The sequence below is a fragment of the Larus michahellis genome, chromosome 2, assembly GCF_964199755.1.
Source record: "Larus michahellis chromosome 2, bLarMic1.1, whole genome shotgun sequence".
In the NCBI taxonomy this organism is placed as follows: Eukaryota; Metazoa; Chordata; class Aves; order Charadriiformes; family Laridae; genus Larus; species Larus michahellis.
The window spans coordinates 29,090,274-29,233,837 of NC_133897.1; the positions used below are offsets into that span (position 1 = coordinate 29,090,274).

A 143,564-nucleotide genomic window follows, 5' to 3' on the forward strand; every position below is an offset into this window, starting at 1 on the left:
CTTGTGCTACAGAAATGATGAAGATGTCAGATACTTAAGCTCCTGATTCCCTATGGCCTAAAGAACTTCCTCTTAAAATCAAAGTTAGATTATGTGATTATTGCAAGTATTAACTAAACTCATGTCCTATACTTATGGAAAAAGATTAGGAACACACAAACTGAAGTTCATCTTTGTTATAAAAAGAACCAGTAGGTGGTTATTGGAAACAGATGTGAAAAAGTCACTGTGTCCCACTTCAACAGCACCAGAGGAAGTGGAATGATGAAAAATGAAACAGACGATAAGCATAAAAATACAGGCAGCCAATTTTGCCTTTGATACCTGATAGACTACTCTATTTGAATTACTCTTAATTTTCCCACACATTTTGGCTACTTTATTTACCAAAGCAATTGCTGAGTTCCTAAAGATTACTATCATTAAGGGAAAAAATGTTTGTTTTTCTGAGGAAAAATACTGTTAAAATGGAAGGAATATTAGAATGAAAATTTAACCCAAATAATTGTTGTACCATTAGACCACATTGTGGCTTAAATTAATAAAACCCATAACACATGAAATATAGTTTCTTGGATAATAGAAACTCTCCAGTATGTTTAGAGCCAAGAAAAAACAGCCAACAAACATTAACACAAATGATGGAAAAAGCCAGTCCATCCACATGTTTTTAAGCTAAAGTCACTGAATAGAAGGAGATTATTGGAAGGATGGAAGAAAAATGGTTTATCATATGTTTTCTATAAAAAGTTTTGCAAAGCTATAAAAACATTGGAAAGACCATTAAAAATTATTTACTGTAATTCAAAGGAGAAAGTAGCAAAATATTTAGTAAGGAAGCCAAAGACTATGTGTTTCCTTAGTTTTCTGAGAAAAGAAAGAAATACGAGCAGCAGTTGCAATAAGGAACTAAGATCCTGGCTCTAACAGTGCCAAAGAAACTGTCAAAAATGTGACATTTAAGTATTTCCAGGCCAACTATCAGCCTTTGTATCTGAAGAAGAAAGTTATTCACACAGAACCTGAAATCGTCCAATTCGTACTTCACCTTATAATTTCTATTTCAGACCATTTTAAAGAGAGTTAATAACAAATAAAGGAGAAAGGCAAAAGAGCACTTCTCCATGGCTTGCAGAAAAGCAGGTTCTGAAATCCTAACCACATAGGACCAAGGAAATGTCTTTTTTTTAGGTAATTTATAAATAAGAAAAGGATTGTGAGTGTGATCAACTCCTGGAACAGGTTGCCCAGAGAGGGCAACCAACTGGGCAAGATCCCGAGCAACCTGCTCTAGCTGGTCCTGCCTTGTGCAGAGGAGTTGGACTAGATAATCTCCAGAGGTGCCTCCCAACCTCAGACATCCTGTGATTGTGTGATACCAGGCCATATTTCGCTGAGAAACTAACCCGTATGTCAGAAATTTCACTCAAAATACAAAAATGTTCTCATAAGCGTGCCTTACTCCCATTGCAACTCCTCAGCAACTGTGTGGATTGGGTCCCAGACTTATGAATGTGTACCTATTTCACCTGACTTTTCAAACACGATGTTAAAAAATTCATTTCTGATCTTCCATGAATGACATGAAAAATGCTTATTATCCCTTCCTCTGTTAAACAAACAACAGGTCTGACAGCGGAACAAACCATACAAAAATACACCCCTATACAGAAGCATTAGAAATCACAAATGCAATAATGAAAAAGATAAGCAAAGCAAATTTTTGCTTTGTCAAAGCAAAATTGATGACCTAACCCTACAGGTTTGGAAAGAACTGACCAAGAACCCTGGCATGCCAGAAAGAGCATGCTCCAGTTCAGATATCTCCCTGTTTTAAAGGTCTGAGATCCCTAACTTGCTTAAGAGAAAAGAAACACAAATGCACATGGGTTAGGGTAGGCACGCTTACCTGTTTAATACCTGGTTTTCCTGCATTGTAGTTTTGAGCTGACTACTAATTGAAAATGTTGCCAGCTATTTTAAAAGCTCTTTCATTTAAATAATAAATTCTACCCTATTAAGTTAATACCTTAGAGACATGTAAAAATCACCAACATCTTACGTAAAAGTCTCTTAGAACTCAAAAACTAGAAAAGTATTCCAAATCATCACTCTTGTACAAGGCATTTCTTTTTCTTTATGAAATAATGGAACTTACTAACATGTAATTGTCTATAAACACATCAATATAAATTGCTGTGTTATTTATTGCATGGCATATTCATTTATTCATTTATATATATTCATTGGGGATTGGACTAGATGACCTTTAAAGGTCCCTTCCAAACCAAACTATTCTATGATTCCATGATTTATATGCCTGTAAGTAATTCATTCCCACTATTTGCTGTTACAGTAAATTATTGGATCAATCCTCCGTTTTCATAGAATATTCATCTGCTTTTATTTTTCACCAGATGTTTTGTTTGGTATGAGAAGTCTGTCAAATATAAACAGAATGTAGGCTGAAACATTACACAGAATTAATGCAAGGCTTGAAATAAAGAAATTATAGAATAATCAAAGTAACTAGTACATACTTAAAAGAAAAAAATAATTCAATCTGGCCTGCTTCCACCCTAAAAAATTAGTTTAATAGAAGCAGTTGTGACTTCACCTGGAAGACCAGCTAGTATTTTAAAGTATACAAACTAAACATTGCAGTAATGGCTTCATTTCTGCAAGGAAATGCTGACTCCTTTGTTTCTCTTGTTAATCCCTTTCATGGCAGATCTTAATCTCCCAAATCCTTAAAGTTCTTCTTTCAGAATTAGCAAGAATACCAAATGTTGTTTTTTCTTAGACAGCAAAAATTCAGTTTTGCTAAAAATACTAATTTTGCATAGGATCGTAGAAACGAAACTGTCGACTATAGGGAAAACTGAGTAATATTGCTTTGAACTATGCAGAATGGAATTTAGGACTAAAGATTCGTGTTCTGACCCAAGTAAATTCTCCTTAACTCCCTACTTTTTCCCAACCTCAGCCATTCTGTGAATCTGTGATATTCTGTATTGGCTGTGCTGTTTCATCTACTCTAGAGATGCTTGTGTCCAGGCCATTGCACAGAAGTAAGAAAATTGTCCTCTCTTTGTTGACAGACAGAGCTAGCAACATATGACAATGCTTATGACATCCCTGTCACAGTAAGCAACTCTCCACAGATTCCCATCTCCCCTCCAAAAAGACCAGAAGTTAAAAAATGCAATGGCTGCTACAACCCCTTCCAGCAACTGCTGAAACAGAACGCATCAGGGACCTGCCATTGACAACAGTGAATGAAAACAGAAGGGTGTTGGGCAATTGCTACCAAGGGGACTCTTGGTTTTGACTTTTCTCTGATTCAGCGGACAGTTACTTATCAATCACAGCATTTTTGACACTGCTTGCTCGGCTTCAGTCTTTTCAGCTGTTGGAGGAGTTACTTTGCCAGTCATTCTGGGACACTGTGGAAGCTGCCGCTGTGGATACTTAAGTAGCTCACTGAAATTCCAGCAGCAGGAAAAATGAACTGACAGGTCCTCAGTAAAAAAAAATAAATAATAACAGCACATACGGAGCACTCAGCTGAACAGCTGATTGCACCAACACAGCTCTGTGCCCTGTGCCAGATGTGCACCACATTCTTGGCGTTACCAAAATGTATGATTTTTTGCCCGCAAATGTTTACCCTTTAGCAACAAAATTAGATTGTGTATGAAATACACAACGAACTCTCAGAAAACTATGTAAGAGTATTTCTATACTTTCTGTTACACTTACCCAAGGGCCCCAAGGTCCTTTAGGGCTAAATAGACCTTCCGGTCCCTACAAATAAAAAAAGGAGAGACAAAAATAAAGTACTTTTATTTCTTAACATTTTGTAATAATTACTAATAATTTGGTTGGATTGCCACAAATTTAAAAATACACTTAAAATAAAACATATTGATTTTTAATTCTTAAACATTAACTTAATAAAAAATTTCCTTTTAAACAACACACCAATATTCTTCACTGAAATACCCTGAACCATCCTCCTTCATAACAAACCAAATCTTTTGTTGCCCTTTATAGGCCTTCTTAGATCATTATAATTTCTGATCCTTTATAGATGACAAATGCTTGTTTCATCATTATCTTTTACAATGTACCTAAAAAAGTTTTATAATCCACCCCAAGAGGTTCTATGTACAGTTTTCTTGGCTGCTTTTTTAATGTTCAGGTGGCCATCAAAACATGCCCTGAATAATTTCCTGTTATCTGATAAAACAGTTTCCTTGGCTTCCTGAGAGCCTCTTAAAAGGCTGTTTAGGGTATTTTTTTGCCTTTCCCATATGAGGTATTAAATACTTCCTCTCTAGATAGATGTTTCAACTTTTTTTTTTTTCTGGTATAATTCCCTTATTCCTAAAGAGATGCTATAAACCCCAGGGGAGAGACAAAATTTCCTGTGCCTTCAGAATATTACCATGTCGCAGATTACTTTTTCTTTCTTTGACAAAACTTCTTTCCTTTGAGCTCTTTGATGAAATACTTTGCTTAATTACTTGCTCTCAAGGAATATACAAACATTTCTATTTTGTCTTTGACATAATATACAGAATGTAAGGAGAATTACTCAGAATTACCATTGATAGGATTTAGTTATGATCCATGTGACAAATCTACGCAATGACAATAATGCCTATTTTTCAGCATTTTTTTTACTTACATAAGTGAGAAAATTTTGAGTTTATCCTACATGTCTAGGTAATAAGGCCTCGATTGTTCTTCCCCTGAGCATGTTTCTAAGTCTACAAAGTCAAACAAAGACTCCTGCCTGGCATCTGTAGGGCTTGGATTAGACTCCACATCCATTTGTGATTCCCATCACATTCAAAAACAGAGATGAGACAAAGGACACATCTAGAGAGCATGTATAAAACACTTCTGTGTAATCACGGACAGGCTGGGTACCACGCCCTTTTATTAAGGTTGCACAATATTTCCTAGTTAAGACTCTAGTTTTCGTTGTTTATAGCTTTATGTAACTTTAAAGACATAAACTGAAACTATTCATGCCAGATGTCTTTCCGTCTAAGTTTTAGCGAAAGCAATCCAGTCATTTCCAAGAATGAGGCTAACAAAAAACAGGTGGTTCTCTTTGGTTAAAGAAAATCAGCATCCTTAATGTTTTAGAGCAGTAAGGTGTACTTTCCAAAGTACAGAGATTAGGGGAGAAGAAAGAAGGTGAAAGAGGGATGCACTTGCTGTAGTTCTTATGCAAATCTACTAAATTTTGGCCAAGCTGTAAGCCTTTGGAAAAGATAATCTGCACCCACCCCTTAAGCAATTGGATTGGAACAGGGAAAAGAAATTGGAGCGAGAAGCTACAGGGACTAAATGCAAAAAGGGCTGAAGAAGAAGGTGAGAGCCAGAGTCTGTCCTTGGTGGACGATATTCCTCTGTAGAGCTTGGAATCAGACTACATTTTTCCCAACCTTTTCCATCGCTCTCTAGGGACAGTTCACGTCAATGGTAACAATCCAGTCTTGCCATCTTTTACCACATTAGCTCAAGAGGTAATGTCTGGGGAGAAGGTTTCAAATCTTACCTAAGAATAAAATCTGATCTTAATGAAGCCAACGTTTTCTATGAGGAGTATAACTCTAAGGAGTATAACTATAGTATTAGCCATCCCTTCCGAAATACAAACTTTTTTCCTGTGAAGAAGATATATTGCTAAGACTTGTAGGGAGAATGCTTTCTGTATTACTTGACAAAATTTCAGCACATGATTCCTGCACTATATCCATAAAACATGTAAATACAATATACAATGAAACATTTCTTTTAGGTGGTTTAAAGAGCTTGAGTGTTGGAAAATAACACCATATCTCTGTTATCTGTTACAGGGATTACTGCTTTTTCAAAATGTGTACTCGATATTCTGCCAGAAAATGTTGCATTTTCATTTCCAGCTACAGGCCCTCATAATGCCTTTATCTGCAAGATTAGAAGTCCCTCCAGTGTCAGGTGTTTCCTCCGCTCATAGATAACAACTGACAGAATAGATCAGGAGAATAATTTTCACACAGAAAATATCCAAAATTTTTTAAGGTTTACTTGTTTTCTGAAGAATTCCAACTTCAATTAACAAGCCATTGCTAATATTTCAGAGGAATGTTACATCAGTTGTCACCTGCCCTCTTCTGACTACAGAAGTGGAGCTCCAGCGGGTTTGTGCACCCTGTTACTCAGCACTCTCTACTCCACACTGGCGAGAGGAATTTCTTAGCTGCAGCAACCGGCTTTGCAAATGCCAACCAATACAAAACACACCTCAACGGTGTCACCAGTTGGAACAGAAATACTCTTTCAACGGCACTAATATGTCATAGAATCACTTTCAGAGAAAGCAAACCTACTACATATATAATTAAAATTTTACTTAGGAAGATACCCAAGCTTCCCACTGGAAGTTTGAACACAATTTTTTATCAGCCTCACTTATCAGTCATAGCCACCTCTCTTCATGGCTGCGGAAGTACTGGGTTTATTGCACATGCACATAAGAGAATCTGTATTTGCGATGTCGACAATAGTGGGACACAGAAAAAAAAGACGGTAGGAGAGCTACCGCTACTAGAAAACTTGTGCATCACACCCCACTTCTGCATGCGAAGGACTCTGGGAAGCCATTTAGAAGGCAAAGAGGCGACAGCAGGCTCCAAAATGAACAAGATTTCCTGAGGTTTTGTCACTTCAGTTCACACTTGTTGCACTTTTCAGTGTGAACAATACCACTCGTGTTCCTGCTTACGCCTTACTTCCACTAATGTGGAAAAACCACCATTGTTGCCACTGTTACCTCTTTTTCCATGTCCTTGGCGTGCTTACCAACACTGACCCTCCAGTGATGACAGACGTTGAATGTTACATAAAGCACCAACATCAAATAAAATAAGGTGGGTGTCACGTGACCCTTCCCCTGCTCTGTCACTGCCTCGTGACACCTCTGTTCACTCAGTCCTATGAATTCTTGTTCTTTTAAGAAGAAATTTTTCACTCTGAGGATGGTGAGGCACTGGAACAGGTTGCCCAGAGAAGCTGTGGATGCCCCATCCCTGGGAGTGTCCAAGGCCAGGCTGGATGGGGCTTTGAGCAGCCTGGTCTAGTGGGAGGTGTCCCTGCCCATGGCAGGGGGTTGGAACCAGATGATCTTTAAGGTCCCTTCCAGCCCGAGCCATTCTGTGATTCTACGATTCCGACTGAAAACCCCCAGCGTTCCACCATCACTCACACCCCCCGAGCCCCGTCCGGGCCGGCGGCGCCTCTCTCCATGGGCCTCGCGGCCCGCCCCGCTCGGGGCGGCCCCATCGCCCAGGCGCCGGGCGTGACGTCACCGCTCGCCCCCAGCGGCGGCGGCGGGGAGGGGCGGAAACTCCCGCGGGGCAATGAAAGAAGCACGGCCCGAAGCCGGAAGCGAGCGAGCACCCCGTCGACCCACGCGCCGGAAGCGCCGCGGTTTTTCCTTCCCCGCGCGCCGGAAGCGCCACGGTTTTTCCTTCCCCGCAGTCCCCGTAACCGGAAGCCCCCGTGCACCGCCCGGTTCTTCTTCTTCCTTCTCCTCGCTCGGCGGGTCGGTGTCGGCGGGCCCCGCGGGGTGGGTGAGCAGTCGCCGCGGCCGGTGGAGGTAGGGGGGTGATGGCAGCAGCCGCTTGTGCTCCCGTCCCTTCCCGCCGTGTCCCGGCGGGCCTCGGCGGCCTCGGAGGCCTCCTCCGGCCAGGCGGGCCGGGCCGGGCCGCGTCCCGTCCCGGGGGCTCTGCGCCCCCCGGAACTCGTAGGAGCTGGTGGGGGGAGGGGGGTAACAGTCAGGAACACAGAGGAGGCCTGGTAGAAGTAAATAACGCTGCCTTTCCGCCGTTCCCGGTCTCGCATGTCCCTTTCTCCAATTGTGGAAGTTTATGGGATCTGTGGGGGCTTTTTCTTTGTGTGGAGGCACGTGCAATGATTTTGGGCTACTGAAAATGTAAATGGCAATCAGCGGGAATGTAAGCTCATGAACGCTGCCAGGCCAAATATAAGTGAAGACAAGGTAATGTTGGGGTGGAAGGTGGGATTAGGAGCGCTAGAATAAGATGAGGAGAAAAAAAGTTGTATTTCTGTAGAAATCTTCAAAGTGGACAGGCCTTTCTGGGCATTGGAACAGACTTCAGACGAAATAGACACTCTAATTTCTGTCAATTAGTGCACTTCAACTAGGCAGCAACATTTTCTCCTCCATGTTTTAGGGAGTGTCTCTTTACCAACAGCACACCCACATATCATGCCACATCACATCTCATCTCAGTTAATCCCTTCTTCTTTAATACTGGTGTGGAGTTTGTAAACACAGCAAATCCTGTCGTCAGTTTGTAGGTGGCTGTGTTGATCCTGTCTCTGTAGGAGACTAAGCAAAACCAAAGTGTGCTGCAGGAAAAGCGATGTAATGCAGAGAATGCTTAAGGTTTTGGCCTGAAATGTATACACGTTAAACCCTTGGGCTAAAAGTCATTCAGAACCATATTTTTGTTTGTTTAAAGATGATCTCATATTACAAAAGAATTTGGGGTTTGATAACATCCCTACAAATTGTTTTCTCAACAGTTTTCCATATGCATGGATATCACCTGAATTGTCTTACAAGGGCTTAAATTGTGTGTGAACTTAGTCTAAACATGAGTGGCTCCAAACCCGATATTCTGTGGGCCCCGCACCACGTTGACAGATTTGTTGTCTGTGATTCGGAATTGAGCCTTTATCACATTGACTCTGCTGTAAGTTCAGAACTCAAGGCAGGGTCCTTGCGGTTATCAGAAGAAACTACAGCTACGCTATTGTCAATAAATTCAGATACGCCGTATATGAAATGTGTGGCGTGGTATCCAAAGTACGATCCTGAATGTCTCCTTGCTGTCGGACAGGCCAATGGTCGAGTGGTACTTACTAGCCTTGGTCAAGATCACAACTCAAAATCTAAAGATTTGATAGGCAAAGAGTTTGTTCCCAAACACGCGCGGCAATGCAATACCCTCGCGTGGAACCCACTAGATAGCAATTGGCTCGCTGCCGGGTTAGATAAACATCGGGCTGACTTTTCGGTGTTGATCTGGGATATCAGTAGCAAATATGCCCCAGAGACTGCAGTTGCCACAGAGAAAGTAAGACTTTCAGCAGGAGATCCAGAAGCGGGACTGGTAGTAACGAAGCCGCTGTATGAATTAGGACAGAACGATGCTTGTCTCTCTCTCTGTTGGCTTCCACGGGATCAGAAGCTTCTTTTAGCTGGAATGCATCGAAATCTGGCTATCTTTGATCTGAGGAACACAAGCCAAAAAATATTTGTAAACACCAAGGCTGTCCAAGGAGTGACTGTTGATCCCTATTTCCACGACCGTGTAGCTTCCTTCTATGAAGGTCAGGTTGCCATATGGGATTTAAGAAAATTTGAAAAGCCAGTTTTGACCTTGACAGAGCAACCAAAACCCTTAACAAAAGTCGCGTGGTGTCCAACAAGAACCGGACTGTTAGCTACTTTAACAAGGGATAGTAATATCATTAGACTGTATGACATGCAGCATACTCCTACCCCTATTGGAGATGAAACTGAGCCAACGATCATTGAAAGAAGTGTCCAGCCATGTGAAAACTACATTGCTTCATTTGCCTGGCATCCCACAAGTCAAAATCGAATGGTAGTAGTGACTCCCAACAGGACTATGTCTGACTTCACAGTTTTTGAAAGAATTTCTCTTGCATGGAGTCCAGTGACATCCTTGATGTGGGCTTGTGGACGACATTTATATGAGTGTACAGAAGAAGGAAAAGCTAGTTCCTTGGAAAAAGACATAGCAACCAAAATGCGGCTTAGAGCTTTGTCAAGGTATGGTCTTGATACTGAACAAGTTTGGAGAAATCACCTCCTAGCTGGAAATGAAGATCCTCAACTGAAATCGCTTTGGTACACTCTGCATTATATCCTTTATATTACTGTAGTTTGTATCCTAAAGTAGTAATGTACCTTTATATGTAAACCAGTTATATGAAATGCATGAAAGTCTTTAAATATAATGCAACATCCTGTAAATATTTTGCACACGTTAATAGGATATGACTTTTAAATTTAAAAAAAAAAAAAAAGTTTTTCAAACACTTGGGAAAAATTAAGCTTCCTATACATGAAAATACTTATGAAGCAGTATACTGAAGATATGGATCAAAAACTTACAGGAAACAAAGGTCCCTTAGTTTATGCTGGCATTAAATCAATTGTGAAGTCATCTTTGGGTAAGAATGTTCCAACTTTGATAAGTTCTATTGTAGTGTGTTTACAGAATGATGCGCTCATGGGTTTGTCTTTAAAAATTATTGAAAGAGGCTATTGAAAAATACAGAAACAAAGTATTTGTTTGTGTTTTAATATATGTAAGTTAATAGTTTATATTACAGTAATTTCCAGAATTTTCAGTGTTCTTGGGAAGTCAGTAATCATAAAACCAAAATATCCTCAGATACCGTGAGATATCCTCACTATTTCAAACATCTGGATTTTGACTATGGTGCTGAAAATTCTCGCTCCCCACATAACTTTTATATTTTTTTGAAGTTCCACATACGGGTGTAGTTCTAGGAAGCTGACTTTACTGTAGTAAATGTACCAAGTACATTTATATAACTATGTTTAAATTAGCTGCCTTGTTCTGAAGTGGTAATCACCCTGGTGCATCTCATTATGCCTCTCATGCTCAGTAAGGTTTTTATTATTATAGTCTGTTATTTGAATCTTTCCTTCTTTATTCATTATGCGTCTTATTAATATTTATACTTCTTGGAGCAAAAAGTAACTCCTCAGTGGTGGGAAAGCTTCTAGCACGTTGATGCTTGCTAAGAAGAAAAGAACTGGTAGAGCAGGTCCTTGACTGTGTATTATGCCTTTTCGGTGCATAAGGATGCATTGATCGATCAATCCTGTCAACTGTAACAAGAACCTCCAAAATCTGAGGAGGTGAAGGAAAGAAAAAAGACTTAGTGGGGAATATGTGTCAAGTTTAGATGCATGATTTTGAGCAGATCAAAATGATTTTGTGTACGTTGCTCCTTACCATGGAGTTTTTAGCGATGTTGATTAAAAGCACTAAAATACGGTACTCAGCTTTTGTACTCTGCTTTATGATTGAAATCCAAGCATTGTGATTCCAATTCAGATTGTGATTTAAGCATAATTTAACTTATTCACCATTTCTAGGAACAACAGAGAACCTCAGGCACAGCAGGAGTGGATCGGATAGACAGGCAGATATTATTCAGTATCTGAGTGAGGAGAGATCCTTGGCTTTGCAGCTCTGTGGGTGGATAAAGAAGGGAACTGACTTAGACGTGGAACCTTTTTTAAATTCATTGGAACAGGAAGGAGACTGGGAGCGAGCTGCTGCTGTAGCACTTTTCAACTTGGACATACGGCGAGCAATACAAATTCTAAATAAAGGGGCTTCCTCGGGAAAAGGTGCGTATTGTTTTTAGTATCTTTTATTTTGGTGTTACATCACCTTTGTAGATTTTTCAAATGTGAACAGAATTATGGAAGATAGTCTGGGAAAGATGCCTGTTGTCATATAAAATAGTTACGTGAAATGGTTGCACCTGGAGCCTGGGAATCTGACAAAGCCTGATCTTTCACTCCTCAGACTATCATGTGCCTTACTGTCTGGTTAAAGTAGATTGTACGTTTCAGAATTTCCTGTTGATAGATACCACAGAAAGTGTTACACTCGGAACTGGTGGGATTCTTCTATTTTAATGGCATCGTGTCTTGGCTTAGATGTCACGTTTATCTGCTTCCATTGGGCTGTACGCAGGTTTCCACCAGTGCAATGGCTGTGGAATAACTGAAATGTAATATTCAGGGTCTGCAGAAAACATTTGTTCTGGAGTAATATTTGGTAAGAGTTGTAGTGTATGAGGGAAAAGTTAAAGATACTGGAGCCAGGAGATGGAGGTATTTTTGTTCTGTTTTCTTGCCAGTATTCCTCCTACAACTCCGATTTGCATCTGCGTTCTCATATCAAATTTAAAAGACAGTCTTGCCACTAAAGTGGGCATGGAGCTGTTAAGGTTCTTTTATACTTAATATTGCCCCTGTTTGGTGGGGGGAAGTGTGTGTGTGCTTTCCATGGGGAAGGTTCAGAGTGGTGACACGCTATCTTCAAATTCAAAAAAATGAAATTGAACTTTCTGACAGAAAGAATATTTAGATGAAATAGATTTAATGTTTTTAGGAAACTTGTAAACTTGAAGCTGCTGTATGCAGTTGTCATCCTCCAGCTAGGTCTGTTAAGTGATGGCTATATATACAATCCTATCTTTTCATTTCTTGTGGATATGAATTATGGTAATTACAATCTTTTATGATAGTGATAGGAGTACCTTTAGCACTTCAAAACTATTTCAAAATACCAGAACCAGTGTGATGTTGCTTAAAGCTGTTGACTTACCTAAACAGAGGTATTTAAAGCAGAAGTTAAAAAATGCCTGTGTACACACATTTATTTTAGCTAGTGTTAATTCTCCGGCATTGTCTTGCATCCTGACAAAATGTTCTGTTTCAAACTGATGCTTTCAATTATAGTTTTAATAGGATTTTTTTTAAGTCCTTAACTCGAATATTATTTCACTGTTTGTTTTTAATAAATCAGGTGATCTGAACCTTAATGTAGTTGCGATGGCTCTATCAGGCTACACAGATGAGAAGAACTCACTTTGGAGAGAAATGTGCAGTACTCTAAGACTGCAATTGAACAATCCGTACTTGTGTGCTATGTTTGCTTTCCTGACAAGTGAGTCTGGTTCATATGATGGTGTTTTGGTGAGTAAATTTCTCTTACGTTAAAATTCCTTTAAGTAATAGGTGCATATATACACACATATATATACGTAGGGGAAATGCTATATACTCCATCAATGAATCAGATTAGAATGTATTATTTTCTTCTGATGCTGGCAGATAACATTTTTTTTTTTTCTGCTAAACAGACATCTTGCATTAGTGAATAAAACATGCATAAGCAGCCAAAATATCCAGTATAGTTCACACATTTTTAGAGGATTTTTTTAGCATGGAGTTATTAAACCACTAGAAATACATTATCAAAATAATTTAAGCAGGGCGGGGAAAAAAGGGGAGAGGGACGTTAATAATAGAAATGCACAAAACAGAGTAAGTGCAGGGGAGTTTGCAGAGTTTTCATCAAGCTACATTTGCATTAAATTGTATTTTATTTTTCCTTGTTTACTTGTTAAAATAATTTCACTGTGTTGAAACAGTAAACCAAATAGTTTCACATCCGCTGAAATTGGTACAAAATTGCCTTGTGAAGAGCAAACTAAATCGTTAATTATGAGATACTTCAAGGATACTTGATCCTTGTCTAGAAAACAACAGAAGTATTTGATTCAGTAGGAATTATTTAGCCCAAGGGAGGACTCCTGTAATGTAACAGGATAATTGGCCTAAACCTGTTGAAAACAAAGTTGTCATAATATGATGCTTTTAGAGTATTAAAAAAAAATAAGAATCCCAGAGGAGAGAAACCTGAGTCTTTTTTTCCCTCTTCAAGAGACAGTGTTCTTGTTCTCTGGATGTTAGGTAATAATTTTATAATTGTTTTTTATTGATGAATTGGAAACTGACAGATCATAAGGTCTTTTATTTTTTATTTTAATTTTTACTTCAGTGAGACATGTTGAAGTTTGCGTGAAAAAGTTTTGCCAAGCACATGTCCTTGTTTTGTCAGTGTCAATCACTATTTCTATTCTGTGAATATCAGAAGGGAAGAATATGGGCACAGCTAAGTACCAGAATTAATCTACTCAAGGATTTTTTTTTCTTCAGTGTCGGATCTAGTAAAAGGATTAAAAAGCAGAAAGTAAATAGTATTGTATTGCTGCACCTTGAGTGCCAGTATACTTGTGAGAAATGCATGCTCTGGGTATTAGGAATTAATTTTTTGAGGGGGTTGTTTGTTTTGTTTATTAACTTTTAGTTGTAATTTTAGTAAGGAATTGAGTGGTTAGGCTAGTTATTTTGTACATATAGTAAATGAAGGTCTGTTTGGTTTTCTTCCCCCTGTGACTTGGTGAGACTCTTGGCTATATGTGCTAGAAACACTAAGCCCAGCTCTACATGCCTTGCAAAGCTTCTTTTTCTAGAGTTTCATAAACCAGGTAGGATGTGTTGTACCAGGCTTTCCTGCCATTTGAGTAGATTGTTCCAGGAGCCACAGTCTTGCTCTCATAACCGTATCTGAGCATAAACATTTAATCTGATATGTAGCGTTAGCTTTCTTCAGATGTGATGTTGTCTTTGTACATAATCAATTTCATAGTATTAGTTATACAATAGTGTAAACGTTCTGACTTTTACAAACAATGTATTGAAAAAGCGGAAACTTGCATGTGATGGTAATATTCCCATTTTTCTTTCCAAAGTACGAAAATAATGTAGCTGTACGAGACAGAGTGGCATTTGCTTGCAAGTTCCTCAATGATGCTCAGGTAAGTTTGTGGTTGCATGTTTGAGCAAACCGTTAAGCTGGACTTCATTTAGAGATGGAAGAAAGTCTGGGGTGGAGGGGTGAACAGCGCAAGCAATGAGTCATGAGTGATTTGTTTTTTCTGATCACAGTAGGATATAATGTAGTATGATACAATCTGGTCTTCAGTGTGTACCTTAAGCTTGATTTTTGTTTATTTTTCTTGTTTGGTTGTTTTTTTAATTAGGATTCATGACATGCTAGTTTGTTAAATGCTATTGCATTACCTGTATATCTCTCTTACTTTGTACTTATTCAGTATTTTTTCCCAGATATTTATGTTCTCTTGAATTAAGACTTGGTTTTACAGCAGGAATGTTTTATTTTAAATTCACTGAAGTATTTAAAGAGTATATAACCTTCCTCTTTGCACGTCCTATCCGTAGCCCTAAACTTTGTTGATAAATACTTGAGTTCTTGCAATATAGTGGATATAGCCATATAACTTTTTCTGCATAACATCCAGCAAGCGGCATATTCTGTTAGCAGCAGACACTCTTAAAGAAAGCTATTCAAATCATTAAAAGTTTTGTCATACACCAACATAAATGAGTTAGGAAGGGATGACCAGATGGCAAAAGTTAAGTAATATTTTTTTTTTTTTTTTTTTTTTTTTTTCAGCTGAACAGGTTTATTGAAAAGCTGACGAATGAAATGAAAGATGCCGGGAATTTGGAGGGAATACTGTTAACAGGGCTGACGAAAGATGGAGTTGACTTGATGGAAAGTTATGTTGACAGAACTGGGGATGTTCAGACAGCAAGCTATTGCATGCTACAGGTTAGTGTTTCACTCAAAAATAAATCTTTATAGAAGAGAATTAAACAGTTTCTTTACCAGTATAGTACTGGATCTTGTGAACTAAAAAGTATTTTCTATAATAAATTGGGACAATACGTATCATGCCTGTTTTGCGGAATCATCTGAAACAGTCAGCATTAATTGCAAACATGTATCTTCAGTCTCTCTGGTTGAGATAGCTTGGGGAGATGGTAGGGGAGAGAGGCAAAAAGAAAACATAGTCCTTTTCACTAGCTGAACTGGGAATACCTATTTCCCCTGCTTATTGCTGGTGTGTTTCCTGGCAGGTTCATTATAATTTTTGCTTCCACAATTTTGAGAGAGAACTGAGGTGAGGTTTTTTTGTTTGTCTGTAGGCATGGGGTTTGTGGTTTTTCTTTTATGATGGACTTGTGTTGGCCCTTACGTAGTTGCAGCTATTGCCAGCACTGTGTTTAACTGCATGTGTAATCATAACAATGATATAGACTGTGATATGTGACAGAATTTTATAATCCTCATATGACAGACACAAGTTTTTAGGAGAATATGGCAGCACGAGTATTTTCAGCTGGAGAGGCAGACTGAAGAAAATTTTATATCAAACTCACATTACAGTTTAACAGAAAATTAATCTTTCTCTAGACAAATTACACTGTATTATTTCTCATATCTTGTAATATGCTTTGTAAAGCCTTTTGAAAAAGGGGAATAATATGTATTGTGTGTCTTCAATGTGAGTCTGACATTTTTACCTGACTGCTTTAGGGTTCTCCATCAGATGTACTTAAGGATGAGAGGGTTCAGTACTGGATCGAGAACTACAGGAATCTTTTAGATGCTTGGAGATTCTGGCATAAACGTGCAGAATTCGATATCCATAGGAGTAAGCTGGATCCCAGTTCAAAACCTTTAGCCCAGGTAAATGAATTCTTGTATGAAGTATGACCAGTCCAGAAAGGAAAGTGACGTGGTGCTTCTGCAGAAAAAAGTTGCTGGCCACACCTTGGCTTTTATGAGGTTTCATGTGCAAAAGAAAGATTTCAACTAAGGCTGCCCTAAAAAAGTAGCTGTGTTTTTTTCAAAATATTTTTTTAGGAAGGACTTGATAACTGTTTTGATAGAGAGTAAAGTACAAAAATATGGTAAACAAATCTACATTTCTTCATATCTAATCTAGGAAATTAGTTCCCTACCATTTTATTTGTCTTCCTTTTCTTTTTTCTTTTCTTAACCTGTTATTTGAAAGAAAAAGGCTTGTCTTTCAGAAACTGTAATTTTTCAACACTTTTTCTGGGGAAAATTTTTTCCTCCCATGTTGAAAAACAGTCAGAGATGTATCATCCAGCTGAATTCAGCATCAGTGTGAGGATGATGCTGAAACCAAGGAATTGAACCAAGAACTAGTTCAAATTGGCTCTGTTTTAATTGAAGCGAACCTCAAAGCTGTTTTGAAGCCCTTGAACTTTAAACTAAAAATGAACAGGAGCAACCTTCATTATCAGTTCTGAACATAAGCTAAAGCAAAAACTAACGCCCTGTCCAAATGCTATCTATTTAACATCTGGTAGCATTTTTAGCTAACTTGGTCTTACCACAGCACCTTCCACTCTCTAGTGTCTGCTAAGTATGTGAATTATGAGCCTTAGGGCCCAGGGGTTTCTGAGGATAGCTATTTTTGAATTCATGTATCCGTCACGGGTGTTCAAGGAGAGCTGCATCCGTACTGCTTTAAGTGGGAGGGAGTTGAGTTTACTGCTCGTTCCTTATATATCAACGTAAATAGCCCTGAAAGAGTTTAACATACGTGCTCCTTGGTATCACGTCATAACTTGTGGCATAAGGTATGCAGATAAAGATTATTAGGAAGATCCTCATGGTGGGGACTCCAGAATGGGTCACCTGACTATAAGGAGGGAGAGACCAGATTTGATTATACAGTATGTAGAGTAAACTTAATTTCTTTCATTACTGCAGATATATAATTTTATTATCTTAAATAATAGCTTTCCAAGTTTTAGCAATTATGCATGTTTTTATGTGCTTTTGAGGTAAGTGAGCATCATAAGGACTACTTCTCAGGACTGTGTGCCACATCTATAAGCCAAAGTGCTGTTAGGAACTCCTTCACAAGTAGCCTTGGCTTTCCAGGGCACTCTCTGGAATATCTGGTAAATTCTAGTTTGAACAAATTCACTTACTGGTGTAGCAAAAGTGGAGCCAAACACAAAAATTAATGGGCTTTTGTTTTCCTTAGGTGTTTGTGAGTTGCAATTTCTGTGGAAAATCAATATCCTACAGCTGTTCAGCTATTCCTCATCAGGGGCGAGGTTTTAGCCAGTACGGCGTTAGCGGTTCACCAACTAAGTCAAAAGTTACAAGCTGTCCTGGTTGCCGTAAACCCCTTCCTCGCTGTGCACTTTGCTTGATAAATATGGGAACACCAGTTTCCAGCTGCCCAGGTATGACACAGTGGGTTTTAGTTATTCAGCTAGTGTACTAGTGAGAGGACTAATTAGTTCCTGTTGGACGATCTTCTGTTGCGCCTTTTTCCTTCTATTTGTACTCAGACTGTAAATATTCATACTCATCATTTTGAGGGAGGAAGACCATAATTGAAAACTTGTTTACATCCCATCTGATTTTATGATGAAACCTATGTCTCAGTTCTTTGGTGTCAGACAGTACACGTAGTTACTTGATTCCGACAGTGAGATTGTCAGTGAAATTCCATGGTTAGACAGATGAAAAGATTCAAATATTGTGGTGGTCAATATAGTGAGCTTTAAAAATGTAAGAAATGGGAAGTGTGTTTGCTTGAGATGAACTGTAGGGATGCTACAGAAATCTTGGAATGTAAATTAATTGATTTTTAGCTGGAAGAGGAAGAGAATAAATTTAATGTGGTATACTTTCTGTCACTAAGTATGAAAGAGTGTATGGGTCATGCTATCACAGCTAAGAAATATTATGACTAGAATCTTTTGGTTCTAAATGTCTTGGGCTCAGCATTATACAAGCTCTAAATGAAACTGATTTTGCCCATATTTTTAAGTCAGTCTTGTTATAGAGCCATGCGCAGCTGCACAGTTGTCATCTATTTATATCTCTGTTCTCGTACTTTCACTGATCTGTTATGACTTCTTTATTGTAATTGTTCCAATTCATAGCTTTGATTTTTGTTGCTTTATATATATATATATATAATTTCTTTATATTTCTTTTTAAAGCAGAACATTTCATGTGCAGTAGAACAAGCCCATAATTCACTAGAACGTAAATCAATCACTGAAACATAAATCACTGTTGAAAGAGATTCTGTCTGAAAAATTTATTTAATAGGCAAGTTTAACATGTCCCTGAGATGTGAAACAGCTCAGCAATACAATTCTTGTTTTGGCTTTCCACCAGTTCTTTTAATAATTTTCCTGGCTTCTCTTTTAAAATCAGGCCGCTTTTTCACATAATGTTCCTAACTTCAAATTTATTCTAATACTGTTACTGGGACTGAAATATAAATGAAGCATAATGACTTACAAGCATATTTGTGGGGGTGGGTTTGCCTCTGCACAGGAGGATCCAAGTCAGATGAAAAAGTGGATCTTAGCAAAGACAAGAAGTTAGCCCAGTTCAACAACTGGTTTACTTGGTGTCACAACTGTAGGCATGGTGGGCATGCTGGGCACATGCTTAGCTGGTTCCGGTAAGTTGATGTTAAAACCTTTCTTATTTCATGTGCGTATGCTGCACTGAGTGAGACTGGTCTGCTTTGCTGTATCTATCATAATGTTTTGTTGGTTTAGAACATGTGCAAAACTTTACTATGATGCCGAGTTTTTCTGAGATACTATGTCCCTGCACATACTTACATTTATAGATTACAAAAATCTTGCTAGTTTTATTTTACCTGTTCTTTTCTCTTTTTCTGCTATTGCTGTCTAGGGACCATACTGAGTGCCCGGTTTCTGCCTGCTCTTGTAAGTGTATGCAGCTGGATACAACAGGGAATCTCATTCCAGCAGAGACTGTCCAGGCATAAATATCATTTGAAAACGCAGGGGTCTCTAATGGATGTCCATCGTAGTCGAAGCATATGTTTTAGACAAAGGTCATTTGTGACTTACTGACTGTGAAAAAATAAATTGCTATCAGATTAGTAAAATGATGTGTGTATGACTGTGCTTGGTAGAAACTGGTATTCCTGAAATGAGCCTCTGGGTTTAGCATGCGGTCCTTGTTCAGAGGATTGAAGCAGTTACGTTCAAAAGCGCTCCTCGAACTGTGGACTCTTTGGATTTGCTTTTAATAAAGTTTTCAGGGTAATGCTGATCAGCCCTTTTATTTGTTTTCCAAAGAAAGCAGTGTTTATATGCTGTGAAAGTGGGCCTTCTAAATAACGACCTGAAAAGTGTTCTTCAGAAGATCGCAAAGTGATGCTGTGGGTTCCTTTGTTCATTGTTTGATCACACTTTCTTGTATGGAAATGATCATTTCCTTCTAACTTCATTCAAAGTGCCACTGTTAATTGTATTCTAAAGATTTTTATTTTAAAGAAAAACCCATTTCTTTCTGTTGCCAGGTTTTGTTAATAGTAAAGCAATACCTTGGCAATTCAAAGTCTTATTTAATTTACCTACATACCTAGCTGATGTGAATTTTAATGCTAAAGAATTTCGGAGCTTTGTCTCCTAGCGGTGTCTATATCCTAGAGAAGATTTCACCTGAAAAGTGCAGGTAAACTATAGGACGTTTCATCTGATTGGTTAATTTGTAACATAGTACTGTGAAGATCTGAAATCTCAAGGACTTGGAGGCTTGTAAATATTTAAGTTTTAAACTACATGCCGAGTTTTGAGTACAAAAATATTTAAAGACTTCTGGATAATCAGCATTTCCCTGTACTTCTGAAATATGCTGGGAGGTGCGAAACCAGCCCATATAAATCCTGCTTCTGGTCATTCGCGGACGCCAGCCTTCTCCCAGGAGGCTGCACAATGTTAGGTCATTGACCACAAGTAGTTCTAGATATGTTACCAGCTGGAATTAAGATTATTTATTAATTTGAGAGAGAGTCAATGATACTTTGTTAATACTGTGCCTAGGACCTAATCGGTATTGTTGTCCTTGATTTTGTAGGCAACAAAATTCACACAAATTAGGGGGAAAAAAACGAACCTGTTTTAAGGTATGTGATAATAACATCAGTTTACTTGGTGTGTGTTTATTTACTAGTAGAAACAGTCTATAAGTTACTTAACACTTGCGTGCTATGAAATACTAAATGGAATGCTAGCAATAAACTGGTACCATATTGCCACGACTGTGAAAATTGGTGTTTTAAAAGAGAATATATTGTAATACACCACTAGTTCTGAGTGTTCCAGTGTAGTTGCAACAAGATAGAATGTGGAAGTATTTTCTGTAGCTGTACATGATTGCATTCAGGACTTTCACTTATATTTTCTGATTTAACATTTACATTATAAAACATCTGCTGCGTTGATTTTCATCTAAAATTCTTGCCTAATCGACAAAGATCTTTAAGTTAAAAATCTACGAGGTACTTGTTATTTGTAGGCATGGGAGAGCAGTTACTTTTTTTTTCTTGTTAGAATATTTATTTCTCTTTCTAGTATTTTTGCACACTTTATGTTGCTGTTGAAGAGCTCTTCAAAATTTATAAACTGGGGTTTAATGTATGATACTCTATTTATATAAATACAGGCAATAAAACTTGCTTTATGGAAATGAGGATTTTTAAGTGTCAAGGATGTGTTTTTATTCCTCTGTAGTAACAATGTTTAGTAAATTTCCTGATAAATTCCATGTTCAGGTGAATGCAAGTACTAACTTACAATGTCTCATTTTCTTATGTAAAGAAATCTCATTTATAATGTTTTTGACTTGACTATACCTGTTTGTGTCAAATTCAAATTTTAGATGCTTACTTTGATACTCAGCATGTCTTTGAAATGTTTTGGATTATAAATGTGTGTGTATTCTGGCACAGTATAACTACCAGTTTTGGCTGTTGCGATTGCTAATCAAGCTTTCACGCCAGTAATTACACCATTTGCAAAATTTACAAAGTAAGAGATGTATGTTTTTTAAGGATCAGATTTTTTCCTTGTTTTGCTTTTAAATTAATAAAGCTGTGATTCTGGGGGTGATTTGTTCTCTTCTAACAAAAAGTATAGCTACAGACGCTTTATTAGCTGCAGTTACTTTTACTGTTTTCTGCTATCTTCTCGACTCTGATAGAGTTAACTAGATGAAGATGGCCTTACATGCTAAAACGTTTTGACCCTATGGTCAGCGTGGTTCATGCTGATTATATTTTCATTATTATCACTTCCTTATTTTCGTTTCATTATATGCTCCAGCCTTGCCTCCCTTCCCTGATTAAGCGCAAGCCCTTTCTTACCATATGCACAGGCTGCTTGCTCCATGCCCGAGCAAGGACAGCAGAGCAGTTCTGGTGATGGTGACCAGGCTCAGCCAGAGAAGTCTGTTGTGACACACCTGACAAGGCTTCTCCCCGCTTCCCACTGCAGCCCTAGGTTCCTGCATGGTGCTTCGCTTCACTTCACTCTCCATTGCCTCTATTTCCTAATTTTTATTTGCAGTTTAGCCTGCTGGACAACTAAAACAGACTGATGGTTTAAGAACCATTTTTTAAAACATAGCTCTCCAAAACTATTTAATGAAGACTGGACCACCTAGCAGCCCCTTCAACAAGGCAGGCAGCTTTAAGCTGCCTCTCCTTTTTGAAGCACTTAGTAACCAGCTTCTGCTAAAGCCTAACCTCCACTGCAGCCAAGGGAGCCTAGTTTGGGACCTGCTCAATCTCCTCTCCACCTTTCCAACAGCTATCTTGCCCAGTCTGTGCTTCCCTGTATCTCTGGCAGATGCCTCTTCTATACCAGTTTAATTTTTTCCAGTTATCCTTACTTGGCAGGATGCCCCATCTAAGTATAACAGATGTTACAGGAGGAGAAGGCAACATGATGGTGTCCCCGCATGCTGATGTTAGGAAGAGTGCTCCAAATGTTCCCTTAGCAAGGGCCAGGAAAAAGAGGCCAGGTGCCAGAAGTCAGTCACAAGCATAGTGGGAGCAGCAGGCTTGCTGTACTGCTCCACGTGACAGGAACCTCTCCCAGTCAGGCACAATTGCATCATTCACTTCATACCCCACTTTCCCTCCTTTATCACCCTCATGTCCTCCCAAAGAAGTGACCAGCTCCTATTCATACCTCCAGTTACTGGCCCTGGTTTTGGTGACCCCTCTTTGGAGTTTATGATATGGTTGCCGTGGTGACTGTCCTTTGGTCAAAGACCCACAAAGCCACTTTTTCCTGTTTTATTCTCTACAAGGTCTAGCAGTTTCTCATACCTTCATCTGTTAGCGCAGTCCTGAGAATCAGCAGCCCCTTGGTTATTCCTTTCCCTTGGGTATCTGGAATGGCTGGCAGTTTCCCACATTGCTATCCTGGTAAATGCATATATGACCTGAGCATTGCTTTAATCTCAAGAATAGTTTTACAGTTCCTTGCATTGCTGTCTTGTTAGTATAGCCATATAGCCAGGGCAGGCCATTTACTCACAAACCTTGATACAGTCTAGAGGAGCAGATGAATGACAAGCACATAACAGAAACTTTTAGTTGTATACCACTTGCCTAGCCTTGTATCATCACTGCAGGACTGGATGAACAAGAGGAGTCTTCCTTAAAAAAGGGAAACTGTAGCATTTACCACTCAGATGCATGCAAATATTTACACCCAAGACCACATATCCAAGGATGGTCTCTAAATGGGGGTAAAGTGCTATAGCCATCTAGTGGCAGACTATTTTATTAGGCCTGGGTAGTCTTGGTAACTGAGAACTATTCGCACGTATCATTTTACATAATGTGTATACATGCACAAAATACCAATTTTCCAAAGTGCAATGATACAAAAGGCTGTTAAATGCTGGGAAAACAAGCATGCTGTTATTAACAGTGTCATGTTAAGCACTAGAATATATCAGTGACGGCACTACAGGACAAAGCATAGCATGCCACATTGACCTCATGTTCTTGTTTGCTGTATGAGAGTGACTCTCATACTTCAGAAGTCCTCCTCCTTCCCAGTGACAATATCTGTGTCACTGTGTCTTCTAAGTAGAGGGGGAAAAAAAAATAAAAAAAAAAAAAAAAAAATCACTGTTAACTTGATCGTCTGGTCACTTTGTAGTAACTTTGATAAATCTGAAGTCTTCAAAAACAAAGAAATTCCTTGACTGAAAATGGAGGTGTACATAAATAAGCACAAAGCTAGCAATCTTGATAAGGCACCAAATCTAGCTACTAAACCTGAAACCTGTTTGTATGAAACATGTATGTAAAAAAGATTTTTAAAGCTTTGAAATATTTATTAATTCACAAAGAATATTTTCAAGGTAACATAATCAAAGTGAAATCTAACTTAAGAGATATAAGAATTCTGCAAAGTGCTGTAAGTAGCCTGGACGGTAACAAAATTGAGAATTGTGTGGAAGTTTATACACTTAAAGTCATCCCGGTACGCTGGCTGTATCCTGGTACTCCTGCTTAGGCTCCCACCAAGAATGAAGGTTGTGGTGGGAACTCAACAGTGGCTGAAATCCCCGAGCCTAACTAGACATCCTCCAACTGTTTAATATCAGTGCAAAAAGCAAGTACCTTGTACTCCACTTTAACAAAGTTAAATCACCTGTATCTGGTAAAGCAGAACAGGAGTCACCATATACCACCATAGAAAACAGCACTCTAACATATCATACTGACACAAATAGTTAAATGTAGTCAGATATTTTTTTATTGGAGAAGAGACCATTTTCAAGATGCAAAATACCCTCCCCACATTCAATAAATTTGTATCAAAGCAAATGAAATTTAAAAATATTTACATTAAAACCCCACCAAATGGCTTCAGTATTAATTTCCTGTGAAGTATCCTAGAACCTCTACCAAAATCAACAAAAAGATACCTCCAAAACTTCAATTTCTAGCAAGTCCAATCCTGTAACGGAACAGGTCCTCATGGATGCAAAAGGGTTACATACATACAGTGAGATACCCACAGAAGTGTTCTCCTTGCTGTGTAAATTAATTTTCAAAGAAAACATTCTTCACCAGACACATAACAGCATCTTTTCAGTATATTTGTTGGAAATAAATGCAACTCTTAACATCCTGTCAGGCAAGAAAGCTACGGTACTGTTGTCCCCTCTGAAGCTCTAAACATATGCTAAGAAAAATCAGTTGTTCCTCCCAGTACCAAACGGGAAGTACTCAGGGAATTCATGAATAATTTTTAGTGCTTCATTGTAGATTTCCAGATCTGAAACAGGGCAAAGAAAATGGTTATGATGCATAAGTTAAATTCCCCACAAGCAAGTGACAGCGTTAAAGCACTGCTTATTTTAAAGCAGTATAGCTGAGTGTTCCCAGCCCCTCTCATTCTCCCCAGTTTTCCCAAGGCAGCCGTGCTCCCATTACTTGCTTTCTGGAGCATTATTTTTAGTCACAGAAGGTCCAGTGCAAGGCAAGAACCACACGGTCAGGAGTGGGAGAATGACCAGATTGTGGCAATGATCTACACTGGCTCCAGCTTCAAGTCAGTCCCTACAGTTTGACAGTAAACCAGTATATTTTGTACAGAATTTTTGCCATGACACTCTCTTTTTCTATGTTCTACTCCATATCTGGCAGCTTGAAGACCTTATCTGGCTCTCCCTTCTTACTTATCAAAGAAGAGTTCAGAACACAAAATGAATTTTTCATAATGTATATTCTTACTTACCAAATGGACTTTTATCTTCCCTGAACTGGACATATGACACACACATGATGGTTGCCTGGTTTGTTACTCTTCCCACTACTTCAATAACTCCCGAGATCTCCTCCTCTAGCTAGAAAACATACCAAAATTGAAATTGGTTTTACCAAATTAGCTGCTGTCTCTACTGCACGGCAATTGAGCTAGGAACTCTTCACAACTGAAGGTTAAGGTTTGTTCACGACAACAGATTTTGTTCCATGTCAAACAATACAGTACTACTGAAGATCCTCCCTCCCCAAAAAAAGCCACAAAAGCCTTGAGCCACTTACAGATTTACAGTTTTTGTAACCGGCAATTCAGTACCAACTCAATAAAATCAGGAAATTTTATTATAATTATATAAAACTCTGTCCTTTAATCACTGAACAGAGACTAATCTAGGACACAGAGGGCAGAAGAATCCAGATTTTAATGCACTGCATTCAAACCTGAGTTGATTACTGAACTCTGTAAGAGCTAAGGAGTTTATCACACATGCCAGAGAGCAGTTCCAGTATTCCAGATTCAGGAGAAGAAATGATTTCTTAAGTAACCTGTCAGTAAGTGTTCAGAATACAAAGACATTGACAGTAACAAGCCTTTGGTTGAATTAAGAAAGAAACAAACAAACAAAAAAAGGCTAAATCTTACTCCAAAATCATACAGCTTGAATATGTTTTCTGTCTTTTTTAAGATACCCATTTTAAGACTGTGGTACTATTTCAGTACCGTTCTTCCAATATCTAACTCTAACTTTTCACTTCCTAGTAAGTTTCCTGGAATACGGCAATACATTCCCTCCCCATAATTTTCGGGTTCCCCGTTGAAAGAAGGAACTACACACACAAAAGAATCTATTAAGGCGGGGGGAGAGTAGAAGGCATTTTGATTAGCAAATCCTGGAATTCCTCCATTTACATAAGGCAAACCAGAGAGATGAAGCCCACATCACTTCCTCCTCCCCTACACACTGATACAGCAGTGGAACACAGACTGTGAAGTGCCCAATATCGCAGCTACGCATTTATGAAATTCACCCATTTACTTCGTTATGGCAAGTTGTGGAATCATTGGTCAGATTCTGACATCTGAAGTTTTGACAACCCAAGGAGGAAACCTTTTCACAAGATCAAGAAAAGAGTTAAGAGAAATGCAGAACTTGTAGGAAAGACATTTTCTTGCAGTTTGAAAATGAAGTCAGCAAACTTCACATATACAAGACAAAACTCTTTGCCAGATCAAATGTCATTTTTCATCAACAAGGAGAGACTCCTGTCTTGAAAGTGCAATTATTCCACACAGAAATGGTGAGATTTCTCAGTGTTTAACAACTCATTCAGAGAAAAAGATGTAAAGACTACAGACATGCTCAGTTAATCTAGAGCATTTGCCATCACAACGAAAATAATTCTTTAATTACATTTGCTAGAGAAAAAAAAATAATACTTAAAGACAGAAGAGAATGCCAGGGTGTTATTCCTTTAGTGATACGTGATAACCCAGAAAGCAGTATTTTTGTGCAGTAGTTATAAACATAGCTTATACCCATTGTGTTAATTACTTGATTTTTAAAATTTTTTTTAAGAAAGAATACTTCAAACTAACTGAAGCTTACTGGAATGCTATGGCAAGTGTTCTATGAGGATACAGACATGTCAACTCAAAAAACTTGAGAATACCATATTCTTGGGTTTTTTTGATTATCATCACAAAATATTCTGTTAGGCATATAAAGGCAATAAGAAAGAGGGAGGAAAAAGTGAAATTAAAATAAAGCTAATACCTGTAGTGGAACATATTACACTGTAAACAATGAATAGAGTGAGGCAAAGTAGCCAGACAGGGATGTGTCTGACAAGGAATGAGTTCTCTCTCTTAACACCAGCTGAAAATTGATGAAGACCAAAGCAGGTCATTAATACGAAGACTGCAAGTTAGCTGTAACTAGTTAAAAGTTAGTTAGTGAGAAGTTAGAATTAGTAAGATGCAGAGGCAATGAAACATAGGCAGAAAACGGAGAAATCATGGACTATTTTATTTTCCTGACTAAAAATGTACTACATGCCAAGGCACGCACACGTTACAGAAGGCACAAAATCTCAGGAAAAGAAGAGATGTATTTTTTTCCTGACCAAAAACTCAATACGTGCAAGGCATGCACAGGTTTCAGGAGGGACGACACCTCCGGCATCCACAAGAGGCAACACCCAGTACTTCCAAAGCATTCCTTAACTTACAGGTTCGCTCAGCTCCACAGTCGTATGTTTTCCTTCTCCATCCGAAAGCACGAAAAGCTTCCCAGAAGGATGAATCTACAAAAGATGTTACGCCCGCGCGCTCAAAAGGCAGCCGTAAGCGGTTACGGGTTTCAGTGCCTCAACCAGAACCGCGCAACGGGCCTTTCTCAGAGAGAACCGACCGTTAACGGCCGCCTCCCGGCCTGACTGGAGCCGCCAGCCTCCCTCAGACCAGGGGGCAACGAGCCGCGCCAGGTAAGGCGACAGCCAACCCACACAGGTGTCCCCCCACCTCCCTACAGGGCCTCAGCAAGGCGACACAGAGCCACCCCCTCCCCCGAGGCCCCGCAGCGCGGCCCAAAGGGCGGCAGCGCCCCGCCAAGGAGATCCACGGACCTTCTCGACGCGGCCCACGAAGCAGACGGGCTGCCCGATGTGCTGCGCCAGGTGGCCGGTGGCGATGCGGCGCCGCGGCACCTCATACAGGTCGGCCATCTCAGGGCGATTTCCCGCCCTTCGGCGGAGGAAGGGGGGCGGGGAGGGGGGGGCGTTACCCTTGGCAACGGGAAGGCGGGGGGAGGGAAGGAAGTGTCGGGGCGGGATTTCCTCTTCGCCTGACGCGACCCGGAAGCGGCGGCGGCGGCGGTCGTCGGTAAGCGGCGGCGGCGGTAGCGGGTGGCCGGGTCCGTTTGTGACAGTGGAGCGGGTATTGCCGCGGCGGGGAGGCCGGCGGGGGGCTGAGCCTCCCCCTGAGGCTCAGTCCCCCGCCGGCCTCCCCGCCGCGGCGCCATCCAATGTATATTTTGTCATTTAATCCTTTTTTTCCCCCTAAATTACCCCTTATTTTCCCTCCCCTAACGGCACCGTTTCCCCTCACCCTTTAAATACTCGCTCCCCTCCGGTCACCGCTGCCCAAGCCGAGCGCTCCCGTCACCGGCCTGTTAACAACCCCTGGCGTCTTTTGCAGGCCGGAGTTGACATTCGAAACGTTGCGCATAACGGCTGTGATACCCAGGCGTTCCCAGTATAAACTGGGAGAGCAGTGGCTGGAGAGAAACCTCGAAGAAAGGGATCGGGGGGGTGCAGGTTGAGAATAAGCTCAACGTAAGTCAGCAGTGTGCCCTGGCAGCCAAGAGGGCAAAACACATCCTGGGTAGAACCAGCTGGTCAAAAGACACATTTATCCCACTGTATTCAGTGTCGGTGCGGTCTCAGCTGGAGTACTGTTTGCAGTTTTGTGCCCTGTAATTTAAGAAGGATGTTCAGGTCCTTGAATGCATCCAGAGGAGGGCATAGACAAGTGTACTCTTCACTGGGTTAAAAACTGGCTGGATGGCCATGCCCAGAGAGTTGTGATTAATGGTGTGAAATCCTCTTGGCGGCTGGTCACCAGTGGTGTCCCTCAGGGCTTAGTTTTGGGGCCAGTTTTGTCTAATATCTTTATCAAAGACCTGGATGAGGGGATTGAGTGCACCCTCAGTAAGTTTGCAGATGATACCAAACTAGGTGGGAGTGATGATCTGCTTGAGGGTAAGAAGGATCTACAGAGGGACCTGGACAGGCTGGATCGATGGGCCAAGGCCAACTGTATGAGGTTTAATAAGGCCAAGTGCCGGGTCCTGCATTTTGGTCACAACAACCCCAGGCAACGCTACAGGCTTGGGGAAGAGTGGCTGGAAAGCTGCCCGGCAGAAAAGGACCTGGGGGTGCTGGTGGACGGCCAGCTTAACATGAGCCAGCAGTGTGCCCAGGTGGCCAAGAGGGCCAACAGCATTCTGGCTTGTATCAGGAATAGCGTGGCCAGCAGGAGTAGGGAAGTGATCGTGCCTCTGTGCTCGGCACTGGTGAGGCCTCACCTCGAGTGCTGTGTTCAGTTCTGGGCCCCTCTGTACAAGAGGGACATTGAGGTGCTGGAGCGTGTCCAGAGGAGAGCTACCAGGCTGGTGAGGGGTCTGGAGACCAGATCACATGAGGAGAGGCTGAGGGAGCTGGGCATGTTTAGCTTGGAGAAGAGGAGGCTGAGGGGAGACCTCATTGCCCTCTACAACTACCTGAAGGGAGGTTGTAGAGAGGTGGGTGTTGGCCTCTTCTCCCAGGTGAATAACGACAGGACCAGAGGAAATGTTCTGAAGTTGTGGCAGGGGAGGTTTAGATTAGATATTAGGAAGAATTACTTTACTGAAAGAGTGGTCAGGCCCTGGAACAGCCTGCCCAGGGAGGTGGTTGAGTCACTATCCCTAGAGGTATTTAAGAAACATGTAGTTTTGGCACTTCAGGGCCTGCTCTAGTGACAGAGATTGTAGGGTTGGTTTTTTTTGTGTGTGTATGGTTGGACTCGATGATCTCAAAGATCCTTTCCAACCATGAAGATTCTATGATTATGTGAAAGCTGGTGAAAGGGCTGGAAGGAGTGTCCTAATGAGGAGCAGCTGAGGACTTTGTCTAGTTTGGAGAGAAGGAGGCTGAGGAGTGACCTCATTGCTCTCTCCAGCTTCTTGAGGAGGGCAGGTGGAGAGGGAGGTGCTGAGCTCTTCTCCCTGGTACTCAGTGACAGGGCATGTGGGAGTGGTTCAAAGCTGCACCATGGGAGGTTTAGACTGGACATTAGGAAGCATTTCGTTACCAAGAGGGTGGTCAAACGCTGGAACAGGCTTCCCAGAGTGGGGGCCGATGCCCCAAACCTGTCAGTGTTTAAGAGGCATTTGGACAATGCCCTTAATAACATGCTTTAGCTTGTGGTCAGGCAGTTGAACTAGATGATCACTGATCCTTTCCACCTGAACTATTATGTTCTGTTCTATTGTATTAATTTAATTTAATTTATTTTCATTTCACCATTAAAGAGCTTACACTCCATCCCCATGGTCAGAGCAACTGATGGACATAGGACAGAGCTAGCATCTGGACATGGCACTCTCACCATGCATCTTGCCTTTTTCCATGTGTGTTCCACGACTGTCCCTTGCGTGGAGAGGTTCCTCCCAATTTGCCTTGCAGCAAAGGTGGCTAATGGTATCCTGGGCTGCATTAGATGCATCCTTGCCAGCAGCTCAAGGGCAGTGATCCTTCCCCTCTGCTCAGCACTGGCGAGGACACACCTGGAGCACTGCATCCAAGTTCTGGGTACGAGAGACGTGGGCATACTGGAACGAGTCCGGTGAAGGGCCACAATGATGATTACAGGACTGGAGCATCTTACGTATGCAAAAGGCTGAGAGACCTGGGACTGTTTAAACTAGTGAAGGCTCGGGGAGATCTTATTAATGCGTATAAATACCTGAAAGGAGGATGCAAAGGGGATGGAGCCAGGCTGTATTCATTGGTGCCCAGAGGACAGGACCAGAGGCAGTGGGCACAAACTGAAACACAGGAGGTTCCCTCTGAACGTAAGGGAGCACTTTTTTTGCTGTTAGAGGGACTGAGCACTGGCACAGATTGCCTAGGGAGGCTGTGGAATCTCCATCCTAGGAGATATTCAAAAGCCATCTGGACGTGGTCCTGGCTAACCCAGCTCTAGGTGTCCTGCTTAAGCAGGGGGTTGGACACGATGACCTCTGGAGGTCCCTTCCAACCTCAGCCATTCTGTGGTTCTGTGATTTGCTTTCCATTTCCAGGACTAGTGTTTCAGGAAATACTTGAGAAAATCTAACTCTGTCCTGACTTAAAAGGGTGATCCCAACACTGCTTATGTGCTAGCTGTCTCTTCTAACCAGCGGCAAGTTAGTTCAGCTTGCTAACCAGCACAAAGGGGGTTTTGTTTGTTGGCTGGGTTAGTGTTGTGATGGCTCAGCAAGCTCAATCATTACCGTCAGAAACTGTGCAGAACCACCATGTGGCCAGGAAGGGGTGTGCTGTGGGGTTATATCTTTGATGAGATGTAGCTGGTCCTCATCTCCTCAGTGTCACTAGGCCATTCACCTTTTCAGTAGTTTATTTGCAAGAGAATATCCTCATCTCCTTAGCATATCTTTAGAGATTTTAAAGGAGAGATGTTATAAATGTAACAGTTGGAGCAAGATGCAGCAGACTGCTGCAAAGTGTCTCTTCTAGGGCTATTTGTCTGCAACATGTTAAGGGTCAGCTGTTAGAAAAACATGTTGTGGAAGTGCGTACTTCCAGCTTACTTTGCAGCTGTTGAAGGTTTGCAGTCAAGAGAGAACTGTGTGCAGGAAAACAAGGAAGTTTCAACCTCTTGAGTATTGTATCTAATAAACACCTAGCTTTCTATTTTAGCATTTTCTGTCTTCAGGTTTTTTAATGTTGACATCAGTTTGAGTACCGTTATTTCAATCCTGGCTCTGCCTTTGTCACCTATGCTTTTATTGTCTGACTTGATTGTGGTTGATTTTTTATGATTCAGCATCTTTGAGTGTTTTTATACTATGGTAATGTGGGTTGCATAGTTCTTGGTCTTTCTGCTTCCCTTAAATTTTATGAAAACTTTAAATATTCCCATTTTATGTAAGTAAAAAAGTATTTGTTAGTGTTTTGTTATATGTATATACCTTTTTTGTATTTGTGTTTCTGTTGATGCTAACATTCCTTTCTTCTGTTTTCAAGAAGCACAAACTAAAGGAATATGACTAATATTAATGCCAGATAAAAGAAATGATATGTTGCTGTGGTTTTTTTTTTCTTCTTTACGTAGTAACTTACACTAGGCCAAAAGCTTTTAAACTGTTCTTTCAGTGTCACAGAGAAATCTTTTCGACATGCATGTTCATGGCTCTTAAATTGGTTGTTTTCATGTCATAAGCAGGGCTGTAAACATCTTGCTCTTTTTCTGATTGCTACTTTATTGGTAAATCACAGCAGATGCTAATATGGAAGAGAGAATTGCTCTGACGCCCTCTGTTTTCTCCTTCCATAGATTATATAGTTTAAACTACTAGATGTGAAATTATTCTGGTTCTTTCTTTAAGGTCAGCTTTGTATCTTGTTCTGACCTCATTTCATCATTTATGCAATTACCGGCAGTGCCACTGCAATTCTGCTTTGCTGTATTCCTGGGCATCCTCTCTTTATCTTAGTCTGCATCTTTGGTGTTTTTAATATTAAATTACCTTTCTCCTCCTATCACTTGTGAACATGCAGGAAAAAGCTTAAAAGTAATGCTAAATATGCTAGGATCTTCATTGTATAGAAAAATGTTATTGGGTTTAAGGTATCGGTTTGGCTCAAAGGTCACCCATACTTCTTGTCAAAGGAGACTGACAAAATGCAGGAGGAATAAATTAACCCCTTTGTGCAGCTCTGTAACTCATCTTTGTCCAATCCCAAGTACGTTCTCAGAGCCTCACAGAAAGACCAAAATATTTTTTGCAGCATCACAGAATTGCTATAGTTCACAGTTTATTACTTGCTAATGACTGAAGTGGTGCCAAAAGCATTATTCTTAACTATCAGCGATTGAGATTGGAGAAAGAAAAAATTGTGTTCACTTTTTGGTGAGGGGGAAACATGAGGAGAAGGGAATTGCATATTCCTACCAAGGGAGATTTTTATCTTTAGGCAGTGAATTCAATTTCAGCTCTCCTATAGAAATAAAATTAATCCCATCTGGAAGGGAAAAGTGCTGTGCTATATAGGAGAAATTACTGCAGGAACGTGGCACTATCTCTGAATGGCGGGTGTATTTTCTGTGATTTTGTGCTGACAGCTTTAAAAAAAACCCACACAGCTAAGTGCTTTTTTCTCTAGTCTGTGTGACCATGCATGCAGGTCCACAAACTTCAAATTTAATTTTTACTCTGAAATTATACTTGTGCGGAAACTGGTTTTTCTCAGCTTTTGTTAACTGAAACCTCATCTTATCTAGAAGTAGTAAAACTCCAGCCTGATTCTGCAAGTGCTTAAACTGTGTTCTTATCTTCAAGAGCCTGAGTGTTTCCATTCAACTCTGTGTTTCTTTGTTGGACAGGGGCTTTGTTCTGTTTTTAACATGTAATTCAAGAAATTTAGTGGTTGCATTTTCCGTTGCTGGAGAGATTTATGTTTACTTTTGAAGTACCACAGTTGATAAAATTCTTAAGAGAGCAAATATCACAAATGTCTCAGCATTGCTTGTTCTACAGCTTTTCCTTTACCTATGCCATACCGTATACAGCTCTACTTTTTGTTTGTGGCCCCTTTCTATTTTGTTAGTTGTTCTTTGTTACTTAGTTTAAACTTAATATTGTGTTCAGCAAAGGTGCTGAAATACTGCAAGTAGTAGTTGGCAAGCTCCTTCCTCCACATTGGTTACGCAGACCTGTGAGATCTACAAGCACAAGTTTTATTTCTAAGTGGTGAACACCCAGAGAAGGAAACAGCCTCACTATGTTAGTCTTTTTAATAGATGGATTCCTTACCACCTCCCCAACATTCACAATCACAAAATACAACAAACACTGTTTTCTTACTGCTGGACCAGTGTTTTTAAACAGTGTAAGAACTTGAGGCCTGAGTTTAGGGGGTACTTTTGTTTGCTTTGTTTGTTTTTCTGCTTCAAGCAAAAGGATGTGTAGGGGTTTTTGTTTTGTTTTCTGTTTGAGAAATACTGCTGGCAGTGGACTTAAGTTAAAGCTACTTCAGAAACTGAAAACTAGAAAGTAAAGATCAAGACTCATGTATGTAGATAAAATGAATTTTCTGGAGTTTAGAAAAGATTGGGATACTCAGGCTGCCTTCTGTCAATGAAAAGAAAACATCTAGTATGTGAAAGTGCTTGTAACATTAATTTGCTAGATCAGATTGTACTGATTGTTAATTTACTCTGAACTGAAATGTCTGTTGTCCTTTAAGCAGTGAAATTTAGGTATGTTAAATATGCAGTATTTAAAAGGTGACATATGTGTGGTTTCCTGTAGGGCTCTTTTGTGCCATGTACATACAGATTAAGATGCTTTTCTTTGTGCAAGAAAGAAGGGAAGAGGAACACTTATGTGATAGAGCTGAAGACTGTACAGTAATGCAGATCTCAAAGAAAAAAATGGGATTGGAGCAACTGCAGCACTGGCACCTGAAGTGGCTGACTGGAATCTGAGCCTTTACGAAAGCTATCTGTAAGATTTAATGCATCAAGTTGATTTTACTTCTAGTTGTTGCACACTTAGGATGAAGGTTAAATTGCATTTTAAACTGTTCCACAACTGCCTCTCCTTCATACATCATCGGAGCAGAAACCTGACTCTTGAGCATTACAGCACAGGTTTTTACCACTTGAGCTATGGGACTGACAACCCTAATTGGTTGCAGGAGAAGACTTATTCCCCGAGGGCTGAAAAAGGAATATGCTGCTGGCGCCATGTGTTGAGCCTGGGTGTGGGGGAAGGTAACGAATAAATGAGGTAATTAGGAGTTTCTACTGTGTAATCTCCACGGAACTGGAAATATCAGTATTTCATGTGGTAAGGTAGGAAAACAAGCAAAAAGAAGTAAGGTGCAGATAAGTAACATTTTTTTAATTACTGCATACCTGGGACTGGATGGTTTGTTCTGTTCTTCTGTACATCCGTGTAGTTTATTTGGTTGCTAGAAATGGCACTGCGTCAGCATAAGCAAGCAGTAGCTGGCCAGCCTGCAGGGTATTCAGTCTTTAAGTCTCAGGTGTCAGGCCACAGTTTGAATCATTTCTGCTTTTGCCATGTTCTCTTTATATACTGTTTCTGAAAGCCAGTGCTTACACTTCATACTGGACTTTCTGTGATCTGGAGTATGGAAGTGTTTGCTATTGCTTGTAACAGCAGAGTGTGAGGCAGCTTATATCTGTTGAGTAGTCAGTGTTGATTGTGCAGTTAATTGCGACAGGTCACTGGCTAGGGGAAAAAGTGTCTTGCTTGTGGTACCATGAATATTTGGGTGGGAAGTGAGGAATTCTGGCAAATAATTAATCCAGGATTTTTATCTTTCTTTCTTTTATTTTTCTTTAAATCCAAACACTACATGGTAGCACTGTTCTCTCTTTCCCACCTTCTAAAGATTCTTTTTTGTTAAATTTAGTGTGAAATAATGTTATCAAAACTTGACACTGTACAGCCCTTTTCTTTAGACTGGACTCCTTTCCTCTGTTGGAGGTGTTTATTAGATGTTGCTGTAGGGTTCTCAGTCCCTTCTCCTTTAAATGTTGGTGTCTGCAAAGTAAATCAAGATTCTGCTCCTCAAACTCTACTTCAAATGTGAAATGACATTATTCTACTTCTCCCAGTTTTATATTGGTATTTTAGTAGCGAAGAGCTTCATGTACCTTACTTTAAACCTTCCTCTCTGTGTTTGGCATACAGCATGTTTCAGCCAGACCACAGGCTGCTCTGTAGGTTGGCCTTGTCCAGTGGTCCAAGTGGTCTGAGTTCAGCCCTCGGAGGCTGGAGGGAAGCACACCTTCAAGGGGTGGCTGCTGCTGCCATGCCTTTATAGTTCTATTGGTTGTTCTTCGCAAGAGCTTCCTTATAAAGCTTTTCTTTTAACTTTTCGTGGGAGAAACTTCTTAAGTCTACATCTCAAGGTTCAGAATAATTAGAGAATTTGCTTAGAAGAATGTTCCATGATGTATCCATGTTTATGGACTGGTTCATAGGACTGAATTTTGTAAAAGCTGGCCCAACTGCCTGTCTTTTGGCTAATGCTCGTGGGGGTTTTAATATGAATTTGTCCTTTTTAAGCTATTCCAAATTGCTTCTATGTAATCTTCCAGTCTTGAGAGAGAAGAGATACTGAGCATAATCTTTTGCAGTTAATGTTTTAATCCCACTGGTTTCCTTGTTGTGTTCTAGCTGTTGTAAACTCAGAGTTCTTAGCTGCTTTGGAAGATTCTTTTAATGAATTTTTATGAAAAATTTGCAACATATAATTTTGTTGCAGTTTCTTTTAAGGGAATCAGTGGTAACTGTTAATCAAATATACCCAAGTGTTAACCTGTCTCTAAGATCGCAAACTGGAAAAATGAAAATAGATAAGATGCTAATATTGTAGGGGTTAGTAGGTCTTTTTAATTGATGCACAGACACCTAAGTATTCCTGCATTATAAAGTTGCATTTTCTACAGGACCATGTTTTGGACTTCAAAGTTTAGATGCTTTAGAACTAACTCCGAAACGTTGTTACACAAACTTTCTCATCAAAGTAGCAGAAAAATATGGAAAGATACTGGATAAATGTTGAAGGGAGTTTCCTTCTTTCACTTTCCTTTAGAAAGGTTGAAGTTGTTTGAGTTTTTTTTGATTGTTCCACTCCATTCATAACTTTACAGAAAACGACTTTTATACTTCACTTTCTTTTTGCCTATTGAAGTCAATTGCTACATCAAGAAGGTAATCTGTATGACATACAAATGCCTGATATTTCAAATATGGTAATAAAAATTAAGCTGTAATATCATGTGTGGCCTTTGGCATGGTGTGAACTTCTTATGGTAAATTATGTTATCTTATTTAACATGTTTTGTCTTCATTTTAGATAACGACTTAGAAGAAAAAGAAAAAAAGAGGCTATGTTCAGCTTCTTCCGAAAAAGTCAAGATTCAAAGAAGGTTACAGTGCCAGAGAGAGAAGCAGATGGATTTGTTATTGTGGGTAAGTGGTGTTTCTCTATAAAATGATTCTTCTCATCTTTGAAATGTAAAAATTTCTTTGAGATGCGTAGACCAGATGAAATGTTAAGAGAAGCCATGATAAAAATTGTTCAGAATTCTTACTTTTCCTGAAGGAGTTCATATTCCTAGTCTAATCATTTGGACTAAATAGCAGAAGTTTTATTTCCATGGGTACGAACTCTTATTCAGGAGCCTTGAAAATGTAGTTTCTTGTTTTCCTCTCATGTTGTGAGCAAGAAGTTACATCTTTACAAAACAAGGAAGCTCAAAGCTGAGGCTTCTAGCTTTATGATTAGAGTTGTGGAAAGAGGAAATCTTATTGCAGTCGTTAGAGGACTGGTTTTTTTCAGGTTACTTGCTTTTAGTGTTACCTCCAAAGTCTTTTTATGTTAGAAGCCAAGAAGCATCTGTGTCTTTCACAATCTGACTTATGCTTAGTTTGATGGAAATTAAGAAGTATAGGCTTTTCAAAGTCTTTTTGTTATTTGAAAACTAATCTGAAGTGTACTCACCTGTGAACTGGCTAAATTTGCAACTTTAATCAAGCTCTTTCACAGTCTTGTAGGATGGCTAAAGCATGCAGAAAATAAAGAATTTATTGCTGTCATGCTGTAACTGATAATTTTCTTTTTCCTCTTTTGAAAATTTGTGTTTTCCTCCTTGTAAATCTGTCATCATCAATGTTCAGCTTCTGCTGCTCTGGTGTACTGACTTGTTCTTATCAGGAATCTTACAGTGTTTTTCTATGCAAGTGTTACTTTTTCTTGAGCATTTTCAAGTCATGAAAGCCTCTACATCATCAAAAGCTAACAATATGAGAGACTACTGGAACTCTTTCTGAGGAGAACGAACTTACATTCTTTGTAATAGCACTCCATTAAAACAAATCTGGTTTCACATCTGTGACTCTGTGTTGTCATGTTTAGTGGTTGCCTTCCACTGGGTTTTGTTCATCTGCACTGGTTTTGATGGTTACATGAAATCACTCCAGCATTTGCATTGTGGAAGTGTCAAAGGACACACATCGTCGTCCCAAAAAAGTCTGGAGATCATTTAGAGTTTCAAATTCTGTAAGAGGCAGAGTTCTACGCCCAAACGTTAATTATGTCCCACAATTTCTGATCCTGATTCTGCACTCAATTTAGCTTCACTACTTTTTCCTGAAATGCTGTCAGTAACTATTTAAACTTTGTTCGTATAAATTCATATTAAATTAATCTGTAAAATTAAACTTAAGTACTATTAATTTTGCTTGAATCTTCTCTTATTTTATTTCTATTTTTTATTATTTTTTGCTCAGACAAGTTAATTTAGCGACCTGCAACGAAATGGACTGTAATTTCATCTTAACTAACTTTTACTGGGCAGAGGAATTGCTGTCAACCTTGTCAGCGGAGCATATCACTGTTTTACTAGATGGAGGTAGTTGCAGAATTATAGGTCAGCACTTAAGTAGGTACTTATCTAGAAGTTTTGTTTGTCTAGGAATAGTGGCAGTCCAAGAAAAAAAACAAAAAACAAACCCACAACACTTAGCTATTCTGCTAGTTACTTTTTTATTACTCAGATGGGAGGTTTTGAAGCTTTTTTTAAAGTTGGGTGTAAAATATTCTAGAATACCAGCACTAAATGTCTTTAATAAATCTCAGTAGGATTATAGGACCATTAGTGTGAATACTGGTGTAGGCTGTGAACGCTCTTGAAGGGAGTAAGAATTTAATTTCTTATGTTTTAAGTTGGTTCCTAAACCCAGTCTTTCATTCAATGCATGTAAGAACCAAAAGCCTAGTTTGCTGATAATCTGTGGACATGGGAGGAAGTGCTTTGCTTTCCTTTCCTGGAGAATGAAGAGAAAAAATGCATCCTTAGGGGATGCTGTCTCCTGATATCCACTGTTGTGGTCAGGAGAGCTTGTCTGTCACAAATCCCTTGCAAGATTGTTCACACCTTGCACCACTGATAGAGCAGCCAGGAGTCTTACTGTAAGTCCGAATGAGACCTAACAAGAAAAAATCAAATGCCTTGTCCGTTAAAGTATGAAAGAAATCTATTCAGTAATGTAGTGAGAGTACTGAGCATCACAATTAAATGTAGATAATTGTGATTTTCCTAACAGTATTGAATTATTTTAATCTCTTTCTATATCATCTGATATTTGAAAAAGAGGGAAGAGGGTTTGATGCTTCACCAGAGCTATCACCCTGTCAAATCTAGAGGATCATTTTTTTTGTTTTCAATTTTTTTCTTAACTCCTCCAAGTCCTGTTATATATTGTGATACTTTAAATCTATCTTTGCTTGTAGAATATCAATGGATTTGGATTTTCAGTATCTGAATACCTATTCTTTGACTAGAAAGATGATCCATAAAAACACCAGAAGCAACAAACCCAACTTTGCAGTATAGTAGCTGAAAGAAATTCTCTATTTTAGCTTTTGGGGCAAATATTGCTTGTGTGGGAGTCAAGAAAAAAAAAATCATAATTCACTTACTACCAAATAAATACAAAATGTAATTTTCTACCAGGGACTGAAGCATTTTTATGTCTAACTACCAGTTCACTTATTTTCCAGATACTGGTCATCTCATCTGTTCATGAAGCTGTAAAAGTAGTGCTTGTTCTGTAACAAGCGTAACTATCACTCTGAAAAGGGAAAAGAGGCTTATCAAATATACACAACACATGCAATTGGTTTTGATGAGTGAATCAATTGCAGAAATACAAAAAACGTTTCAGAGGTTTGCCTGATCATCGTAAATTGTTTTTAAAGTTAACATTCTGAATGCCAGAATTCAGAAAACAAGTAAATTTTCAGTTAGCTTGGGAATTTTGAAGAGTAGTAGTTTTTAAGGAATTTCTCATGTTTTGTGGCTTTTGTTATAGAAAATAAATTCCAGATTGCCATCCATTCCTACTGTTGCTAGCCACAGAGGAGATGACAGGTTAGTGCTAATATTTTGGTTTGGCACACAGCTAAAAATCTCCCATCAGATGGCAAAGATGCATGCAACTGGTAGTCCTAACCTCAGTCTAAGATGAGGAATTGAAAAACTGAGGCAGCAATGCTGCTTCCCATGTGTGTTTTGCAAGAAGGTCAGAAACTCTGCAAACATCCACATGGTACTGATGGTTTCTCTGGGGTGGGTGGTGAGTCCTTTTTTCTTGAAGACAACTGAAATATCATAGAATCACAGAATGGTTTGAGTTGGAAGGCACCTTTAAAGATCATCTAGTCCATCTTCCCTGCCATGGACAGGGACATCTTTCACTAGATCATGTTGTTCAAAGCCCCATCCAACCTGACCTTGAACACTTCCACTGATGGGGCATCCACAACTTCTCTGGACAACCAGTTCCAGTGTCCCATCACCCTCATTGTGAGAAAAATAATAATAAAAAAATCACTTATCACAGAATATTGTTCCGTATGTGATCTTTAAAAAATACTGCTAAATATTAATTTTGTTTTCAAGTTTAGTTCAAGGTGCTGCTGTGCAGGATCTTAGTTACTTTTTCAGAAAAATCTGAAGTAAGCTAGTGTGGGAGCAGCAAGTGCCAGTGGCTCTGCCAGGCAGGGGAGCCTGCAGCCAAGCAAGGGTGCCAGGAGGCCAAAGGCCTGGGGAGAGACCTCGCCAACAAGGGCTGCAGTCCCATCTTGCCTAAACAAGGACAGAAGAGCACTCGGTGCACTTGGGGCTGGACAACCCGTTTGGTTGTATTGTCTCTCACTACCATCTGGAGGCAGCACAGTTCTCCGAGGAGCTCTTGGTCTGAGCCTTTAACCATGCCTGAGTTCAAGTCTACTTTGTTTATTTTTAAATTGTGTTTTAAAGAGCAATCTGTTTCATGGATTTAAGAGTTGTTGGGTTTTGTGTTTTCTTTCAGGGATCTTTTTATATGGTAAATTGGAATGGAGTAAATGGCTTGGAGAAGCTGGTGCTGATAAGCCTGACTTGTAAATCTGTTTAACTTCTGTTTCTTCCTTGAACTTAGGAAAGCTTCCTGTTTCAGTTTTTTACATGTAAATTAACATGGATTTTCAATACTGACCAATGGCTTTTAAGTCAGAGCTCTGCTCTGCCTCAGGTGCACATCCCTAACAGGTGGTAGGGAGTATTGTTATTGACTTCGAGGGAGCATTTGACTGCCACCTGAAGGTTGTTTTCTGAGATTCAGTAATTTTGGTGTAGAGTTTTTCAAAATTTCAAAAGTACCCAAGGAAAAAAAAACAGGCACGGGACTCTTGTCAGAGTGGAGTGACTGTCCCAGATAACAGGGAGACTATTGCCATGATCAGCAGGAATTTTACAATGAAGATATACTCCTGCTCTGTAAACCTCCCTTTTCCCTACTGTGCTTTTCTAGATGCTTGGAGGCCACCTAGAACTAGTAAGAAAATTTTGTATTAACGCTTATTGGTTATGCTTTTCACTTGGAGCAAGCATGATTTTTGCCTGTTGTGTTTCCTCTCAAGAAAACATAAATAGTCAGAGACAAGAAATTAAGGGTTTCTTAAGTCTCTTCCCAATGTGGAGAAGGACTCGTGGTATTTGAGTCCTGTCGAATTAACCAAAATGTACCTTCTCTTTCAATGCTGGTATCTGAAGAGAAGGAGCTCTACAGAACAAATGTGGTCAGACTTACACCGACATCTAAAACCTCACAGAAAAGGAGGTGGGATCTACTGTTTTTCATCCCGTGAGATGAAATAACAGGATAAGGCAAATATTTCTTCATTATTAAGGAAGTAAAAGAGAACTGGTATTAGATGAAAGGTGGAAAGTTCAGGAATGTTTTTGCAAGAAGGAAGGTATTGTAGAACTTACTGCTGTTACATGCTGAAACAAAGTCAAGTACATAACAGGCTGCAAAAAGAATACACAAGTTTGATAAATTATGATGGATGATAGCAGATATTCATATGTGAAAATTTTGGTGGTCAGATATTACCTTTTTATGACTTTTTTAAGCTAATCTCTGCAAGGCATTTGAACCTTGGCTTTATCTTAAATGAGGTACATGAACTTTACTCTACTGTATCCAGTATATGTATTACTGATTTAATTCAGTATTATAATTCCTTCATACAGGGCATCGTCATCTGTAGGCAGGAGCATCCTCACTCAGCTATGAGACTGTGAAAAGTATCATTTACAGCCAAGTGAATGTTTCCCTTTATTAAATGAAGTTATATTGCAAAATAACATCCTTAACAAAGCAGAAGTCTTCTGTACTGAAGATGTAAAAAAGTAAAATGATCAACACTAGTCAGTCTCTAGTTCTGGAAATCTTGACTCCGTTTTTCTGAAAAGCAATTTTACATATATATTTTTCCCTTCAGCTCTCTATTTCTGTTATGACATGAATGTATGCTGCATGCAGAAAGTATTTGGGGTACTTTTTATTGTGGAAGGAAGAATTGGATAAACCGCATATTTGAATTAAGGGACACCCCCACTGTCAGGCAGCGTGTAATAAAGACCTATTTGTTTACGTATTGATCTTAGTAATACAGACCTCTACATATGTTTTTAAGAACTTCTTAAATGTTTGTTCCTGAGAGAAATGTGCCGTTTTAAAATCTTCAAGAGTGAGTATGCTATAAAAGAAAATTTAATATCAATTTAATTTAATATATAATCAAAGGACTACCCCATACTAGATTTTTACTGCAATTCAAATAGCTGTTTCGTTTCTCCCCTCTGTGTACACACTTCAAAAATTAAATGCATTGAGAGATTTGTAAAATATTGTGTTGCTGCTGCTGTTTATTTTCTAGGAGCCGGTAGTAATGTGTAGTAGATTCTTGTGAATCTCTACATTGTTTTTTCATTAATATTTAAGGAGCTTTTAGCGATGCTAGTAAGGAAGGCTGGGCTGCTGCAGTGTTTTAAAATATACTATTGCATTAAAGAAAGGCATAAGGCTTTGTGCCAGTTGGAAAAAAGCAGTGTCTCAGTGTCCTTTTACTTTCTGCATCAATGGGCTTATATTACGTATTTTTTTTATATAACAGTAAGTGCTTGTGTAGTTATTTCCAACCTTGCAGTTTTCCACTAACTAAGCTACTGTTTCATTATGTTGTTTAAGTTCAGAAGTATTTAATACTAACTTTATAATAATATGAGATTTGGAGAAATCTTTAAATATTTTTTATCTAAAGAATACTTTAGATGTGTCAGCCTATGCCAATGTAAGTGAGCACTTTTGATGCATACCAAGATGTTACTGTATTAAGTGACCTGTTTTCTTGAAGTGCTGCTTTCTGGGTTTTATACTTAAAAATCGTTAGTAGCTCATTTGGGTGTTGAATTTTACAGTCAGATTTGACTGAAAAGGGAGGAAAAGGAATTCAGAAGAAACAGTCCTCTCCTGTTACCGATCCTTAGTTGCATAAGGAGGTAATGGCTACCCTTCATTCAGTAATGAAGTCAAACTAATCCTCTTGGGTACTAATTTTGCACAAAAACAAACTGCGTTTTTCAATAGTGCCGCTAGATGGGGATTTCTCTTGTATTCAAGAGTTGTAGGGCTTTTCTCTCTCTCTTTCATGCACACACACACACAAAGTGGAGTAGTAGTAATTATCAGTACACCATTTTATTAGACTGTAGGTTTTCGACAGATTTATAAAAAGCTTTTTAAATCCTAATATCAAATCTATAATGGCATTCCAACCTAATAAAAATAATGAAGCTTGAAATGTTGACAGCATGTATCTAGATGTTGGCTTGTAATTCCTTCCAAACAGATCTGTTGAGGCCCATGTGGGACCTAAATAACACAAAGAGGTAAATTTGCATATTTTACAGCAGGGGGAAAAAACAGAATGCAAAAACATGAATAATTAGGAGCACAAGCTTCATGCTATATTAATACTGTTGAAAAGCATGTGTTGATTGTATTCTGAAAGCCAGCAGTGATTTGGTTGAGTGAACTCAGTCAGCATCTCTTATGCAGATTAAAGGAACTGGGTTACAGAACAACTGAAATTCATTGTTTTGCTGTGTAAGGAAGTGTATTTCTTGAAGGAAATATTTTTTTCATGGATTCTGTACAGCACAGGGAATCTTTTTTTAATGCCTCATCAAAGCATGTTTTTGTTGACAAAGGACTATTCAATTCTTCATTTACTTGCACACCTCTAGATTTTAAAAACAGTTCACTTGGCCACAAATCAGCTGTTAGTAATTTTAGCACCTTAGTATACATGACCTACTTACTTTTCAGTCCATTATATTTTTCTTTTTTTTTTTTCTTTTTCTTTCTAAGGCTTGAGCCCCTGAAACACGTTCATGGTGCTCTTTGCTATGTATTTGATTGTTTTTTAACTTGCAAAAATGCCCTTTTTGAAATGTTAGCATATGGGCCATTTTTTAATCGGAATATGAATCATTGTGTTGGCTTCTATTGATTGCGACATAAGATGTCTCACATAATTTTTATGAAACAAAGTTACTTACTTAAAAATGGTAAATAGTATTAAAAGTTATTTATTGATTGCTTTGGCTGAGTATTGTCTTGTCCCCTAACTCACAGCTATCTCAAAAAGTTACCTGCTTTTGAACACTGACTCAGAGGAGGAGAAGAGAAAGAAGATGAAGTCTTCTTGCTTAACTTATACAGCAGTTTTAATTCTGGAGAGAAAAAAGAAGTTAAAGAATGTGCTGCTGTATTATCGTGCTGTATTTAGTTTAGGGCTTTAAGACAGACAAAAATGCACAGAAACAAACATTTTCAATCTGTCTTTTCAGCACATCTTCTTAATTTGCATAACCAAAGGAGGAAAATGGTAAAATGTAGCAGTCTTTAGAAGTTGATGCAATTGTAAGAGGTTAAAGAGGCATCTGGCAAAAGGTTGTTTTGAGGTCACACATGCATCTGACAGTTTGCTGCCAGCCCTCTAAGAAAATATTGGTTGGAGTTGCATTCCTGTTTTTCATATTAACTGCCTTCTGACTTGATGTATAATAGCCACTTTCTACATGTCCAGGTCTCCAAACTGCTCCTGAGAGGTTTTGTCCTACTGATTTTAACTATTGCAAATAGTGATGGAAGTAGAATATGCTGAAGTAAGAAAATCCTTTTTTTGCTAGAAATTTATCCTCGGAAAAGATGGAGGCATTCTTTGGACATGACTGTTCTGCAGCGATGTATTTACATAGTCAACATAATACTCTAACCTTTGCTTATAGTAGGGTGATTGCTTTTGACACCTGGGTTCTGACAGTTTTACTCCCATACATAGTATTTTACTCTCTAATAGTAGCGCCTTAGTGTATTGGTCCATGTAGCATTCTTAAAGCAATTCGCAGTTGAAATACAAGAAAGGAAAATACCGATTGCTTACTGTAACATAGCAAAATGTGGTGTAAAAGTAGGGATTTTCAAGTGTTGGTTGTAAACTTTGTTGCCAGAATATGCTGGCAACATATATCAATCATTATATCTCTTAGAATGAAAAGCTTCTTTGCTTTATGATGCAAAGAAAATAGTTCAAGATATGATAATATATTTTAAGCCCAAGTCTGATTTTCCTATATAAGGTGAACTTACAGCTAGGGCTAACTGAAAAACAAGAGGTGGAAAATGTGTTGCAGCAGTGCAAGTTGCTATCCTGGCAAGTGATAAATTCAGGTTGAAGTCCCTCTTGCAGCAATTTACAGCGTAGTTAGAAGATCATTCTTTGCAAGGAGAGCCCTAGTCATTAGCCCATGCAATCACTGCCCGTCTGGTTGGAGTCATTCAGCCTACAGATGTTACTGTTCATTTTCTCTGAAGGAAATGTTATGTTGAGCTGATTTTACACAAACCCCTCCCTATCTCTGGCAAATAAATGTTTTTGTACATTTTTTCAGTGAAAGATGAAAAATTATTTTGCCAAAGATACATTGTCTTGTTTATTTTTAATTAGGTAGTATAAAGAAATTCAAGAAGGTTTGCTCTGTGTTTCACAAGTGTTTCCAGTCAGTCGTGTCATAGGCCTCAATATGAAATAGTAACGTAAGTGTAAGGTTTTTCTTTATAAAATGAAAGATGGCTTGTCACCTTGTGCATAAAGGTGATTTTTCTTTAGCTGTTCTTTCTTGATATACTGGGTTAAGTACCTTTCAGTGAGGGCCAAAGAAATTAAAAGATATATGTGATTTATCTGGTCAATTGTTTTGAACTTCAGTGCTGTTTCATCTACTTCTGCCATAACGCATCTTTGGTGGTTGCCAAAAATCTAATGTGCTTTGTGATCTCTGCTCACACAGCTGAATGATCTTCAGCTTTTTCGTGCCGCTTTTCCCCCATAAATGAGGGCTGCGTGGAGTCAGTTCTGAAATTATTCTCTCTTCTTTCAGTCAAAAATAAGCATTTGCTCACAGCATTGACCATGGCTTGCTGGGGAAATTATACAGTAATAATTTTTTGTGACTGCGATCACTTCACTTTGTACTTTTTATATCTTTTAGTAAATTATTCTAGTGCTATTTCCATTGTCATGGGGATGTCATTCTATGTGATAGTAAAAAATAAAGAGGGATGCAAAGACCTCCTAGAAGTAGTGGGCTGCTTTGTTTGTGCAGTTTATTTCTTTAACAATTGGCACACACTTTGCTGTTATTACAGTTAACCATGTACATCACAGGATGTAATCACAGTCTTAATTCTGTATATTGTTTCTTCAGTTTACATGGTTATTATCTACAAAAACTGTGTATGGGGCAAAAATGATAATGGATAGAAAATCATTCAGGAGCTTAAATGAGTTTAACTCAGGAATATTGATACACTCCCAGGAGTTGGGATAAATGTGGGACTTGAAATGCGCTCAGCAGATGTATACAGTCTCTTCATTTCCTTCTTGGTTTTGTCAGGGTGTCTAGGAGAAGTTAGGTGAATACGGATTTTGTATTTTGTCTATAACAATGCAAGTACGAACTGTAGAGAGAGCTCTCACAATAGGTAGTATTAAGTTGTCGATGCTGAGGTTTATTTGTTTTGGTGGAGTTTTTGTTTGTGGTTTTTTCCCCCTCTTTCAGTTACCCCCAGATTAATGATGAGGTCTTTGAGCATATGACCACCATTAAACCTGTACAATATTTTTTTTTCAGTTAAAATGGGCAAGCTTCCCTAAAATGATCCAAAGTCCCAAAAAGATTTTTGCTGTTAGTTCATATCATTCAAAGTCTCTTTCTGCTGAGACCTGTCTAGACCAGCAATATACTGCAGTTGTTCATGAGTTTAAGCTCATAGCTTTTCTATTCCAGGGTGAATAAGGGAGAGAAACAACTTAAAACCTACAAGATTAAAATTAATCCTTCTTTCAGTTTGTATGAAACTTCAGCTTTTTGAGGGGGAGGGAATGGGACTTTATGGCTATTTCTTTGCCATTTTATTTTTTCAATGGGAACTTCCCTACATAATTTCTTCTGAATGATTTCATCCTTAGGTCTTGCAGAAGGGGAAGGTTATGACTAAGGAAGATTTGATTTACAAAAGCATTACAAAAGATATTATAGCAGACAGCAGCCAATATTATCTTTAAAACATAGATATTAAATACACATACCAATGCACCTTTCATTAGGGGAGAAAAATAGGGGGGACATTTTTTTTTTTTTTCCTAGAACTGTTTTCTTTTACTAACCCACAAGTAATGTCAACACTTACAAAAAGATGCACAAAGAACTTTCCTTAGATTTAAACAAAATTTAACACACTGACTCCAGATAAATATAAACTTCAGTTGGATATACCAACTCTTAAGAAAATTTACTCCTACTTTACCACTGAGTGAATCAGAGGTGAGACCCAGAGAAGAACCAGTAGTAGTTTCCAACTTGTGCATTGTGTTTTAAAAAAAAAAAAAAGGAAAGAGTGAACCAAGAAGTAGAATTAAACATCTCTGAAATTCAGTTTTACAAAATGCGTTTTGAGCATATTTGCCTAAAATGGCCCACTGGCAAAAGCAGAGACCAGCAGTAAGCTTGAATTCTTGGTATGCTCTGAAGCTGAAGTGTCTGAATCAAGGTGCCATACATCAAGCACGTCTGTCCACTTGATTCAAAACCAAAAGCTGAAGTTACAGCATGTTCTTCTTGAAATATATTTGATGTGTACTTGTGCTTATTCAAGCATTCATCTGAGAAGCGGGAGACCTCAAATCTAGTTCTGCATAGGCTCAGGGCTGTCAGGTGCACATCTTCTAACATCGAAGTCTAAAATAGTCCAGTTGGGAGGACTTCCACTGTTTATATTGGCTGCACAGTGGTTTTACTTCAATAATGCAAGATGTAGGAGCTTCTCTGATACTGCATTAATCATTGAATTACAGTGACCTGGGAGTAAGGAGGCTGGAATATTGTTCTCTGCTCCTTAGCCTGTGCGTGTTGCAGGTTTGTGCTTTTTTTCATTAACCCTAAATGACTTAAGGTTAAAAAAAAACCCACAAGTAACCCCCAAAAACCAGTGTGAAGAGGCAAGAGTGTGTTGCCAACTCTTAGGCATCAGGCTCAGACTCTTTCTGATTTTTTTACCTCTGTCCCAGGCAACCTTTCCTTTTTGGGTGAACTGGGTCCAGCTGCAAATGGAAGGGGAGAAAGGTGCCCCAAGCAAATCAAAGTGCAGCTGACCGGGAGGGCTCCCCGTGGGAGGCAGGAGCTTGAATACCTTCAGACTATGCTGCCTAGATCTTGGGTCCATTGCTTCTTGAGTGGGCCAGTTAGAGGGTAAGGGGAAAAGCGGGATCTGCTCTGGTTTCCCCTGGTTTAATTTCCAGGGAAAAGGTGCCCGTTGTGCCTGGAGCATGCTGTGGGGGAGGCAGGAGTTAAAGCTGCTTCCCAATCAGATCCAGGACGCTTGTGTTCATGTGCAGAAGCGACAGCTAATGAATTTAGATCCCTAATGCATTTTGTGGCTTCTGAGACAGCTGCTTTTTTAGATCATTGTTTCGAGTATGCCTTTCCAGGCATCATACCCATTCTAATCTTGTTGATAGCAAAATATGCGTACTGTGTGAAGATAATGAGTCGTAGTTTGTTATAATATGCTTTTCATTTTAAATAGCATTAAGCAGCAGTCAAATTCTATACTTGTGAGCCTTTGCTATTAGGCTAAATTACCTTTTTAGGAGTATTAAGAAACTATTAGAAGAAAGAAGGGGGAGAACTCAAAGAAAAAAAATTGAGGATCATATTTTCGGTGATATTCAACTTGTCACAGCCACGAATGCATTCATTATCCGTCAAAAGTTGATTAAAATAAGCCCTACTTTGTTGCTGGGAGGTGTGTTGCAGGCACAGCTGTTGGGCGGAAGAGGGTGCGTTTTGTTTGTGCCCGCTCCTTCTGCCAGTTTAGCAATCCGGGGGGCACGGGCCCTGGCCACCCGGGGGGCTGGGACCGGCAACGCTGGCTGGTAAAAGAAATGGGATCTTCTAGGTAAAATAATAGTAAAAGCTGTCCATCACATTCTGATTCCAGGTTTGATTATAAGAAGTTATTGAGAAATTCAGATTATAAAATGTATTTGCCTGCATATTGCTTTTTTAAACCCGAAGCGCACAGTACGTGGAGATTAAAGTTGATCAGGGCCATAGTGCAATAGTGTTGATCCGCTCTTTATCCTTATACCCCAAGCAAATTTATCTTGCAGTGTTTGGGGTTTTTTGCAGTCTTCTGTTTTAAAACAAAAAAGCAAAGCATTTTTTTTTCTTCTTTTTTAAAGAACCCTCCCCCAGTATTCTCGTGATATCTTTTACTGGTTAAGCAATACAGGCTCCTACCTGCTTAGTGTCAGCAGGTATCTTTCAGCTGCATGACTTACACGTTCACCTTCTTAACAGCTACTCTTGAGCAAGAAATACTTTCTTTTCTAACCTCTATTTCATGAATCAGGTGGAAAGCTAAGGATGTCTGCATTACTCGTTTGTGTTCTTATTTCAGAAGGTGTGATAACGTGTAAGTGGTCTTCTCAAGTGCTTCCCTTCTCTCTTTTTTCTACGCTCTCCCTTGGGTCCAGCGAAACTTCTGAATTCTTGGGGTTTATATTCCTTTAAGTCTTCAGCACATTCCTGGCAGTATAAGCCATCTGTTTGCTTACATTCTGTACCTAAAGTCAATGAACTTCTTGTGCAGAGAATGAATTATGAAGTTAAGACATTTCTGGTGAGAACATGTCTAGGCACTTTTGATCTTGACTCTAGAGATCAGGCTCAACATGAAGTGCAAATGGACACATTCTCAGAGGCTTTTGCTTTAAAACTTTTCTTTCCATTCTACTATTGGCGACTTTCCTCATGTATGCCCTCTGTTACCTTTGCCAACTGGAGAGCAACCAACAATTAGTTTTGTTGTCTGTCTGTGTCACTTAAAGTAGCATAAGTGCTCTGATGTGATACCTGGAGTATTAAGGACCAATCTATTGATGTGCAGTGTTTCAGGAGCCCAGTGTATTCTGACCCTTCTGAGAGGACTGAACCATGTGCTGTGCTGACACGCTGCAAGCAGAAGATAATAGCCGGTATACTGTGGGGATGTTGTTTGACTTTGCTTTTAGTTTTACTCTGCCAGTATGTCTGGGATGCTTTTTATTACTGTCAAACCACTCAAAAGAACAGAACTGGTGTTGAAATGAAAAAAGCAGACAGTTTTTGAGAGGTCAGGATTTTGAGTGTATTCTTTAAGATAACTAAATAAATAAATGCCATATAAACTGCCTCCAGAAATCATCTGAAGGTCAGAACATAATGTAACATGGTCCTTGTCCTTCCTTCTTCCCTTCAAAACAACACCACTTCTAACTGGGAACTTATATTCTGAATTATAAATTGAACGATGTGTATGAAGCCTAGTTGTGAAGTACAATGTGCAGGTAATCACGATAAGTAATGTCACCCTCACTGCTTTAGAAACACACTGAAATGCTAGTCAAGCAGAGGCAGAAATATCCTGAAGTGCATTTACTATTGCCGGTTGTTAAAATCCTGTCTACTTTTAGATATTCCTAGCTTCTGATACATTTATTAACGGAAGACAGATAGAAGAGTCTCAGCTTGTACGCTTATGGACAAAAAGATAACCAAAGAAACAGCTTTCTGTATTCTTAAGTTCCCGACATTCTAGTGGGGTACTAATACAAAGTAATTTTTCGTCTTAAATGGAAACATCTAATTTCTACGTATTACTATACATTCTGAAGCTAAGCATGATGGATTCTTCTAAGAGATGTGGTAAAGAATCTCAGGAACAGTTTGTAGATTCCCCTGGAACCTTAGGGATGTGTTTGTTTGGGGTCATGCCTATGGCCTTCCTAATTTCCCAAGATGGCTTTATGTACAATTATTTTTGTTGGTAAAACTGTTGAGGTTCTCTTGCCAGTGAGCATAATCCATGCTATAGTCATGGTGGAAGTGTTTGGATTTTTTAGATCTTGATGTGAACTTTGATGTAGATAGATCAAATAAATACAGTTTGAATAAACAGCATTGTGGATAGGAGAGGCTTTGTTATATTTAGTTTATTGTAAACTGAGTGTCTGGTTACCTTTTTTCCCCGTTAAGTTCTGTCCCTATTTTAGCATGGGAGGGTGAATTGTTGCCTCTTCTACCCTGCTTACATATTGTAGAGGAAATACTGGACTGTGGAGTTGATCCCTATGGAACACCACTAAAACTTTGCTGCATGTGCACCACCTGCTTCTGAACAAAATATTTCTAGCAAGCCATATGTATATGCTTTTCTATTGCCAATTCTTTTCTGAACAGTGAATTGAAGGAATAGCCTCAATTAAGTGTGTGCACTGGAGATAAATTTGGTATAGTATTAAAGTTGAAAAGATTCAAAGCTAAATGTGGAGTTAATCAAGTGAAGCAGAGCTCCATGGCTCTTGGTCCTGTGAGATATTCCAGTGGCGATCTTCAAACAGCCAAATAACAGATAGACAGAACAGCAAAAGGCTGAAAAAGGTTGAATATCTGGTCCAGTCTCATAACACCATTAAATTCTTGCATCCTGGTATTCTTCACTTCAGGTGTTTTAGTATCTTCCATGATCATGCCCTCTTGACAAAGGGGAATTTCAGGACATTAAACATTGCATATGATGGAACCACTGCAACTAAATGCTCTTTTAATACCTTAGAACATGAGAGGAAATGTGAGAGGGACCAAATATGTCTTTAATTTACCTTTGAAATAACTGATTTCAGGTGGCCTGTCCAGTAGGTTCATTTGTCAATGTAAATTAGAGTGCCCTTTTGACCCCAAAGCTAACAAATTTTAAAATTAAGAGGTCGACAGATAGAAAAAGCATAACTTATCAAAGACATGATGCAAAGTATTAGCTGTCCCTGTTCAGAATTCAGCTTCTGTTGTTCATAAGACTTATATCTTACAGAAACCAATAGCTCTTGGCCAGTTTCCAGACACTTGAGCAAAATTTTAGGTTATAATTACCCTTTACAGCTTCTTTTAATTAAAAAAAACCAAACCAACCAAACAAAAAAAAATCCCAAACAACAAAAAACCTTCATGTTGGCAACAATTTACTTGGGACTAAGTGCTTTCATTAAAGTAAATATTGTACCAATGTGAAAATTTAGTTCTTAAGAAAATGAGCCTAATCTTTAGCAGTTCTTATATGTGAATATATTTCACAGAGATATATGATTATCTGTATAAATTGTTGATTTCAAGATTTGGCCACAGAAAGGTTTTATTTCCCTGCGTAAACAAAAGCAATGTTAGTCTACTTACGAGTATGTTTACCTGTTATTTTTTGCATTGGATGTAAGTTGAAAGTTGATGACATCTATTTTGTATGCAACTGTCTGTGCGTTTTCAATATAGGAGGAAATACAATCAGTTCAGCATGACTGGATTACTATAAATAGTTCTAGAAAATACCTTCATTTCCTCTCCACATACATTTTTGTCATATGCCTTACCGGCTCTTTAAAAATCTGTATGATGTAATCAAAGTTGAGTGTTATATTTTCATTTTAAAAATGCAAAGTTATGACACAGAGTGGTGCCCATACTTGAAAAAAATAATAACAAAACAGAGCCCATCTTATCAAAAATTTTGGGTGTGTTTTGCTCATCATTTTTTAGGGAGGTAGAGAATTTAATTACTGCAGATAATAGTGATGAAAGCAAGAATGGAATATATTCTTGTGCTAAAAACATGAAAAGTTATTTTGGGAACTAAATAGTACAGTTCTGCATTAAAAGGAAAAATACAGATTTCAGACCTTTTTTTTATTCTAGTGTCAGCTAATTAGATAAAAATAATTCTACAGTCTGTCTAACTTAATATTCCTTTCTAGGTGAAAAAGATGAAGTTTTAAATAAGGTAGTTATGCTAAGTGTATCAACATCTGCTAAACTAGTGTGACTTGCCTGCTTATAACTAGTTGTGAAAATCATGCGTTTTGTGAGTCAGATAAGCGCAGGCTGCAATAATATGCAATATATAATGCAACTGAAAGGAAAAGCACCTTTCAAAAGAGTTTGTTGTTCCATTATGAGCAAACCCCATAAGCCTGCTCTCCTATGGCTTTACTCTCCTATCGCTCACTAGCCATAGCCGCCCCCCTTATCCTCCTTCGGTCCCATCCCTTCTCCCACAAATCTCTCCTTTAATGGCTTGGCAAGGAAATGGCACTTCTGAGGCTAGCTGGTGTGCTGGTCCAAAGTCACGTAGCCAGCATATAGCCAGCACGCGGGATGGTAGCCACCCACAGATGAGGCTAATAGAGCACTTGGCTTTATGTCGCTGGTGGGTAACAACTGACTGGAGAGGCTGCTCACAGCCATGTAAGTCTTGGCTGCACTGATCTGGTTTAGCAGCTTTGTTTTAGGGACTTGGTTGAAGCTTAATTGACACAGGCCAATGATCACAAAAGTTGTTAATGAATAACAAAAGAAAACACACAGGCCATCCAACTGCAAAAGCCTTTTTTTTTTTTTTTTTTTTTTTTTAAAGAACTCTTAACTGCTTGAAGCTTTAAAAACACTAGCGTTTTTTTGTACCCGTTACCTGTGAAAGAGTATGCAGTTATTCTAAACTATCTTTTTCTTTTAGAAATGTTTCTAAACTTTTTAAAAATCTTTTCCTTTGTTGTAACCATTACAGAAAACTTTATTAAAAGTGGGAAAAGTCATTTTTCATGCCGAGTTGCTGTTACTTTTGCTTTCAAAATTGGGTGATTCAGCATTGTAGTCTTTTATTGGTGTAACAGTATCATTTATGTACACAAGGTCTAGTAGATTAGTTTTACATTTACAAAAACTCAAGTAGCTGTAGCTTAGCTTGTTCCACAAACGCAACTGAAGTATTGTGATACTGGATTGGTACTAATTCCTTTGTTTTTTTGACTGATACTGTTTTTATCCTGTATTTGGAATTATTTCACATAACTGATGAAACTCTGGTGGGTTTTACCCCAAACTTATTTTGTTGGATTTTGTGTGTGTTGATTTTTTTTTTTTTTTTTTTTTAAATAAGAGCTAGTCAAGTCTATATTTGACTTACCTTACCAAGAAAGTAACTTTCAGGAGAGCTGCAAAAAGGTCATATGTTGTTTCAGTTGAGAAAGACATTGGCACTGATTGTTCCCAGAGACTTGGTTCTCACTGTTCTATGTGGCAAGCAAGTTTTCCATCATTCGTTTATGCCCATGCCGGGGGAAGATGACAAGCCATCTAGCCATATAAATGCTGGATGTTAAGGCGTGTGCCTTCCTGTTATGAAACTTGCTGCAATCCCCAAATTTGAAGTGTATGAGAAAGTGTGCAAGACATCAAGAACAAGGGAGCATGCAATGAAATAAATCTGCTGGAATGTAGATTGATCAGGGTGACTCTCCGTAGAAATAAATCTATGAACTTTGCTGTCCCTAAAAGCATCTTATTAGGTGAGTTCAAAGCCTGTCACTGGTGAGATCACTCATTTGAGTGGAAACAACTATAGGCAACCTCTCTGAGAGCAACCATATGCCAGAAGCTGACTTAAGAGTATGACAAGCCAATGACGTTTCACAGATGCATCTTTCCATAAAAGAAAGTTGCTTGCTTTTTCAAATCTCCATGCTAGCTAGATACCTGGATGGTTTGATATCTCAAATGGAGTCCTTTAAAAGGGAGGAAAGGCAAGTATACAAGAGAAAACAAGAGTTTTTAGAAGTTCCGTAAATTGGGAGCAGGATGCCACTGCTTTGTTCCTGAGAACACAAGTTGCCACCTGGTATTGCAGTGAAGGTGATTGAGGGTAGAGGGGTGAAGTATGATACATATTGGAAGAAAGAAGTCAAGTCTACGGAGGTATTGCTTGATAGCTTCAGAGACACCTAACTTTTAAAGCCAAGCATCATCCAAAGAAAGCAGATCCCTAAATTGATTGATATTGTTGGAGAAAATACTAACATAATGTCTGTGTGTCTACAGATACATCTGTATAGCTATTGTAAGCTTGTTGTTTAAGCTGGTAGATTCCAGTGTGTTTTCAACTGTAGTTCAGGTAGTTTTACTGGTATGTTTCAGGCGCTTACTACAGTACCTTGATACGTGTAAGAAAACATGTTTGTTTAAATAAGAACTTTTTCACAAGTGGAGTGAAAGCAGATTTTTTCCACAATGAATTCAGTACATGTGCTGTGTCCTACAGTGAATTCAGGGTGAAGAAGGTTGGAAAACTTACTCCAGTGCTAGTACAAAAGATGGCTGATTATCAGCTGACTCAAATAAAGTTAGGACATTTTATAAGGCTGCAAAAAAATCTGTAACTCTCCAAAAAAAGTAGTCATATTTGTATTTCTGCTCTGTATGCACTTGTCTTTTTTCTCCTTCCTCTGTGTTGACCATGCTAGCTTTCACTAAGAATTGCAAAGTCTTGATATGATTAAGTGAAGTTTTTAGAAAGTTAAACAGTCTTGTGTACTTGACACATTGAGATAAGGTGTTTAATATTGCCTATAGATAGTACCTTCAAGTTTATTTTTAGTAAAAAGTAATTACTTAAGAATTCCCAAGTGTTGAACAGAGCAGTTGTCACCCTGAAAGTTTACAGGGGCAAGTTTTAGCTTGTACTGACTCCGACTGGGTAGGAGACATATATTCTAGTTTATCTGTTCACCATGGTGACTTGTGAGAATGAAACAGCGTAGCTGGTAGATCTGGTTTGATACTGAAGGAGTTCATCCATCTACATTGTCTACATTGCTGTATGTCCTAGTGTGTAAACACTGCTAAATTTGCGGGGCCTAGAAAACACAGAATGAAAGCATGTATCTATTTCTGCTGTAAATGAAAATGTACCTGTAGTTGAGGCTTCGTCTCAAGTGTGCCACTCACACTTTGAAAGTAGATGTTTGGAAATAGCTGATTAAGGGCAGAGGCAATTCGGAGAATTCGGAGGCAAAGTAATACAAAGACATGCTCAATATAAAAGTGGGGGAGCTGCAAAAATTCATGAGACGGATTGTATTGAGTAGGTCTAGAAGTTGAGCGTAGGTCTGGCATAGAGATCTTCTGTTGGCTCTGCTGACCAACGCTTAATACTAGTATCAGCCAAGAAAGGTTGATTGACTTGTCTTTCACTGTCGTTACGCACTTCAGTTGATGAAGTGTTCTGTTGTATTTGGACAATGGTAGTGGTATGGTATTTTGGCGCCTTTCAAAGAATGTAAGAAAAGCTGTTGGGAATTCTGGGACTGTATACTCTCATGTGTTATTGATCCAGATTTCATATCGTATGTCTATAATAATTACCAATATTCTTTCATACTTTGTTCCATTCCATCCGGTCCAAGTACAAACTAAACTCTAGTTCTGTCTTCCAGTGACACAGCAGGTAAATGCAGAGAAATCCGTGTATATGTATTAAAATAATTGTTTTTTCTAAGCGTTCAGTACAGTGGGTTCCAGAGCAAGAGAGCTGCACCTGCCCATTTGGTCCCATGCTGGCCTCACTGGCGTCTCAGAACCCACTTACTCTAGATGGGCTTTCTGGTTTTTCCTGTTGCTGCATCTGAGGTGAGGATTTCCTAATAACTGGAAGACTAATGGAGTTGTGTTGATCGTAGAGGGGGACTTTATAGGTGGAGCAAAGTTCTTTCTAGGTGGAGCTGTTCTACGTGTAGCAAAGTTTCCCCTCTCTGTACATAGTCCACCAGGGGGAGGTGAACACCAAAATTTGCAAGAGGAGCACACCAGCAGAGGGTCTGGCTAGGCCAGCCTTTTTGCATCTGGGACTACAATACCTTGTTGCCACCCCAGTGTGTCAGAATCAAGATGTGGAGTGGCAGGTTGTTTCTTGTACTCTAGAACAAAGAGCAAGGCCATCTCTATATTTTTAACTTTTTGCTACTATACCTTTGCCTTAGTAAAACCTTGTGAAAAAGAGAATGTTAGTGATACTGCTATGAATTTTCTTAAACCTTTCTGCCTGGATGGCCTGTGGCTTTTGCGATTGATTTAAGTTATATCTTCAGTGTGTCTGAGCTTGTCTGTATGGATGAGTCCAGACAGATTCCAGTTAATTTTGCCTCAACTTGGCAGGTTGTCTGGACATGGGACTTCTGTACTTTTTAAAACACAAAAGTGTTGAACTGTGTCTGAGCTGATGACCTGGCTGAGAAGAAAGCTTTGATTACCTTGGCACTAGTGACACGGTCATGGCGCTACATTGTCTAGGCTGGAGCTGCCTTGACTCCTGCCAGTGTAGAAGGGTTGGCAAAGGAGTTTGTCTGTCAGCATGTAACTATATAGGCACATCCTCCATCTCAAGGGCAAGCGTGTTACTCATTCCTGTCTGGAGACTGATTGGTTTAAAAGACTATTGAGATGAGGTGGTTCTTTAGGTTCAAGAGAGCAATAGAACTTAGAAAAAACTTAATTTGTGACTAGTGGCTGCTACAGAATTTAAAATATAACTTTCTTTACAATGTCAGTCCAGCAAAAGGTAACACAGGGAGGCTGTATTTGAACTAAAGGTCATATGTCTTACAATCTTTTGAGCATGTTCAAGAAAAGGAAGTCCTATTAAATGCTTTTTTTGGGCAGTCTTTTTCCAAAACTTCTAGTTTAATACTAAGTTCACTTAAATCTCTTCTCAACAACTGTCATTTTCCTAGGAATGACTATTTTTAGTCAAGCATTTTAATTGAAATTGGGAGCTTTCCTTAAAGCTCAGTATTTAAACTCGAACAATTTTAACAGTTTGTCATTCTTAAAGAGCATATGTCATGATAAGCTTTCTTCCCTCAGTTATGTGTCCCATCTTTAGAAACTGAAAGCGGAGTTATGCTTTTTGATTTTTTTTTTTTGTTTTATATTGCATCTTATCATTAAGTGATCAGAACAGATCATTTGATTTTTAGCATGTACTATTTCTTTTCCTATGCATGAGTAAACAGAAGAAATGGGAAAAAATACTTGTATGTAGATTCTACCTCATTTTAGATCTCTATTTTTAATGGTAGATCCCGCACGTTATCCAGACACACTGTAGTATCTTACACAGCAGTGTATCTGTGTGTCTTTTCCTGTTTTTCTTATTTGCCTACCTGAAATCTGCTGGGTTTATAGTAATGATATCAACAGTTCTGGCTCACTCTTCAGATAAACAGGTTGTCCAGAATAGAATGGAAATGAACATCTGAGGGTGTTCAGACTTGCCAATAAAATAAATTGTTAACTTCTCCTCAAGGTTATGTTTAGCACTTCCTTAAAAGAAAAAAGTAAGTCACAGGTTTTATAGCTGAATATACTGGATATGAAAACTTTCGTGACCAAGAGAAGTTGGAAAGACTGGGCTTCTCCTGCTGTGTGATTCTGATACCAGGCTACAACTGTGCTTGGTTTTTACAGATGTCTGTGGTGTTCAAAATACAAGCTGATAGGGGATACCTAGGAATATTTTCCCGTAGGTGCTGTCATGTTCTTTAAAGATTTATTTTTAACACTGTTAACATTAAGACTACAGTCATTTCCATTTTATCTTGGTCTAAAAGTGTTTCATATTATTAGCTATCAAAAAAAAAAAAAAATCAAGTTGGAGGGAGGACAGTGGTTTTTCCCCCCATTGTTTAACATAGCATAGCAAAATTAGCCAGGTTGGCAGGGCTTGATGTAGAAGTCTTATGAGAAGTTTTCCATTAACTGGAAAGTCCTGTAGATGTCAACTTTAAAGGTAAAAATAGTTAAAGTTGTATACAACATGTCGTAAATAGTTGTCAGGTATATTTACATCTGATTTTTGCCATGGTATTTCTGGCCAGCTGTGGATTTTAGGAGAGCCACTAAAATTGCAGATGTGGAATATTTTGAAAGACTCTTTTTTGGGGGGTGAATTTTTTCTTTGTTTGCTCAAGAGATATGTTCTTCGGCAATTAGCACAAATCTGCTCTAGTGAACAGTGGTGCAGTTTATCTGTAAAAGTTAAATCTGTGTCTGCTAAAGATCTTGTCTGATTCTTTACTGTTTGATATCAAGGACCACATTTATCAGGTTGGAAGGTATGAGAGAACCCAGGCTCTTACCACTAATTGTCTCCCTCCGAAGACTTTTATCCTGATTAGTGAGTTTTATGTTCTGGGTTGTTGGTTTTTTTTTAATTGTAAATTTATATGGTGAACCATGTTAGTTTTCCACTACATCCTGTGATAAGCATGTTTAGCTCGCAAAGAATCTCATCCTTGATCTTTCTCTTTCACTTTTGTGTTCGGCTGCTCCTGAATAACATACTAAAAATAAACTAAGTTTACTGAGATCTGTTGTTGACATTTGTGTTCAGTGAGTCATTGTAGTTTGTTACTATATGATTAAGATCTCTTTTTGTCTTTTAATCATACGTCCTTGTGGTGTACTCTTGAAAAGAAGTAATTGAATGTTGAAAATTCTGATTTCTGTCTTACCAATTTATTGAAGTCTAAATCTCTGTTTAATATTAAACTTAGTAGCTGTCTGTTGTCCGAATATATCAGGACTCAGCTACAGTGCATTATTTTTGCAGTAAAGGCTCAACACTTATATCAGCAACTAAATAGCAATAGTTCAATAGCAATGAAACTATCATGGATAGTTTCAATGACCCAGTACAGACTCTGGAATAGACTAAACAGGAATTTTCATTGAAGTGTGCCAGTTAAGGACACTTCTGATACTTTATGAGAAGAGGACATCTAGAATCTAGACTTCAGCTAATTACTTTCAAATGAAGCAAACAAGAGAGAAACCTGTCATAAGGCCTATGGGTTATTTTAAGTAAGGTTTTGGTGCATGCAATGTTAAACTTTCTGTAAGGGGATTGTAGGGCTGATATAGAGGATATATAAAGAAAATCTATATATCATATCCACTACATTTGCTGTCTTGCACGATATTTTGGGATAAACCGGCAGATAGTTTTTGTTAGTCTGTGGTTCCATGGTTGCATTTTGCATGCCTACGTGTGTATCCCCTGACAAGTGGCAGCCACATACCTTTCATGTGCCAACGTTGCTGGTGTGGCTGCACACAAGTTGGATCAGAGAACGGATCAACTAATGAGGTACACGTGGAGAGTCTGGCCTGAGGGCGATGATGCTGTCTGGCTGGGATGGGGATGCGGGCGGAGAGAGAGGGGGTTTCAGCTGCAGCTTGCACTTAATGTTGGTTAAATTGATTGTGAAACCAGCCCTCAAGGTAAACCTATTGAGCATATGTGTAGTTACTACACTTTTGTAAATAAACAGGCACTGAGGAAAGTCTAGTGCTTCTTACAAGATCGTTATTACAGTTGTCTTTTCACAAGTGTGAATCAGAAAATAGGTGTAGGCAATGCAAGAGAGGCTTGTTTTCAATAGTAGTTCTTTTTCTGGAAACTGGTCACTTTTAAAACTCAACATAGAAGAAAGTAATTAGAAATATATCTTAGAATTAAGTGGACAATGTATTTAACATAAATGAAAAATCACTTTGTGTATCATGACTGTATTGATTCTGCTAACAGAGTTATTCAGTAGTTAGCTCTCTTACTGGTTTGGCTTGCTGCTTATACTGAATTTCCTTGTTTTTGTATTACCCAGCTAGATCCATTAGGTTAAATCAGTGAGGAGATAGAGACCACGGTACATCTGTGTGCACATCTCTGAGGCTTTTTTGGGTCCCATTGGAGGCTTCGTCAGAATTTTCTGTAGGTGCAAAATTCTGTCCTGGCACAGTTTAAGGCAAATGTGAACCTTGGTTTCTTAGCAAAGAATGTATTTTAAGGAGCTGCAAGATTCTTGGTATGAAACCAGGAATTTTTCTTCCATAAAAAACCCCACATACCAGCTGAAAAGTCCTGAGTCATTAATTTGTGGTTCAATTTTTGTCAATTTGTGTATGACTAAGTAATCTTGTTTTTCATTCAGTATCTTTTTTTTTTTTTCATGTTTTATTGTTGCAATAGAGTATCACCAAACTGCCTAAAGATTAGTATATTCTTAACCTTCAAAACTTTCTTTTTTCCCTAAGCTGGTTTACTGTAAAGATTTCAAGCAGTTACACTTAGCAGATTAAAACCAGGACATACTGCTTCATAGAAAATCTTGCAAAATTAGGGAGCTATATGTAGGAAAACTCTAGTAAAACTAACTGCTTCCTTACACCATGCTTCAGTGCTGTACAACATATTTCAAGGTAACCAACATTAGCGCAGATGTAAGATTTATGTATGTTATGTCCTCCCCATCTCAACTGTAGAAGGTTGCTGCTCTAATTTACTAGTGGAGTTATTTAATTACCATTTTAATTTTCTCCTTCTAAAACTTACCACATGGAATCAGCTTTGTGCATGTTTCTTCAGAACAATTTTTAATCACATATTTGTACTTTGCATCTTTGCTTAAAATCATATAAATGGAGCAGATTCTTAAATGTCAATGAAGATGTATGTATTCATACACTTTTCGTATGCGTGGTATTATACCTCTGTTTACAGTGATAATACAGATGTTTTGAAGAAAATCAATATTTTGGGAGGTTGTCTGATTTGTCTACTTAGTGTATTACAACTTTCTGTTAAATGACAGATTGTTTCAAAATCTGTTTTTACCAAAAGGCTCTGTTAAACACAGAGCAAAAATAATTTATTCCTTGAAACTGAAAAAGCAGATTTTTTTTTTAATACCTATTTGACACATACAGAATGTACAGTTTTAATTGACCAATATAAAGCTTTGGGCTTCGATCTAATCCTATAGCTCTGATCACAGAGCACGGGACTAGGTATATGGCAAGTAGAATTTCTCATCTATTGTCACTGCTCGCTAACCTGAAGAAACTGTGCAGATACTGACACCATCGTTTCAAGGTTGATCAGACGTGCTTCAAAACACTACATTAGTTTGTCAAGAATTAATTAAGTCTCACTTTGGAAATACATGTACATTAAAAATCTGTAACCAGTTCAACTTTCAGTGTGCAAGCAGCAAATGAAGGAAACTACAGAATGAAAGAAAAATCATCTCCATTTTATGTATAAACAATGTTCTCACAGAGCATTGCTCAAGTAATACATCTTCATATTTACCAAACTTTCATGTAATAGAAATAGATGTCCAGCTGATAAGAGTTTGTTTTTTATAGCTTCATTTATGGCCCTATCACTATCCACAGAACTCGGAATGTAATAAATGACTCCCAGAAGTAGAACAACTAAATTATAGTTTAATGCAATAGTGCTGGAGGAGTGATTATGCTGTGCGTGAACACTCCTGCTGGCTAGTCGTTAGAGGAAGGGACATTGGATTATTTTCTGAGCATCTAGTTCTGAAGTCCTTGCTGAAGCAAAACACTGTTGTTTGGTGGGTTGTTTTTTTTTGGGGGGGAGGTTTTATTTTGTTAGTACAGGGACTATAGCTTGAAAAGAAACAGTCTATTAGAGGGAAATACAAGGTAATAAACTGGCTTAATTTCTCCTTTAGACATGGACATGTTAAATGCCAAAGCAAGACATTTTCCAGTATAGAGATGGAATAAAAAAGATTGTAGATAGCTTTCAGAAAATTGCAGTTGCAATTACTTATTCTCTTTTCCATCCCATGCCTTTAGTCTTTGTAATAAAAGCTATATTTCACCTCTGATTTAAACAAAATCGGTGTATAGTAGTAATTCCTGTTTGGTAATAACTTTGTTTTGTCTAGTAGCCAACTTTATGATACAGTGTTATGGAGAGTGCGTGCATATCACAAAAAGTCCCTGACCCAAGAATTTGTCGTCTGAAGGGTAGATAAGAGTTGCATAAATGAAGAAAAATATGAAAGATTGTGGAGGGGTTTTGCTTTTTTAAAAATAAAGTTGAGATGGTTGTTGCTAAACGGCAACCTGGTGTACGTGTTCCAGGGAGCAGAATTTTGTGAATCTTCTTGAAAACTCTTTATGAATTTTGTTTTGCAATTTTTCCCACACATGGCTGATGGCATCTGGGAGTTCATCAGAGAGACCAGCTGATGCTATCTTCCGGGGCACATTGGAAAAGAAAAATAGCAGCAATACAAATGGTGAAGGCTTATTTAGCTAAGGAGCTAATGTGGAAAGGTTGGCAGTGAGATGTAGTCAGAAAAGGAGCTCAGAATGATTTTTGGCATCAGCAATAATTTGTTAATTAAGTTGTCTGGAGCAAATCTTCGTGGTTGTAGCTAAAATGATGTCTGCACCATGCATAAGGACAACTTGGAGAGACTAGTGATGACTACAGATTTTTGTGCATTTCATAGAGACTTTTTAATTACAGAGTTACTGTATTAACTGATGCAGTGGGTTGCCAGCCATCATGAATTTAAAACCAATTTTCTCAACCTGACTGTCATCTCAGTAGAAGGTTTGAGACCTGCCCATTACATGGGTTTTGGATTATTATGCCTCAGACTAGCATATACTTGAGCTTCGAATACTGCTTTTCAGACTGGATTGTTACCTATGAAGGTTTTTTCTAATCAGCCATTATATTAAGGTCATTGCTGCCTTTTAAAGTACAGGAAACTCAATTAGTTACACTAATTGTTATTAATTTTTCTCCAAGTCATAGTTGCAGTATGTTCTAGGGCAAATAGGCCTCTGATTTTGCTTTGAAAAGAGATGAAGTGCATCAGTATGGTCTCTTCTGTTGGCTGGTCTGCAGGGTTGGTGACCAGCAGCTGTGGGGATGGGAACTGCTTGAGCTGCTCCAACTGGTGTGCAATAGCCTTACTGCGATAACGTGCAAGACTGTACTTGAGGTTTTGGCCAGATGGTGTCAGTTATGGAACCAAGAACCGAACTCAGGAAATGCAGAAGTTCAGGCTTGATTACACTGCGTTAACTGTTTATCCATACACATCATATTAACGGCTCTAATTAATGACAACAGGCTATTTTAAAATATAAATGTTAAAGATGTGCCTGTACTTTGCTTTCTGTGCTTAAAAATGATCTCTGCCTTATGCTATGGATTCTTTGCTCTAATGTCTTTGAACTTAAAATTGCAGAAATTTAATTGAATTTGCCTTGTGTTTCAAAAGCAGATTAGTCTTTGAATTTTTAGTTCAGAATCTCTCTCCCTAAAACACAGTATATGAGAACATACATACATGTTATATTGAAAGCTTCTGTACTTCTCCTCTGCTTCTCAAAGGAAATATTGAACAGTTGTAACTCTGAGGTAACCTGATCTCTTGGTGACTGGCATAGCGTTTGTCTTTCAGAATTATTTTTTGGTTCATTTAGGTTTTATTTTACATGCTTCATATGTTTATTTGGTAAAATGCCCTTAGGCAGGACAGCTTTCATAACCAGAGTTAGTCTCCTATTAACCATTGTATCATTAGAAAAACTAGACCAGCTTTTTGGCGACACCAGCCCTTCTTCAGGTGTGAAAATGAAAGCTGCTGCTGCTGCTTCTCAGCCCAATAGTATCTGAAACAGTTGCTCAAAATGTAGGTAAACTAAACCATCCTGGGAAGAAAAGAGAGTTGATGCTTTTGAAAGCAGAGGAAGAGCTAGTGTGGGTGGGAGGGAAAGGTGGTAGGTACCCAGATTTTTATGGAAGGGAGAGGGTAGTAGGGGATGGGGATTTAGAATTACCGTAAAACAAAGATCTTTCTTGAGGCCACGAATATTAATGTCCCTCAGAGAAAATAACAGATACTACTTACAAACTATGTGCAAACCTATAGTCAACTCCAGACAGTCATTTTGCATTCATACTCCATTTTAAAAGCTTAATTGCTTTTGGTTTTAGGCTTAAAGGACTTCTGTGACCCAAAGACCAATATTTCTGTCTACTCTAGTTGATCTAAGAAGATATATTACCTTTGCTTATAGACTTTGTCCTGCCTCACTTCTTAGACCTTTACAACTACATCAAACCACCACTGCAGTTATTTTTTGAAGTTGCTTGTTATTTGTCCGTACTCTGTCTCTGTCTCTCTGTCAGAGATTTATTTTATTCTGGTAGTCGTCTGAAAGCGTGTGTGGAAATACTAAGAGGTCATCTTGGATATTTCCCCCTTCACTCTTTCTTGGCCACCATTTTACATTTAACACAATCTACTATTTGGGATCTCCAGCAGGTCAGGCTTGTTTTTCAGTGAGATAAGTAGACATAATTGTTATTATCCCAAAGATAGGTCCGTTGTATTGTTACTGGGCCCAAAGCAAAACATGCATTTGAACTGGCAAGTTGAGCTTATTTAAAGTACCAGCCCAATTTAACTTTTCTTGCATTCACACTAAATGCAACACTTGTGTTTGTGTGTTGTTTCTAAGCCAATTACTCGCATACGTTTAAAAAGCAATCAGATCTGGTCTGTTAGGTCAAGATAATATGAACATAAATGCACATTCTTACAAATAAGCTGCCCTAAAATATAAATCAGAAAAACAAATGTAGTGTGAAATACTATGTAAAACTCAGGCATGGCATAATTAGCAAAGGAGAGTAGAAATGCTGTTTGTTAGGACTTGAATAGTAACAGTCAATTAATTTCTCACAACGGGAAACAGCAAAGCATTTAACAAAGAAACATCATCTGTCTCTACAGCATAAAGGCTATACAAAGAATCACAAAACTGAGACAATTAGTAGATCATAAGTCATGAATTAAAAAAACAGCAGGGATTGACTTCGTATTTCTTTGCAAAGAAATCTGTCTCTGTACATTTTAATAATGGATAGATTTTAAATGTTTTCAAATAGTGTATGAATGATGCTATTTTATATAAAACAAGCACGTACACAATGCACAGTTAGGTATGCATGTTGTGGTAAATAACATATGCAATGTAATTGTAGGCTTGATAACCTAGGCATAGCTATCATTATTCAAACTAACTGTAAAAAACTTAGAGTATCAGTTCAAAGTTAGCTAGTAAGGATATGATTAATCTTTCTTCCCTTCCTTTTCCTCAGTACCAGAATGGAAGTGATGTAAGTTGGATAAACAGAGAGGCAAAGCAGCATTGTGTTAGATGCAGAAAGAAAACAGTTATAAACAAATCAAGAGTTCAAGCTTGATTTGAAGTCAAATCAAGTCAAATCTTACCATAAAACATTTAGCACTTCTACTTTAATACCTTGAATTGGCCCCAGAAAGTTTCAGTGAACATGTTAACTCGCTAGACTCCAATTCCGGTACCTTCATTGAATTCCTTGTACTGGATCACGTGGATATCTGTGACAAGCTTATTTTCAGTATATAAACAGCAGAACCATTCTCTTCCTATAGCAAGCTTGATCTCGCATCTAAAGTTAATTACTTTTCATAGGATCAGGGTCAAACCTCATGAGAGGATACAAGGGTATTTTAAGGGTAACACAATTAAGGGAAGAAATAACATTATCTGGAAACGTTCCCTTATCTGGAATTTCTGGCTTCTCCGCAGCTTTTCCAAACATCACGTCAGGGCTGTTGGGAAAGGTACACCTTTCCATTTAGTTTCCCAGAGCATGCGGGGATCTGTGTAGCAATGTTTCGATTTATTTGAATTATTTTGAAAAAGGCTGATGCCAAATAGATATTCAGTAAATTTTTAATAGAAGTGCTAAGTTGGCTAGTGATACCATGTGTTTTGATGGCGCTGCTTTTTACTCTTGTTTACTTAGTATTTTGAAAGTCCTGTTACAAAGCATATGTAACTTGGTATCACTCCTCTGGTTATGTGGAAAAAAAACCCCAAATCCTTCCCTCTTTTTCCACACCCAACAACAACAACAAAAAAGAAAATATTGGGCCTCATTTAAAATAGAGAGATGAAGGCTAATGTAAATTGATTCCAGAAACAGTGGGTAAGGAGGGAACAGGGAGCTGGGGGAGAACAACTTGACTCTGCATCGCCTCTTTTACCCACAGAGGAATGTTGCCAACAAGAATATGGACTTGCTGGAAATTAAGTAAAGTGATCCTTCTCAGAGCAGAAAAAAAGCAAAATAAATATGTCTGAGTTGCTGGGTTTTTCAATGTCTTTTATATCTGCTTCTGGGCCAGTGCAGCAACACAGTTTTCATTAGTCATGGCAATCTAATCCAACAGTCATACACAGAGTGTAATATGCTTGATAGTGGTGCTGCAGTCAGATATGCGCATACAAACCTTGTCCAACAGTTAATGTTTAACTTTACTGGTTTGCCTTTGGTTTGTATGTTTACAACTATTTTTTTTTTCTTCTGCAATGTTTTAACACATTTGTCCACTGTAGAAGTACTTTAAGTGTAATACTGGGAAGCAGTAGCAACATCTCGGAAATTGTGAATGCCCCAAAACACTTGGCAATAAGAGATTGAAAATGTACTGATATCTAGAGGAATTATCAAGTCAGATGCAAATGAAATTTAGAGTATGCACAATGTGACACTTCATACTGAATCCCAGGCTGCAATTTAAAAAAGTAATTTGGATTCTATTGGAGATGCATAAAGTGATTTTTTTTTTATTTTTTTTTTTTAGATTGCCCTACTTCATTTTCAGCAGAGTTCTAATAGTCTTTTTTCTCTGTGGGGATAACTACTCTGCCATTGCAACTTTAAAATGCCAGCAGCTTCTGCTGCAAATAATTTTAAAGAAACATTCTACGTAGGGGTAATTTCAAAGCAAGAGGAAGAATTTGAAAACAACCCTTCATATATGCCTCTAGAGAAAGCATCACAAATATTTCATGTAAAATGGCTGACTTCCAGTGCCAAAGACACGGGGCTTTTTGATTGGTATATTTGCATATTAAAACTTTGTGCAATAAACAGTGTTGCGTTATGTGTGATAAGTGATGAAATTTTAGAGCTCAGTGAATTGCTGATTTTTAGTTGATCTGCAATAAACGTCCATCAGTATTCACACACACCCTTTCTGAGGCACAGCCCAGTACTATCTTCAAATGCCGTTCTTACAACGTCCTTCTGTTTAAAAAAAGAGGAGAGACAATTTATGAATCTTGTGGAGCTTTGCCCAAGAGGCTTCCATTTAAGATACAGGTAGAACTGATGGGTTCATTTGACAGATCAGAGTCACTGAAAGGGGCTGGCTGCTGCTCCCCTGCACCTGAGTCGGTTAGCCACTTGTCTGATTTCTTGGTGATTTGATTCATTTCACTAAGCCGGTGAAAAACAAGTCACCCCCCCCACACACATGCTTTGGGGTTTCCTGCCTGCTTAATAGACTGAACTGTCTCACCAAAGCGTCAGACGAACAGCAGAGGCATTTTGAAGGACCAGCTCCTTTAGTGAGGTCTAACCTTGGCTTAGCTGTCTTAAAACTACAGGCTAGGAATGACTGCGTGGTGCATCATTTATAAGAAACAGAATCATGTTACTTCAGGTAAATGCTCTGTAAAATCAGCTTGAGATACCATTCAGAGGTCATGTGTTTTGAGTTGCAGCAAAAATGCAAAGATGTTCTGCTGTTGTTGAACAAGTATTTGAGCAAAGATGGAGAGTAGTAACGAGAGCGTAGAAAGGAAGTGGCATAACTGGGAGATAAAAATGCCTAGAAGAGCTTCATTAAGAGCAAAAGAAAATGGAAAGTACTGAACAAAGGGGTGGCTTTTTTGTTCTGCTAACAATAGCCCTCAAAGGCAAATATTGCCATCGAGAGAAGCTGATTTAAGCTGTGGCTGATAGTCCAAAAGAACATGGTCTTCCCAAATGTTGATTCCCATTTGCCTTAACTTTTACATAGGCCCAAGCAGCAATATTGCACATTTTTCTGCTGTACCATAGAATATATTTTTTGAAAACATTTAGCCCTTTCAAATCCAGTAGCTTCATGTTTGCATTGCGTCTGAAGAGACTTAAAACATAAGTTGATCACTGAACAAATGTTTTATTAGTTAAATGGGAGCTTGCAGGCAGTACTTAGCTGATTCTGTGTACTGGTTACTTCACTTTTTTAATCTCTAAAATGTGCATGTGATAAAATCAGCCCTTGTCAGTTCTCTGAAATGCTGCATATTTAGTGAGAAGTAGGAATGAAAGCATACAGAAGCCACTCGGCCACCAATCTAATGCTGGAGAAAGGAGGTCACTGTGCAGACTGGGTGATGAGTGTCTTTGTGAAATTTGAAAGTGGAAGCCTGTCCAGGATGGCGACTCGCATGATGTTGGCCAAAGCCTTCACATGCAAGTTGTATTACAAAGGCACTGTGCTTTTGCGTTCCTCTCCTGCCCTGTATGTCAGTGAGTTCAGCCTCTCAGTCTTGTCTTCCAGCTCTTTAGCTTGCCGCTCACAGTGCCTATTTCTATACTTACTTTACCTTTTCAGAATAAATTTGTATCAGTAAATGCTGTGTGGAAAAAAAGAAAAACTGTATCACCTTATCATTGTCAATAAAAAATTCAAGCTATAAAACACATCCTGACTTTATACACAGCCACTGCTCTAAGTTGCTCCCCCATGCCCTGAATGTTGCAATCCCTGGTAGGAGATCAGTCATAAGGGAAGGAGAGGATAAACATTATGCAATATGGAAAATGTTCCATTGCAGCGTGAAGAACCTGGTGTTGCTTTCCAATATATATCCATTTATTGATAATATTAGCGTGGTAGTACTGAAGCTAATCTATTGCCTCTTGAAATTATCTCTTTCTTTCAGCTGTCCACACTGAAGAGGACTTTTATAAGGGGTTTTTGTAATGGAAAACATGTAGCTTTTGAATCTGGTGGTATTATACTCTTTCAAATATCACTATCACAAATATCACTGCCACTTTCAAATTAATGGAAGTGCAGATGATTGAGAAAAAAGGGTTCATGTGATTTAAATGGTTTTAATCCTGGATTATTTCAGTCAGAACTCAACCTTAAAATATAGTAATACTAAGTGGGAGGGAAATGCTTGGGATTTTACTGCTTTTCATAGTAAATGATAATGTATCTAGCTTGTTTCAAACATTTATCAAGATTTACTTCCTAACAAAGGTTATGATAGTATCCAGTTGATTCCATTACTCCCAGGGTATTTTATCAAAGGGAGAATTGAATCCAAACTCTCCCTCTCCCGCCTTGAAACACTGTTAGGTCTGCTTATTTCTGATTCTGATCTTATTTTTGATCTAGACTTTGCAGGTTGTGCCTTGCACTTTGTCACAAAATCCCTGTCAATCTTAAATAGCTGGGATTTCAGAAAAGGTACTTTATAGCCTTGTGATACCCAGTACAAACTTTCATACTGGCTACATGACTAACACAATGACTGCTGTATGCGCATAGTGCATTTTCGTGTTTGTGAAAGTATATTGATTGTAGTTAGTTTTCATTTTACATACCTAAATGTCTAAGTTTAGCTTCCTTTTGAAGCAGCTATGTATGAAGCATATATATTTGAAAATGTTGCTTCAAGAAAGTTTTGAGGTCTTACTTAGATTTTTGACCTTAGTTTCCTTACTAGCTTTCTTTTGAGCCCTTCAGGAATGTCACCTGATTTCTCTTACTAACATTGCTGTAGTTGCAGCTCTTCCATCTGAGTGCATTGGAAAGTATTACCAAAAGTAAAAACTACAAAAGGAGTCTCATAATACTCTGTTATGGGTGAAACAACTTTCTTTAATTTGCATCCTAAAGCTGATTCTGCATTTCTTTTAACTGAAAACCCCGAGACTAGATAATGTTCTTGATGAAACATTTACTAGATCCATTAAAGATTAGACTTTCTTTTAAGTTTCTCATTCTCCCCATCTAGAAATATTCAGTTGCCATAAGAAAATGTTGACACGTGATATGCACACATAATAGACATAAAATGAGTTTTTCAGTAAAAGCTTGTAATGGTTTCCTCCCCTGATGAACTCAAGTGAGATCTTTTCCTGCTGGTGCAAGGCCTTGGCCCATCTGGACTGAAAATAAAGATTCAAAATGGAGGAACAGCCAGCAAATAACTAACTTTGCCTCTTTATAAAAACACTGGAGGGCTTGGAGGACACAAGGATCCTAGAATTTTTTCAAGTATGTATTATTAGGAAATGTGCTACAATAAGAAATGACTTTTTGAAGAAACCAAAAAAAAAAGTAATATAGGCTTAATATGTAGGTCCACTCATTCCTTCCCTCTTTTCCCCCTGCTCCTTGTATGTCAGTTAACCTGAAAACACACACAAAAAAAGGTTTCTGGGAGGACCAGAATTCTTGTAGTCCTGACACCTAGGGATTTTTCTCAGGATTTATTGCAAAATCTGGCTGAAGGTTTTTCTACACTTGGAAGCTTAATTTCTTTCTGCACAGCTCTCCTTGTTTGTGAAATTCGTGAAGATGTAATGATTTTTGAGACTTATATCCTTGTGTCATGTGGTTGAAATGAGTTGCCTTTTCCTCTTAGAAGACCGGGCTGAAAGAGGGGCTGTTGTGTTGATCACGGTTTGGTTTGCTTTTCTTAATCTGGCCTGAAAATTGCTGGAAACTGTACTTTGGGGAAAAAAATAAACACTGTCTCTTGACTGGGTTACAATGTTACCTGAATTTCAGAAACATTTTCATATTAAAGGACAGGCTAGGGAACACCAACATGCTGGGTCCATTGACCTGGATTGGTCAGGTGCAGTAACGAGTTGAAGTCTCTTTCTCGAAACTTTGCGTGGCCTCCAAACAGCTTGTCTCTTCCCTGCCTGCTCAAGTAACAGAACTGAAAGTTGGAAGTAGGGCAGGATTCTTCCTTTGGATACGTGTATATCCTGTATATCCTAGAGTAAAAATCAAATGTAGATTCCAATCATTAACTTTTGCTCCTAGAAGTATGGATATTCAATGCTTACACTATTTTATATGCAATCTTACCAAAGTGAACATACAGTTTGACAGTTACTAAGGAGTAACTTCTAAAATGAAACTAGTAGTTTTGCTTCAAGAAGTTCAAAAGTTGTGCTGAATTTATCTGCCTCAAAGACTTTAAAAAAAACACCAGCGGGAAGTGGCACAATAACTTTGGGAGAGGAGCTGTGGAAAGACCATTATGAAACCTTATTTTTCTTAGGGTTAGAACTTGTCTACAGAAAACCTAAAAAAAAAAAAAAAAGAAAAAAAACAAAAAAAGCCCCAAACAAATCAGTTCTGTACTATGAAATACAAGGTTTTTAAAGTGAAAGTAGTGTTTCCATTGAAATTGGAAATTATCATTTGCAGCTAAACATTCGCTTTCTCTTCATCTTTCACAGTCTCTTTTTTTGTTTACAGAACAGACTAAAAAAAACCTTTAAAAACAATTTACAAATCTGTTAACCTTTTCATATGGAGTGTGTTGACTTTTGAAGCTAAATCCACCAACTAGTTCTTAAAATACTGAGGTGATTTTAAAGAAATACTCAAAATATATTCAGTGTTGTTAGTTTGTTACCCTGAGTTATTACTTTCAGACTACGTTAAAAAAGCAACAAAGATGTAAAATTTGCTTATCATCATTCTAAAACGCTGCAGTCATGCATGTAGCCTAAAACCAATCCTCATGAATTGGCAACACAAAATCAAGCCTTTTCCAACTCCAACTCCTAAAGGTAAATTAGACTAAGTTTTTGGGGTTTCCTCTTTTTATATGCTAAAAAATATAATATTCTGAAACCTTGTGTAATGTCTAGTGTATACTTAACCTGGTGTTTCTAATCTAGCTCAAGTACAATAGGGATAAAGGCAAATGAAATGGTGATAGGGAAGCTAAAGACAATATATTTAAAGAAAAATCCTTAATGCAGCTCAGCTTTTTTTTTTCATTACTGGGAAATGAGTAAATTTAAACACCTTCAAGGAGTTGGTTCTCATTTTTTAATCAGTTAACATTAGCTTAGGGAAAAATCCTCAATAATTTCATTTGAATAAAATTTATTCCAGTTTATTTCTGGCTAAAACATCAACTAAATTTCATGTAGCCAAATAACTAAAAACCAGAAATCTGAGTAGCCATTCACTATTTTTGAAGTATAAAAGTTAACTTCGCTGTAGAATGTTTCCTGGACACATGCAAGCCTGACCACCAACAAAATGTTATTAGGATATTGTAGGAAACACATGTAATAGTTTTGGTTCTGTTTCAGCATTTTTGTGGGTGTGTTTTGACTGTCTTATGTTTTTTATTACTATGAACACCTACCTTTTGTTGTGGTTATCTAAAAACAGGAGGTGACACATACAGAGGTTGTGCATTGCAACTTGTACTAAACATGACTTTCATCCAGATTACATATTATGACTTAATTTGCTGCACTTTGTGTTCAGATTATTTTATTTCATATAAGAAATGGATGGTCTTGGAGAGCAGGTCATCAGGAGTTGATTGATATTTTATCTCGATGAAGGAAATTACAATTTTTTCTATCATTGTGTTAATGTATAACAATAAAAATAATAATAATTTGTATGAGTTATCCTGTCACTGAATATGATATTTAATAGCTTCAGCAGTGATCAGCTGATGAGCCATATCTCAGTTTGTTGGGTTTTTTAAAGTTAAGAATTGCAGGTTCTATTTAATACATCTGCAGACTTGCTGTAGATGGCCATTAAAAGTATCTACAGGAACCCATGTGGTGTGTGTATGCTTGGGGGAGGGGTTGGTTTTGGTTTTGTTTTTTATTCATAGAGGAACACTGACGTAGAAATCAAAAGCTCGGAGTAAAAAGAAAACACTTGTTTCCAGAATAGTGAAGACTTTTTTTTTTTTTTTTTAAAGTCTTTGAAAATTTGGAAGTCGTGTGGTTTGTTTTTATTGTGAAAACTCTCAGGAAGAACAATTCAGAGTCGGTGCCATTCTTCCCAGCTGAATGGCGCTTGGTTTGTGAAATGGAGCAGCTGCGGTAGTTTTAGCTTGGCTCACAAAACCATTTGCTTTTTAATCAAGAACTTCAGATTCTATGGTGGTTGTTCGTGATGGAGATGGCCAGCTATGCCCTGGGAGACAGCTGTAGTATAATTGAGACAGACTATGTGAAGCAAATATAAATGCTGGATGGATGTCTTAAAAGCAAAATATTCACTAAACTGTAGCTGAATTTTTAAAAAGATGAGAAGCATTTATACAGGCAAGAATTTACTACACAATGAAACATCTTATGTATAGAGCTGTTCTTACATATATTGCATAAAACAGGGTTTAAGTTCAGCATTAGCATTCATGTTATACAGTGCAATAATCCGGGTTTTGGTGAAGTGTGTACGTAACTGCATAAGGAGAAATGCCCATTTTTCCAAAAACATTATTACAAATACAGTTGAGGTCTCTTTCTTAAATTGTCTGGGATGCATTGTTTGTCTGATTGTAGGTATACATGTGACATGTTCATATGTATGCCTATTTTAAGAAATAGATGCCTGTATTTTATCAAATGAAATAGAAACCTACCAGAGGCACTGAGAGGAGTCATTAATCTTTGGTGGCAGTTATGGCAGTTACACATTTAGAAAAACTTTTTAAAGCAGGTAACTGTTGGGGAAATAAGTGCTCCATCTTGTATAATGTAAAACCTCAGACTGACAGTTTGTTTTAGAAGGTATTTTTCTAAATAGCAGTGTTTGACTAAACCAAAAATATCTTCTTTCGTATCACAAATCAGAAAGTGCTGGCCATATGTTAAAAAAAAAAAAAGGCTGAGTTTTAACATTTTGTAGTAATTTTATAGTCACAGTTAATAACTATTTTGAACTTGGATTGCCTAGTTGTATGTTTCATGCTGAACTATACATTCTTTATATACATGACAAGTTTGTTATGGATTAATTACACAGATTAGAATGTTTTGCTCTCTCCAGACAGGCTATTCCATTCTCTTGCTGCCTTTTACATAAAGTTTAGCTTAACTTAAAAAAAAAAACCCAACTGTTCCCAAGTAATATGAAAATAACGGTCCTTGTGGCGGAATATGATATTGCTCCTAGATGTTCTCCTTTGTTTTCAAACACTTTGTCCCATTTTATGTTTCCGATGTGTGCAGTCTCAAACCTCTTTGATGCTGACTAATTGAGGGGGGGGAGAAAGACAATGTAAAAGGGTTAATCCATTACACTGTATTAATGAGTCAGCTGGATCCCTGCCATTCTCTCATTTCTGGTTCACTTAGCACCGATTAGCACAAATGACACTTAGTTTTGTGGGAAGCAAGCTGGGAGGACGGTAGGTAATGCAGACCTCAGATGAGAACAGCCTGGTCTCAGGTTAATACAGGTGAATAAATCCATGCCGTGTGGGTTGAGATAAGAAAATAATCCTGTTTTCCTGCTGGACCCCTGGAAACTCTGAAAATGTTGGTAGGGCTGGGATATTTTAAACTCACATGTAGTAGATCTAAAGGTGGTGAGGTTGTTTTCTGAACTCCATTCTCTGATGTGCTGCTGGGGATTTGAACTTTGGATATGCTCACCTGACACCCACGCATTAGAAGCAACGTGGTGGAAGAACATCATTATTTGCATGTCTGTGCAACTGAGAGCCCCGTTCTAAAATCCGAGACCTCTTGTGACAAAGTTTTGAAAAGGTTTGATTGGGTATTAATACAGCAGTAATGTTTCTATGGTCTGTCCTGAGCTTTTAAGTTGTGATTCTGGCACAGTAATAAAGAGACACTAATTCTAAGATGTATTGTATTTTCATTACTTTTGATTGCAACTATAACTGTAAATTGATTAAAGCAGCAGATGGGGAGAAGGAAACAGCTTTAGAACCCACTCGTAGTCCATTTACTTTTTACAATGTTTTTTATTAATTTAGAAACAAATTCAAGCAAAGAGACTCAGTATCTCTCTCTTAAACCTTAATTCAACATATACACTGAAGTCCAGGAGACTCCTGTCCCCTGGTGTTTCTGGCTTGGATCTTCCCATGGTTAAGGCAAAGACCCCTGTTCTCACTTCATTCCTTCACTGCAGGAATCATTTCACCTGCATGGATGCAAAAAAAAAAAATATGTGGGGTGGCTGCAATATGGTATGGACCTCAGGTAACTAGAAGGGGGTCAAAGTGTGTCTTGGGCCAGAGCATTTTCTTCCTCCCCAAATCACTTCAGTTGCTGAGATGCTCTCAGAGGCATGCTCACATCCCATATATGAAACTCTGCTCACTGTAGCAGTGCTTTTCTTCTTATTGTAACCTTTCAGAGAGCTCCATCCCTTCATGTTGGAGAATGGCGTAGAAATCATGGATTAGGTTGCTTATAGAAGTGTTTGACTTCAGATGTCTTCCTCTGGGAGCAATTGTTCCCATTTAGTCATTGGATGGAAAGATGCTTCTCTGCATACGGAGCAGGTGTTTAACATAGGTGCCTCCTGGTCACTTTTTGGGGAAGCCTCTTAGCAATGGCTGTGCGGGGAGTCTAATCTCTTAATTCAGGGGTCTGTGTTACAGCTGTTCCCCTTCCCCAGTAAATTAGCCCCAAAACATTTTGTGCATTTGTACACCACACCTACATTTTAACAAACTCAAAACAGGCACAGTCTTCTAACCTCCATGTTGCTTAGAAAGTTTGAGACTGGTTGGTTTTGAGGCCTTCATTCCTAATTAATCCCTTTGGGGCAGGACAGTAAAGCAAAGCAGTTTTTTTCTAACCACAAAAGCTTTAAAGTTAAGTGGTGTGGAATATCTCAAAGGCAAAATCCTGTATGCTGACTTCTCCCATGTCTGGTCTTACTCATCTAAGAGGTGTTTGGCCAGTAGTGGTTTTGGGAGAGAGGATAATTTGATTTTATCAGATTGCTGCCACCCAAAAGCAAAGGTGCTACTTTCCTCCGCTTCAGTGAATCTTACTTTGCCCCATCTCCAGTGTTTGCTGGACTTTGTGAATCAGCTGAATTCCCAGAAAAAGATGGGTTAATAAGCGCAAAGTCTGATGTTTGTCAGAGTCAGCGCAAGGGCTGGGCCTTCGAGTGAGAGGAAGAGGAATTCCCCTCCTTAATGGCAGTGAGCTCGTGTGGTCTCATGCAACATCACCGTCATTCAGGTGATTAAGGATGATTGATCATACTGCATGCAGAAATAGTTGCTCTGTTGAGAAAGTCACCCCATCTTAGGCTAGCTCTGCATGCAGCTGGGCCGATCCTTTGCCCCCCTGAGGGAGGGCCAGTTCTTTCATCCCACTTCAGACTCTACACTCTTTCCATTTAATTTTCTGCAATTTTGTGAACTTTCTTTGGATTCGTGTTGTGCTGTTCTGGTAAGGTGAGTTGGTTCGAAGGGGTTGAGTGATGGAGCCAGATAAGGTAAGAGGGAAGACAGAAATGGGAGATGTGAATGGAAACACAACCTTGGGCATTGGCAAGCTGCTCAATTGCCTCTTAGTGTCTCATCACTCAGTACTATTTAGATACCTGAGGGGGAGCCAGGTCTCCTTACCAAGGTAAGAGCAAATTCGGCCAGCTGAAACAGTTCTGCATTAGAGAGCTGAGCTAACACCCTGAGGAGCCAGGCTAGCCTCAGAACAGATGAGGGGAATGGCAGGAGCAAACAGCTCAGAGCAGAGAGGAGAGACGGATCCACCCATTTTGGCAGCATTGAGTTGGTCCGATGGCAGCCATGTACGGTATCTGTCCCACTGCAGTGCTCGTGTGCATAAACCTCGAAGCATGAAGCCTGTGATCCTCGCCTCTTCTCAAAGGAGATACAAAATCAGTTTTCTTCCAGACAGAGGCAGTGTCTTTGGGGAAGAAAGTGGTGTAATTTTGCGTTCATGGCCCTGGATTTTTTTTTCCTTCTAGTTTTTCTGCACATCAGGCTGCATAATGATTGTGGGCAGATCCTGAGGAATTCAGATTCTGAATATAGGACACATTTCCGAGTAGAGCACACGTAAAGCAGTAACTGCATCATGGAAACTGAATTCTCTCTTGTTTTGTGAAAATCATTAATCTACCGTAGTAGCTGCCTATCAGATACAGGAGTTCAGGTCTTTGTGACCTAGAATTTCATCTGCCAGTTTTCAACCAGTTGAATAGGTATCTGGTAACACTGCCCTTTGTGCATGGGATGGGTTGGTTCGTTGGCTTGTTTTATAGGGAGACAGCAGGGTGACATTGTTGGTCTGTGCTTTTCTCCAAGTACTGAGTTGAAAATGGAGGTTGTAAGGAATGTGGCTAGAAATGGGAAAGAATATCAATATGATTGTTTCAGGTCTTGTCTTCGCAAAATCCCTCATGTTCAGGGTTCATCTAAGTGCATCTTAAACAGAATTTATAAAAATTGTGTGACCTTACCTACTTTTTTACTGCTATACCCACAAGAAATTAAATACTTGGCTGGATTCTTGGCGTTGATCAAGTAAAATTTCAGAGTTTTCATAAAATTATTTTGCCATGGTAATTATTAAAGCCAGTTTATCCCGACTAATGCTGTTTGCTTCCAGAGATGGCTCCTTGGACACAGCAGTTCAGCTTTGTGTAGTGGGTGTTCACTTGTCTGATTCTCTGGGGCTGCCAAAGTAAAAGTGAAAACAAGTTTCTCATGAGGAGCAAGCAGAAGACAGAAAGCTGGTTGTTGCACTGTTGACCCCTTAGGAAGAAAAGGAAGAAAACTAAAACCAGGTATTAATCTCTAGTTTCCTGCACCCTACTGATAATAACAAAAAGGAGCATTTCCTAATATAATAAATTGTTTTGGTTTTGGGGTATGTTTAAGAAGTTCATAATGGTTTTGATATGTGAGTGCTAGCACACTTTTGAAACGTCCCATTTTGATTTCTATAATGTCTAGAGTGGAGTCTACCTTTAGGTCTGAAATACCGCCTTTTTTTTTTCCACAATGGAAGGCAAGACTGTTGCTGTGGTAGGGTATATTTCCACAGGACAACTGAGCCACTTAACTATCTCAAGAATGGATCATCCTGCTTCTTGCATCCGGAAGCAGAATTATTTTCCACCATCCTTGTGCCAGCTCTGGGGCTCATTTGACGTCTGTGATTTAGCTCACTCAACTGCCAGAAAACTAACACAGCAAGAAATGGAATATGTATTTATCTTTTTTAAGCAGTTCAGTGAGCTCAGGTGGCTTGGCAAAACCTCAGGAGACTCTGGAAACCACGACAAAGGAAAGAGCAGGAGCACCAGGGCTAGGAGGAGAGGCAGGACTGTTCTTTTTGGCAGCACCATGCTGTTAGCCTGACTCAGCCATGTTGTGAAAACTCACCCTTAGGTAACAGTGTTCACACTACAAGTTGACTGACGGTTCTTCAAATAGTAGCCAGAAGGGAGTTACCAGATGTGCGTGGTTTGTTTTTGTAGGGTGGCCTTGTCTGTTTTTGGTGTGTTGTGTTTTGAAACAGATACTTATTCTATTCTAATCGTGTTATTGCATGAAAAAGCACTGCAGAAAAATTACATGTGCAGGGCGGACCTGTCTGGGAACTTCACGTTGAGCAAGTTGGTAAGGAGCCACAGAACCTGCAAAAATTTGTACTGCAGCTTCTGGGACAATCTGCCCGTTGTATTCTGGGGAATTCAGAAACCTTTCTACTTCTGGTCTGCTGAACGTTGCAAGCTTGAAAGCCTGAGACAGAGGGCGGTCCTTCACCTTTGAACATCAGGAAGTTTTTCTTGGAAGATCTGGTAGCCCCTGTTAACATAGCTGACACTTCACCATGGATCATGAGTGCCCATAAGCCTGGAGTTCCCTTGAAACCCTGGCCGCAGAGTTTGAAACCCACCGCAGCTGACCCCGCTGGCTCCCCACGGCCCCTGGGGAAGCGGGTGGTTGCCATCTCAGGAAACAAGAAATGTTCTTTTTTTGAAAACTGCTTGTCTGCCTTTGTGCTCTTGAAGCTGGTGTGATCCTATGTGGGTGTTTTGTTGTTGGGGTTTTTTTGACAAATTTAAATGTTTTGGTTTCAGCTGGAAACTGCCATTTCTGTGCAGTGTTTAGGGAAGGGACTGATGTACAATGTAGGCATAAATGATTGTAGCCCACAGACAGTTCCACACCATTAACAGCTGAGGATAAAAGTTACAGCCGGCTGTAACCTTTCTTCATTTTTTCCATGTATGGTAAGAATATGGTCCTGGCGGGTTTTAGGTTTTTTACCTAATTATTCAAGTACTGCACAATTTTATTTTTTTTCTGGTTGCTTTGTGAGCAGTGTTAATGTTACTTTTTGATGCACACGCAAACATTTGGACATTTCATTAAAAGGTGCAGCCAAAAACATATCAACTGGACTTTTACATCCGTTGCCCTCATATCTTTATAAATAGATATTTTAACATGGTGATGCTCTTTTAGACTTTGTAAACTAAATACCTCTATTCAGAAATTCTCATTCATCTCTTTTCCCCCCAAAATAACTCCTGCCCTCCACTTTGGATACTTTTAAAGAATTCTGCTAGTGCTTTTTTGTGATGATACTTCAATTTTTTTCCTAACACATCTCCACTACCAGGTTTGTGTAATATGAAAATGCAATTGAAGGTTCAAACAACGGTTAGAAAAGCTTTAATGTACCAATGCCAGAAACACTAAAAATCTGTGAATATTTAATGCCATTTATCTCTTTGCCTTTAAAATCAAACAATTTAACAGTAATATGTTGAAGGGAACATTTCCATGTTGTTTACACACAAGTCAAAAGTAAACAAGAAGTTCTATAGTGTAGTTTCTTCTACAAAGCTGGCTTTAAAATAAAGTTCCTAGAACTACTAAACCAGCTTAAAGCACAAAGGTAATCGGAAAATAACACTTTAATCCTTGTTAATCCACATTATTGACCTATGTGCTCTAATAAATAAATAAATAAATAAAATTATGTAGTTCTTTAATCATCTGTGTGGAACTGGTTATTCATGAGAGAGGTCTGATCCAAAGATAAGCTACTGTGCTGATTTTTGCCATTTTTGAGGACAGATTAAATGGATGTATGTTTTATTTTGTGAGGAGACTACCTACTTCTTAAACTGTTTTGTTTGGTTGTTTTTTAGTTTTAGATCCCCTTGCTAAGACTGAGGTAGATCAGAAGACGGTCGTAATACAGTAGAATTAACAGTGTAAACCAAAAGTAATATTTCAAGGAGTTTTGGAGGCAGGGATATTTCATTTGGTTTATTGAATTATTTGTTGAGATTGCTTTTGGATGTAGGTTTTTCTTTCTTTGATATTCAGAACATTTGTGTAACAATTTTAGGTATGTTTATAAACTTGTACTTGTTACTACACAAAATCCAAACAGAGAATTTATACTTCTGTTTAGAGGAAAACAAAATATGCTGTATTCAGAAATACTCTGCGAGCATGTGTCACAAATGCAAAAGCAGCATTGGATGTAACATAAGGTTCTCTCCTCAGAATTGACATTGTCTACATTGTCACAGTGACATAAGATTGCCAGGCTGTGGTCTAGAAAATAACCTTCAGAAAAATGCGGGGAGGGAAGCTTTTTGAGCCACGATGTTTGTAAGCTTAGATACTGTGATTTAACTCTCTGCATTAGATATATCGGTGCCTGTATGTCACACAGACACACGTAAGCTGTGTATGAGTGTGTCTATATAACTGTGTGTGGTGTTTGTGTTTTAAATTAATTCTGCTTAACTTTGTTTCAGAATTGAGTGGGGGCTTCCATGCCTCTGAGAGTATGGTAGCACTTTAACTATGAAATGATTATTACTTTGGAGAAGATCTCTTATAATTACGTCACATAAAAGTTACCTTAAATGAGTGTTCTGTCCTATGCATTAATTCTTCTCCCACAAAGTATTAACTCATCTTTCTGGTACTTTCAGAGTTTCTAGATGTGAGAAAAACCATTTTTAATAACTAACATGAGCGTCGTAGGCAGCTGCTCACGCATGAAGCCTAGTTACTGGGATGAGGTTGTATATGATGCCCATTGCAGTGCATCCCACAGCAGCTAGTGGCACAGAGATGTAAGTGGCCCTAATATGAGTAGACTGAATGATTGATTTACACATTTTTCAGAGGGATTTTCCCTATTTTTTCATTACGTAAAACTTTTTTCTTGTTTAAACATGCCTAAAATGTTATCAAGATAGAATAAAACACAGCATTCCCTGGAATAGGAGAAAAGACGAAGTCCAGTTTGTCAAGGACCTTCTTGAGGATCTCCTAGTTCTTCTATCCTGCCACAATAGCCCTGGCTATTTCCCTACATTATTATAGTGGCCTCCTTTGCCTTCATTCCCAGTGGCCAACCACAGCAATATTTGCCAGTTGACCTGCTAGCTGGCCAAGAAGAACAGAGAGCAATGGTTTTTTCCTTCAGCAGGGTCATTACTCGTGGTCTCTTTTTACTACCCAGCTACAGATGATTATATTCTGTAAACATCTTTGAGTCTTCTATATCTGTGCCAGTTTCAACCACATTTGGCAATGTTTTCCTGCGTTATCAGGGACAGAAGATTGGTCATGTAAATCTAATTCCTTAGGAAACCATCTTAAATTTGCATTATTTGTTTGATTTGCATTTATGTAGCAAGCTTCATATGCAAATATTAGGCTAGCAGCACCTCAGTTTTTGACAGGCAAATAATTTTAATGCATGCTGGACCTACTGGCATGCAAGTTACACAGTGTAACCAAGAGGTTGAGCAGGCAGACCACACTGCATCTTTTTAAGTACTAGGAAAATCTCTGTCCTCGTCAAAGTGGGCTTCAATGTGCTGTTTTCATTCTGGACAGGATTGCCTTTGGAACCACATCGTTAATAAAACGGGAGGAGGAGAGTCCTAATCCCATAGTTAAATGAGGATAGTGAAATAATCTTAATTTCATAGTGAAAGTTCAGTGTTATAAGAAATATTTACCTTTTGAACAACACCTGATCCTGTAATCTGAGATAAGTTTTATAGATTGGTTTAACTAGTGACAAGAAAATTAATAACTGCTAAAATGTGTTTAAGGGGAGGTTGCTTGCCAGCAGTACTCTGTGTGAGCTGTACTATTGTCTTCAACTGAGTTTGATGTTGTTACTAATGTTTCCCCAAAGCTTTTTACCGCTTGTCAGGAATGGAAGAGGTAAAGACTTTTATTGTTTTGAGATTAAATTTTTTATCATCCTTCCAAGCAGAATAAGAAAATGCAGGAAGGATTGTGAAGATCATGACTGTCGTATTCTCATCAAAGGTAAAGAAGACAAAGTTAGGCAAGAGAAACAGAGCAAATAGAGGCAAATAATATTGTCTTTATCCTTTGGAAAAGCAAAAAGGATCTACGGTGAGACTGTAACCATGGAAGAAAATCTAGCTTTCAAACTGCAGCTTCTTGTGCACTTGCTGTGTACCAATCCATCCATATGTCGAAGTTGGATTATTCTAAGTGTAGACATCTTTCGTTACCCAGGAAGCAGATTTGAGGGTGAAGTGGAAAGGAAAGAGATTATATAAATTAACACTAAACTTCTCCAAATGTCTAAAAATTTAAGGGACTTCTTGTTTTATTCTTAACCTGAAAACAATATACTTATTCTGTGGGATGATTGAGCTGCTCTAGATGACCATGACAATAAGCTAACACTCAGTGATTATGTAAATGATAAATCTTAAAAAAAAAAAGAAGTAATCATTTTATAAAACTTTTCTTTTTCAAAAAAGTAGATGAAATGCTTTACTTCCTCAGAAAAGTATGATTCATTTGGGCTTGGAAGGTTGCATTTGTTTTGATACAAAGGGGAGGGGCTTAATTGAGAAATAAAGTGAATGACGGGAAGATTTAAAAGTTCTCTAGGAATGTCAAGAACTGCATCTTAATGCATGTAGAGACTGGCCTATGGCATCTAATCTATGCCTTCCAGGCAGTTTTGCAGATTATTTTTTTTTTAGGGACAATGTTAATGGTAAATGCTAACATGTAATAGATATGCTGGGGGCTTATCCGCAGAGCAGTATCAGTTAAACAAAGGAAGAGGAGTGAATAGTTTTGAGGTTCTCCCTGAGGCATGGGCACACATGCCCAGGTAAGCACAATTGTTTGGTCAGAAGATTTAGAGGATGTACACTTCTCTTGGGTAGCTTTTGCTTTCAACTTCTTTCTTGTAAAATGATTGAATGTGTCATAAGCCCTTACTTGGATCTGTACTATGTTGGTTGCTTCAGTACTAAGGATGTATTGAGTGTCTGGTAAATCATATCACCTGCTCATTCTGACAGCAAAACTAGATAAGAAAGGTGTGGCACCATCTAGGGTAATGAGCTCTAGAATGGTATTTCCAAATAACAAAACGGAAAAGTGAGATCTACTGAAAGATAGGCTGTGGTGAGGGGATTCAGTGTTTTTGTGAGCTACTTAGAAAGGCTGGTATGCGCATATAATTGAGGAGAAAGTACTTGCATGGATGCATCACATCAGTAAAAGAGAATGAGATTGATCCTCAGCATTTCTTTATGCTTGACATGAAAGCATCATAAGTTAAAACCAAAGTAAAATAACATTTCGTCATAGGGGTTCCTGGCTCATGGATGAGAGAATTCTACAGCTTTCTTTGACTGTGACTGTGGACCTTGAGGTAACAAATAGTAGAGGGATAGATATAAATGAGAGACGAGAGGGGCTGTGGAATCTCCATCTTTGAAGACTCAAAATTCAGCTGGACAAGCACCCGAGGAACATAGTTTCCACTTTGAAGTTAGCCCTGTGCTGATCTGGAGGTTGGACTAGTGTGACCTCCAGGGATTTCTTCCAACCAAAATTTTCCTGTGAAACTTTGGCTTTTGATCATCAGCAGCTTTCATAAGGAGTTGGGCACCTCTTAAAAGCAAGCCATATAAATGGGTGTCAGGGGAGTTGGAATGATTTAGCCTCAGTGAAGTGGTTGGAGATGGAATTGGATTTAAACTCTAAGGGTCTTTTGTTTTAGGATCCAGGAAAGCTTTGAAGGAAGTCAAACTTTTAAGAAGTTGGAAATACGAAAAAGCGCAGAAATAAAAAGCTTTTTGGAAACTTAAAAGTATGTAGAAAAGGGATACTGGAACTCTACAGGAGCCTCTAATCCTCTCATATTGTTTTTCTGTTGTCATCTTCCTAAAAGTTCTCATTTGTGGGGGGAAAAAAAGGTTTCTGCAGGGGAGTTTTTAATCTGTGCTTTTGCTGCTATCTTGATAGTGGGCTGCAGGTTGAGAAGACCCTGACAGAATTGTTTAGGAAAATGGAGATTCTGCATTAAGATCACCTGCAGAAGGTTGGGATACCAAAACAATGGGTGGCAATTTGGAGTGCCACTCCCATAATCTTCAGTGGCATGTGCTGTAGTTGGATTTGCTGTCCCCCTTAATTGGGAAAGAACTGAACCTTCTTGCTTCATGTCTGTAAATGCAAAACCAGTCGGGATAATGTTTACCTTGTTACGGGGGGGAGTTCCCCCCTCCCTTTTACAAGTTTGAAGAAATCAGTCTTTCAGAGTCCTCACTCTGCAGGGTTTATATAGATTTTTCTAATGATTTGTCAGGATAATTAGAGAAGATACTGGTAAGTTCTACTCCTGATCAAAGATTTTTTTGTAGGACCCCTTAATACCCAGCTATGAAAACACTGGAAACTCAATATAAGGCTGCTAAAGACTTACCATGTGCCTGCTTATGTTAACACAGACCTCTGCCTTAGCATGGGCTTACACGAGTTTACACGACTTCCTTCTCATTCACCCTTATGCAGCATAAACTCTTAAACTCTTGTTTTGCTGAAACTTGCAGCTGTGGAGAATCTTTTTGCTGATATATTGGATTTTTAGAGGGTATTATTAGCGTGTTGAAATGAAACTGCTGTTGATACGAAAAGCTTTAATATGAAACCAGGATGAGGTGACCTGAAACTAGGATGATTTCATTGTTTTGCCAACCATATGTATTGTTATAAGGCTATTATGTCTTGGCCAAGTGCACATGGACACTAATGAGGATTAATGTGTAGGTTTTATAACATTAATGCCAGATAGAATGGTAGTCCCACTTCTAAGCAAAGAGAAGAACCAGCTATCCGTCAATGCGCCATCTCTCCCATTGAACAGGACAGCAACTGGCCAGTACCTTATTTCATTCAGATGGATCACTGAGTGGTCTGTTAATCACCAACGGGAACTGTCAAATTACTTACAGCTTATTATATTTTGCTATAATTGTGTAATATCCGTTCAGGGGGGTTGGACTAGATTAAAGATCCTTTCCAAACCAAACCATGTTGTGATTCTATGCTCATTAGCAAAGATTTCTAAAGTTCTTCCCTTTGTCTTCTGTTAATTGTCTTGATTCCATAAAGCCAGCACAATTTTGTGTTCTGGGTACTGCCATCAGTGTTCCCTGGTACCACCCCACTGGAGTCCCCGGGTCACTCATTGGGTAGGAATTGGCTGGTAAACATATTTGACTGATCTTCTGGATTGGCAACTCAGCACTCTTCTGTGGTACTAAATGTAACGATGGACTCTTCTTGAAAGAAACCAGGGTGAATGAGATGAGGCTCAAGGATAGAAGTGTCAGTGAGGAGAACAGCAGTCACCACTTGACATCCATTGCTGATTGCCTGTCTGCTGTACGCACAAAGAAAGGAAAAGAACTTTTTACTAATAAGCTTGCAGTGGTGCTGGAAGTAAATGGAAGCTGTGGCAGTGGGTGCTGGAGAAACAAGCAGGGCTGGGGAGAGACTGAGCAGAAACACATTTCATCCCTGCTGAAGGAGCCGGAGGCTATTTAAATAAGGCTGGGAAGAGCAGGACTCAGAAAAGTGATACTATCAAACCCCTTTACATGCAAGTGCGATTGTAGGGACTCCTGAGACTCAGACGTTCAGAGGGGAGGGGGAATTACAGTACTTCTTGAATACCTCCCTAGGCTGAAAGCGTTGCCACTATCGATGGACTGAAGCCTGAAGTTCTGTTAGTTAATTCTGGAGCAGGGTGACTTAAAATTGGCGTATCTAGCCTGGTTTTCTTCCTTGTCTCAGGGAGAGAGAGGAAGATTTACAAGTAAGAAAGAGAGGCAAGAAACTGCAGTAAAACCTTGATGCTTCCACAGATTCAGCCTTTCCTGTTTTCAGATCCTACTGCGTTGGGTTTCCTCTCTTAAAACTTTTTGTCTTTTTGCTTCCAAGTAGAAGCCTGAATACACTTCGTTCTTGCCATTTCTATGCAGGATAAAGAAGATAATGACAGGCAACAAGGAGTTAAGCAACTAACAGCTATTTTGCAATATAATGCAAAATAGCTGTCTTCCTTTTGAAGCTGAAGGTGAGATTTTAAAATCCATGTATTTGATAACTGGTTACTACTTGCTGTGTTGCATATGCTTCACTGTCTCACAGGGCTCTTGCACAGACCAGGACAAATGGCAATCTAAGTTATAGAAGACTCTAAAATACACTTAAAATTGGTTTTAATTTTTTAAACTGAGGGTGGGACAGGCTTTTAAATGTTTTCTGTCGATCAAGAGACTACACAGCTTGAGGATAACAAAGTGCTGGAAGAGGGAAGAGTATAAATAGAAACCCCACTTCCTTGTTGAGTAGAAGCCAAACTTGTGGTTGAACCTTTCTCTATGAGAGTTCGCTGAGGTCCAGATAGGCAGCCGAATACAGATTTCTGAAAAAAAACCAAAAAATTCTGAGGTCTGAGGGAGGATGGACGTAGTGCATACTGAAGACTGGACTGCATATTTCTTTCCTGTGCAACACCTGGCTGGAGCTCTTGGAAAAAGAAGATACCAATGGAACTTGGGGAATGTTGGTGTAAATCCAGCACCAGCTCAGTGAAAGGAGAAGCGTTTGTCTGACCTTTGAGTGTGATGCCATTCATTTGGGCCTGGAAGAGGCTTACTATAACTTAAAAACAGCCTCCCAGGACAGAGGATTTGAAATATGGGCTTATCTGGACAGTAGGATCTAGTGCTCTCTTTTCAAACTTGAAAATATTTTTCTGTTGATAAGTAAGGGAATATTTTACAGCAATAAGCATGATTAATTTTTCCTGATAAATTTTCCCAGTAATGTTGTGTGTATTACAAATTATGCTGCTGATGTTTAAACCATATTACACTGCATGGAGCACCCTTCGTTTCTAATTCTTACAGTATCTAAGTAGTATATGACATTTTTAGATATATGAGTTAGATTTTTTTTTTTAATAGGAAGTTTATGACTAAAATATTGCATAATGCTTTTAAACCAAGGGATATATGATCCAGAATCTAATTGTTTTGTAAGATTAATCATTTTGTCTGTTATCTCTTGGTTAAAATACAGCTTTAAACTTGCTCTAGTTCAAACAAATTAATTCAAGAAATATGGCCTATATTTATACCGGAGGTTAGGCTATATGATTACGGTGGTCCCTCTGGCCTCATCTATGAACGTATTTGCTGTTCAGTTCTGATGAAAGACTTTTTGGGGGAGTGGTGGTGGGTATTTAGTAGCCCTTCCTACTAAGGTAACGTGTTTGTGATTTTTTCAGAGACAGATTTCAGTAGCTTAGTTTGGCAAAACTGTAATTATGTACCTATTTCCATCAAGATTGTGTAAGGGGAATTGTTTGAATTTGGGGTTTTTTTCGGAGCATTTGGGGGGAAGAGTGATTTTGTTGGTTGCATTTTTTTTCCTCAGTCAAAAAACCATCAACCAAAACGTGTAAAATGGTCAAAAGAATGCACATTAGTTCCTGCTCCCAAAGGTCTGTGCTCTCATGGAATGTTTGTCCATTCGGTGTTTACTTTCGTCTGCCTTCCTAACATGTAGGTAGATGGGAAGAGGAGATTGCAGGGTTGCAGTGGAGAAGAGGAAAAGCCAGATCAGAGGGAGGCATTTGAAAGGCTGAACCTGGAGAGGGGAGAGAAACTATAACTTCCACTTTAGGTCAACGGGAAACCAAGGCAAGGGGAACAAAAAAAATTTGGGAGTGGCTAAACAAGATGGGTCAGCTATGGCAAACTTGATAAGATTGGGAACTGGTGGAGCTGGGGAAGTATGTGAGAGTTAATTCGTTATTTGGGCTACTAGAAATAAGGATGACTAATCTGTTTGAATATTTGAGATAGGAACTGGTGAAACTAGTACACTGAAAATACTGATTTCTCTGGAAAACTATTCTGTCCTAGCAGACATCTTGGGCAACTGAAATAATAACAGTCCATACACAGATTCATGGCTTATCCTTGCAGGACCATACGCGTGAAAATTTGGCAAGATGTTGGGGTTTTCCCATTTGCTCTTTTTTTTTTTTTTTTTTAAACAAAGAGGAGCTCTTCATTAAAGTTCAGTTTACAAAGGCAATTAGAGTTGTGAAACACTATAGATATTGCTACATTTTGGCCTCCTTAAGAACTTATGACCTCTGGGAGTTGGATGTGAAAGTTCTAAGTCAAAAAATTTCATTTCTTTCCAAATGAGCTGTTCTTATTCTTCCTTTACTGTGAAGAGTTTTACATGTTTGACCTCTTGGTCCTGATTTCAAACAAAGATTTCTTTTCATCTTAAGGAAAACTAATCACAGGAAAAAAGTATATTCCGGATAGCATTAACACACATGAATTTGGTCTTTTGCTTTTTGCATATAAAAACTTCCAAATACTGTCTCAGGAGCGGTATTTAAAGACAAGGAATAAAAAGTTGGTTCCTGTGTTTCTTAGGTCTCCAGTGTAACTCTCTTTCAGTATGTTTATGCATACACCCAACTTTACCCAGTATGAGTCATCTCACTGACTTCAACTAGCTGTCCCTTTGCTACTGACTGGCTTTGCAGCTCTTCTCTTACACGCTTGATGAGTCCTTGTCCAGCTCACTGCAGCCGACTTGCATCTTCACAAGTCTCTGGGCAGCCAGCATAAGTTCCCTTGAGAAATACTGATTTTAGGGATGGGTATCCTGTGGAGTCTTTCCTCCTGCATCCGTCATGGAATGTAGGACTAGAAGGGAACAGAAAAGGTCATTCATGTTCCTTCTCTTGGCAGGATTGAAACCATTCACGATAGATGTTTCTTCAACCTACCTCTGAAATCTTTTGGAGATGGACCGATGTTTAAAGAGACCATTTCCATAGGTTGTTTCAAGTGCTTAAGTAGCCTTACTCCTGGAGAGACTGATCTAGCTAAATTTGGTACTATTTAAACTCGTTTGCACTCTCATCCACAGCAAACGTACCCAAGATATGTCTTACTGTCCTCTTCATATATCTGTTAACCATTTTCATGCCTCCCCAAGTTTGTGCAGTCTTTCACTGCAGAGTGCATTTACAAGACCTCTAATAATTTTTCTTTGCAGGCCTCTTTACTTCATTACAAATGGAGACTACTGGTTTGACATAATTTATTTTCATGGCTGTTACCTCATTATCTTATAGGTGCTTGTAAACTTTGTTTTTCACAGTATTGTGGGGTGGAATTGAAGATGAAATGACTCCCCATCTCCTTTGGTCTGTCCCCCCCCCCCCCTTTTTTCTTAAGAGAAGGTGTGAATACAAATGCTTTGGAGTATTTTATGTAGCAAATTACTAGTTTATTGAGAAGCGTTTTTCAACTCCAGAAGAGATCTTGAAAAGTGTAGACACTAATGGAATTAATAGGCATTAATGACCTATAACAAAGATAATTTATTGATGATTCTCAGAATACACTTTTAGGGGATATTTGGGGATTAAAAAGCATGCCCGATGACTAAATATTACTGCTTGTTTTCATAAGATACGTTACCAAATACTGCATTGTACCTGAGGGACCTGACTAGTCAGTCCTTGGAGTCTGATGACAGCGTGGAGCAAGCATACGTGGACCTGGGTGTCATTGGCTTCCAGGCTAACCGGGCATGGGCAGAAGCTGGCTGCTGTTCCCGACAGCTTCTGCCAGGTGCACCGGCTCTAACTAAACCTCTGGAGAAAATGGAACAGGAAAGGCAAAAACACAGGCTTAGCAAAGGAGTTAAACTACAGTAACTTGAACCCTTTCATTTGGAATTGTTGCTGCAGGACTCTTTAAGGATACAGACTTTCAAAACACTCCATTACAGAAAGCAGTATCAGTTCAAATAAAGATAAAGTCAGAATTTTGTGACTAAATCTTTTGTCTTTCTAAGTTGTCTCCTCTTACAAACTTTTTGCTGAGTAGCACTAACAGCAGAAGGAGATAATCCACAAAATCTTTACAACTTCTCCTACAACCTCCCACCGACAAAGAAGATTGGAGAAAATAGGTTAGGTGGATATTTGTTTTGCAATGTTTGAGAAACTCATACTGCTATGTCTCCTTTGTTTGACACTTTGCCAGTATTAGAACTTAATGGTCCTGAAGTGTGCAAAAATAGGGGCCTTGCTTTTTTTCTTTTTCTTTTTTTTCCTCTGAGTTTTTCCCTTTAACCAGTTGGCACAGATTTATTCACAGGTTTTGCAGACCGCTTCTCAATATTTTTCTCTTTCCTTGCGTTCAAAATTATAAAATATAAATTTGACAACAGAATTCCTCCATTCCCAGGGAACTGTATAATTTGATTTTAGGAAGACTCAAGAGTTTTTCTTATTCCATATAAAATATGAAGGATTTCAGTGATTTAATAGGTATGTTTTTACTTTGCTAGGAGAGACAATTGATGATCAAAGTAGAGAATCAAAGGATAAAACTTCATTTCCAGAGACCAGACAGATGTACAACCAACCTCCACAGGTAAGAGACTATTTCTTTATGCACACATGATGAAACTTCCATAGCGGCTCATTTAAGAAGCATGAATGTCCTGCAGGAGACAATTTCAACACATTCACATCTTCCATAGAATGAGTGCCTACTCAGCCTTCATTGTCATCTGTCAAAAAAGAAGCATTGCTAGTAATTAGAGGGCAATATTATCAAGGCCACCGATATTGATTTGAAAAAGGAAGAGTAAGAAGGCTGGGCTGTGTATGGTATTGCTGAGTATCTTATTTTTATACTTGAGACGTGCAAGCATGAAACTGTAGCTGGAATGTTAATGAATTGCATAGAAGCATTAGCGTAGTGAGTAGTAATGGAAAATGTCAAACATTTACATAGGTCATTTATTTCCACAGCTACCATTATAAGTAACATGTTGTAAATGTGTGAGTATAATAGACTGTCTTCATTGTGTGTTTGCTTTCTGTCTCAGTACTGTGTGGCTATAAATCTTCTTTTTCTTCTTCTGGTTTATTTAATATTTAATCCATGTTACCAAAGAGGGCTTTTCAGAATATTTCTGCATATGATGTGCACATATTTTCTTCTCCACCTCCTCTGAAAATGATTTTGCAAGGAGTATGAGCCTTTTTTCCCTTGCCATATAGTTTTAGATATTTGCAAGATAACTGTGAGACATTTTGCTTGGACTTTTTGTGCTTTTATGGTGATTTTGGTCTTGCTTAACCTATACTTTCTCTGTCTCTTTCTCATATCTAGCCTTGGAACTAACTGTCTCTCTCTCTCTCTCTTCCCAATGACATTTTAATATTTATTATTGCTAAGTCCCTTGGTATATCAGAGTTGTTGCATACCAGATAATGTTGCATCCTGAAGATTGGTCAACATGTGTGATCAGTAGTCTCCTTTTTTAATTTCAAATTAAAAACTGTATCTGATACATAAATCTTTAATTCATTGTAAGTAATGAGTGGTTTGCCTTCTGATAATGTGGGAGTATGAATTTGTTACAATTAATTGCAAAATTTTAGTCTGACTTCTGGATCCGTGCACATCTGAGCCAGGGTGTTTTGCAACCGAAGTCCTGCAATTTTGAGGCAGTATAATGCATTGATGTTGTGGTTACCTATTGCACAAACACAGTTTCTCTTAATGTGATGTTCTTGCTAGGTGTTGTGAACCGCCAGTTATTGTAGCGTCGGTGGTTTGTTCAATTCTGTGGAATTTCAGGAAAATAGGAACTTGTGTAGATTTTAAGTGTTTATGAGTTAGAGGAAAGAAGCAAAGCTTTCAAAATAAAATAGCAGACATTACAGTGAAAATGAAACACAGATTTATTTTAACTTTTCTATTAAAAAACTTATCTGACACAAAAATACTGGTATGAACTGGCTTGCGACAGCAACAGTTAAATTAAGACACAGCATTTGGTAGTATCTAAGTTATTAATTCCAGTCTAGATTTTGGTATTTTGACTTCACATTTACTTGAAGGAATTCTCAGTTTCTCAAATTAAATAGAGTAACTGAGGATCATGGAAATTAAATGGATAATTCCGGCCATTAGGAAAGCAATATTCCTATTTGCAGTGGTGAGTATATTTTTATAAATTTGTGGAAGAATTCTACCAATTTAGTGAAACTGGAAAAGCATTGTATTACATGTTCAATATGTCATCGAGACATAGAATGTTAATTGAAATAATAAACTTAGCATTAAAACGAGAATACTTCATAAACATAGTACAGCATGTTAAAAGATATTTGTTAAGCTGCAAAGTAGTATCAGATATTTGTCATGCAAAGTTGAACAGAAGAGTGTTGAGTTCTTCAACTGCATCTTTCAGTTGCTGGGAACTTGCTTTTATTTTTAAATATAAACTATTTTACAACTTATTAGATACAGACTTTTTGGAACATGAAAAAGGCTTTTAAAAATGTGATTTAAAGAAGAATGAAGTAATACGTTGTTCATGGGTCACTTCCTTATTCAAAAGGGAAATGAGGTTGAGTTTGATTTTTTGAAGTAAGTATCTTCCGGAGTATTTTTTAGTAACTGTCGTCATCTTTGGAATTTCCCATTTGCTTAGGTACTATTGGATTTGTTTGCTGTACAATTACTGAATTCTCAAGTACGTATTTTTGTGTAATCGCACATAAATTATTTAACCTAATGCACAAGTAAAAGTTTACACCAAGATCAGCTTGCTGCAACTAGCAATATGTAACAGAACCTCTTGTAACAACTGCCATACCTGCAGTCTGCATTATTTTAAGAGGTTTTGATATTGCATGCATGTTAGAGGAACTGCAGAAATTTAGAAACTTGTTGGAGGAAGGGTGTTCCCAAAGGCCAACTTTAGTCAAAACTTTTCAGCTTCTGCTGCAGAGAGTTGGAACAGAAGCTCCTGCTTTGACCAATCCCATGTGGAGTATCTTCTCCATCTCGGCAGGTATGGATGGAGGTTTGGGAGGGTCATCTCCCAGTGCCGAGTCAGTCCTAGTGAGATGCATTGTCCGGCATGGTAATGAGTGCTCTGGACCTAATCAGGCATGTATGATCCTGCTGAAGTTGCTTCAGGCTCATGAACTAAGTCATACGCACATTTAAGTGCTTTTCTGGATTGGGGCCAGAATACTTAGCGCTCTGCAGGGCCAAGAACTTAAATTAGTCTCTTTGTGACGCTGAAATACAAAGCTTCTAATTTTAACTGCAACACCATCATAATAGAAAGAGATATTATGTTTTATTTTATCATGCTTGCGAGTTTTCCATTATTATAGTACAATTTTTCAGATAATTCAATCTTTATCTGCTTTCACTGGGAATTTAAGGTTATAGAAAATAGCATAATGGAAAGGTTAGTTTTGATATATGAAGAGTGCTAGAAACCCTAGAAATGTGGTGGGGTTATTTTTGATAATGAGCTATTCCATTGGTGAAGCAAATTAGTGCAACCATGTATTTTTGTCCTACTGTGAGAGCAATTATGTAGCATATCTATTAGGAGACATAAATATTTTTGACAGATGGTATGGCTGTGAATTAGGATTTATGAAGATTATTGTATGTCTGGTGTCCAGGACACCTGGGATTATTAAATTGATGTAAGAAACAACAACAAAAAAAATTACATTTCTGATAATAGCTGCAGTGTTTTGTGTCTCCCTACTGTCACCTTAAGAAGCAGCTCGTGTTGATTTGATATTGCACATTTTGATAATCTGACGTGCTTTTTAGCCAACTGATACCAGCAGATTTAATGGGTGAAAACTGTACCAGTAAGTGTATTAAAATTAACTACCAAAAAATGAGAGCTGTCTTTAGATTGTAAATTAAGATTTTTCTCTTGCTGTCTGTTCTTTTGTTTTGTTTTGTTTTTCTTTATAGTCCTATTTCTCCCTCAAACACTTAATAGTTATTGCCTTCTATCTAAGGAGCTTGTTACATGTTTTCTAGGGCAAGAGAATCCCCCAAGGGATTGCTTAATCCATAATTATCTAATTTATATGTTGTTGTTATAGCCACTCTTAATTATATACCTTGCTGTGATACTTATCGTCATAGGACATAGTTTTCTTTATGAATTGCAATAGTTCTGTTATGGTTCTTGTGCCCTTTCTTTTCATAATTTGCTACTATAAACTGAGAACATAGCAGATAGAAAGTCCCTGTTTCCTGAACTAAATTTAAAATCGTGTATGGTTTTCTGCATATAGATAGTGGTGTGCACTGTTCTGGGCAAGTATCTAAATAAATTAGAAAAAATATTTTTATATCTGAATTGGAAGATAATATCCTCATTAAATTGATCCTTTGTAAAGCTGCTATATAAGGATTCTGAATAGATGTAAATAAGAGTTTCCTAGGCATCTGGTTAGGGGTCATATTAGTCAATTGGAAAGACAGAAATACTATGAGATATAAAATATCAAGGAAGAGATAATGGTAGGTGTGAGTGGATGGAGTAGGGGAAAAATTAATTTAATTTTCTTTTTACTCATGTAGAGAAATTAGCAAGTATTGCTGAAGACTATTAAGATATCCTTTAGAGCAGATCACCTGATATAATTCCAGGGTATGAATAATGATAATTTAAATATTTTTTTTTAAGAAAAAAAAAGATAACATTAAAATTAATTGGTTCTTCCAGACCTATAATTGCCCAGTTTTTACTAAAACTTAGCTGACTGGATTATTTTTACACGTTACTGGAAAAGGAGCTATTACTGATCATGTCTCTGTTCAGTCACTCAACTCTTAGTTTATGGTTCAGAGGGACCCATATTTAAAATCTCGAGAAGGCTGTTCTGGGATAGATTTACTGCACCATTTTAAATTCCCTACATTTGCTTTAGAGAAGGGGTTTATATTTCAGAATTATTGGCCAATGTTTGTGATTAATTTGCTTCATTTTGACAAAATATAGTTTCTACAGAAAATGTTGCTGCTTAAATTGTCTTTTTGGTTTTTTAAGCTATCATAAGCTAGAATTCTAGTCATGGCCTGGTAAGATTAATTGCTTGTCATATGTCATATTAACTCCAAGATCTTCTTTTTCACCTACAAAGCCCTTAAAGCATGTTGTTCCATATTTTCTGTCTTCTTAATTGGGTATGTAAGCAATAATCACTTAATGAAATTATCCAGTCTTAGAAGGGACTGGAATAAGTCTGTGTCAGGTCATCAAGCACGTTCTTTTCTCTGAATGCTGGTACTGTCAGAAGAAAGATCTTATGTTTTCCTCAACTATTGTGTATGATCATAAGCTATAGGAAGTGAAGTTTTAACATTACCTTTAAAGAAGGATGACTAGTTTTTGGTGTTGGCAGCTGCAATGGAGATCACCTTTCTTAGTTCCCTTCATCCTTTGCATGTATAGTAAATAGCTGGCAGTTCTGTGGGGCATCCATGTGCGGCCACAGACTGAAAGTGTGTATGAAGTAGAGCTGCCATATGATAAGGGTTGTACATGGTTGTGATCTTAGTGAGAACGAAGGTAAATAGCCCAGTCAGCTAAAAAAAAGTGAACAACTATCACACGTTACACATTACAACTATTACTATGCAATAGTATATTTACTTTATAAAACTTCATTATATTGTAATGTTCATATTGCTCTCTGTTTGATAACTGACCAAAATATTTGAGAGGTCTTTTCATATTCGGAAGACCTCCAGGATGTATGAATCAGTGGACTTCTGTCTGCCTTCAACAGTTGAGCAACTTGCGGGGGACAGTGGATGTACATATTATATATAAATATATTAGGTGTATGTACACACTCGTGTAAAATTTAAGCAAACATGATCATTCATAAGAAAGTCTGCTTCTGCACGACACAATGGATAAGTTACTATGGCCTCACAAACAACATTTTATAAACTCTGATTTGTGCGATCTGTTGACCCAGGGTCAACCAGTAAGACCCGGGGGTGTCTTGTAGGACTATCACCTTGTAAGGTTTTTCTCAATTCTAAAAGTGACTAGTTAGACTTTTTATCTGTGTAACATGATACACAGCTGAGGTCATTTCAGATATTTAGTAATCACAGTAACATCAAGAATGCTATGTCAATTGTCTTTTTCTTAAAGGGAAGTATTATATTTTTAGATACAGGGAACTGGAGCGGGAGTTGAGAGATGTGAATTAAAGCGGTTGTCACCAACTTCCTCTCTGAACTTAGAAAACAGTTAATTTTCAAAAAAAGTAATGCAGCTCACTCTTACAAAGAGTTTTTCTATAGCACTTCTTAAGTGTGAAATACTTTTAAACCCTTTGTTTAACTTCAGCTGAGATTTCATTACAACAAGAACTAAGGAAGCCTTACAGTCTTTTAGAATGGGAGTTCAATATTCTGTCTGGGCAGAAAATACATGTAAACACAGCAACTGGATTGACTGGAGCATCTCTCCCTCCCACAGCCCTGCCTGTGGAGTCCGGAGTCAGTGCTGTGGTCAGGCTGTAGGACTGGTGAGGTTTGAGCAACAGAAGGCAAAACCACTTCCCGCAGGGAAAGAATAGCACACAAGTATGGTGTATTTTCATCATTTAGGGTGTATAAATAACAATGTGCATATCCACATGTAAAAAGTCTATAAAATAGTAAAATTGGCCTGATTGATTGGCAATTCATTTTGTGACCAAGCACATGTATCCAAAAGCACAGTTTGCATACCTCCCTATTTAGTTTGGGCAGAGAGTCACTGCATGCTTGACTTAATTGCATGCTTATTCACTTACATTGGATGGTTATTTGTAGCAGGAGATGCTCAAATTGGGTGCCCAGGTGTTCCCATTGCATTTTTTAGCCTTTCTCTAATTTGGGGATCTTCTGACTAGCTTAACCCCAGATAAAACTACTGATTATCCTATATCTCTTGCCCAAACCCATGAGGTTAGACTAAAAGCCAGTAATGCTGGTTCACTTTGCTGCTGTCAACAGATTGATTGGTCACTCATCCTGCCTCTGGGAGCAGCCCTTCTGGGCTTTCCAAATATTAAAATTGATCTAAAATGCAATGTAGATAATACATCACTTGATGAGACTGAGTGCTAATACAGCCTGATGGTACAGTGATATTTACAACATGATGCATTAGTGTAAAATGGTGTCTGAAAGATTAGTATAGGGCAGCTTATTAATAATTACTCTAAACACCAAGTATGGAAGACAACAATGTCTATAGGTTAGTTTCACTGCCACTTTCAGCAGAAAAACCCAAAAAGTGCAGACAACAGTGGACAGTGCATATTAATGGAAAGGAAATACAACGTGAAAACTGTCTCGTTTCAGTCTAAAGTGCTAATACTGATAAGACAGGAATGTGTTTTACCTGTACTTGCCATCAGTGTGGTTTGAGCCTTTCACCATAATGTGCTGCTGCGGTAATTTCTGCCTTAAAAAAATCCCCCAAACTTCACTACTCCTTAGTTGAATCAGACTTGTGAAAGACGGTGCATTGGGTAGCACATAGTCAAATTTTGTTCTAAAGCCCTTTTTAAAAATACAAGATAAAATGGAAATTATTTGTTTGCAAATTTCTTTTCTTTCCTTCCACAGTATAACAAATTTTAAGAATACTTTTCTAGTGCTGTAATGCAATTAATAGACCTGCTTGATAAAAAAAATAATCTATTTTAAAAGCCAATAAAGTACTTTTCTTCCTGTTCATTATCGTCCAATTATCTTCCTTCCATAGCGAACCAGGTGGCTGAAAGAGGCCACCTTGATTGAACGAGATGACCAATATTTGTTTCCTTTTATTTATTTTATTAATTATTTGGTCCTTTACTGCTTTAAAAGTCATTGTACTTTTATTCCTGCATCCCAAAAGCCTAAGCAGTAGGTGTTGAGGACAACTCAGTCTTGTTACTGGTTGTGGATTGAAGCTTTACACTCTGGCTCCCGGTAAGCTGTTTGCTGAAGGGGCTGTTGACAAGCGCTCCAGCTACACACTGTGTATGGAGGAACTTAAGGTCAAGTATCCATCCTTGCTTTCTCTTATTGACTTGAATCTCTATGGAGAGAGCAGTTGGAAAGTTGGATTAGGAGATACTTGCCTAACTCAGTTTTTCAGCATTAGAATATTTTAAATTTGTAAGTAGGACACATTGCTAGTCTTGGACACATGTCTGGATTTTAAGCAGCGCAATAAAACCTTCAGAATAAGTCACTTAGTACAGTAATTTTTATTCACACATCTCCCTGAGAACCCCTTCATGTTCTTCAAGATAGAGGAGAGAGACCATTAGGAAGATCCAGGGGTTTAGCTACCTAATGAAACTTCTGAAAGCATCGCTGAGGACGTTGTTGGCAGGTATCACTGGAGGAATCTTCACCTGGGTTCAGACTAGTAATTCTTTTGTGTTCACTGTACTTAATTAGCTTTTTTCTGAAAACCAAATCCAAGATCATTTCCTTTTCCTTTCCTCTTGTTGTAGGTGGAAATTGTTATCCCTCTGTCTTTTTCCTCTCGCTGATATTAATGTTCTAGGGAGACATTTCACGAATGTTGCTGACTACCTCAATTACTCAAGGAGAGATTTCCTTTTCTTCTCAAAACAATAACTTCTGATTTACACAGCTTTTGCCAGTTGTTCCGATTTGCTTCAATAGATAACGGAATTTGAACAGTTAATAACTGAATTTTGTATTACATTAGGAGTTCAGGTGGTGGCAAAATAAATGTGAGTACTTTGTGCTTTTGGATGACACTGAAGTTACAGAACAAATCCATTATCAGCATTTATCAGACTTATCTATTCATTTTATAATATATTGACTTGTCCTTCAGTTCTGATTTGTGGCTGCGGAATGCATTGCTGGATGTCTAGAGCTGCCTGCATTTTCAATTACAGTTCTTCTGGCTTGCAGTTTACTTACTATAGTAATTTGCATGAACTTTTTTAATCTTTGAACACGCATGCTACAGAAAAAATAAAATCTGGCCTAGTTAGTAACGTTTCCTGGCACTGGCAGAAGCACAACGTGCTGAATATTGTTCGTGTTGCTTATTATAATGTATGAGATCTTTTCTATGAATAGCTTGCATAGTACTTCGAAGGAACAGGGAACTTGATAAACCATTCCTTACTGAACCCACGTCTCTCCCTTTCTTCTAAGATAATTCTTATCAAAATATTCATGTTGCAGAGGAGACTATTGTGCAAAATTCAGCTGTTAGGACAGTGCCCTAAGCTGGGGGCCCTCCTCCGGAGACGCAGAGGGAGGCAGCAAGAACAGGAACTCTGCTACTGAGGGGGTATAAATGCTGATACACCTCTTCAGTTGTCAGATTCAAAAGTGCTAAAATCGGTTGGGATAGAAGGAAAAATAAGCAAATAATTATTTTCATGATGGTGGGAAATTAAGACTTAGAATTTTTAATAAAGATTTAGAATCCTTTTCTGCTTGCTTCTTATTTCTGCTTTCCCTTAATTCTACAGTCTTTCTTCATGTTGCATCTTATCCCTGTTTGTTCACAATTTTATAGTTTCTCATTATAGATGCCCGCGTTTGAGATGTTATGGTTCTCTGTCTTTAAACAATTATTGAATTAAATAATTAAATAATAGGAATTAGGAATAAAAATATCATTATACAATTTCAGTTATATTAAGTTCAATATATTTGCTGAATTTATCACCATCCCCCCTCCAAATATTTTCTGTGCCTAATTGTTATTATAGGGGATTGACTGAAACCAGAACCTTAATCTTGTTCGGGTTTGAGTTTGCAAAATTGTTAGCAAAGAAAAAGAATTTTTTTCTTACAGGATGAACAAATGAGATAGTTGGTTTAGGCAGTAGTTACGCAGTCATTTGTGGTACTTAAGAATACTTTTCAGGGTAGAATTGTGTTTTACAAGTGTTTCATAAATGAAACTCACAGGCATCTCTAGTATCTACTAGGATAACTAAACTAACACACTTTCATTGTGGAACATTTGGAATATCCAGAGTTCAAATGGCAACCTCGCAAGTCTTCCCCTCTGCAGAGATTAACAGTTTTATGTGTTTGAGAGAGCAAGGACTAATTACAGAAAGTTCATTCTGCATTTAAACTATCAAATTGTTCCTACATTAAAGAAAAAGCTAGTTCTAAATAATTGCACTTTTCTAATTGCTTTAATGTCAATAAGGATGTACAAATGTACATCGTTATTGATACTGAAAGTGTGGTTTAGCAAAGATTCCCCTACTGTTCATTGCAAGCCAGGATACTCGGTGGGGAGCTTTGCTATAATAATGAAAAACTGTAGAATGTCACAGGTACTTTTCACTGTTTCTTTAGAATTTTTTTTATTTAAGATTTCAGCAACATTAACTTGACCTTGATTCCATTGTAGTCTAAGGAATGGCTGAAAAGCATGCTTTAAAGTGGAAAATGAAAAAGAAGAATAACTAAAATTTGTGTCACAAATCAGTAAAAATATACTTAAATGCTTATTTTAAAATCTGGTTCTGTTTTACTCTGAACAGCAATAGTGACAAATGGAGAAAAAACATGCTGCCTACTAATCACACAAAATTTGTACAGGTAGCAGGAGCTCTTTAAGAAAGACAAATCACTGCTGTGTTGCCGAATGAGAGTCATAAGAAGCTGGGAAACAAGAGCCCAAAGCAAATGGGAAAGCTGATTTCCATTGACAGCCATTGTTGCTTCTAAAAGCCTCTCCAAGGACTTGATCTTAGCCCGAAGCTTTCAGCATGGAAGTCTGCCCTGTCACAACCACTGACAACACCAATCTTAGGCTAGTATTACAATCCCATTCACTGCAGTTCTGTTAAGAAAGAAATGAAGTGACCAGAAGCCATTTGGATATGGCGATGAGCTACTGCAAGGTCTCCAGCACTTTTTCTTCCATTTATTTTTGTTCTCACAGTTAGAAATAACTTTTTTTCTTGAGTCCCTGGAGGGAATGCTGACTAAACTTTTGAGTGAGCCTTGAAAGAATAGCAGCTCTCATGATTCACGTGAGGTTTTCTGAACCATCTCAGGGGCATCCGTATTGTGCTTGTCCGGGTGGGTTTCTTCCTTTCTTACAATTCTGTAAGCTCACATACTTATTGCTGTGTTGAGCGTGGGGGTGTTTTGCTGTTGATTTTTTTGGGTTGGGTTTTTTGTGACATTTAAAAACTGTCGTGTCATGAACGCTTTTCCCCCCTCCAGCAAGGTTTTACTGATCCTTTTCTCCTAGCTTAAATTTTTTAATACAAAGTACTAAACATTCAGAGCGCCTTGTGAGTAATTCTTCTCTTCCCCTCTGTTCCTCTTTGCCATTACTGATCTTACTTGAAATGTGAATCGTTGTCATCAATACTCACGCTGGAATTCCTACAAATTTTCTAAAAAGGCCTAAAAAGAAAGCATCAATTGAAACACAATTGGAAGAACAATCCCTTAAGACAATTTCCATTTCTAGATATGTGAGAAATAACTTCACAGTGCTACATAAATTCTGAGATACATTATGGTACACTATTTGCTGTAATACTGCAAAATTGCCTGAAATAAAGATAATATTTTTAAATGATCAATAGTGTTGCAGGTCTCTGTCATAATTATGATATTGCTGGATACTTACTAAATATTCTGGAAGAATGAACATACAGTGTGTTCCTCAAGGCTGTCTTTTTAAGGAAAATGGGCCTTCTGGAAAAAACCCCAAACCTTTATTTTTTTACAGAAAGTACAAATTTCTTGAAATGAATCACTTTTTACTAGAAAACCTTGTTGAACAATTTGGATGATAGTACTGATCTTTGATTTTTCTTCAGAGCACTGTAAATCCAGCTTCTCAGTACATTATAAACTATGCATTTTTTCTTCCTTACGAGACTCTTGGCAGACTTTATGGTTAGCACACAGAGATGCAGCAAATTAGATGTTTTTAAAGGCAGCCGAGAAAGATTTAAAAAAAAAAAAAAAAAAAAGGAAAAATGAAAAATTTACCATAGAGGACAATTTTGTAGTTAGTTAGTTTTGAAATAACACATAACACCCTTGTTGTCAGAGCACAATAAGTATCTGGTGGCCAGCTACCATATATATTTACACACTGTTTCTTTTATCCCTGTTCATTTGGATTGCAAACCAAGAATGAAGAAGACACCTTGCTTATTTGAATTAAATTTGATTACCATATCTTCCGTAATTTTAACTGATTTTTTGACTCCCTGGTGTTTGGTGAAATGTAAATTGTTTGGTGATCTTCGCAGTGCATTCAATTAATATTTCTCATAGCAGGATTGTGTGTCATAGCATTTGGCAGTGCTTTGTTTAGCTAATGTCTAGAGAATATGCTCTGAATAGATTGTATTCTGGATAAATAAGTTAGGCATTTAAGTAGGAACCAGTGTGACTAATGTGGGATATCAAATTCTGTAGGACTTGCAGTTCTATATATGCTTGAAGAATGCATACGTGAAAACATAAGCCATTTCATAACCTTGGCTTTGATTGCATCACATAGCTTTGTGCTGGTGTTTGCATTGGAACCAGCTTGGGCGATCTCAGGATTGATGGGTGATTGATGTTCTTTAGTAGAGTGTCCAGTTCTTCATTACATTACCACAGTCGCGATAAAAGCCTGCTGGTCAGGTTGGCTTCGTCAAGGTCTTTTCACTGATGTGGATTCTCCAGCATATGAGTGAAATATGTCTTAGCCCCCTTAAAGGATGTCTTTATGATTTGGAAGCACAAAAATATGTCTAGCTTGATAAGATCTTGCACATGAGGCCATTATTTAAGTATCACTGCAGGAACGCTCAGAAACAATTCTGAATAGCAAAGGGCAATGATTGCCTGTAATGACTGCACTAGGCAGAATTGAAAAATTACTTCTTGCGACCTGAAATGCTGAGAAAATTTTATATACAGAAACTTTTTTTCTTTGTATGTAGATACCTAGTAGTCGATATGATACATAGATAATACAATATATGCCATAATATGTATGACGCACTGTGTACCAGATAAAAGGATGGACTCCACAGTATTCAAGGAGTTAAACTGCAAATGTGACAGAATTTTCCATCAGCATATCTTCAGTTAACTCTCCAGGTTAACTTTGACCAGCGTTTTTCTACCATGTTTGGGTTTTGCATACTTCGTTAAAGAATTGTCCTCCCGGGGTTTTGTATTTTTCCCATTGCATAATTTGTTGGGACATCAGTCCAATAATAGTGACGTAACATGTGACTTGCTATAAATGAAAAAGTGAGTGTGAACATTTTAAGATAGTGAAAAATAGCCGTTTTCATGGGAGAGACAGTAGTGGTTTATGTGTGAAACTAAAATAGGAAATCTCGAGTACTTTTCTCATTTCTGCTGTGAACTGGTCTTGTCATATTGGACCCAAGACCTTCCCATGAGGGGCTGGGTAGACTGGGACCCAAAGACCATTGGATCTGAGATCAGAGTATGGCATTTGTTATACTGATGTGACACTTTTCTTTGCTCCTGACTTATTTGTACTATGTTGCTCCCGGCCATTTCGGGCTTTATTTATGGTACTGTTTTGACTATTCAAATAGTATCAGCATCTATAGACTATTAAGAACCTCCCTGACAATATGCAGAGATTGAGTATGGTAAAATGATGTTTAACAGTAAAATAATTCTGATGTGATTCATCCTTCCTTACTGCAGTATTGCTTTGAAACGTGGAGCGGGACTTGAGAGTGAGGAAACCTGGTTCTTGCTCTGTCCTTGTCAATATACAGTATCTGCTGTGTGCAGAAAGGGTTTTAGTTTCTGGGGCTGCCCATTTGGCACCCATCTAAGAAATGTAAGGTTTCTGGAGGAAAAAAGAAAATCCAAGCTAGTTTGTGCTTTCCGATTATTTTATTTTTTTTCCTCTTTGAAGTTAGTTTTGCCACATGACAGTCTAATTTGCATTGTAAATAAAGTTCATCCAGCTTGTGGGACAATTAAGATATAAACAGGTGTTCATAAAGTTATAATTTGCCAAACAAAATAAACATTAGATTTTAGGGATTTCTGATTATCATCTGAGCTATGGGAATAGGACAGCGAGCGAGGGATCATTTTTCCCTGGAATGTGGGAGTGGGGGGAGGCAGAAGGGTCTTTGAAGATCTTGTTTAATTGATTCCTAGATGTAACCTTTTCCTGTTTTTCATTTGGGGTTTCTGGCTCCACTCTCCCCTTCAGAATACGGGACTGATGTAATATAAGCAAATACCAGCACCTCAATAAACGCCCCGCAGGTTATTTCTTTCAAGAGGGAATGTAACAAATTTGTGCAGAGTAGAAATTAAGGCAAGTTTTTAAGTTTACAGCAGCTCCCAATTTAAGTACTTATTTAAATTATTGTGGGGTGTTGTTTTTTTTTCCTCAGATAAATATCATTAACATCAATAAATGTTCTGTGTGTTTGGCAGTGTTCATAGCAAGAGAACATGTCTATAGCAGAAGATGTTTATGAATTTTATTGTGATGCACACCTTGAGCTTATTTGGGCGTGACAAGAAGGAAGACTTCTGTAAGCGTTATCAATTAGCAGCTATAGAAACTAAGATTCCTTTTAAAGTGAGAGCTGCTGACCTTCGACTTGAAGATAACTGTGCTGGTTAGAACAGACAAGAGGTTTTAGGATTTTTCCTGAACTTATAGATTTATGGTGCTGTTGCTTGTGGTTTATGGCTCAGAGCTTGGAAAGCTGCAGTAAGAAAACTATGCAGGCTGTATTCCTAACTTCTCTGCTAGCTTTCCTATTTTCCCTGCCCTCTAAAGATACCAGCATCAGTAAGGAAAGCTAAAAGAAATCTTCTTTATCAGCTCTTGCCTCTGCTGTTGCACGTAGCTTTCTGAAGAGCTGTCAGCTACTAATAAGAATAGACAACTAAGAAGAGGAAAGCTAAGGGAAATGGAGAACAAGAAGAAATATCAGTAAACTGTAGCTGTAGGAATTCTGTAGTCCAGACATGTCAGTATTACAATAGCTCAGGGAATATTGCTACAGCAGGAGAAACACAGTGCCATAACCTGTCTATCTCCAGAAGGCTCTGAAGTGGCCTAGACGAACAGACAAAATGAGACTACTCTTTCCTTTTTGATACCTATGAAAGAAAATGTCTTATACCAATTAGCCAGAAGGTGTTCTGAAAGAGGAGGGGAAAAAAATCAAACAGGATTTATACTGGGAAGTGAATCCCAGGAGCTCAGTAGGAAGGTGCTTTCCTCACTTGCCTCCTTTGGAGCTCATTCGCTCCTCTTCTGTTTTGGATCATAACCAGTAAGTTTAGTAGTTGTATCTAGCAGTCGTTCCTTTTAATAAAACTTCTTAACCTTAGGAAATTTTACATTATTATCCTGTGACATAATAGAACGGATCTTGTGAAGTTTATCTTAAGCTTTAGGTTTCTAATCATCATGAGCGTAAACGAAATTTTCCAAAAGAGGGTCCATTTCAGAGCATGCAGCGCCACTAACCCCTTCTGTCCCAGTAGCTTACGGAGGAGCGAGCTTCCTCCATCACCTAAGAGAAGTACTGACTCTGAACTGACTTAGATTGGCAAGATTATCTGTTTCATTGTTCATAGTTTAATAGAAGGTTTAATGTTTGTTTATCTGTCCTACTAGATGAAATGTTGGGCTGTGTAAGGAATGAGTAGCGCTCAGATTGTGTTCAAGTCAAATCCGGTCCTTCCTTTGAGAAGGAGATGGAGGGCCTTTTACCTGGATAAATGCTTGGCTGTGTTACATACTCCCAGGCTAGAAAACAACCCCACCCCACCACCCAAACTGTCCTTCTGTCAAACAGCCACAACCTCAGGTTCTCCATAACGACCACGACCTGTAACATTCGACTCCAACACAGGTCAGATCTTGAGCAGCACAGCTGCCCTAAAAATGGAATGATTTAGGATGAAAGCGACCTCCATAAAACCAGATCCATTTAACTCATGATCGGTTGAACATGAAATCAGCTTTTAAATCTTTCAGTGCTCTCCCTTTCCTAATGACAGTGTAAGCTTTGGACTTTTCTGGCTGTGCGCTGAGTGTGGAGGTTGAAAGGAAGAAGTCAGGACTGCAATTAGAAATTCATGTCTAATGTTCCTGGCTCTGACATGACTTGTTAAGCACTTTTGAACAAATTATTGAATATTTCTGTATGTGTGCTTATACAAAATAGAAATCCATATAACAAACATCTTATTTCTAGAGATGATATGAGAGCTATCAGTTTGCATAGCATTTTATTGCTATAAATAGTAAAACAAGTTAGATTTGATTTCTAGAGGCAGAGTAAATAGTATTTTCTTTTTTTTTTTTTTAAACAGTACAAGTTTTAGGATAGACACTTAATAAGGTCATATTGGTGGGCCAATAATCAAAGCTTGCAAGTCTGTTTGGTCCGGCATCCTATCTCCTGGCATTTTCTGTAAATTATATTGATTTCTTCTGTACGGCGGTGTTTTTTATTTCATTGTTGGTTTTGGTTCAGGGTTTTTTTTTAGGTTTTTTTGTAAGTTTTGATAACTTTTTTTCTTACAAAACACATATTTGGCAATGTATATGTTGCCATATAATAGACCTCACCAGCCAGTCATACAATTCCATTTCAAATTTGAAAGCAACATCAGAAACACTACGAAATAAGTGGGATAGGAGTGTTTTTTAATCGTCAAAGTCATGCCTTTGTTGGACAACTTCTGAAAAGGCACAGGGGGAACAAAAGATGGAACTTCATCAGTTTATGAAAGGAATTACATGAAGTAATTTCCCCTAAACAGGCCTGGATGTAATGACAAAAAGGTCCTACCAGCCTTATGGATTTCATAAATGCAGAGTAACATTAGGTGGAGAAATCACACTAATCATTCAAAAATATCTAATGTTGCTTTAGCCTTAAGTCAAGTCAATCTGACCCAAAGAATTATATCGAGATGCATTAAGAATTGCTATTTTATATCTGCCTGATCCAAAATCTGAAACTGATTTTGTTTTTTAATTTATTTTTTTGTTTTCATTTATTAATAGGTCATGATGGTTCTAAGTAGAAAGCCTTAGCTGCCTGATTCATAGTGTCTAAATTTCTGTTCTTCTGTTCCCTTTAGGTAAATACAGGGCACCGATCGCAGTTGACTGTATCAAGTGCAGAGGTGGGAAATGAAAGGAGTCAAAATTTGGAAAGCAGCCCTTTCATGTCAGATCTTCTGAGTGACGTACCCTTTGCCCTAGCACCACATGTGTTAGCAGTACAGGGCACCCATAATGACGTTCCTGACCGATTGCTCACCTACGACATCAATGATAATTTATCAAGATTTTGGTATGACTTTACGCTTGAAAATTCAGTGCTTTGTGATCCTTAATGTTTTGGGTTTTTTTATTTCTTCTGTTTATGTCAAGGAAGAAGTCATAAGGTGAAGATAAAGACTTATTTTAATTGACTTGATATTTTGGGGGCCTGCCACTGGTACATCAGATGCATTGGATCAAAAGGATTATTACTGTGTTATATTTCTTAGCTTTACGTGGACTGTAACTTACTATGTTAAACATTCTATTTATCTCCAAAGAAATCAAAGAAATCAAGCAAAACTGTTTCAGCCTGAATAGGAGACTGGCTGTTGGTATCTACTTCCAGTAGGTAGGCTGCAGACACAAACATTTCATAACTTTAAGATGAAGTCTACGCACATCTGCACTATTTTGTTATTTCACTCAAACACATAGATCCTGTTACACGTGTTTCTTTAAGATCACCTCTGATTTCCTACAGATAGAAACTAGTATTAATGCTAAAGCAATGCTGCTTTGCACTACTGGACAGACAGCTTTCCAGTTGAACCAAGTTTTAAAACTCAGAGTTAATTATAAGTACTTAGATAATTATGGAGACGTAATAGAATTGGTTAAACTTACCAATTTCAATGTGAAAATGAGTTGCTCCGCTCCCTTTCCAGTAGATGGTATTTTTGTCCATCTCGCTTTGTGCCTGGAGAAGTCCTCCCCGCCTGCCTGTTGGCTGCTGTTTGTTCTCAGTACCACATGTGTTCCTGATTTATACACGGATCAGCTTTTCCATTTTAACCTCTTTGCCCCCTGAAGAAGGAAATCTCAGGACACGTACTTTTAATGGTCACACCCTTCTTTTTTTAATTTGTGTGCCAGAGATACAGATGGCAATGTTTAACAACAGGAAAACATTACATTGTTTCTTATCCAGCTAAATTAAATGGCTAAGTACCTAAACATGCGTTCTCACAGACCACTGCGTCCCCTGCTCACAAACTTTAGAGTATGTTTTGCCCGACTAAAACCAGAGCTGCCGTTGCGTGAGCAACAGCGCGCTCATGTAACATCACGATTTGTGATGAATAATGATCTGTGGGACACAAAAGGCTACACTTGTTTTCTCTCTTGGAGTAGAATATTTATATTTTGCCAAATGTCAGTGGATATTTTCATATATTTTCTATGCTCTGTGATAGCTTAAAATACATATATTTTCAGACTTGCCTCCTCTTACAGTATTTGAGATAAATACTGTAAATGATGGAAAAATTACATTGTGAATATGTCTTAGGTTGTTAAATAATCGTGGTTTAGATTTTTTTTTTTAAATGTAAGTATTTAATATTTTTGAAAGCTATGTTTGTAAATGTTTTGAAGTTATTGTTTCAGGGAAAATATCTGTGCTGCACTCCAATAAATAAAAAAGCTAATTAACATTGAATTATTTTTTATGTGTGAGAGTAATTGCTTGGCTTCACCTGTATTGTATACTGTAGCTGTGACCATTCAGACTTCATGGGAGCTTGAACCTGGAAATTCAATTTGGAAATCTTCTCAGCGTTATTTAAAAATCGAGGTCCTTCTAATGAAAAATATCACACTTTCATCTGATGTATTCTGTGTGCTATGTTGGGGACTTGCAGTGGTTTAGGTGGCATCTATGACGCTGCTCTGAGGTTAGTATGGCCGGGAGCTGGGAAGTACTCAGACCTCTTAAAAGGAAGAATTAATTTGACCAAGTTGTTTAGAACTGGTTTGTGTGCTGAGTTTCCTAGTTAACACATACCTGTAGCACTAATTTTAATTTTTATGATTGTTTTATATTTAATTGTTAAAAATTAACCATTCTGCAAATCGCACGTTTCCATTCAAGTTGTCCATTTTACATCTGAAATGTTTCTGCAGCTCAGCTGGTCTAGAAGCAGAACTGCAAAACACTGTTGAAGACCAAACAAACCCACAGTACTTGTTCTTCCCTTGCTAGCTGACTTGGCATATAGTTTTTTGCATTCATTTTTTGCTTAAAGTTAGATAATTTATCTAAAATAATTACATCTTGTCAAAATCGCGCTCTGTTACACTCACAAGCATCCTTTCAAAAGAAAAGGAGAGGCAAAGGAGAGTAGGGAGGAGGTTGTACTCACCCACGATGAGAAATGTGGACGGTAGGTTGAACATTTGGCCTTCATCCTTAATCGTGTTCCGTAAAGGGTAAAATTTACACCTAGCAAGAATACTAGTAATGAGCAAGGGTTCTGGGAATGTGTCACCTGACTGCCCTCTCTTTAGCAAGGGCTGGGGCACAAACCTCTCCCTTTGCTTGGGATCATCCATAAAAAGTGGATTGAAGCCTAATGGTATCCAGACAGCAAAGGTGAATTTCTTCCCACTGGGATAAGAAAAAAATACACTTAAACTGTTATGAATTAGTAAGATTTATTTATATTACTATTTGCCCACTAATAACATGAAGATGGCACAAAATCTTTGAAGAATTAAAGATTTCACAGAGTCTTAGTGCATATAAGAATGTGAATTGTTCGTGTAAGATATGTTTAACATCACACACTAAGTGATTATTGCACAGAATATATGTGTATCTGTCACTGTCAACAAATACAAATGGTTCTATACATTGTCATTCAAACATTTGACTACCGATGAAGGAATATAGTTAATTTTTTAAAAATTTAAAGCTATTAAAATATAATCAATATTGACATCAAAATAGTAAACATCCCTGGCTGTCCTTTCTGTGTATTCTGTATGTAAAAATGCGAACTTGAATAGAATTCTTTGCTCTGTGTTAAGAATATGTATGTAAATTATTTAGACAGAACTGAAAGGTATTTCATAGCTGATGCCATTAACGTCAGAATTAAGACAGGTTATCGACTCCAGAACTAATAATGAAAGGCTGAGGTGTGATCCTGTGCCAGTCAAGTGCTATCAGTGGGAGCTTTGTCACTGCCATTAGTGGACATACTGGCAGGCCTGCACTCCTTGATTAAATAGTTTATTTCGAGTTAGTTTGGTTCACGGGAGATTCTGAGTTTCATTTGCAGTTCTCTACGGTTGCCTTGCAAGAGATGTACTCTGCATTGTGTGATAGCTTCCTTATGGAACTTTCTAATAAATCAAACATAACAAGACTCTTCTTATTTCCTCTGGAAAAGTTGTAAATACAGGTTCTGGAAAAGTCTAATTTTAAAGGTAGAAAAAGGGGAGCGAAGCCCACATGTTGAAAAGTAAATCAAAGAATAATTGCATCCAGAGCAACCCAACAGAAGACTGATCGGGAGCTGGTCCCTACAGACGACTCCGTGGTGGCAAAGTCAGAAGTGGAACCAGGCAATGCCGTGTCCAGCAGGTCAGTCGAGGAGGTGGTTACAGATGCAGTTTCTCATGTTTTCCATAAATTATGATCCAAACCCTCACGCTACAGTACTGCAGCTGGCAAATACGCACTTGTGTGCTCACAGCTGAGAGGTTTTGACCCTAGAGCAAATAAAGGAAAAACGCAAAGAGCATATTCGCTGCGGTAATTACAGTATCTCAAAATAACGCACAGTTTCTTGCATTTTTAGCTGGAGAACTTGTTATTTCACGAAAGCACTAGAGCAGCCTCCTGGGCAAGACGAGTGGGTTGTTCTGAACAATAGCATAAAACTTGCGCGTGAGAAACCGCTCTCCTCCTCCCCACCACCACCCTCTTGTTATGACACGATAAATCATCTTGCTTTGGGTTTTCTCCACTCAGCCTAGTGAGCATGGGGAGGAACCAGAAGTGCAACTCCTAGGGGTAAGTCATTCCCTTCTTAAGTAATTGCAACTCTTCTACTGATGACAGGGCAATTCCAGATTAACCAGATTTCCTTTCGAAACCGAAGAGTGTCTGTTACGGCAACAAAGAGGTAGAAAATCCTCCTTAAATTCCAAAGGTAGGCTCCTGTTAAGTGCCATGGGAAGAAGAAGGTTTAATAAGCCAAGTTGTGTTCGTTCAGCCCATCTGCTGTGCTGCAGCTCTTCATCAGCATTAAGCTTGGCATTCTGTAGCGAGCTTGCAAAGTTAGAAATAGGTACATTCAGCCCGATTTCTTCCCATAAATATGTCAGATTCCTTAAATTAAGGAAAATTACTGATCTCCCTGTATCCTCCTTTGAGACCGTGTCCTTTCTCTACCAGTTATATATTTACGTCCTTTGAGTCTCCTAGAGAACTACCTTTTTCTTTTCAACATCATTCACAGAGATGAGATGGGCTTCATTCTGCAAAAGGGATCTGTTCCCGTAGACACTTTCTGTCTGAATCCTCCTTCTGTCTGAATCACAACCATCCAAAAGAAGAAATGTAAGTATTCGTGCTGACTGGAGGGGGAGGAAAGCCGCTACCTTGTTCCCGTTGCATTGACAGTCGGTTAACGTGAAAGCATTACTGCCCATAGAACAAAACTGACATTTTTGTCGGTTCAGAATTTCATCCTTTTCAGATGCCAGGAGCGTAAGAAGTAAACTTGATCCTCTGGGCACGGCATCTCACTGTCTGTTTGGTTCTGGAGCACAAATTTTAAGTTCTATGTACAAGTATGCGATGTTTCTCCTTGCACTATCTGTTGGTAATAAGTAAGACTGTTTTAATTCTCCTGCACGCGCTGCCGGGCCGGCTGAATCAACTAAAAAGCAGTAAGATCCAAAGCACTACTTTGACCTCTGTGGGTGCTGTCCTTAGGAAGCAAACTCTGTGTGCAGAGCTTTCTTTTCTGGGTGCAGAACTTAATTCTCCTCCGTGTATAAATATATTTAAGCATTCAATAGAATTCCTAAAAAATAACATTTTGAACTTTATTTTCTGAGACATATTAATGGAAAGCTTTTCTACCTTTACGGTGAACGCTATAGATCTTGACTAAGCCTGGCTGTTCTACATGCAATGACTTAGAGGCCATTCAAAATTATTGTTTTTTTACAGATATCTACCTCCCGTGAAACAGCAGCGTTCTCGTGTGTTCGTTATTTCTTTTAATTGTATAGAAGGAAAAATTCATAGTAGAATTACATCAAACTAAAGGGGAGGGGACACACACATGTAAAGCAGTTTTCATTGAACATTATTTCTGTAGTAGCTAACATTGGCTGTAATGAAAATGTGGAAACTAAATGAAGTGCAGGTGGTAGGAATACGATGACACTATCACACCGGTGATCTGGATCAGGAAGTAGATTGGGATTGTGCCCCATAGTGTCTTTTTTGTGTGTAGATGTAGTAGACAGCACAACAGTCCCTCTGCTAATGCCGCTGTACATTAACATAAATAATGGGAGAGTAACGACGGACTACATACTCTTTTCCAGATCTCAGAGCAGATACTGCTTTTTAGTCTGCAGCCTTCCGTGTACAAGTCTCTCTGGACTGTTTTACTCAAAAAAAAAAAAAAGTCAGTGAATATTCTATTAAAGTTTGGTTTCTGATGAGGTATCAGGGTAGCTCGAAGAGCTTTGCTGTATCGCAGCTCAGTGGTTCCTCAAATCCATCCCTTCTGCAGAAGCAAACCAGTCCGAGCACGCTGCAGGGCTCATACAATAAACCGGGAGCTGTGAAGCTTTCAGCGTTGTACTGCAGGTTCTGGTGAGATGTTGGAGAAGCCTTTTTTTAATTCTGTGGCAAAAGAGAGTATCTAGCGGTCGAAGTGGAAGTTACGATGACCCCAGAAGGATGCAGCAGCTGTAGAACAGAGACGAGAGAGGGCTTAGTTCTGCCAGCCAATTCAATTCACTTTTCCTTGCTGCAAAGATAAAATAAACTCTTGAGATCAAAGATCTCATTTACAAGGCTGTCCTCTTAAGTCAGTCGACACATGCACTTCAATAACAGAACATAAAAGAAACTGCTCACAAGCAAACAAAAAAAAGATGAGCCTCAATTATAAACATCCCTCCTCCAACTGTTTGTGGCTACCAGCATTATGGTTAGAGTAGCCACTCACGTCCAAATGTTCGTGTGACTGTTCCCAGAGGTCAGCTTTGGGCATCCATCTGAATCCCGCTGCAAAAGAAGTCTGAAGCAGATGGGCTGAGAAAAAAGAGGCTCAGGTGAAATGGACCATCAGGGTGAGAAGGGAATGACGTATTTACAGCAACTGATACTCGTTAGAACTGACAAAGACTTTGGGACTTTAGTCTGACCACTGTGTCACCCTTTTTATGCAGAGATCTGCTATTTGTCTGTTTTCCTTAAGAAAATTAAGCAATGTGTGATGTTTTTTGAAACTGTACTGTAATTTCCTTTTTCAGCTGTTTTTAGAAACTACTGGTGCAGCTGCTTGGCTTACTCTGCTCTTAAAGACATTTTTAGATCCCTGTAACTCTGATTTTGTCCATTATATGTTTCGAAAGGGCTTTTGACAAAGGCTTTATCTTACCAATTGATTCAAAGGATCTTTTTGTTGTTATTTGACTTTTATATCTTTTGCAGTTTGGTTAGTTCAACTTCAGTTATCTCTCAAATAAAACACATTTACACTTCTCCATCTGCTTGACAGGGTGGAACAAAACACGTGCAGTAAATTTATCCCAGAAAGGATTGCCAAATTTTATTTCAAGTACTATTACAGTATGTTCAGATATTACTTATCAGTCTTAGTATTATTATGGCTAAAATTGGACATCCAGGGTTAAAATATTCTCTATCTTTCGATGCAGTTCAACTCATGTTGTAAATTAACTCACGTTTTTGGGAGCAGGCAAAGTGGGAAGGTGTCATGTTGGCAATTGATACTGGATTAATACAGGGATTTAAAATGACCTCCTTTTTATGGGTTTGCTGCATGTAGTGTGCAGTACATGCATCCACTCAGGGGTACAGTTAAAATAACTGCTTCAAAGCTGGAAGTCGCCATCGGGTTTTTAAATGGCATCGAATACGAGGCTGTTGGTTGGAAATGTAGTGCCTTGCTGCAGATCTCCAGAATGCTTTACAGTAGAAATCAGTGTTAAGATTCATCTTCAATTTTAATATCATAAATTAAATTGAAGACAAATCTTAGGACAGCTGTAAAAAAATAAAGTGAGTGAACAAAGGTCGCTGATGTCCTTTTGTTTACTTAGAGGCTAGCTCACAAAATTATTCATGTTGCAGTTATTTCCATAAAAAATTCTGTACGGCAGATCGTTGTTCTAGCTATTGATTTGCACAAATCTAAGAGAGTCTCTACAAATAAAGCCACTTTCCGGGGTGATAGGCTTTGTCCAAAATTGTTCCCCTTCATATTTAAGACCTCTAAGTCTTCTCGAACCAACCTTCTTCACCCCCACCCCCACTGGCTGTCTCTCCTTCAGAAGAAAGTTGCTCCCTATTTTAGAAACATCAGTCTGATGCGTCCTGGGGGATACTCTGCTCCGTCCAGGTGGGTCCTGACAGATGCTTTGCTTCTGGGATGGGGCATCTCCTGGTAGAACGGCATTTCAAGGGTGATAGTCCTTAAAGAAAATGATGCTGCACATCGATACCCTGTGGGTAAAATCAATGCAGTCTTGACCAACTTCCATTCCTATCTCCTACATGACTAGCCACGCAGCGACAGAGACCTGACACAATTGCTCTAAGCATGCAAGTGGTGCTCACATCCTGCCCCGTCTTCTTGGAAAACAACTTGCCTTTAAAAACTTTGAACCGAGCAAGATCATCTTCTGGTGATCCACCAATCTCAGCAGATTGCCTGGGCCGTTTCGCCCTGCTTAGACCAAAAGGGGAGATTTAGGCCAAGACGCTAAAGGCTGTCTCCTAGAAGAGGAAGTCATCCCAAGAATGATCTCTTCACCGTAGACATCAAAAAGAAGTCAGATAAGACTTGCTCTGCGAGGATCTCCTGTAGCAATGGAAGTCTCTCCCTGTTTATAAGAATATGTGCATAGTGACTAAAAAATCACTTTTTGGCATTAGATTGGTTTGCATATCCTTGTCTTCCTGGCACAGAGTAGGAAAAGTGCTCCTAGTGTGTCCACTGCAACAGCAACCTAGCTGTACAAAGAGTATTGTCTCCAAAATAAAAATAAATGTTAGTTAGGAAGAATAAAAGCCAACTAGTACACCCTTCTTACGCAGATGAGGTAATTCAAGTGAAGGATAAAATCTTTCTTGGAAATTTGCAAATAGATTATTGTGTTTTTAGAGAAATTGCAATTAACTGAACACGGCCTTTCTGGCACCTTCTGCCTCATCTTCCTTCAAAGAGTTATTTTGGCTCTTACACAGACCAATATTCTGCTTCCCCAAAGGAACAAACTATGACGATAATGCTGAAAAAGTTCTCCTTTGAGACACTGTTCGCTTCTGATACATCACTTTAGTCTGGAAATCATGACCCAGTAATTTGTCAGTCTCCAAGAAGACAGTCCACCCTCTTTTAGGACTCACTCCAAAACTGGTCTCAGAACAGGTGATCTGTGCAAAACCATCTCAGCAAACTGGATCAGCTTAGGCATTGCCAGAGCGTTAGAAGACGAGAGAAGGCATGGCCTCAATGGGATTTAATCTAGACTGGTGACATCAGAAATTAGAATATGCTACACATACACAAAAAAGGGGGAAAAAAGAGGTGGCTGCTTGGCACTTTGCTCGTATTTTTAAAAATCCTGAGAGTCTACTTTGTAATAGCTGACAGAAATGGTGTTGAGAACACGGCAACACTTGGCTTCCTCTGGTTACTTTTTCCCCCTGTATATATCTATTGGTCTTAAAACTCCTCTGACCCAGAGAAAGCCTCTTCTACAGTGTTTATTACATTATTAAGATGAGGAAATTTGGGGTAGACAGAGAAGAGGGACGATTCTTATCTGAAAATTTCCTCCCTTGAACCTTTTGTCCCGGGTACATCCAACCTGGACCTGTAGGTGCCTTTCGTAAGTGCCTGGTGGTTATGCTGGCTCAGGCCAGGACTGAAGGTCCAAGCGGGGAATTTCTGAGATGCAAGTCTTCTCTCTTCTCTGCTTCCTCCATGTCGATGTGCTTAATTACAGTCCCAGTGATCCTAGTTTCTATCTGCTCGCAGGAGGGCAGGGGAAGAGGAGCTCTTTGGCCGACGTTAAGATGAGAATCACCCTCTGGCTTGTCCTCCCTTCCCTACACAAGGAGCCAAGAGTGACTGCTGCCGCCAGAGACGGCTCCAGCAAAGTGCCTGGAAATGGGACCAATTTATCCATCTCTGCCTTTTTTTGTCCTACTTCTTTCCCAACGAATTATTGCTGCAGAGATCAGACCTGTCGTTAGCGGTGGAAGGCTGTATTACAAATAGGAATTCATTTACTTTTAAATAATTATTTTGATTTGTTCAAAGTGTTTAAGTCCTGACAATGTGGTCTGGGAAAGGTTCAGTGGGCTGTTTCTTTGCTCCAGATATAATGAAAGAGCTGGTCTGCTGCCAGCCGTGGAGGGAGGAGGAGGAAATTAGAATATGCAGCATTTAAGGGAAAAGTCAGATAAAAATAAAACTTCATTCCGTAGATACAGTTTTAACTATGAAGTGAACAGCAGTTCAAAGCAGAGGGATATAGAGGAAGTTCATTTATAATGACCACTTCCTAAAGTGGATCTAAGTGGAATTCAGAATATACTGCGTAGTTGTAGGCCAGCAACCGGCATTTTTCAGTCATCTGCTGCTTTCTCCAAATGTGTGAGAAAATGGCCTTGTGAGTCCACGTAACTTTTCACGAGGGTCAGTGGCCAGTTGGTGCCTACATCATCTCCTCAGCATCGAGGTATTTTACGCATACACAGAAATAGCAGTTCTGATAGGAAAAAGAGATTTTTGCACAAGCTTGGGTTTCAGCAAAGTTGTTATCATTTAGATCATCATAAGCGCGAACAGGATTTGCCCTAGAGGCTATAGGAAAATTAATGTAAAAAGTTTGGCCAACAGAAATGTGTCATAAACTCAGGTACATAGAGAGAATGTAGATATGTATTATGTGTGTGTGTATATGTGTAGGTATAGATAGATATACAAGACGATTATTCACAAAGAGATACATTGTGTGAGATTGGTCTTCAGTTTCTGCAGAACAATTTTCTTATGTCCTTTAATTCAGATGTCAGCTGCTTTACTGACTTTACTGGCTGGAAACCTGTGTCGTTTTGCAATACCTGCTGTTAATAACGCAGTTACCATGTGAAGAAGAAGAAAAAAGAAAAGTGTTCTTTTGGTTTTTTGATGCCCCATAAAAAATAGTACTTAAAATTTTCCCAATTGTAACTTGTGCGAAGGGGCAAAGTGTCGATATACCTATATGAGGTTGCAATTTCTAGACCTGAATCTTTGCTGGTTTCATGCGAGCCATGTGCCTTTAAGAACAACCCTCTATCCTCATAATTCCTTATTATAGGAAATTGCAGTTGGCAGCAATCAGGTTAAGTATTTAAATATTTTACATTTAATTGAGGGGATTAAATTCACATTTCCAATTTAAAATGTTTTCCCATCTTAACTACAAACCTGGTTGTATGGTTTAAATACTGACTTAGTATGAAAATACTTGATTTCATGAACACAGAAGAAAATACGTTATTATCTTTTTCTTGTCATTTAAAGAAGAACACGTTCTCTAGCAGGAACCAAATTGTTTATTATTTTGATTGCTCCCTTCACTCCCCTTCTCCATCCCTCTCTCAGTGTCTGATTTTTAAGTGTCAAATGTGGAGAAAATCCTCATGATGAAAGAGCTGGCAGAATCTGGTCAAGAACAGTGATCCCTCTTGGTAGGGGATCCAGCTCATTTTTTCTAGTCTACATTTTCTTACTTTTTTTTTTTTTTTAAATCTAAGTCACTTAGGTATTTCCAAGAATGAGGCTCGGGGAAAAGGAATTCTGGTGACCTCTTCTTTGAAGTAGGATTTTAAAAAGGATGGGGAGAAAGTCTATTAAAACGTGGCTGCCTTCCATGCTTTTTTTTTAAATCGCGCTGTTTGTGTGTGCGATTCCCGCCAAGGAGCCCGTCTGCGTCTTGTGTGTTCCAGGCAACAGCCCTCGCCCGGCAACTGCATCCCATCTCCAGTTTTAGGGAACTCTGTCTCACCTTTTCCCTGCCCTCAGCAAATATCTGAGAAATTCACCGGTACAGTCGTCTCTGCTTTTTTCGTGATGGTTTCAGCTCCCAGTCCGGTGAGACAGCTGAACCCCAGCGCTGCTGATGGCCCAGGTGGGGCGGCAGTTCGAGACAAAGTAATGGATTTCGGGGAAAGGGGGGGTTCACACCGTCCTGGGGTTGTTTTTTCTTATTTAAATCTAGACAATTTCAGCCACAGAAATTCTCATCCAAAAGAGCATTAGGATTGCAAAGCTAAGCATGGGAATTCTGCGGCTTTGGGGGGAACAGTCTGCGTCTGGAGCGTTTTCCAGAAACTCAGCAAAGTGGCTGTTAGCGCGGGGTTCCTCAAAGGTGGCCGACGTGGGAGCTGTGCTTTGTGGGCCAGCACGTTCGGCTAATTGGCCATCTCGCTGACCCAGATTGGAGCCTGCAGCCCCTCGCTGGGTTCACCTGCTGTTGCTGGAGACAGAGCGATCATTGATCTCAGGGGAAGCAAGGAGATCAATTGGGAGCCAGGGGCTTTTTTTGCTCCTGTGACTGGTTGTTGCTCCCATTTCCAAGGTCCTGCCAGATCTGATCCCTGCTTCTCATGGACACGGACTCCTACTTCACAGTTGCTAGTAATTATACGTCTAATTCAGGGGTCAGAAAGACTTCTTGCCTCAGATACACACCCAAATTTTATCCTGGGTGCTCATCAAGACAAGGCCATGGCGTCTGCTATTTTTTCCCCACGTTGCCTTCATTTGGAAGGAATGTGTGTGGGTAGAGGAGGAGCTGTGGTGCATTTCAGCAGATCCCCATCCGGACCATCAGAGATCCAGGGCTGCAGGACACAGCATCCCGCATCCCAGAGCACCCCTTCCCAAAGTTCACATTCGGCAGCAGTCTGACGGCTTTCACGAGGGTCTCTTGACCCTCAGGGTTAAATCCTTGCCTTCCTCCTCTGTGTCAAGCAGGGGGGTGTGTGTTCTGCCTTTAGAGGCTGGCTATAACGAACAGAAGGTTTTAAGAAAAACATTCTGAGAAGGATCATTCGAGTACAGTCTGTTCACAGTCAAAATAAAATACCATTGGAAAACAAATGTTTCCAGGTGTTGCTTGGAATGAAGGATGAACTAAGCCTGATGTCATGGCCAAACAAGTTCTACACACTTGGGTTCACCACAGCAACATCGGGGCTCCCTTGGTGCCTCAGGCGGACCAGTGCCATCGCAACTCTGTGGAAGCATCGCTCCTTGGCCGGAGGTGCTCAGGCAAACATTCGCATCCCTCTAGGACCATCTCTATTAGGCAAAGCCAACTTAAAATCAATCTGCTGCTTACTGGGGCAACCTGCAAGCTGTCTCACGGTGGACACGGTGTAATCGCAATTTCTTAACGTGCTGAGCGAGGATGAAGTGGAAGCAGCAAGTAATGGAATAGCCGGGTTTGAAATGGATACAGGGTGGTCACATCTGTGCAGGACGAGAGGTTTTCTGAAAATCCATCCATTCTCTTAAACAGACATTGGTTTAAGATGATACTCTGGGTACTATGCTTTGTTAATACCCAGAGTATTAAGACTTTTCTTTAGCCTTGCCCGTGCTACAGCAAGTAGTGCAGCCCAAGAGGAGTGGATCTAGCGGGAGATGTCCCTGCCCATGGCGGGGGGTTGGAACTAGATGATCTTTAAGGTCCCTTCCAACCCAAACCATTCTGTGATTCTATGATCTGTAAAGTAAAAAAAAATCCTTTACCCCATAAAGTGAAAAAAAAACAACGGAGGGTCTAACACCCGCTCTTACAAGCATTTCTAGTTTAGGCTACTGTTGCTCTTGTCCCACGGGCCTAATGTTCCCTGGACTCCGAAGCACATCTTCTGGTTTAGTTGCATTCAGAAGGAAAGCCGCTTGCTGCGAGATGGCTCCGTGATTCAAACGGGAACACGGTAAGTTGGGATGATCCGGAGATGGGACTCCCAAGTGGAAATGCCAACATCTGTGCACCCCTTGTATTTAAATAGGACTTCGCTGCAAGAGCTCCGCGAGAACGGTATCGAGCTGAAGAACTGCTGAATGTTCTTGTGAAGTCACAAAACAGGGATTTGTTACGGCAATTATATAATTATTATGTAATTGCTAGAAAAGTGGGATTTGTCATAAAATCAGTTATCCTCTTACCCTCTCGATGAAGATCAGACAACTATATTTTGATTCCAGAATACCCAATTTCCTATTTCCATTCACGCTCTGGATATACTAAAATACTACAATAAATTATTCTGAAATTGCCCTTAATTCTCCGTGCTTTGCCCTTTGTACACATAACTGTTGGGGGGACAGATTTTGTATTTTTTGGAAGATTTAAAAAAAAAAATTCAATTATTCCCAATTGAAAGGAAATAAATCCATTATGCAGTCACAAAAGAGGTCACTTATGGGTTTGCATTACTTAAAACTGAAAAATAATCTTTTCCACTTTTAATATTATTTTTTGGCAAAGAAATTTTCAAAACAAACTAACACAAAACATTGAAATAGATATTAATGAAAAACTCTCCTTTTCCTTCCAAGTAGAAAATTACCAGAATAGTGAAGCACGTGAAGACTTTAAATTTTGATGACTATTGACTTTACGGTGGAAAATATTCTCAGTAAAACTGATTAGTTGCTTCTTTAAAAGTAAGAAGGAATATAAACAATGCTTAGTTGGAACGTGCCTTAAGCTATCCAAAGCAACTATAAGATTTTAAAGCCTCCTCCAGGTTCTTCATCATCATTATCTAAGACAGCCTTCAAATTATGATTTGCCACCATTAGTGAGCTTCATGATGAGGATTTTTTAACTGGAAAAGGAAATAAGGATGTGAATTGTGTTTTGTGTATGGTGCATGTGCTTTCATAACTTTTTTCCTAATCACAGCATGAGATGTAACACGGCCTCGTAGTGCCTACTGAGAGCTTCGGTTGAAAGAAGCAGCCACTTTTCAATATACAGCCTTCAGATGTATCTTTATATGACTCATATATATATATATATGTAGCTTTATATGACTCCTATATTGAGGAGCTTTATATTTCTCCTCCAAACAGTCACCTCCCCTAATCCATACTGTATCGAACAATTTGAAAAATAACATCATTTATGGGAAGGCAGTCACCCACAGAAAGCATAATCACATTTGATTTTAGAAAATCATAATGAATTGAACGCGCTGCCTGGATCTCGCTTGCCTGTTTGCCTTTTACAAAGGGATATATGGGCTATGGATAATTTATAAACAAATAGTATTATATTATTGATCACTGATCTCCATGGTTACTGGGCTCCTCCAGTTTCATCTTGGCTTCTATGTAATTAAACCTTGTTGCACACGTACAGCAGTGCCAGATAGATAAGGCTGGAAACACAGGAATCGTTACAAAAGACAGAGAAGGAAATTTCCTTTATGGAATAACTGGCAAAGCTCTTGTGTCTCTACATATGGAATTGGTGAAGAAAAAACCCAAACAACAGAAACCGAGTGCTTGGGAGTAACAGTGAACTGAAGTTAGTGGTGTGCTGGTCAGATTTAGGTCCTGATCTTTTTCTGTGGTATTGTTATAGACCTTTTTTTGGTGTTTTCCGCCTTGTTGTCATACTGGGATCTGTAAGAATACCCTCAGTTGAGAGTTCGTCTGTTCTAATGTGACTACAAAGTAACGTTAAGTACTCAGGCTTGTACAATTAATTTTTTAAATATTTCTTTTTCTTCCTCATTGCTGTATGAAAGACCCAGACAATCAATGGGTGTGTTTTTATTAAAAAAAAAAAAGCAACATGAATATTCTTACACATATAATATTAAGTACTGTAAAACTGAGCTTTCTCCCTCCCTCTATTTTTCAGTTACAATAATCTCAGACAGTTCTTGGAGCAACAGTATGGGGAAAGTTTAAAGTAAACTTTAGTGAAATTTACTTTTTTAACAAACATGTTTTGAATACTCTTCTATGTCACCTTTGAACTGACCTGAAGCAGGTTAGTCCTCTTCTAGATACCTCGAGTCCAAGATATCTAACTATTTTAAAATGCAACAAAGAACTAGTGGAGGAAGATTTGCGTCTTGAAACAGCTTTGAAAAAAATCTCTCTTTTAGTCTCCATGCACTGATTATTCTTTCACTTTTCCTTATCAGAGTCTTTTCCATGTAATTTTAGTTTCCCCGTTTCTGGATTCAATTTCCCCTAGCTTCATCTTTGTGGCACATTTATCCTGCCGCAAGCTATTCCCCGGGGCTGTGGATATCTGCTTTCCAATCTAACGGCAGAGGTAACTGCTCTGAAGGGCACGGTCACCTTTACCATGGCAGCTACCAAAGGGCTCACTGCCTGCCCCTTCTCCTGGCATGTCTGCATATTTTCGAACTGGAGTGTACTGCCTCTTAGCCTTGTCAATACTTTCATACTCTGCGGCCTCTCTTCTCCCTTTCTGTTTCTTAAAGGCCCCAGATTCCTTCCCGAATAAAGCACGTTAATGATATATTTTTTTTCTTGTTCCACTGTAGGCTCACTCCCAAACACGGTACTTTTGGCATCTATCATGTCTCTTGAGGCTCCCAATGGAGTGGATACTCACAACTAGTAGCAGATATTAAAAAACAAAAATGGGATTTACAAAGCAGTTTTACGGAACGTTCTTCCACATAATCCATTTCAGAGAAGGTAGCAGAAATGAAAGGGTTTAAAGACACAAAACCCATGAAGTCATTAAACCAAGATGCTTAGGTACTACTGTAGTCAGGAAAGGACCAAAAGAAACAAAGAAATCCACTTTTAAAATACAAAGTATATAGAAGACCATAGAAAACACAACATTCAGCATATGGAAAGAGGATTTGCGGATGGTTTTGGTTAGATCAAATCCCAAACGTTGACCGTAGGAGTCATTCCAGAACTGCATTTAGAGGACACTTTCATAAAAAACTGTGAAGCAGCAATATAGTTCTATCCACGTTTCTACACAATTGCATCATTCCCCACCCCTCATTGTCTAATTCCCTGAAATTTTTCCGTTTTCAAAAGGAAAACAGTGGCCGAGAAGTGAATCCAAATGAGCACACTAATGAGGACTGAAAATAGGGGTTTGCAAAGTGGAGTCTGCGGAAAATTATCATGAGACGTTTATATTAAAAATGATAAAATATGGCTTCAGAAATCAGAGAGAGTAGCTTGGTCTTCACTTCTTTCTAAATAAGAATAATAAATTGCAAAATATGCTGGTTAACATTAAAGAATTCTCATGAATTATATATTACATAGTTGGACATTAAACTGTTAATACAGGAAAGCTTCAGAGTATGGGTTTCCAGTTTCCACTTTATGAATTTTTGTCAGCACAGCTTCCTGTGGTCAGGTGACGTATCCTGTCAGTGCCCGCTTTTTTCCCCAAAATACTTAATTGAATTTTAACGTTGTGCAGAAGCTCTCTCACCAGTGTTTGGTTGAAAGGCAGTGCTAGAGACCATTCTGATTTTTTGCTCACGATTGTAGCTCTGTGATTTCTTACTATATTAATTTTGTAAGCACGTCAAATCTTCTCACCAAAGACCTAGCCACGTGAGCCTTAATTAAACAGATTAGTAGTCATGGAACAATTAAAGTGAGCCTTCATCAGAAAGAACTGGTCTGCAGGGAAGAGGAGCCGTACAGTAAGTGTACTGTGTACCAGCACTTTATTTACAGAGGCCACGCTGAGAGAACCCAGATCAAATCAATAACAGTTTGCCTTAAGAAGAAACTATCATGCCTCATGGATTGAGACACTAAAGTCTTCTTCTTGCCTATTATTCTTAATACACAGCCACTGTCATGGAGCTTAATCAGAATTCATGAAGCTGCTAAAACCAAGAAAGATTATTGATCTTATTAAAGATGTAACAGCACCGGACTGAGAAGATGGGGCCTCCAGAGGAAGGAGAAGACGGGAGCCTCTGGGGGAAGCCAAAGCAGCTATACTTCACTCGGCGTTTAGCTGGCAGGTTCACCGCCGCCAGAAACCAGAGGCATTTTTCTTCCGTAGATCAGGAGCTTGAAAGCCTGGGCACAACTACCCCACGTTGAGCATCTAAATCTCTTTACCTATAGCTTCTAAGTATGCCTTCCTGGTCATCATTAACATCATTTTAATTAACTTTGAAGACTCGATTCCTTCTTCAGCTAATCCTGTCTAATGCTACTGAAAACAAAGGAGTGGCGTAAGCGTAGCTGGATGGGAATTTAAAAACTGTAGATTACAAGCATGTTACAGATGGCCTAATTTGACTGACACAGCTGGTACTAACACAGAGAGAAATCATCTAGGTGTACTTCTGTATCCTAGGGGTTTTTTTCTGCACTAACTCATTTTAGAGTGCAAATTAATGTCTATATTTATAGAACCTGTTGAGTGATAACAGTGGAACTAGAACTGTGCAAATTATGTTTTTGGATCAGTTGCTAAGCTGAAAAGTTGAATAAAATTTGTTTAGACTGACCCAAAATAATTTTTTTCCATTTTTCATGATGAAGAGAAAAACTGAAAAATTCCCAATTTGAATAAGCTGTTCCCTTTGACAGCAAAGTAGCTATTTTATTTAGAGGTAGGTAGAACAAGAGGGATCAAAGGGCTCAGTTCACAGAAATCAGGAGCTGGGGGTTCCCCCTGCTGAACACCTACACGGCGGTGCCGCTGCACCCACCAAGATGTGAGAACCTGCGTTAAATTTGGAGAGATCCTCCAGCCTCGGGAGACAGGTTCTTCAGAGCTGGTTCTCCCTCAGTCTCTCCTGCTGCAGCTCTTCCATCCTACTTCTGTATAAAACACATAACAAATATTAGGTCTGTGCACATCCCTATAAGACACCAACCCCTTTCTGGCCCTCACATTTTTGTTCTCTGCTAAAGGAGCAAAGGGAGACAAAAGACGGCAGAGAAGGAGAGGCAGCGGCTCCCGCCTCCCTTCCGCAGCAGAGGCGGGCAGAAGAGCCTGTAGCTGGACACCAACCTTCAGGGTGATGACCTGGAGCTCCTCTGGAGCTCCTCCCGACCTCCCCACTGCCCTGCTCACCGAGGAGCTGCTCCACCCTGGATGTTTAATTACATACCCAAAATACACCAGTATCAGGGACTGGTGACCCCACCCAGGAAAAAGCTAATAACATGATAATTAGAGGACTAATTTAGGTAGGAAATTAAAAATCTGAATTCGAATAATCTCATGAAGGGGAAGGCCTTGAATACACAGCTCCCGTCTTCTGCATCGTTCAAGTGCCAGGTACTGCATCAAAGGAGGCATGAGCCCTTCCTTTTCCTCCTCCAGCTTTATTTACCTAGGGAAAAAAGTCAGCTGAAACTATTTGGCAAATCTGATCCAGATTAAAGCGGGGGAGGGGAGGCAGAACTAAAACCAGTACTTTTGATAATTACTGTAGTCATCTAAAACATTCCCCCAGCTGAACACCACAGTGGCATTCTTACAGCACACCTGTGCAGGCAGGATCGTCAAGCTAAACTGGAATGCATTTTATCTCTCCACAGCAGGTGAAAATTAAAACTTAAAACCAGGAGCGAGTAACACAGGTCTCTTGGCCAGCAACCACCCTCTCGATAACAGGTGATATGCAGCTGCTCTCATCAGGGTAAAGGTACTGCCAGAGAGGAAGGAAAGAATTTTTGGGTTCCTTCCCATTGCAAAAGGTGTCAGGTCGGTGCTGCTTTGGCTGGCTGAGCTGTGCTGCTGGGAGGAATCCCTTCTGGCTCCCTATTCTTTCCAGAAATGGCCCTTTCTGTTGTGGGGCACCCTTCTGTGACGGCTCAGGCAGTTCCTTGCTCGGTGAGGGAGGGGGGACCCCGTGTCCTCCAGTGGGAAGAGAGGGGCCCAAGCACTCGCTCCCCGTGCTTGTCCTCCAGGAATCCATCACCGCAGCCAAGCAGCACCACGGCTGTGCGTGTGGCTACGTGCCGTGCAAAGGGCTCGTGCTGTGCTTGAATTTCATGCCAGTGACATTATTTCCCAGAAACCGTGGATCAGGTTAGTCTTTCAGTTTCACTGTGCTATTCTGGTTAAGTGTCATAGATTATTTTTTCATCTACAATTTATATATTTTATACTTATGATCTACCCAACCTGTTTGGTTATGAAAAGGAGATAGAGCTTCAAAAAGAAAGAAATTAGAAAAATGCCATCTCTATCTTATTAAGCTAGGTAAAGTATTTACAGAATATTTACAGAGCATGCCCCATTGCAAAGATGACTTTTGTTCTGACCTTCCTACGTTAAAAAGCAAGCTTTTCCCTCTTACATCAGTCCTTAGAAATCAACCTTGATAGCTTCAATGGAGTGAGGGCTGATCTCAGCTTGCAGCTGTGGATCCAAGTGTGTCAACCCACATATGCCATGTATGTTTTAAGGAAATAACTTCATGCATACTGTCATTTACCTTCCATGTCAATCTGAATAGCTAAAAAATTAAAATTATGTGGTATTATGTATTCACTGGGCTGGTAAAACAATTTGCAGCACGGAAGCTACTATAAAACCAGTCAGCACTTGACATGAAAACAGAAGAGGCTGCCCAAACGCGTGCGGTCCTCTTGCAATTTTTTTTGCGTATCATGTACCTCTTCAAAATACTTAACATGAAGATAACTAAAAGTGTTTGTAAAGTGTTTTATTTTGAGACTGGAACACCGTTCCAGGACAGGTAGTACAGGAGTGAGGCCAGAAGGGTGGAACTTTCTGAAAGATTCTGAAAGATTTTTTCCTAGGCAAGAAAGAGACTGTGATAAAGCTCCCTCTGATCTTCTGGATGTGGTTGTGAAAAGCCCAATAGAGAGAGAGACGACTTACTCCGAGGTGTGTTTCCACTGGTAATCTGTGCAAGTCCACTGGGGGTAGAGCAGTATTAGTCTCACACAAGAAATCAAAGATGATCTCAGTATAGACCGAGAGGCAGGAAATATCCCTTCTGCAAAATAAATGACAACAGGACAACTCCATCATACGTAATACCAGCAATAAGGATGCTCACAAACAAACACTTCAAAATAGCAGAATTACCTTAGGTAGCAGTTCTTTGCCTTTCCAAAGTAAATGTAGCACAACCAGTACCAAAGACACGTTCTAAGAAATCACATAAAAAATTAGAACCATTTAGGATTGATTTGGTAAAGCACGAAAAAGCATCTCGTAGGAAATCCATTGACACGTTTTATTGGTGCAAATAGCTACATATTTTCTCTGTGTATATCACACGCTCAGTGTCTCAGGAGGAAAATAAGATATGTGGATATAAAACTTAACTTGTAATTCTGACTCTCATCGTCCAATTAATTTCTTGTAGAAGTTTCTTCCCTAAATAAGCCAGGGACTGTATCAGATCATCCTTATTATGTTGTTCTATTGATGGACTCTTACTGTTTAGAGATAGGATAACAGTAGATTGAAATCAGGGTTTCTCTTTTCAAATTGCTGATATATAACAGAATTTGGCGCACCAACTAACTTGGTTTTCTTAAAATGCTGCCATATAACTACAACACACACTTCCTTTTCTCTCTGAACCTATAGAAATTCATAATAGTGTATTTTTATAATCAATGTTTTTCTCCTGAAGATTCAGGTTTCCTTGTTGTGCAGAATCCTTTTAATTAAAGCACACCCATAAAAGCTGGAATGTTGGAGGATGATGTTTTTTGGAGCTGCTGCTGTGTGCTCCTGAGTACGCTGCACATCTTGAAAGAAAATGGTGGTTTCAAGACAAACCAAAATGTCTTACAACAGCTTGTTCTGTACTTTTAATTTATGCTGCTTTTTGAACATGTTAAATTTTAGTTTATACGTAGGCTCAGCCCATTACTTTTCTTCCAAGTGTGTAAAGCCGCTGCGGGGAGTGATGCACTACAAGCTATAATTTAGGGGCAGGTGGGAACTGCCTGAAATACACGTATCTTCACAAGCTATTCCTAAAATGCTATTATTACCTGAACTCTCTCTCGTTTCAGCATTAAATATTCTTCCCTTCCCTTTGCACCGGGGTAGACAGGGGGTGGGAGGGAAGCAAAGTTATTTTTTATTTCCTTGGCTGTGGAGCTGTTTTCGCTGCCAGTGGCTCCAAGAGCCCACACCGAGGGATGCAGCGGGGCTGCCGAGGGCTGAGCCTAGCTCTGGGCAAAGCAGGGACTCCCCAGACACTAACACAGCCTTGGAACGATGGTGTTGGACTAGGGCACACTTAACAAAGCCGGCACATGAATACAAAAGGCCTACCTGCCTATTATAAACTTTTAAAATTGAGAGGTGTGCATTAACCCAGCGCTCAGATGTCACAGCGATGTCCATTCCATGGATCCCAATGCCTGGATCAAAGCAATCATGCTAGCGTACATATTACAGTTTCTAAATATATTACTTAAAATGCTATTGCAAAAGCTAAACCCATGGGATCTCTGTTCTCATAAACTTTATAGTTATTCTCCACGTAGTGGCTTGTACGTAAGACTGTTCTACAGCTTTCAAGTTCTTTGGTGTTTCTATGAAACTAATACCAATTAAAATTCTTCACATGCATTTAATAAAGTGGGATATTTTTAGTATTATTTAGCATAGCTAACTCGTATCTACGGAAAACAGCAATAAAATGCTGAAATTTAAATTTAATAAACCGTTCAAGGGGAATTTGTAGATGAGAACTCTTTGGGAAGTTTGCCACTTGAAAGAAGAAAAGCCGTTTTACTTGGGAACTTAAACCTCCACTGGATGGAATACTCCAGCTTTTTGGACTATTGTAGGATGGACAAGCTGGGCTTCTAAATCTTTTCTACCCCCATGTGTCTGATCACTGTCACTGCTAAAATTAAGCAGCAAGAAGCTTAATTTATAGGTATGTAAGAATAATAAGCAGAAATACGAAACGATGTTTACACAGCAAAAGTAAAACACTAATAGCAAAAGTGGACTTTCACTTGCATAAACTACAGGAATAGGACTTTATTTTTTTTTTTCAATCTCTTTGTGTTAACCAAATGTTAATATATACTTGGGAGTAACATTTTTGAAAGTGTCATCTTGTTTCCATCTACACAAATGTGTATTTCCTGAGCGGCAGAAGATGCAAATGGGCTCTCTGATAGCGGCTTGAAAAATAATCAGTTCCCACACAAATTCATGATAATATTTAAACTTTTTATCACTGTCTGAGGATCTTAATATTTTTTATAATTCAGACATGAGATTAGGAAAAGTATTAGACTTTTCATATATTTGTCACGCTGATTCAAATTAAGTAATGACTTCTTCATATTTATAAGCTAAAAATATATTTGCTTTGTAAAATACAAACATTTAATTTAAATAATGCTCTCATGAAACCAGCTTCACACACCTCTGCCATCTTCTTATCCATGTTATCAGTTCTTTCTGTTTCAAGAGAAGATCTAATCAACAAATCCACATTCTTTCTCCTTCCATCCACTCTCCCACTTTTTCCTCTCTCTCCCAATCCCTTATCCTGCCAATTCTTATCAGATTTTCCTTTTACCCCTCCTCCTTTACCAGTAATCCTGTAATTTGCTATTTTGGGGTATTTTTTTTCCTTGTCCTTTGCTTTTCTTAACTCTTCATGGCCATCCCAACATACATAGAAGGACGTCTGTCTCATCCATATTTTTAAAATACTACATTTGACCTCATTTTGCGCTCACGTTTCTGATGAGTTTTACTCCTGTCCATGATTTCTAAAATAAAATAATGCATTGCCTGAAACAATCACCTCGAAGGCTTTCTGCCAACTTCACCTTTTCCCAAGTCGTCTGTAATTTCAGCTGCGTAGACTCTGCTCAGCTCTTCTGAGGTCACCATTAATGATGTGACCAAATCTCAGGACTCCTTCCCTCTCCACAGCCTGTGACATTATTGATCATAATGTGACTCTGAAATCTTGTCCTCTCTTCACACTCCATCTTTTCTTGTTTTCTTTTCCAAATCATTGCCAATTTCTTGACTTTTCTTTCAGCTGTGGGAGCTTCCTAGCTTTCTCTTTCAACAGGTTTCTCACCAAGCTCTATTTTTACTTCTTATTCTTCTACTCATGTGTTTTCTAAGGTGATTTCTTGTGATTGCATCAATGCAATTGCCATCTCTACAATGCAAGTTCTCCACTTTTCAATGTTTCCACTTGAGACTAAAACATTGAAGTCAAGATGACCTTCCTGAATTCTTGCTATGATTTTATCAGCCCTTTTTTGTATCTTTTCCTGGCATTCCCCTTTACTGCTACTTTGAACACAAGTTAGGGGCATCCATTGGGCGCTCATCTGTAATCTTATCTGGTATTTTACTGTGCAGTTCGTTGTCCCGAGCTGATGATGACATTTTCAGTTGCCCACATATCTCTATCTCTCAGGAGTTCTTTCATATACGTCTTTCAGGCTTTCTTCTAGAGAACTATGCCCAAAATAGACTGTAAAAAAACCTACGCAGCCTTCCTTTAAAATTATCTCAAATCCCACTACTTTCACGATGCATTCAGGAAACTGAGAAGTGGTATCAGTCTGCGGCATTTTCAGTGGGGAGTGCTCTTTTTAACTTATTTGTAGATCTGTAAATATATTGTGTGCTACATTTTGCAGTATAGATAATCTAGTCTGTACTAAATACATACTCTAACTTCACTCTCACTCCCTTCTTCTTGTTTTTGACTTCAGTTTCTCTTATAAATATTACAAGCTCTTTTGCTTTAAGAACTGCCTTTTTGAGTGTGCACAGTAACCAGTACAATATCCCATGACACCACAAATAATACTAATTTATTTTTTTTTTAGCTTTACTCATATGACACTGATGAGATTTCCAAAACCACTTATTCTCCCCTGAAGCACCTGAAGCAGCATATACACAACAATAAGACTGAGCGCTAAACAATGTGATGGCAAAAAAGTAATTAAGTTCAAAGATGTCAGATGGTTTGAGGCATGAATATTGTGGCATGTCAGCCCATTTCATCGCATTAAACCAATGTAAGAATATAGTTTGAAAACGAAACCTATGCAGTACTGCACACTTCAGTCCAATCAAAATCTTTTCACAATCAGGATTTCACCCCTATATTTAGGATAGCGAGGCAGACAGAGGTTCCCACTTCTGCCAGTCAGAGCTGTATATATCAGGAGAGGAAAAGGGGATGGAGAAGTACTTATGTTCTGTATATATACAATGCCAGCCGTAACAGGATCACGATTAACCACTAGCTCACCCAGGTGCAATGACAGTAAACAGGAAAAACAGTTCAATTGAAGACGGTTAGGGAATATTTTGAATTTAATTTCTTAAAGGTGTGAGAATACCAGGCCACTTCACATCAGCATATTCTAATTTTATATAAAACCAAAAAAAATATGAAACGCAAGCCCACTGGATTGTGTAACTTACAAATCACTTCAAGAGTTCAGTGTGAAAGGCGATATGAAAGTGCAAGTCGTTAACCACCGTCGCAGCTGACTGAGTGTTTTGTTTATTCTCTAACCAGATTCTGCTTCAGGAGTCTGTACCACAACTAATTAACCATAATGCTTTATAATTGTATAAACAGAATATATAATAGATCTGTATGATATATAATTAATTCTGCCCTTAAGGAAAGCTTTTCTAAGTCAAACCGTGTGCTGTTTGAGAACTGTCTCTTTAGTTCTTGCTTATACAGTAGGTATATTTCCCTGCCAGCAGAGCTTGGGGAACATTCTAGAAAATAATGTTCGTTAAGGTCGGCCAGGTGTTTTCTTGCAGGACTGACTACTGGGAGCCCCATCTCCAAAGCTGAGGTGGTTGCAGCTGCCTCTGCTCCTTCTTTTCTGCAGCCAGCAGTGAGGAAAAGGCCTTCTGTATAGAAATCTGGCTGGTTTTAAAAAAAATCAAGCTCACTTGCTGTTGTCATGCAGAGGTTATTTGTTTAATCCTGAGTTTTCTCGGCCTCGCTTTTCTGTATTTTCATGTGTATTAAATTCTAGGCTCAACTCCATTAATGCTACTGGATCTGTGAGACCAGAACAAAGCCTCAAACACACACGAATATTTTGTTTCTGGGTTATGACCCATAAATAAGCACAGCCCAATGCGGCTGCAGGATCACCATTCTCCTGTCTGGTGTTTGAACTGCTTGTCCTTCCTGTGAAAAAAAAAAGACATGCAGGAGTTCAGGAGACCTGGGGGATCAGACACCTGATTTCATTAGATGAGGACGTGCTTCCTTGAAGTGAGAGAACAGACAACATCCACCTTCAAGACGAACTCAGGCAAAAGTGTGGAAGTGCCACGTCACCATTATGTAGGGACCAGAGCTTTGTGAGTCCCAGGCTGTGGCTGGTAGAGAAGTCTTGAAACACCAGGCTTAGAAGAGCTGATGTGGTCCGGTGAAAGAATCCACTAGACTGTTTTCAGAGAAAACCTGCCATTGGAAGATGCTAATCAGAGCCAGCAGCTACCCAAGCACCCCAAGATGGGAAACTCCCATCTACCTGCTTGTCCTGGTTTGACCATCTGTTGAAGGTCTAGTTGGAGATCCATTTCCAAGGACCACTGTGCCTTGGGGTGTTGGTTCATGCTTTGCACATCTTAAATGTACACGATAAAATAAGTTAATATGAAGATAAGTTGCTTGATGAAAGAAAGGAAATAAAAAGAAAGAAAGAGAAGAAAAGAATGGAAGAGTGAGCAAAGAGCAGAAGCCTCCTTGATCTCACCACCACTTGGATGAATGGGTGGCACAGGTTCACATTACACTCCTCTGGGATGATAATCACGCCCTTCCTTAAGCCTGACACACCACTGGGAGGATTCCCTTTGCATGGCAGCCTAGATGCTTCTCTCTGATAAAGCTGCTGTATCTGAGAGGTATTTCACAGAGCTGTCGCCATATACACAAACAGAGGAGCTGACTCTCCCAGCCTCAGAGGCTTGGTATGGAGAGTAGGCTGTATCGGCTTTTGTGCCCTCCAGATCAACTCTACAGATCACCTATGTAACTTGTAGAACAAAACACAACTTCCTTGTGGAACTTTGAGGTGTTTTTATTAGTTGGCAGCCAAACCTTTTGAGGTAACATTTTTAAGGTAACAAGATTTTTCTTCTTCCTTTGCTTTCCCACCCACCCCCACTTCTGAATTCAGAGATGTCTTCCGTCCCATTATAATCTAAGGAGTTGCAAAAAATTTCTTTTTCTCCCCTCTTCCTTCCAAAATTAAGAGATACAGCTTCTTCTACACTTGCACGATCAACTGCACTTCTTACTCCCTTTCTCTACACTTCTTATGATGAGTTAGATGAGTTACCTCACATATCATCCTTTTTCCAAATACATTTTCTGTTTAACATTCCCTTTCATGTAACAGAGATACACTGTCTGCTGGAAGAGCCAAACCTAACTCAATACTATAGTGGAAAGCCTTCCCCTTGAGACATTTCATCCTGGCCTTGTAATAACTGAACAATTACACCAAAGAGTTCAATTTCTGTATGACGACACTGATTTCAGCTGTTTATTTGGATGTAGTAGTTATACCGCCAGCAGTAGTGGTTACATTTTATCTCAAGCATCAGGGAAATTATGTGTGCTCAGGTCTACCTGGCTGGCCAGTCGAAGTTTGCACATGACAAGCTTGTAAAGAATTCCTTCAAGTAATGTGTGCGCTTTTTGTCATTTAAGACTGTGAAGAATCTGAAGAAATTATCCAGAAGATGTACTTCACTGGAACTGTCCTGATGTCTCAAAGAAAGAAATCTCTTTCTGGGCAAATAACACACATAAATAGATTTGCCAAATAACGCTTTTCTTTCCAAGGATCCATAAATCTCAGATTACTCTGGGAGTACTAAATGTTGCAATAATGCTGTTCTTGATTACAGACAAGACTATAACAGCTCTGACTGGTAGTGATTCCATAATTATGTTTGATTACAGACATGCTCCTACAGTACCAATGCAAAGGGATTATTTGTTGCCTTCTATCAGTCCCATGGATTCCACTGGAGACCAGGAGCATGTGCAGCATACACAGCTTACTCACCTGCCTTCCTCAGAGCTTTGTCACTAAAGCATAGCATTTAATAGCAGCACCTGTGATAGTCAGGCATGTAAAACCTTTTATAGAACTGTAATTAAAACACTATGTAGCGATAGGATGAGGGGCAATGGCTTTAAACTACAGCAGGATAGGTTTAGATTAGACTTTAGGAAGAAGTTCTTTACAATGAGGGTGGTGAGACACTGGAACAGGTTGCCCAGAGAGGTGGTGGAGGCCCCATCCCTGGAGACATTCAAGGCCAGGATGGATGAAGCTCTGAGCAACCTGATCTAGTTAAAGATGTCCCTGCTTACTGCAGGGGGGTTGGACTAGATGACCTTTAAAGGTCCCTTCCAACCCATCACATTCTATGATTCTATATCAGTGGTGGCCACTTTCTAAGAGGATCCTTAGTTTCAGCAGTTCTTGAGGGCTCCATCTGGGAAAAAAAGTTTTACTTCACCGTGCAGGGGCTAAAGTTGCTCATGTCTTTACTATATTACCATTACAGCAAGAATCAAAATGACAACGCGAAATAAAGAAAAACTATATATATAACGTTGTCTGCTTTCTACTACTACAGAACTTAAAAAAAGAAAAGCTCCATTAAGTCCAGTAGCCTTCCCTCTGTCAAGGAACAACAACAACAACAAAATCATGCTTTACAATTTATACTCCAGTGCTTTGTTTATTTGGTATTAAATGACTCATGGAATAAGGTTTCCGCCTCTCCCCCTGGGAGATTATCCCAGCTGCTGAGACCTACTAGCAGTTCCCTTTCCTTTGTCTCTCTTTTAATGATGCCTAAGTTTTGCATTCTATTTTAGTTTGGGATGTAAAAGCTACAAAGGAAATTCATATCCCCAAACCTGTTTTTAAATGCAATTAAAGCTGTGACTTGAACCCACAAACTCAAGGAAGCATACAGTTAAAACAGAAATGCATCATGTATGTCACTTAAATACCATGCTGCCTCAACAGTACACTTTTAAGCTAACTGCACGCTTCCTTGTTCTTACAGGTTTGTTCCTTACTGTTATGTAAATGCACTTTTATTATATGTAAATTAGCATTAGGCAAACTGTTAAAGCCTGTTTTATAGCTGTCACACCAACAAGCCACATTTACAAGTAAATATTTGTTCTACAGGCGAATATATTACCTGCCTGGAAATAATAATTATTTCCAGCATTTCGCCTCAGTGCTGTGACTCTGCTCTGGCCCCAGAACCTGTTGTATGCACAGAAGGTCTCAAAATGGAACATCCTTCTTAAGAGTATGTCCCTTACGGAGTAGCAAACCCTAAAATTCTTTAAACAATGTGGCACGCTCGTACATTTTATTCTTCTTACCAGGCTGCAAAATCCATTTAACGAGAGAATATTCTCCTGCTTTGGAGATGTAGAGACAGCACGTTTAGTTCCCTGTGGTGGTTGGGGCGTCCACTGTGTCACTCAACAGCATCCCATTTGGCTGGTAAAGGAATAGCGGTGACAAGCTCCAAAAAGTTCAGTGCTGTTTCTTGTGCCTAGGAAGAAAGATGGTGGTAAACAAGGCTTTATTTGTGAGAAAAAGTAAAGTAAGACAGTCAGGTAGAAGAAATCCAGAGGAGGACTCTCTGAAATAGGGACTGGAGTTCCTAAACCCTCATATTTGCCTTTGAAATCAGTATTGTCAAAATGTACCCATTTTAACACCAGCACAAACCCGACAGCTAGGGCACCGGTAGGGGCATTCACAGCAAATGCAGTTCAAAAAGAACAAAAAAAGCCAGATACAGGCTGAATCAAGAAATCTTAATGGAAAGATGTCAGGGACTCTACTATCAGACACTTATAGCTGTTTTAATGGATGATAACGGCTTCAAATCTACCTTGTTAAGGGGATGCTGCTCATTTAAAACGTAAAATGCCATACAAATCAAAGTACTATACAGCCCATTTGTGCTTTCCTAATATCCTTAGCAAGGTACTGCTCACATGAAATGGTGCCATTCCTTTCATTTATTGTATTTGGTATGATTAGCAATAAATATAACAATATAAATACATTCAAATTGCCAGTGGTATTTGCTTACTGTTTCTATCTTTCCCATTGAAGGTACTGTTACTGGACATACTTAACATAGAGCACCTAAGCTACCCTGAAAACATAATGTTTCCTCATAAATGGTTTTATGATGTAGCATGAGAGTGTTTTATAAATATGAAGAATTATTTTTATGATGTCCTTGCATTATTTAGCTATTATTATTGACATTTTACAGATAAAGACACTGGCAAGAGAAATTAAGGTAAAAACGCTAGAAGTGTCCATAACTTTTTTTTTTATCAGAATACTTAGCATTTTACACCATTTCATTAATTTAATGCACCATATCAATCAGCTTCAGCTTCACTTTGGTGTTCAGCAAACCCACAAATTTGGCCTCGGGTGTCCTCACTGATCGCCTAGAAATGGCATAAAGGGAAAACCTGCAAAAGCCCTCAGCTGCTCCTGTGAAAAGACTTGGGCTTAGTCCCAGCTGTACCAATTGTGGGTTTTTTTCCCCAGATGATGAACTGGGGCAAAGTGATGGAGATGGTGATTGAGCCAAGTGATTTAACTTGAAAAAGTAACGTAGGGCAGGGCTGCAGGCTGGAGAAAACTCACCTTCTCACAGGGTATGGTATGACAGGGTTGACTTAGCTAAAGGCAAGTGTTGAATGGAATTACCTGTACCAATGGAGAGAAGGAAAAACTTCAGACTGACTTAGGAGCCTGGAAGGAAGGAGGATTGGTGATTTTAGCTGCGAGTTGAATGTTTGCCTTCATGTTAAACCAAATGCCTAAGGAATACGTAATTCAAGTCCCAAGTGGTTGGCCTATTTTCCTGAAGAAGAGAAGAGGATGTATCAGCAGGTCTGATTCCAGATGAGATAAGATTTTGTTATAACAAAAGTAATGGTTAATGAGCAGGTTCTGGTTTAAGTGAGTTATTCAGTATCACAAAAAAGCTCCTGGCAGACAGGAAAAAAAGACAATTATCCAAAATGGTATTCAATTTTTTTAAGGGAAAATCTTACGGTTCTTATTCTGTAGTTTTCTGGCTTGTTCATTATGCAGTCCTTACTCACAGCGACAATCCCGTGCACTGAATGAAACACAATAATGAGCAGCATTTGACTGAAAAAGACAGCACTATAATACCTTTTTGCTGACATTTGATGCTAAACTTAATTCTGAATTTTTCCAGTTTGTGAGTATTCATAAATACTAATTTGACCTAGTATGGATAGTGTTTGACTCCAGAGGTCTAACATTCCTTTACTTGATGCCTTTTCCCCATCTCCAGGGAAACTAAGGCAGGAGGAAAGGAAACCTAACACTTGACCACATGTTTGGCCCTAAACTGGATGATCAGCAATGCGAAAGTAAGTCCGCAGTAGTGGGTTTCCTTTTGTTGTTGGAAGATAAGGTGAGCATGTAGAGACTTGAAAGTCATCATGAGTTGGAAGTGCTGTAAGTGGCACTGAATGGGGAGACAGAAGCTTTGCCTGCCTATACCTGCCCCGTTTTGGCTCCTTCTCTCCTTTATTCTCTGTGCCTGAATCCTGGCCCTCCTACCCCAGTCCCAAATACTTTCCTTCTTTTTTATAATTTTTTTTTTGATGTCTTGACCCATTTCTCACTCCTCTGCATTTCACCCAGACTTCTCGATTCCAACCTCTTCCCTCGCGAGTGTCAACAAAACCAGCAGTGGGGATAATGACTTCGTACCAGCAGCCCTGGAGAATTCAAGGGCACGATTGCAAGGCAAGTCCCAAGAAGCCTGTGGACAGAGAGTCCTCAGCTGATCTGAGGAGAACATATCTGTGCCATAGAACATTTGGGAGCTGTGAGAAGATGGAGTGTGGCTGATGAAGGCAGCGTCCAGCTGTCAAAAAAAACTTGTAGTAAAAATAATTCCATATATTTTGTTTTTCCCATGACTGGCTTGTTCTAGCTAGACTTTTTTTTAAAGGCAAAACAGGCCAAAACCTAAACCAACACCCTCACACCCTGAGATAGACATTTTCTTGGATATTTTGCCATTCCTGCTTCAGCAGAGCTACTCAGAGGCAGAAAGCAGCATTTCCCAGGGGGCCCTAACTACAGATGGCGCTCCTGTTCCTGCCTAGGGATGCTGCAAGCGCCCAGTGGCAACCTTATTTTAGACCCAGTTTTATCATTTGAGAGCTGCACCTTAGGTTGTTTGGGGTTGTTCTAGTCTTCAGCTGCAGCTAATGCTTTCTGGTCATCTCTTCCAGAATATTACTGGGATGCAAGTACTACTTCTTGTTCTTTCTCTCTTCCCAGATGTAATATTCACGATTGTATACTCATTACAAATAAATGAAATACAGGGAATGCATCCGAAGATATGTGATGATAAACGCTTCCTGTCTCATTACTATTTTGTGTTAGGTGACGTGTGAAAACCTCAGAGACAGTCACAAAGGACTTGTTTCTAAGTGGAATGGGCAAAAGGCAGCAAAGAAAACAGAGAGAGATACGGGAGAAATAAAAATAATGAAACAAGCAGGTAGATACACTGGGAGCAGAGGATTGATGGCCTAACGTCCAGGGAAGTGCCTAGAAACAAAAGATATGTCCAGATTTGAAGAGTCTTTCCTCTCTAAAACCTTCACGTAGGAACAAACTAAGGATTAGGATTGCACCATGTCTAGTGACTACCCAAACCTTCTTGGTTTCCATGGCTCATGGCACTCAAGTAAATCTGTTTCTGCCCTCAAGAGATGAACTCATTAGTAATTGATAATCACAGGAGAGATGTGTGTAGTTTTGCTCCACGCTTGCCTGTTGTTGCCCCACTCCTTGAGTTCCCTCCCTTGTTCCCACGCTCTTGCTGTGATGTATAATTTCCACTGCTCTCAGGATGCCTCTCCCAGAAGCCGTGCGAAGGACACCCGTGTCTCCCAAAAGGATTTCAGTTTCAGAAACACCCCTTACCTCCAGTGTAAACTCTCTTAAGCACATGCTGTCTGACAAGGTAGCTGCTTAAAATGGAAATGAGAAGTAAGAAATGCCTCTTACGTGGCTTTTGAAAAGTTGTCTCAAGGTATTTAAGGCAAACGTGGGTTTTCGAAAGATAGGAAGCTTCTGATAGGAGCTCAGTTTTTGCTTCACTTTCCCTGCTATATCTTCCCCTGAATGTTACAGAGCAATGGTATTCCCTGAGGGAAGCACTCTGAAACCTAGACCAAAAACATAATGAAAAATTCAGCAGTTGGCGAAGCACTTTAAAATAAGGAAGAATACTTTCTTCATCTCTTCTGAACACCACTGTTTACTGGGCACATGGCACGGTGTTGTCATACTACGTATGCTAATTCTAGTTAAGAAGGGATGAAGATTGAAGTAACTTCTGGGGAGCGACATCTCCCCTGTGCAGCTGTTGATGTCTCTGGCGACAGTTTGACTGGAAGCGGCCCCAGTGGATCTTTTCTTCTTCGCTTGCTCTGAAGGCTTTGCAGGTGATGTGTCGGTTCAGTTCGGACTGTAAGGTTATGGCACGGTCCTTGGTTTGTTTGGAAGGGAAGACTTGGTACTGATATTTTACACTGCTACGGTTTGATGGTTCTTTTTGTATTTGGGGCTTGTGGGATTTTTTTTGTGTCACACGTTTACCTTGCCTTTATGCGTCTGTTCTTCCTATTCGAATATCATGCTTTTTTTGATGTGGAAGAACATGATGGAATTACTCGCAGGGATTGTAGAATGCTGTCTAAACAGTTAAATTCAAGAGTTCTACTAGTTCACCTTGACTTTAATCTGATGTAACTAAGCACTGGCAAGAGCTGCAACGTATCGGCTCTTGCCCTGGTCAAAGATGCAACTTCTCTCTCAGCTGACACCGAATTATTTTTGGTCTGTGAGACATTACTGTATCAGCAATGTTATCTGACAAAGTTACAGATAGAGGAAAATGTGCTTACTGTTTAAAACACTACCGATACCAGCGTGGGCAGACTACTTCTACAGGTGAATGCTTTCCAGCCATTTTGACCCCAGTGCAGTGAAGCATTAAAAATAAACCAGATAGACTTCATAAGCCGTGATTAAGAACAGGACAAAATCCTTGGGGAAAAAGACTCAACACCGCAGTTATACAAACAAATTTGGCTCATGCTAGCGGAAAAAAAAAAAAAAAAAAGGAAAAAAGACTGGACTAATGGAAAAATACATGGTTGCTGATTTTTCTTAAAATTAATTTATACGAGTGGCTTTGTAGCTCAAGCACATGTTCCTGTGGATGTGAGGTGTATTATTCCAACCCTTTCTGTAACATAACCGCGCTGACTGCATCACATGGTGCTAGTGCAAACAAAGTCTCGTTAACAGCCCATGAATAGATGCATTTTCCTAGAATACAGTTTCTCATTGGGACTATCGACTGGTTCCTGGGCTACTAGGGGATAAGGATAGGCATGGGCAGCTATGGAAGTATTGAATAAGCGTAGTAACCTGAAGTGTGCTACCAGGCAATTATGAGTGTTCATCATATGATCAAAAAGAGTACAAGGGATATCGTTAATTCTGTGACACTTTTCCTTGATTACATATCGACTGTAAGGCAGTATCTTATATAGCAGAATATAGCTTGCTAAACACCAACCGGTCTACTTCTATCTATATTCTATGTTCTTTTTGTTCTCTTAGAGCCTGCACTTTGAATCTGAGAGGTCATCACACTGAGCTGGCTTCCTCCATGAAGCAAGACTCGCTGCATCTTTCCTTCACCTCCATTAGCATCCTATTTGCGTCAGATCCAACATAAACACTGCTCTCTTGATGGACTCGGCTCAACTTATCTTTCTGATCTTACAGCCTTTATTTTCTTAGCTATTAAGCTACTCAATCTTTATTTTCTTTCTGTCCCATTGTCTCATGTTATCAATTCATCTAGTGGGAGCTCTTTCTCCTTGTTATCAATTCATCTAGTGGGAGCACTTTTCTTCACAGCACTGTAAAACTTTTTATTTTCCTCTTGACATTCTCCAAAAAGTGCTTTTGGACATACATTAGGAAAAAATTCTTATAAATTCCATATACACTTATATGAAATGATGAAGTGACACTTAACTTGAATTCAAAGAACATCTTGATCTTTTAGCAAGAGGAATATTATTGTAAAGGCCTGACAGTCGCATTCAATGGATGCTAATAAACTTTGTTGCAGGTAACTTTGGCTCCATTTCTGAGCCTTCCCTACTCAGGAAATGGAGAAATTGGGTTAGAGATAGAGTCTTCTGGAACTAGGGGTAGTGCGTGGCTCGGCTCAGAGTCCCTGCTCCGTCAGAATCTTTGTAAAGTCAACTTGAAACTCAAGCGCACACCCTGGCACCTCACTGATCCCCCCCTGGGGCTGCTGTCCTCCCCCTCCACCGCCCGCCAGTATAGCCCAGTACTCCCCGTTTACCCAGCCCCGCAGGGTCGGGCACCCCACCGCAGCGTCTCCCGGAGGCTCCCCCGGGCCCGGCGGGGAACCAGCGGAGGAGGCCATCTTGCCTCCCCCGCGCCGGGCGGCCCGGCCGGAGCCACTTTTGTGGGGAGAAATCGCCCGCTGTCCTGAGGGAAAACCTCGACGAGCAGCGCGGCACCGG

The 143,564-nt window shown here is 38.9% G+C and overlaps 3 protein-coding genes and 1 long non-coding RNA gene across 9 annotated transcripts; 3 read left to right on the forward strand and 1 right to left on the reverse strand.

The window, feature by feature from the left end:
• Positions 1-7,402: 7,402 nt before the first annotated feature.
• On the forward strand, positions 7,403-21,392 carry MIOS (meiosis regulator for oocyte development). 2 transcript variants are annotated; one of them, XM_074574738.1, is made up of 11 exons: positions 7,403-7,657; positions 8,611-9,978; positions 10,192-10,290; positions 11,249-11,506; positions 12,696-12,865; positions 14,488-14,553; positions 15,213-15,371; positions 16,140-16,292; positions 17,629-17,833; positions 18,945-19,074; positions 19,314-21,392. In XM_074574738.1, the coding sequence occupies exons 2-11, from the start codon at positions 8,682-8,684 to the stop codon at positions 19,408-19,410; spliced, it is 2,634 nt and encodes an 877-aa protein (XP_074430839.1). In that variant the 5' UTR covers positions 7,403-7,657; positions 8,611-8,681; the 3' UTR covers positions 19,411-21,392. The 2 variants fall into 2 exon arrangements, with proteins under 2 accessions (XP_074430839.1, XP_074430840.1); XM_074574739.1 differs by having other exon boundaries at positions 7,509-7,627.
• A 1,799-nt stretch (positions 21,393-23,191) lies between these two features.
• Positions 23,192-28,019, reverse strand: RPA3 (replication protein A3). The gene is made up of 4 exons (XM_074574745.1): positions 27,850-28,019; positions 27,454-27,528; positions 25,199-25,307; positions 23,192-24,736 (listed from the first exon to the last, which is right to left on the reverse strand). The coding sequence occupies exons 1-4, from the start codon at positions 27,946-27,948 to the stop codon at positions 24,654-24,656; spliced, it is 366 nt and encodes a 121-aa protein (XP_074430846.1). The 5' UTR covers positions 27,949-28,019; the 3' UTR covers positions 23,192-24,653.
• UMAD1 (UBAP1-MVB12-associated (UMA) domain containing 1) lies at positions 27,054-110,225 on the forward strand. 5 transcript variants are annotated; one of them, XM_074574742.1, is made up of 5 exons: positions 28,078-28,105; positions 28,421-28,557; positions 36,886-37,001; positions 91,937-92,022; positions 108,601-110,225. In XM_074574742.1, exons 3-5 carry the CDS (start codon positions 36,920-36,922, stop codon positions 108,856-108,858), a joined length of 426 nt encoding a protein of 141 aa, XP_074430843.1. In that variant the 5' UTR covers positions 28,078-28,105; positions 28,421-28,557; positions 36,886-36,919; the 3' UTR covers positions 108,859-110,225. The 5 variants fall into 5 exon arrangements, with proteins under 5 accessions (XP_074430845.1, XP_074430841.1, XP_074430842.1 ...); XM_074574743.1 differs by lacking the exon at positions 28,421-28,557 and adding an exon at positions 34,357-34,496 and having other exon boundaries at positions 28,080-28,105; XM_074574744.1 differs by lacking the exons at positions 28,078-28,105; positions 28,421-28,557 and adding an exon at positions 27,054-27,708.
• Positions 110,226-138,595: 28,370 nt separating this feature from the next.
• LOC141738240 (uncharacterized) lies at positions 138,596-139,760 on the forward strand. Its single transcript, XR_012585343.1, has 3 exons — positions 138,596-138,819; positions 139,253-139,331; positions 139,609-139,760. It is a non-coding gene; the product is annotated as an uncharacterized LOC141738240 (long non-coding RNA).
• The last annotated feature ends 3,804 nt before the right edge of the window (positions 139,761-143,564 follow it).

Excerpts from the sequence above, each read along its gene's own strand:
- MIOS (XM_074574738.1), top strand. The coding sequence starts at position 8,682 with ATGAGTGGCTCCAAACCCGATATTCTGTGGGCCCCGCACCACGTTGAC. Across the intron at positions 9,979-10,191 it reads GCTTTGGTACACTCTGCATT|TTATGAAGCAGTATACTGAA; the intron begins ATATCCTTTATA and ends ACATGAAAATAC. Across the intron at positions 17,834-18,944 it reads ACCAGTTTCCAGCTGCCCAG|GAGGATCCAAGTCAGATGAA; the intron begins GTATGACACAGT and ends GCCTCTGCACAG.
- RPA3 (XM_074574745.1), bottom strand. The coding sequence starts at position 27,948 with ATGGCCGACCTGTATGAGGTGCCGCGGCGCCGCATCGCCACCGGCCAC. Across the intron at positions 25,308-27,453 it reads CTGTGGAGCTGAGCGAACCT|CTAGAGGAGGAGATCTCGGG; the intron begins GTAAGTTAAGGA and ends TATGTTTTCTAG. Across the intron at positions 24,737-25,198 it reads GGAAGATAAAAGTCCATTTG|ATCTGGAAATCTACAATGAA; the intron begins GTAAGTAAGAAT and ends GCCCTGTTTCAG.
- UMAD1 (XM_074574744.1), top strand. The coding sequence starts at position 36,920 with ATGTTCAGCTTCTTCCGAAAAAGTCAAGATTCAAAGAAGGTTACAGTG. Across the intron at positions 37,002-91,936 it reads AGATGGATTTGTTATTGTGG|GAGAGACAATTGATGATCAA; the intron begins GTAAGTGGTGTT and ends TTACTTTGCTAG. Across the intron at positions 92,023-108,600 it reads TGTACAACCAACCTCCACAG|GTAAATACAGGGCACCGATC; the intron begins GTAAGAGACTAT and ends TGTTCCCTTTAG.